This window comes from Denticeps clupeoides, chromosome 20 (assembly GCF_900700375.1).
Source record: "Denticeps clupeoides chromosome 20, fDenClu1.1, whole genome shotgun sequence".
Taxonomy (NCBI): domain Eukaryota; kingdom Metazoa; phylum Chordata; class Actinopteri; order Clupeiformes; family Denticipitidae; genus Denticeps; species Denticeps clupeoides.
This window is the reverse complement of record NC_041726.1, coordinates 9556028-9700206: the sequence shown is the minus strand read 5'-3', so window position 1 is coordinate 9700206 and position 144179 is coordinate 9556028. Positions and strand designations below refer to the sequence as shown.

The 144179-nt window shown below is 47.4% G+C and overlaps 5 protein-coding genes across 8 annotated transcripts; 1 reads left to right on the top strand and 4 right to left on the bottom strand.

The window, feature by feature from the left end:
* Nucleotides 1–5864: 5864 nt before the first annotated feature.
* On the bottom strand, nucleotides 5865–15586 carry oprd1a (opioid receptor, delta 1a). The gene is made up of 3 exons (XM_028964839.1): nucleotides 15006–15586; nucleotides 8761–9116; nucleotides 5865–8266 (listed from the first exon to the last, which is right to left on the bottom strand). The coding sequence occupies exons 1-3, from the start codon at nucleotides 15245–15247 to the stop codon at nucleotides 7737–7739; spliced, it is 1128 nt and encodes a 375-aa protein (XP_028820672.1). The 5' UTR covers nucleotides 15248–15586; the 3' UTR covers nucleotides 5865–7736.
* A 52294-nt stretch (nucleotides 15587–67880) lies between these two features.
* On the bottom strand, nucleotides 67881–73272 carry tent5bb (terminal nucleotidyltransferase 5Bb). Its single transcript, XM_028963898.1, has 3 exons — nucleotides 73039–73272; nucleotides 72285–72601; nucleotides 67881–69393 (listed from the first exon to the last, which is right to left on the bottom strand). Exons 2-3 carry the CDS (start codon nucleotides 72441–72443, stop codon nucleotides 68365–68367), a joined length of 1188 nt encoding a protein of 395 aa, XP_028819731.1. The 5' UTR covers nucleotides 72444–72601; nucleotides 73039–73272; the 3' UTR covers nucleotides 67881–68364.
* A 7813-nt stretch (nucleotides 73273–81085) lies between these two features.
* zdhhc18b (zDHHC palmitoyltransferase 18b) lies at nucleotides 81086–93108 on the bottom strand. Of its 3 annotated transcripts, XM_028963623.1 has the most exons (10): nucleotides 92142–93108; nucleotides 91429–91589; nucleotides 90962–91120; nucleotides 90433–90570; nucleotides 90116–90167; nucleotides 89886–89988; nucleotides 89687–89799; nucleotides 89216–89315; nucleotides 88295–88351; nucleotides 87672–87806 (listed from the first exon to the last, which is right to left on the bottom strand). In XM_028963623.1, the coding sequence occupies exons 1-9, from the start codon at nucleotides 92378–92380 to the stop codon at nucleotides 88310–88312; spliced, it is 1107 nt and encodes a 368-aa protein (XP_028819456.1). In that variant the 5' UTR covers nucleotides 92381–93108; the 3' UTR covers nucleotides 87672–87806; nucleotides 88295–88309. The 3 variants fall into 3 exon arrangements, with proteins under 3 accessions (XP_028819455.1, XP_028819454.1, XP_028819456.1); XM_028963622.1 differs by lacking the exons at nucleotides 87672–87806; nucleotides 88295–88351 and adding an exon at nucleotides 81086–81304; XM_028963621.1 differs by lacking the exon at nucleotides 88295–88351 and having other exon boundaries at nucleotides 86575–87806.
* Nucleotides 93109–96172: 3064 nt separating this feature from the next.
* arid1ab (AT-rich interactive domain 1Ab) lies at nucleotides 96173–119328 on the bottom strand. 2 transcript variants are annotated; one of them, XM_028964288.1, is made up of 20 exons: nucleotides 118263–119328; nucleotides 112333–112543; nucleotides 111699–112255; nucleotides 111480–111596; nucleotides 106514–106754; nucleotides 105670–105759; nucleotides 105413–105580; nucleotides 104070–104370; nucleotides 103842–103981; nucleotides 103639–103739; nucleotides 103119–103328; nucleotides 102809–103013; nucleotides 100768–100900; nucleotides 100348–100514; nucleotides 100119–100260; nucleotides 99906–100025; nucleotides 99623–99719; nucleotides 98717–99536; nucleotides 98506–98636; nucleotides 96173–98424 (listed from the first exon to the last, which is right to left on the bottom strand). In XM_028964288.1, exons 1-20 carry the CDS (start codon nucleotides 119145–119147, stop codon nucleotides 96649–96651), a joined length of 6612 nt encoding a protein of 2203 aa, XP_028820121.1. In that variant the 5' UTR covers nucleotides 119148–119328; the 3' UTR covers nucleotides 96173–96648. The 2 variants fall into 2 exon arrangements, with proteins under 2 accessions (XP_028820121.1, XP_028820122.1); XM_028964289.1 differs by having other exon boundaries at nucleotides 96649–98424; nucleotides 111699–112223; nucleotides 112304–112543; nucleotides 118263–119147.
* Nucleotides 119329–141293: 21965 nt separating this feature from the next.
* On the top strand, nucleotides 141294–143560 carry tbxta (T-box transcription factor Ta). Its single transcript, XM_028964503.1, has 8 exons — nucleotides 141294–141493; nucleotides 141690–141954; nucleotides 142052–142186; nucleotides 142277–142338; nucleotides 142430–142491; nucleotides 142593–142769; nucleotides 142869–142992; nucleotides 143071–143560. Exons 1-8 carry the CDS (start codon nucleotides 141309–141311, stop codon nucleotides 143333–143335), a joined length of 1275 nt encoding a protein of 424 aa, XP_028820336.1. The 5' UTR covers nucleotides 141294–141308; the 3' UTR covers nucleotides 143336–143560.
* Nucleotides 143561–144179: the final 619 nt, after the last annotated feature.

Sequence of the window (144179 nt, the reverse complement as noted above, 5' to 3'; positions counted from 1 at the left end):
TGTAACTTTCCCACTTGTGGGATCTTATCTTATCTATATTATAGTTCTTGACAAATCTATACAAAACGCCTCTGTGTATGGACCTGCCTGTCCATATTTTATATTACTTATAAAAATAAAGTATAGTGTAGGTATAAAAAAAATACCTATATGCAGATCATTTTTGGACCATAAAATGATGCAAATTTTTCAAAAAACGCTTCTCTATCAATTTATTCGCCACTTGGTCATCAACACATGTCTGACATTTGAAAGGAACCAAGACAATAAAAATCGCTTTTCAAACTTGCTGGTTTATGGTGCTTTAACTGTATGCCACCTTCATTCATTTAAAATGAGCGCTACCTCGTCCCAAGATGCCTTGTTCAACACAGATTGGTGTCTATATCTATGGTGCATATATCTATTACAGCCTCCTACTTTGTACTAAGATGCCGGCCACGATTTATACCCAAATTAGCGATTACCATTGAACTTATTTTAGATATTTTAGATAAAAAGAAATAGAATGCATGAGATCCAGTTTATGACTTCTTCTATGCGATTGTGGACCATGCAGACTCTCATCATATTTAATGCATTGTGTAGTTTAACACATCCCTTTCAAAAGCTATTATTTAAGGATGAAATATGAGCGGTACATATGTCTATATGTCAGAGTGAGGAGATGTAGAGGATTTTTGTGGTTGGTGTACGAGTGCTGAATCTGAATAAGTGGGGGGGGGGGGATCCTGCAGCTTTCTTCCAATTAAAACAGACATTATCATCAGAGTGTGTACTTAATTCTGCACAGCCAGCATTACAGGCTTCTTAATAGACCCTGCACTGCATAAAATCTACATTCTCATCGCTTAGTGGCTCTTTTAAAAGCCCATTTCAAGCCAATGGGAAAGGGAAAATGTCACCGAGGGTTGGGAACTAATGACTGTGCGACAGTCCAGGCAGTCCGAGTGTTGACTCTTCAGCCCAGAACCATAAAGCGAAACCGAGCGATGGGGATTTCAGCAGGCGACGTTTAATTTGGTCACGAAGATCATTTCAAATCAGGTTGTTAATTGTCCTTGGGGGATGCCACCACATCAGCTGAGATGGTTCAAGTAAAAACACTACAGTTGCTGTTCCACTGATAATTAGAACACGAGGTAGGTAGATATTAATCACTTGAGAAGGTTCCACACGGAAATTCAGTTTCTAGCAGCAGCTTCTACACCAGCAAAAATTTGTAAGAATTTATAAAGAACTATAATAAAGATGATTACAAAATATAAAGTATAAAAATAGCAGCAATCACATAGAGACACTGAGTAATAATAAATAGTGGTGGGATAAAGTAATAATTAAATCTTTCATGTCATATGTCCTATTGCACAATCAGTTATGTTTAATTGTCATGTTTAATTTGTGTTGTTAGATTAATTGTTCCTGCTCCTCCCCGTCCTCCTGTCCCCCTCCTGCCCCCCAGGTTCTGGGCTCGAGGACAAGCGTCCTGTCACTGATCAGGCTCCTCTGGTTGCAGTGTACAGCGGACGCCTGATGTTGTCCATAGTGGCCAGCAGTTTGTTCAGGGTCCTCTTCTCTGTCCACCTTATAATCAGTTTTTCCAGCCTACTCGCGTCGTGTGCAATTTTCCTGTTGCATCATCAAAACGATGTACGAGATTCGTATAACTCACAGTTCCTGCCGCAGCATGTGGTGAGGAGCTCCGGAAATGATTCTCTGACTCGTCTGATGAGGCTGTGATGGCAGTGGAATGAAGTGAAGGAGTGAGGGAACATCTTCTACATCTTATCCTGAACTAAAGGGCCTGGTTGCGGTTTAGGGAACTGAAAAATGTATTTTTTTTTTTAATGTTCCATTTGCCGCTGTAGCAATTTTCTGCCCTTTTTTAAAATCATGAATCCTGTCGCCTGCAGGAGTTGGAATCAAACCTCCAGATGCAATCTGCCCCCTAAAGCCCCTCAAATCGGTCCAGAAATCAGACCGATCCTCACCAGAGGTGGACACCGTGCCTCCATATTTTCCCTGGGGGAGGGGGGGTCACATGCCCTAACCACAACCCGGCCGTGCCCAAGCCCACCATCCATCACCTAGCGATCCATCCCGGCCCTGCGGCAGCTACCTGCCGCGTAAACCTGCCGCTGGGCTTCATTACGGTGACCCTTGTGGAAGCAGAGGTCCTGATTACTGTTCAGGAACACTCTGTTACTGCTACCGTGGTAACCGGCCTGTTTTTCTCTCTCATTCTCCGCCGCACCGAGAACTTGACCTACTCAACGTCACTCATGGAAACACGCTGGATCCAGCTTGACTGGAGTTAAGGTAGATCTCCAGGACCTGCTTCCATGGCACAGAGCAGATCATAATGATCTCTTGAAGGACCTTGAAGGACGTGTCGTAATCCGGGAGACGCCCATTCGGTTTGGCCGCTTGTTTTTTCTTGCAATGCATGTTGCTTCAGATGGATGTCTGTAATAACGGTGGGCTTCTACAGAACATCTCATCAGACATCACAATTTACTCGAGTTAATGTAAGAGCGCAGAGTCATTTGCCGTGTGTTCTCCTAGGAGAGACTTGATCACTTGACACAGTTTGCTTTTGCTCGGTTGTCCTGTACCACACTTCTTCTTATCCACCAAGGTCCCTCAGATGTTTCAGGTGATCACTGCACACACTTCCCTTCACACGTATCCTGTAATTCTGGCTTTTCTCCCATCAATGGGTTTAGCAAACCTGGAGTTTAATGCAATTATTTAACAATTATCCGATAAAGACACTGCTGTTTTCATGGTCGTTTGATAAAGGAGAAGTTGAAAAGCAATTAAATAATAGCTGCATCATTATGGGATGCAAAAAAAAATATATATGACCTAAATCAATCATCAGTCAAGGCCCAATAACCTGGTGATGCTCTTCTTTTTCATTCTGAATGTTAAATTAGTTCTTATATAATGTGTAAAATGTGTTTAAAATTCAGAAGTGCAGTTTAATTTTAATGCAAGGAGAAGTTCAAATGTATGATGAATCAATAGTGTGGCGTTGAAACGTTCCTTCTTCCAGAATCCAGAATGAAGAGCATGTCCCTGAGGAGGTTCTCTGGTGAAGCCAATGCTTCCTGCTTATTGTACTGAGCCCTTTTAAACCTTCTTCTTCTTCTTCCTCAGTGTTTTGATGCATCTGCTGGGCTCACTAATTGCTCTCAAGAAGTCTCAGTAAGTGGTGAAGGACCTCTGCTGGCTATTGATCATGAATTATGTTTGAATTGTGGTCAGTCCCCTGCTAGGTCTCCAACCATGGACCATGCACCTCTGTTTGCAAAAATGCTCCACCTTCTTCCTACAGAAAATGGCCCCATCATTCTAATCTCCACCGCTTTCATTCAGGATGATGTTCTCCTTCTCCATCCTTCTGAACAAGTCTGTGGAGGCATTGCTAAGATCTGGAGTTGCTTCATTTACCACAATGGTTCTCAATCAGTTCTTGGCAGAGCAGGCAGGACTGGTCCTCGTCCAGTGGTCGATCCAAACCTGGCCTGATGTCCTTGGCTGTTAGACCATCAGGCAGATGTTGCATTATCGGCCATTGGTGCTAAGTGCCTATTATGCGCCGCTCGGCACCGGGGAAGTCGCTGACCTTGGGAAGACGTGCTGCAGACGACTAATGGAGCGTGGGAGCGCCGCTGATGGGAACATTGGGAGGCGAGGGCCCCGCCCGCGACTCAGAAGCCAGCTTTAGATCAGAGTTGGTGCAGGAGCAGCGATAACCAATCTTCAGCCCATGAGGAGGTGAGAACATGAAGACCCACGATCCTGACAGCATGTGAATATGGGGGTGGTGAGAAAGTGCTGGAGTGCTGCCTGGGTCTGAACAAAACGTTCCTGCACAAAAAGTAGAAACTCTGAGACACACGGATTGCATGAGAGAGTCCTGGCAGGGTGGAGGTCCTGAAGCTGCATCTCATTCCTCATTTTCACTTGAATGAAAACTTCAGAGGAAAAAAAAAGAACTGAGATTTATTTCAGTTTCTACTCTGCTCACTACAAAAAAAAAACCTCCCCGGTTATTACTTATTTTATGTCTTGATATTAATATGCTGTCATTGGGACTGAAGGGACACATCCTTAATTAAAAAGAAACACTCCAGCTACTCTCCTCGCCTCGTACCCCTCGTTACCATGGAAACACCCGCATCTCTGGGTCTCCGGGAATCACAGTCTGCGTTTCCGTTCCCTCCCATCACCCCTTAGCCCTCGACCATGGAAAAAAACAAGCCTCAAAGCTGCATGTTCCTGACCAGGGCCTGCAGGTGGCGGGATCAAATCTTTCTGATGCCGACCTGCCCATCACTCTGGCTCTCTGGAGTTCACCATTTTCTCAGGAAATGGCCTTTTTCAGCAGTGAATGGACTGATATCTTATTGTACCTGTGCTCCGTGTGGCCTTTGTGAAGGTAAATAGCGTGTGGGAATTCCACACTTAATGGCTCTCCACATCCTTGTGGATAAAAAAGGTCATTTTGTCACCGTTTCGAACCACGTACAAAAGAATGTGGCAACACAGATAAAAAAAATGCCAGTCTTCGGCTTTAAATGCAACTTTTATTCTTCTGCAAGTCTATAAATCTGTAAACAGAAAACAAGACAAATGTGAGTCGCGCGAATCGTGGCAAAGCAGGGGCGTCACATGACCCAAACCGCAGCGGACACAGCACACGTAGCGCCGAGCGCTAACTACTCACCACGTAGCTAAAACAAGACTGCGGTAGAGAAGTGTCTGTTCTCGAAGCCCATAGAGATCATGTAGACCAGAGCAATTCACGTTCAGAGCGCAGGACCACCAGCTTTTGGGAGGGGAAACGATCATTGGATTGGATTGGAATGGAATGGAATGGCTGACTGGTGCTGGGCGAGGAGACTGGTACAAGAAGGGTTCAGATCTTGAGGTGCAGAGATTTTGATGTGGGGAGGCAGGAAACGGTTAGATTGTGTGGACTAGTTTAGCTAGTCATCTTCCAGACTGATTGGTGGCAGTTTGTCACCCACAACTGGTTCGATTGTGTCTCCAAATGCAGATCAAAAAACTGATCACCTGGCGACTCAACCAGATATTGAGCACTCTGGATGTCTGATAGCAGTTGGCTATTTTCATGTAAAGGAGTGCGACAGGTCTAGATCCAAGAGATCAAATTGAAGAACTTGGTGAGAGAACTTCCTCAGCATCCTTTTGGCTGAACATCACTGTCCCCACAAATGTCCCCAGTCATATCCTGATATTTCCCACCACCATATTAATTCTCCAGGTAAAGCCAGTATCGGTCATCAGTCTGTCATGGTCTCTTAAATGAACCATATACTGTGCAGAATTGTGTGTGTGTGTGTGTGTACAGTACAGGCCAAAAGTTTGGACACACCTTCTCATTCAATGTGTTTTCTTTATTTTCATGACCATTTACGTTGGTAGATTCTCACTGAAGGCATCAAAACTATGAATGAACACATGTGGAGTTATGTACTTAACAAAAAGTGGAGACCTGACCTCCACAGTCACCGGACCTGAACCCAATCCAGATGGTTTGGGTTGAGCTGGACCGCAGAGTGAAGGCAAAGGGGCCAACAAGTGCTAAACACCTCTGGGAACTCCTTCAAGACTGTTGGAAAACCATTTCAGGTGACGACCTCTTGAAGCTCATCGAGAGAATGCCAAGAGTGTGCAAAGCAGTAATCAGAGCAAAGAAACTAGAATATAAAACATGTTGTTAAGTACATAACTCCACGTGTTCATTCATAGTTTTGATGCCTTCAGTGAGAATCTACCAACGTAAAAGGTCATGAAAATAAAGAAAACACATTGAATGAGAAGGTGTGTCCAAACTTTTGGCCTGTACTGTATGTTTTACTATTGAATGTACAGACCACAGCACAACCTCTTGCTCTTTGATTTCTTTTTCTTTTGCCACCAGTCAATTTGTTTCCTCCCTCCAAAAAGGGCAATTTCCACCGAAATGTTGCTCTGGTCTGAAAGAATAAGGCAACATCACACAATACACGCAGAAAATAAAGCAAAATTGTACAGCTTCCTTTTGTGTTTGAGAATAAGAGCACATTTCTGGAGTTTAAAATAGCCATTTGCCTTTGATCTGTTTTCTTTTTTTTTCCAGCAAGAGCTCCACATGTCACCAAAAATGCCTACGGTCTGGCATACAGTGTGTTTTATGGAAATGATCTGGAGTCACTGAACGCTGGCAGCCAAGCAGAATATGGAAGGTCTGTCCAGCTCTGGAGCTGTCAACACTTTTCTTCAGAAGAAGCGAGACAATAAACATCAATACAGAGTCCAAAAAAGACGTGATCCCATCGCGCTACATCTTACTAAAATATGGAAACAATGTGTAAAGTACATTCATTCACTTTTTCTTTTTTCTTCATAATCTATTCAACATTTTATGCTAAACGCAGAACATGTTTAGTCCATTCATTTCAAAAAGGATGCAATCTTCTCCTCAAAATCTCTTGAAGCTAAAAAAAAAAACTCTCCTGCCTACATATGGATAATTTCTGATGTCTTTACAGGAACATTTCCAACTCTCTAACTTTCTCAGCTTCCAAATTATGATTTTTTTTTTTTATGATATAGTGGCACTTACTGCCACAGATCCAATCTTAGGCCTCTTTGCTCAAATCCGGTGAGCTTCCTTCAAGAATTCTCCGTACGTAGTCTATGTTCCATGGTGGAATTCAAATAACCCTTGGATCCTTTGGTGGAACTCACTGATGTGTAATTCCGGCGAGGATCCTTCCTTGAGCGTAATAAATTCTTCCGGGGAAACTGAGTGCAGTGGCGGGGATAATAGAGCACCAATCTGGTTAATGAGTTCAGCGTGAGGACCTTTCCTGTGTGAAAATCTATTTACATTTGAATGTACTTCATATCAGAATGAGGAACGTGCCATACCGGGGCATGCCGAACACACCTGAAGTATATACATCTGCGAACTGCTGCGATAATCCCCCCAGCATGCTCGGAAATTATCGCTATTAACGCTGTTGGATGATGGTGCCGTAATCAGTGTTCTTCGGAAGTTCATCTTGAAGCTGCCGTTGACCATGACGGACTGCGATTGGTCTGTGTCGCGTCCCTGTCGCGTGATTGGCTTGGAGGGAACAAGGCTGTTTATTCTGCTGACACCACAATGGCCGCTCTGTGTATTGTCCGAGCTTTGATCTCTGGGGACGAGTTAATGAATACAAATGACATGTAGCACAGAAGTCCAAGCATCTGATCCATACCAGTGTGACTTTTTTTCCGAGGAAGGTCCCTCCCTCAGACTCCCTCTGTAAATGCCACAGCCCCCCCCCCCAAAAAAATGTCCCGATCCCGAGGCGCAGGTGATCAGGCTTGTATGGGGACTGTGAGGTGACGAACGCATTTGTTCCAACCTGGAGACGAGTAAACACTGCCTTGGGTAACGGTGGAGGGAGCTTCTGCTCTGAGTCACTCATCTACCAGAAAAAAACGACTCCCCTCTCCGACTCCGCCTACTTAACACTAGTGTGTGAGGCTTGTTCAGGACAGAATTGAACGCCTCAGAATTAGAAAGGTTGTGCCAGAGACCTCCCGCTACAGACCTGGCTCAGCAGGTGCTGCTAAAACTCGGTGGTGGAGATCTGGGTGACCTCAGACTGCAGGTCTTGCTGGACCCTGCGAGAGCGCGACCCCCGCGGGATCCGGTCCATGCCTAGTCATACCGGCTTCTTCCCTGCCTCCGACGGGGCGCAGACGGACACGGGCTCCCGGGCGGCGTTCTGTGCCCGGGAGAGGTGGTTGCGTTCCGCGCGAGGGCGGAACGGGGGGCAGAAATCCCTGAAGCACCTCTTGAAGTTCTCGTCCAGGAAGGCGTAGAGGACGGGGTTCAGGCTGCTGTTGGTGTAGCCCAGGGCGATGCAAAGGTGCCAGCTGGCGATCACGAAGGGGTTCCTCTGGTCGATGTCCACCAGGGTTTTGATGATGATGAAGATGTGAATGGGTGTCCAGCAGATGATGAAGGCCGCCACCACCACCAGCACCATCCTAGTGATGCGCCGCATGTTCCTGTCCTTCTCCTTGGAGCCGGAGAGCAGCCGGACGCTCCTCAGCCGCAGGATCATCAGGCCGTAGCAGATGGTGATCACCAGCACTGGCACCACGAAGGCGAAGATGAAAACGCAAATCTTGGTCACGGTGTCCCAGTACCAGTCCGGATCAGGGAACTTCAGCGTGCAGATGGTTTTACCTGAGGAGAAACGTCTCGAGATTTACTGACGGGACGTGAAAAACTGAGACTAAAGCCTGTCTTAAAGGGCCGGCATGGCGAGAAATATCCACCAGACTGACCCCTTTTCTATCCGCATTAGTTCCACACCCCAAAAAAAAAACGAGCCGCAGAAGAGTGACAAAATAGGAAAAATTCATGAACCGCTGACAAACAGCGCGGCTTACATCTTACAAAAGACGACTGGCAAGGAGAAAAGTAAATAATGCACCACAAACATCATAAATATGAAATGCATTTCCCTGTTTCACTGTCTGAAGTTCCCACTTCAAAGCGGGGCACGTCCGAATTGCCCCTGCTTAATTTCAGCCGGCAGCTCCTGTTCGGCAAAGTTTATGGTGTTGTGAAGTAAGTGGTTTATAGTATAGTATAGTATTGTTATAGTATTATTCTAAAATGTAAAAAAAATCGTATCGCTTTAGCTCTAGATTCGCCCGAGTGAGCTCCCCACTCACCGCTGTCCGTCATCTTGGTTACGGCCATGATCATGATGGGCACGCCGACGGCCGAGGAGAGCATCCAGATGCACACGTTGATGAGCTTGGCCTTGACGGGCGTGCGGAACTCCAGCGCGCGCACCGGGTGGCAGACGGCCACGTAGCGGTCCACGCTCATCATGGTGAGCGTGAAGATGCTGGTGAACATGTTGTAGTAGTCGATGGCGATCACCAGCTTGCAGAGCACCTCGCCGAATGGCCAGGTGTTCATCAGGTACTTGGCGCTCTGGAAGGGAAGGGTGCTGGTCGCCAGGGCGTCGGCCAGGGCCAGGTTGAAGATGTAGATGTTGGTGGCCGTTTTCATCTTGGTGTATCTGCAAACCAACAAAAAGCCTGGAGCTAATAAATAAAAATATTTAATACCCCACTGTCGTCAGAGCTACTTGATGTGATCCAGGCTCCAGAAACCGACTAGGAGAGGCATGACGTGACACATGGCTTTGTTCTCGCTGCAGATCCAACATTCATTACGATGCAAGACAGGTCCAGACTCTAAAACATCTGGCTGCTGGATGTCTGTCTACACCAATTTTTCATCTGGGTGGAAAAATACAGCCTACGTATTGCTGTAGCTCGTTGTAGACTAAGTGGTGTGTGTGTGTGCGTGTGTGTGTGTGTGTGTGTGTGTGTGTGCGAGCTGCTTGCCTGCTCCGATCTCTGTCTGATGTTTGCTGCCTGGAAAACAGCCACAGTGTTAAGAATCGCAGTCGTGTTGTTTTATGGTAGGACTGTTCACATTGATGTTCTGTGGGCACGAGGGATGTAAGGAGCTATGATGTCGCTTTTTTAGGAGGTTTCCACTCCTGGTTCTCCTCTGTCGGTGCAGAGCCAGGTCGGGTTCTAATTTAAAACGGGTCCAGGTGTGGTGTGCCAGATTCCGTCATGTACTGTACTTTACATTGCTAAAAATAATAATCAATTTATAATTAAAAAGGCACTAGTTACTAGTTACTTTTTACCATTAGTCTTTTTACCCACTTGTGGGACTAATAAAGAATCATCTTATCTTATGAAGAGATTGTCATTAGTATGCACAGCGAGCACAGCACACGGTGACACTACGAATTTTGTCCTCTCATCTACCGCGTTCAAATGAGAGTATATGAATGGATCATTCATCATCCAGTACTGCTCGCCTGGTCCCTCCATCTCTGAAGGTAAAAGGAAAACATTCATCTAGACTCTTCTCCGTCTTGGCCCCTCGGTGGTGGAATGAACTTCCCCTCGAGGTCAGAACAGCTCAGTCACTGAGCACCTTCAAACGACAGCTCAAGACCTTCCTCTTTAAAGAATATTTAGATTAAATTGTAACTTTCTTATTGTCGAACTTGTGTACAGAATCTACAACAGAGTGAATAAAAAGATTATATTTATAGTTGGGGGTCCTAGTGAACCGGAATTGATCACTTCATTGATGGTAACTTGAAAGCACGTTGTAAGTCGCTCTGGATAAGGGCGTCTGCCAAATGCCGTAAATGTAAATGTAAATGTAAATGATCACACCTACAAACAGCTGAATTAAGAACCACCCAATCTGGCAACACGGTCAGAATATCGCGTATGCATGTTGGTCAGAAAAAGGTGCTGTTGACCTTCCCAGCTTTGGAACGGAATAAAGCCAGTTCTGCTGAGATTTTTCCTCAGTTGCACTGTACTTTAATGTCATGTCTTGTTTCAGGATTTTATTGGTCTGTTCTGATCCCTGTATTGGCTCCCAAAATGCCCCTGAAAGGTTTGACGATGAATTAAATTTGTACTCTTAAACAAATTGTGGTTTTAAAAGTAGTGAAGTAGATTACTTACTTGAATTTCTACCAAAGTTCAAGAAAAGTTTCAGACTTTAAATTACATTACATTACAGTAACGCCAGTAGACACACTGAAGACACAATAACCTGAAGTCATTTATGCACTAGTGACATCCTCCACCCTGACACACTGGCAGGAAACCTGCATGGGAACGCATCACATTTTGTCATGATGGGGGCTTATGTTAAGGGACATAATGGGACACTTATTTGTCGTTTTGGGCCCGTTTTGGCACCAACGGCTACAAAAAATGTTTCTTCTTCACCCGACTGTTCATGATGATGTTCATGGACACACAGATAAATACTAAACTCCTGACACAAGGCGCGCCTGTGAGGGGTCGTTAGTAACGTTCTGTTTGTGACTTAGGGTTCTAGTAGATCTAGATTTATGGGTGGTAATAGCCTAGTAGCCTATTAACCAAAAGACCACAAAGTTCCAGGTTCAAACCCCACTTATCAACATTGTGTCCCCGAGCAAGACACTTAACCCGGCAGGAGACAGGAGACAACCAGAAGGTCCCTTCAGCTTTCCTACTTGCACCTGGTCGACGTTTGGCCCTCAAAGGCCACTTCATTCCAGGAGCGGTTCCGTTTAAAAGCGACACTTGTCTCTACTACTGATTTTAAGTCACTCTGGATAGGGGAGTCTGGTGAAGGCCGTAAACGTTCTGCGAGACGCCAAAGAATAGACCGTTGTTGACATCATTCTCCCGCAGAGCGTCTCCATGTGTTCCTCAGTCTTGGCCCTCGCTGCTGAAAACGGAGCCAAACGGAGTGAAACAGAGCAAGCCCTGTCTCTTACCACCAAGGTTTTCCGTTTTGTGCCGTCAGATCGCTACTAATCTTTCGTATCAGTTCCTGGTTTTACGCTTCCTTTCAGATGTGTTTTCCTCTCCGCTGAGCTCCTCTGTCAAAGCGGTTCTGCCTCAACCTTTTACTGCTGAATGAATCAGCTCCTGCGCTACTGTCTGCAGGACATGGCTGGATGAGTCTTCGTCCTCATCGGGTCGCAATTACTGGTGGGACACGTGTCCTGCTGTCCAGCCGCTCCCCGTCTGGTCTGGGATCAGCATCCAGGCCCGCCGTGTCCCCCGTTCTCGCTGGTTTTAAGGTGGGGATCCGCGATGGACGCCGTAGCTGCGGTAGTCACAACTGTCCCCGTGCCGCGGCGGTGGCCAGCCGCCACCCGGACTGCCAGTGGGCTGTTGTTGTTGCGTAACGTGTGATTCGAGACGACTGGTCCCTCGGGACACGCTGCAATGGCCTGCGGGTTCCGAGCTGTGGTGACATCTGCCAGGTCCTGCGCTGTCCTCCCCCCAGACCTGTAACCATCTTCACTGAGAAAAACAGCGACTACGAGCAGCTCATGGGAATTAAAGCGGCAGAAATGAACACTAACACACACACACACACACACACACACATGACCGAGCTGACAGGTCTGATCCTCCCGCTGCTTTCTTACAGCGGCCGTCATTATAGTCCAGAGGCAGGAAAGCTGATAATGAGCAGCGCAGCAGTCACATGTCACAAGACAACAACATTCCGGGTCCCTCTTCAGGTCCAGAATATTAAAATGCTTGACATTAAACAAAGTCTGTGTGTGTGTGTGTGTGTGTGTGTGTCCATGAGTGTCCAAACAAAATGTGACCAAAAGCGTAAAAAGGAACAGGTGCAGTGGCATAAGAAAAAAAAGTCTAAGGTGACATTGTTACACGATTAACTGTTTCTCGTGAATAAATCCAGATAAATCTCCCGTCCTGTGGCTTTAAGGCTTTAAGGCGCCCGTTGTAAGCAGGCTGCTCATCCACAGGATCAATTTGGCACAGAAGTAGCCGAGTCGTGTTGGAAAATTTGACCGCGGCCACCTGTGGCACGCAGAGCTTGCCAGTTTTTTGGGGTTTTTTTGTAAATGAAAAATTGATTCTGCGCTTGTTTCTATACCCGCGGCGTTAGGTTTTCTCCGCTGGGCTGCAGTTGAGCCACCAGTAAGAAACGAGTGAATAAACCATGAAAGGAGAGCAGCAGGCCAACGCTTTCAGATGCTGGGTCTTCTGTTTAATTAAAAAGTCACATTAATTACCCTGCTCTTCATTGAGGGGTCATGCACCTTTAAATTAACAGCATTTACCAGAGCGCCTTACAATCAGTATTTACAGGTACAGTCCCCCCTGGAGACACTCAGGGTGTCTTCTTGTTCAATGGTAGTCTTGGGTTTGAACCTGGGACTTTGTGTTCTTCGGGTTCATAAGCAAGGGTCTTAGCCACTAGGCTACTACCACTCCACCATCACGTAAGAGGTCCCATCATGGTTTCTGGCCACAGCGGTGACCTGGTGTTACTCTCACTCTGACTCTGACTCCAGCTCTCACTCTGACTCTCACTCTGACTCCGACTCTGACTCCAACTCTCACTCTGACTCCAACTCTCACTCTGATTCTAACTCTGACTCACTCTGACTCCGACTCCAACTCTCAATCTGATTCTGACTCTCACTCTGACTCTCACTGTGACTCCGACTCTCAATCTGACTCCGACTCTCACTCTGACTCCGACTCCAACTCTCACTCTGATTCTAACTCCGACTCACTCTGACTTTGAATCCGGTGACTGACCCGTCAGCATCTGTGTTCTGTCCAGTCTATCTGTTATCGTTGTTTGTCCGCCTTGTCTGGGGCCATTCATTTCCAGCTTTTAATAACATTCTATTTTGTAATACATGTCCTCGTTGAGACACCATGACACCAGAAGATGGGAACAAATCTCATTAGTGTTTTTTTCTAGGGCCTCCCTGTAGTTACATTTACAGCATTTATCAGACACCCTTATCCAGAGTGACTTATAATCAGTAGTTACAGGGACAGTCCCCCTGGAGACACTCAGGGTTAAGTGTCTTGCTCAGGGACACAATGGTAGTAAGTGGGATTTGAACCTGGGTCTTCTGGTTAATAGGTGAGTGTGTTACCCACTAGGCTACTACCACCCTACCACCCTATCAGTAGTTAATGACTTTTTTCATTCTAAACTATGCTAATTCCTATGGTGGAATTATTAAAATTTGACAGTCTAACTGCATTCCTTGCTTGCAGCGTATTGCGAAGGACATGATGGTGTTTATTTGTAGAATTGTCTTGTCATTGTTGTCGGTCAGGTTTTATTTCCTGCATTAGTAGTCATTAATGAATTCATTATTAATGCGATGCTGCAGTTTTCTGCTGCAAGACGCTTGTAAACGGAACCGCTCCTGGAATGAAGTGGCCTTTGAGGGCCAAACGTCGGCCAGGTGCCAGTAGGAAACGGGGCGAGAGGAAAGCTGAAGGGACCTTCTGGTCGTCTCCTGTCTCCTGCCGGTGTTCTGGAGCGGCGAGCGGAAGGCGCGGCATGCTGAGTAGGACAGGAGACGGAAGAGTGCGGCGCAGTGAGTCACGAAGAAAAAAAATTCTACATATATATAATTTAATAAAACAACGAAGCCCCGCCCTCCATTTTCCTCACAAACTCCTGATTCCATCAGAATATGCCGTGCATTATTAAAATTCTGTTCACAATTGTGTGTGTGTGGACCGAGGCCAAGGAACAATCGGGGAAGAGTAAGGCGACCCCGTTGAAACAAGTAAAATAGGGCCCTCAACTCTCAAATTACCGCCGACCCCAGATATTATGTTAATGCAATTAGGCAGATTCTTCTACTTCTGCTTCATCATCTGAACTGACGGGGATCTGGACGTTCTGCACGTTCTCTTTTACCTCCAGCTGATGTCCACTTTCTCTTTTTATTCTCATTATGAATATTATGCTGGTTATTATTATTTTTGCCCGGTTAGCATGCAAATTAGTGCAAGGCTTCTGTAGTGCTATAGCTCTTGACAAACAACGGGAATCGCCATGACAACCTTTTAAATTCATACATCTTTTGGAGCGATTCTCCCTGTGTCACATTAGTGACCACGGGGACCCTGATGACCTTCATTCACACGAGGACGACAGCAGAGCGAAACTCGTCACTATGTCCTGCGGCTTGGGGACCTGGAGAGCGTCTCCGAGTTCTGAGGAACAGCTGTAATATTTGGACATTTCCTTAAAAGAAATGATTGGGCAGAACTGCTATAAAATCCTTCGTGTGGCTGCACTGAAAATGTTTGAGTCAAATATAAACACTTGTCACATTCATTTTTATACGTAATTTATTCAGTCATCATTTTTGGATAGGATATATATTCAAATTATTGTTATTAATATTCCCATGTTCGCTCTAAAATCTGATGAAATTTGAGGCTTGATCCCACCGAGCTCTTACGTAAAGGCGTCGTGTATGGTGTCCACGCTTCATTCCCGGGGTCTCGCCACCCCGCATCCACCCTGACCTTTCACCTTTCTCGTTCACGCTGCCTACCTGACCACCCCGTACATGACCAGGATGTTCCCCAGCAGCCCCACCACGCAGATGACGGAGTAGAGCGCGGTGATGGAGATGGCGATGACGATCCCCGCGGGGCCGCGGCTCGGGTTCGGGCTCGGTTCCGTGAAGTTGCCCTCCGGTACGAAGCGCAGCGCGTCGTCGGGGAAGGTGACGTTGAAGGGCGGGACGGGGTAGAGGTCGGAGAGGTCCGCGCCGGGCGCGGTGGACACCTCCATGTCCGCGGTGGCGCGGCGCGTTACGCGCGGGGGGTGGGAACTTTTTCCTCTCCGGAGGCTCGGGAGACGCGACGAGGACAAGTCCCGTCCCGTCCTGTACCGTCCCGTCCCGATGTCGCACTAAACCACCGACTTTCCCGAGCGGAGGACGTCGAGTTCGGTCCGGTGCGCGGCGCGGTGTGAACGGTGCGCCCTCTGCTCTCCAGATTTTTCTGCTCCGCGTCGAGCGGCGACGTTGGACGAGGGACTCACGCGCGCACGCGCGCACGCACGCACGCGCGCGCGCGAGCCAGACGTCAGTCTCTTACTTACCGGCGGATTCGGAGCGGCAACAGCTCCTTTCCTGCATTCTGTCAGGATAGAATAGTGACGCTTTATGAAAATATACTGACCAATCACGGTGGCCTAAAATCAATTCCTGGGGCAATTGTCCCAATAAAGGGCAGGAGGGACGGGGCTTATTAAAAAAAGAGATTACCTGAGGGACACACAGCTTCACTGCATTCATATTTCATATGCATGACTTCAGCCTGGACCTAATAAGAATATTCTGAGGTCAGTAGAAAAGTGATAAATACTGAATGCGTTTTAATGTGCATTGTGCTTCTGCGTGACTGTCTGTCTGTCTGTCTGTCTGTCTGTCTGTAGAGAGCAGCTGGTGGATGTCTGGCTTTAAAGGCTCGTTCTGGAGACTGAGTTTCCCAGGTTACATGTTGCCAGAGTGCATTTTCATTAGAGCCTGTAGACGAGGCCATCGTTCCCAGACGTTTGGAAATGTTCGTTATTTCGTCTTTGCAGCCGGTGAAAAATTACAGACAGTAAATGAAGTTGCACCGGACAATGTCAAGTTTGAGTGTCCTGAACCGCACCGAATTTAAACAGTAATCAGCACATCCGGCCATCGGGCCTGCGGCCAGAAGTGTGTCTCGGGACGGATCTGAAGTGTCCCAAAACCCTGTTAGTAAAATGCTGCCTTTAATTCAGCCCCCCACTCGTTAATAATGATCATTAATTCATCATTTATTCATCTATTGCAAATCGGTCTCTTAAGATCCAATCGTCCTTTGCATTGGTGATTTTTGATATGAAGGGAACATTTATTTTATGAACTCATTTAAAAAACCCAATAAAAACAAAGATCTCAGTTCCATCCCTGAAGCATTTTATCTCCTCTAATGAGCTTCTGATTATCATGTCAGTAGCTTGGAACATTTTCTGTTCATTGCCTTTAATTGGCTTTGTAAATTCATGCTTGCGCCACAAAGGAAACACAGAAATAAAAATATTAAAAAGTCAATAAATAATTGAGAAATTATCTCTGCATTTGTGGAATCTGCACAGGAGAAGATCTTATCCTTCATAGATTTATTTCTATATAATCACAGCGGCGCCTGGATTCATCACCCGCTCCTCTTCATCACCTGCTCTTCATCCTCCTCGCTTCTTTTCATCACATGATCTTCATCCTCCTCGGTCCTCTTCATCACCTGATCCACTTCATCACCCGCTCTTCAGTCGACTGGCTGGAGAGACAGAGAGCGTGAGACAGAGACAGAAAGACGGTCACAGTGAGGATGAGGACGATGAAGAAGCTCTGCTGCAGCAGCTGGTTTGAATGATTTTGGAGAAACACTGGTGCATCGTGGGCTTCATGCATAATTCCAGCTTGGTTTGGGTGAAAACAAATAATTTGATGATGAATTGAATAATAAATTCCATTATCAGCCATTTTTATGTTTTGCTGGGATGGACCCATATGGATCCTGTAAAGGTGCAGATTGTATTTGCACGCAAAAAGAACCAAATGGTTCTCAAGAACTGGTCCCATTTGTTTATTTCTCCTCATGTTCTGTCCTGATGAACCCTTGTGAGAGGAGGGGAGATCCCATCGCAGACATAACCCCAGGTGACGGACGGGGCTATCGGGGGAGATTTTCTGCCTCTGTGAGTGCCGGCTCTCGTCTCGGATTGGGAAAGAGACCAAATTTAGATTGACTTCCACACCATATGGTGACTCCCATTCAGGCGCCTTGTCCAGCTGCTGTTCAACAGATATTTAGAAAAGATCATATTTCAACGAGAAGTTCATAGAAATAATAGGAATTATTATCATCATATAAGGAATTTATTATCATATAAGGATGTGCCACTAGATGGAGCTGTCTGATTCTGAACATGCAATATTTGCATCGAAGACCTACATTTTATATATGTATATATCTTTCTTATTTAAATATTGGCCTCTTTTAATACGTAGCTTGCTGTTTGCTTTGTTGGCCTTATTGAGCTGAGAGAGTCGATTTATTGGTTCCAAGCAGGAACAATAATTCATTCTGCTGAAATGAAATTCAGCCCACAGAACCAATTCATCGAAAAGGCTCGACTGAGTTATTATTAACATCATTATTCTATGCGTCTACTATGGGAAGGTGATTCATCTTTTTCTTTGTTGACCTTATTGCATGTACATTTAATGGCGACACCTTCTAAAAGCAGGAAATTCGTTCGATCATGTAGCTCATGTAGATCATGCCGAGGCTGAAAGCGCAGACATGGCTGCCACGGTTATACTGAAAACTTCAACGATTCCTCCTTTCCCTCATTTCACAGTTGTCCAGATGAATTAAAGTGCAGGGGAGGCTCGCCTGGACGCCACTTCTTTTAGGAAATATGCTGCCTGACACATGAGTAATTAGCAGTAATCGGAATAAATCATTTGCTGTAAACAGGGCCGCGCCGATCGATCCCCAGCCGGCCGCGGCACCGCGTAAAACCTGCTGATTATTCATGAGGGGTCACTTCAGGTCATCAGCAATCATGTTGTCCAAAATCCATATGCCGTCGCAACGCGGCCTTTTTATGCAAAAGCGGTTCCGTGGTCACCGTGGCGACCCCCGCTGCTCACCTTCTCCTGCCAAGTTTGTTGTCCTCAAGTTCTGCGTCTGCAGTGGCCTGCACAGTGATGTCTCATTTTCCAAAATTCACAGTTATGAATATCTGAAATCGCATGAATATTTAACTGCTGATTTGCATGCATAGTGCACACAGGTGGCCCATCTGAATGATCAATATTCAAATATATACTAACTGCTCATAAATAGAAGCGTTTGATTTAAAGAGGACAGGGAACGATCCATCATACTAGTATTCTAACTTCAGCTAATTAAGGGAATGGCTAAATATTGATAAGTACAGCAGCTGGTTTTATTATTGATTAGCCTTGATGCATGGGATCGGAAAAACAGGGCGGCTGGTTTAGAAAGAATCGATTTACTATTTCCATGGGAGAACAATTCATTGTGCTGGAATAAAATTTAGATTTTAAACCGAGGCGTCCGCTTACACCAGCCCATCGACAAGAACTAACTGAATTATTAGTTAGTTGCGGGCCTATCTGCTGCTTCCAAGCGAAATTTCCAGGGTTCCTCATGTCGGACCTACTGGACGACTGTCCAAATCCCCTCCGGAAAGGATTAAGAAGACATCAGAAGATCCATTCGTTCATTCCGTGTGAAATCTGTGAAGAATGCAGCGGAGAGACCCGGTCAGCAGCAAATCCCCCCGAGCCTGAAGATTCGACGCCTCATGACCTCAGTTCTGACTGATATGATGCTGTGTGTTCTGCTCAGAAAATGTGACTCTCTCTGCTAATAAAATATGAAATACGCTTCATTGTTACCTTTTTACACCGAATCTGGCAACCTATGATGCGCTGCAGACCTGGGTGGAGGATGGATGGATGGATGGATGGAGGTGTGGGCGGGCAGAGGGATGTTTGCCACAAGGCAAAGTCCAGGATTGGTGTTATTGGCTTGGCTCGTCCTTGACCTTCACTTGGTCCTTCGGTTTATGAGTAAAAGCTCTGAACAGAATTTCTACATCATTTACTGGCACCTGGCGCCCGTCCCTCCACAACTGCTCGAGAGAGGAAGATCGGATGTGATCCTGCGTTGTGCCATCTGAACACATCGCAATGGTACAGAAAGAGGAACATGCAAGGTTTGAATGACCTCTAACCTCTGTCCGTCACGCCAGGCGCTATACTCTGGAAGCGGTACGATTTTGCCGGGCCATGCACGTCTCGAGGCCAACGCTGATGATGTCACAGTGTCAGGGGTGGTGGTGGCCCAGTTTTAGTCACATCCAGACTCATTTAAGTCTAAGCATTTTAGTCTAAGCTAAAAGTCTGAGCATTTTAGTTTTATTTGAGCCAGAATTATCCATTAATATTTAGCCTAGTTATTTAACCCATTCAACCCAATCACATGACCAGCATTTACATTACGCCTTGTCTCGTCTTCATCATGGCAAAAAAGATCATTGAGGAAGATATTTCGTCATAGATTTCTTTAACAAAAAAAACACTAGTGCCTGTCCTGAGCATGTGTGACCATGTGATGTCACATGATGGGTGGCGGCGGTGGCCCAGTTTCCACTGGCTGACGGGCCTGACCCAGGAACATGTCTGCCTGCTAATTTAAGAAACGCGCAGCGGCCGCGGGATGTTGACTGAGGAGACGAGGACAAGCGAGCTGGAGACTCATTCTTCAGAGATCATGTCGTGTATATTTTATTCACAAGTGAAGTGAAAGTGAAGTGATTGTCATTGTGATACACTGCAACACAGCACACGGTGACACAACGAAATGCGTCCTCTGGTTTTAACCCAATACTAGAGTGACCCAGTGATTAGTAGCATGAAATTATCATTTTACCAGAAGAACCAACACTAGAACACTAGAGTATTCTAATATAAGAATAAATATTTTTTAAAAAGATGTTCTAACATACATGTTATGTGGGTTACAGTGTGATGAGTGTGGGTTACAGAAGATGAGTGACGTGGTGCAAGTAAAGACCATAAAAAGTGCATAAAAGATAAACCATTTATTTAAATTTATTGCTTCTGCAGGAAGGTCTTTTACTGAGTGTAATAACTGCAGTAAATATGTAAAATTGCAGAGTGCATGACTGGGGGACCGAGGATATTTCTTTCTGAGTAATACATTCGTTAAATTATATATTTTCCTTCCTACCAAATCACAACACAAACACTTCAGAGGGCTTTATTTCTTTATTTGGTTACCATGGAGATGGAAATATCCAAAAAGAGCTGTGGTTCATAAAAGTTGCGTTTCGTACCATACGATTGAAGGGATGGTTAATGGAGAGTCATCCTGTCGAATTTCCCCCACGTTCCAAACAAGTTGGCACTCGCTGAGGCTCTGGAGCCCAGGGTGGGGTCAGATGCATGCGGCGCTGATATTTCCTCAAGGTCAAAGTGCAGAGACTCGGAAATGACAAATAAATGTCCTACCCCTCCGTCTCACCTCTCCTCTTTAAAAACCAAACAGGCTCCCTGCAACTTTTACCTACATAAATGCTTGCATAAATGCTACATAATGCTTGCATTAATTACCAACAAACGATGCATTTCTCAGCACCTTTAGTGCATTATTTATTACAAAAAAAGATGCATATGGAAATATAAATCATATTTGTGGTCTTTACTGCAGACGGACACTCATTAGCTGCATAGCTGCTGGCGCTTGATGCTGATTGGCCGGGGTTGCAGGGCGGCTCGCTGGACAGCAGCATCATGAACTCTGCATGATGCTGTTTCATTTATTTCGGTTGGCCGCAGAATTGCTTTTGTTGTCTGCGACCTCAAACAATTTTCCAAACCAATCTGAAATTTCAGATTTTTTTCTATTTAACCTGGAAAGCACAACATGTGACAAAAGCTGAAAAAGCATAAATACATCATTCTCTCACACACACACACACACACACACACACACACACACACACACACACACACACCATCTCCATATACTCATACATTCATACATTAATGCACAGACATCCATGCAAAAATTCTAAAAGGCGTTTAGAGGTTTATAACCGAGCAGAGACATATTCATGTTTACTGTACATGCACGCATACAAAAAACCTGCATATCCACATCTGCTCTACCTACATCTATCTACCTACACACACAAATATGCATCGAGACTAACAACGATTACAGTACTTACAGTCGTGCCACCATGACGACAAAACACGTACATTTACAGTATTTATCAGATGCCCTTATCTGGGAGGACTTACAATCAGTGGTTACAGGGACAGTCCCCCTGGAGACACTCAGGGTTAAGTGTCTTGCTCAGGGACACAATGGTAGTAAGTGGGATTTGAACCTGGGACTTTGTGGTCTTCTGGTTCAGAGGCGAGTGTTTTTACCCACTAGAATACCACAGTGAAATGCATGCACACAAAAATGTATTATTGATTGGCAGTGTATAGAAGGTTTGACCATGGTTTCCTTGGTTTCCCATCTCAGCTCTCTGTGGTCACGTCTGGACTCCATCATGAGCGCAGGTCCCATCTCCCACCCAGGATGGGATTTCACGCCATCAGGCTCTTCTGAAAGGGGCTCATTTGCCAGGAACCCCTGGGGCCAGAGCTGCTGTCACTTAATGAGCAGCCGCGCTCTCATCTCACCTCCGTCAGGGCAATGACCGAATCGGGGCCACAAGCCAACGGGGCCCAGATTCACCTCTAATGAGACATGAGCCGGTCCCCATGTAACCACGGTCCTGATAAACACACACACGCGCACACACACATCCTCTCAGTGCAGGAGCAGGAGATACACATGTGTGAAATGTCACCTTTAAGTGACTCGGGTTAGTGTATAAACTCTATACACCAGGCCAGCGCTCATCAATAATGCAGCACGAAGGAAGCCGTGCATGTGATGAAATATGGATTATATGCCAGTGATGCTGCTGAAAACACACGTTCCCTGGCGACATACCTGGAGGATTTTTTTATTAATCGTTAAATGATTATCTCATTATCATTGTTTGTGCTGGAGAGTTTGAAGGAAATCTTTGCAAGTTAAAAAGGTAACCGTCCAGGAGCTTAATAAGCCAAAAAGTATAAAGCGAATTCTAACAGCCTTCATTGCACATAGTGATCGAGCTACACCATGATGAAAAGTATTAAAAAATGTGAGCATGCAAAAAAACACATGTCTAGCGCCCCTGCTGGCTGCCAGCGGGACAATTTCCTTTTCTGTTCAAACTGGTCACTTTTCCACTTTCAAACTGGTCACTTTCCATGCAGATGTGTTGTCTTCCAATTGATATGTGTTAGGGTTAGAAACCTAGGGTTAGGGTTGATGTTCAGCTGTACTGCACAATAAGGTGAATGTGTCCATTTATTTTGGCACCATCAGCATCAACATGAATATGATTAATTATCACATTTGCATTTGAGCACGCAAAGCCAAAATGTAAAAAAAAAAATTGTGAATTTTTAATTGTAATTTGAGTCACATTCAAAAAATACTGATTAACGCCCTGGCAACTGGCATATCAGCATCAGTGTGAACAGTCTATTAAGAGAACTGTCATACATTGTTAATACATACATTTGCAGTAGATGCATTGTAAAAGTTTTTCCTTATTGTTTTTATTTTTTAAACGAACTACGTTGCGAAGACATCTAAACTGTAACATGAACTCACTGCACTGTGTAAAGAGGTGATGTCGCATTTTTAAAAATCGCTACTACACAGACACGACGCAGCTTTCCAAGGACCTCAAAGCCGTTTTCATTCCACAGGTTAATAAATGCGGCCTGTTAAACCACCACGGAACTGGCCTTCAAACCCCTTCCCCGCTTTACCCAGCATTCCGCGCTGCCTGGACGGCCCTCTAAGGGCTTCTGGCGCGTCGAATAATAAAACATGCCAGGTCGTCCACAGGAACACGGACAGGAATTATTAAGCCCTGCTGTTTCCATCAAAACGTGCGAAAACCAGCGCACCGAAATTGAAATTCCGGCCCATGCCTGCAGCCGTGCATTAATTTTGCAACCCGGACCCCCCAGCAGAACTGCACCGCCTCCGCTGTCTCTTATGGGAAACACCCACCTGCTTCTCCAACCCAGAAATGTCGGAGCAACTGTCCTGATTCAAACACATGCTAGAAATATTGTTTTATGCACACAAAATGCAGCAATGAGGGTGTTGTGCGTTGGGGGAAAGTCTTGATTATTACACATAAATCTAATAATCACAGCGGATCCTTCACCTGAGACCATACTGGGCAAAGGGTCTTACGATTGTAATCGTAAGGATTATTATTTCTGAATTGTTTTTATTTCAAGCCATTAAGCCTGGGAACCAGGTGTGCTGCTGGGGTCACCTAATGCATCACCCTTTATTGCAGGTCCCCACTTATTTCTGTCCCCATAAGTCCCGTCGCTATAATTAAAAAATTAGTTTGTGCAAATCGTGCCACGGCCCTGCTGAGAGGTTTCTGGTCCACAATGAGCGCTGAAGCTTCCTTCTCGCGTTGCACTTTATTGTAGCTCAAGGTTACAGCGTCGATTCCAAACAGTTCTCTCTCTCTCTCTTTTTTTTCTTCTGTTTTTGTATTGTTATTTCCTTTGGGATGGGAATAAAACATCAGGCAAAAACATTTCAATTTAGTTAAACCCCTTCCTCTGTGTTTGCAATCAGTTGTCTGATTTTCCCTGAGGGCATCGATTTAATTCAACGGCGCTATGTGAATAAACGAGATTCTGCTCATAAAGTATTTATACTCTACCCCTCTGTAGGATTATATGAATTGGCCTCATAGAGGCATAGTTCAATACTGGAACTTTGAATCCAGAAATTAACCCGAAATCAGAAATGTAGCGACTTATTTCATTATCAAGATCACCTTGATGACTGAATTTGGCTGAAGGTGATGTGACACATTCTCCTTTTCCACCTGCATGGAGCGAGTCTGACTCCGCCCCCAAAGAGAATGTTCATGTTGCAGGACATCCCTACTAGGGGGCAGTGGTGGCCTAGCGGTTAAGGAAGCGGCCCCGTAATCAGAAGGTTGCTGGTTCGAATCTCGAACCGCCAAGGTTCCACTAAGGTTCCACTGAGCAAAGCACCGTCCCCACACACTGCTCCCTGGGCGCCTGTCATGGCTGCCCACTGCTCACTCAGGGTGATGGGTTAAATGCAGAGGACAAATTTCACTGGGTGCACCGTGTGTTGTGCTGCTGTGTATCACAAGTGACAATCACTTCACACTTTTTTTCACACTTTCACACGGTCATTTCACACACTACGATCTGACTGTTCAACAGCGTCATCCCACAGGCCATCAGACACCTGAACACTCAGGGACTTTCCACTCTAGTCTGACACACACACAATACCTCTGTTATATTGATCAATATTATTATCTATTATTGCACAGCAGTATTTGCACTATTTTACTTTGCACATTTATTTCTCATTTCACTAGTTTAGCGCTGTCTGTCTCATCGTTGTCTACATGTTTTTTTGTTAATTGTTACTCCTGCACTGCCTGTGTCTCCTGTTTGCACTTTATGTAGCCCAGTTTGTCTGTCACACACGTGCACTTTATGTCATTATGTAACTGTTTGTTTAATTGTTCCAATGTTACATGTAGCACCAAGTTGCGGAGAAACGTTGTATGTAGCTGAAATGACAGTAAAGCTCAACTTCAACTCTATGGTGCTGGTGGTGTACCAGTGATTAAAAAAAAAATTGGACATGTTTTAGTCAATAAATCTGTCACTTTTGCGTAAACAAGGACACAACGTCCCATTTCTGCCTCTCCTGCTGCCAGCATTCCGGAAGGAGCCCAGCTGCTTTGATCTCAGTGAAGGCTCCACCTCTTTCCCTCCAAGCCCCTTAACCTCCTCGTCTCCGATCTGTGCTTCCCTGACAAACTGCGCCCATCACGGCCAAATCTGGGGAAGTTTTGAGTGCTGCTGGAAATGAAGCAACAGCAGAAAGTGAAGGACCAAAGTCTGGGCTGGTCCTGACACTAACTGCGATTTTCTGGGATGCTCAAAACTCAAAGCTGAACATCATCATTATATCTTATGTTATCAGTGAGAGTCTTTGCCTTCTTCAGATTGGTCTCTTCTGGTCTTCACCATCACAAAATCCATGTAAAACAAATGCAGGAGTCTCTCAAACCGGATCTAAAGACTTGGCCTGAAGCTCAAAATGTCTTCCACGATGCGTCCAGATGCAACCGGAGGGTCTCCCTATCAGCCCAGGCCTTCTTGGCTGAAACTATGTGGATGTTCAGGTTCGACCAAAGCAGGGAATCTTTTAAAGCCTGTTGAGATGTACTCAACACGGTCGACATTGTAAACACCAGGAAACCCATGAAGACCTTATGTGTGAACCCCCCCCGGCCGGCATCCAGTAGCTTCTCGGTTGTTATAATTAGCTCTCCAAGCCACAGCGCCTTCAATCGATTTCTCGTTTGGGCGCCTGAAGCTGGAAGGATGGCTGCCTGCGACAGTTCACACAAATTTCGCCGCCAAATCTGGACAAAGAGTTTCCCAGTTCTGCGTCTCATATTAAAGATTTTACAGCAGCGATAAGACTGCGGATTTTCATTAAAAGCTCTTTCATCTGCACTCGCGTCTTCGTGCGCAGAAGAGAATTATTCGGCCCTTTTGTTCCGCGCTTCAGTCAAAAGTCACGGAGCAGGAGCCTTGCGGCTTCGCGGCGTCACGTGCTGGCGGATCTGGACCCAGCTGCCTGGCGTTGGGCGCGAACTCCTCCGTCAGGCCGCCTCAGAGAGGCGAGGTGTAAACAGAGGTGAGGCGCAGCTGTCGGTAAAGGTGCGGCGGCGTGGGCGGAGTGGCAGGTCGCCAGCCGTCCACGTCGTTTTCTACAGCAGCTCGTGACCAACGGGCTGCCAGGTGACACGGCCACACTAATATTACCAGATTTCCCAGAGTTCCCCTGGGGGCCAGACACGTCCCCCATGATGCATCTGCACAAGCGTGACCTGTCAACAATTGCAATTAGCAACCATGCAACCATGATGCTGTCGGGATAAATAAGTCTTTTTTATGAATGTTATTGTTATTTCACCAGTTTTTAATCTTTGTTAAGAAGATGTCATGTTGCATCATGCTATCCTCTTTGCAGATTGCAGATTTTTGATCCTCAGCACAAACGACACCCCGAATAAAGAGTGAGAGTGAAGTGGCTGAAGTCTTTATAGCTGTGTCTGTTTTTAAAGTTTCTACTTGCAAGCTGTGGCCAATCAGATCGTTTTCATGCAAATATCTCAATGCAAGCATTAGCCAATCAAATCATGCTCGACATCATCCGGTCATTCCTCTTGTAACTCAGCTATGGTGTATGTCCTGAGAAGGGAACTACATATTTCAATTTAGACAAAAGGAGGGGAGTCAGGGACATCTGATGGACGAGTGTTTCCTTCAACACCAAACGCAGCGCGTTAGCAAGACTGAAATAAATGAAGTGAAAGGCGCCTGAAACGCGCGACACGGCAACATGGCCGCCGCTGCTCTGCAGCAGTAAATAATCGCAGCAGATGTGGCGCTCGAAGGGCCTGCGGGTAAAGCCCAGTCTCTATTCTTGCCGTGTTTAGACCCCCACTACATGTTTATTGGTGACACTAAAGCTTTTTCATTGCCTCTCGTTGGGGTCTTGGACGGTGACAGGTCGTATTTCTTTAAAACAACGTCCTTCAGACTGCGCCAGTGTAAACGACATGGGCCAATCAGGGTTTACAACTGTGGCCGAAGGCTTTTGCCGAGAAAAAGCTCGCCTGCCTTCGTCCTTTTTGTGAGGACACTGAAAAATAACATAATGGGACACGTTTTATTTTTATTTAATCATATTCAGTTACGTTATATATTTGTGTATATTTATGTGCTTTTCAGACTTTGATTGCATGAGCACAACCGGTGTTTCGAGTTGCAAGTGTTCGCTTGAGTTCTCCAGCTTCCCCTCCTCTTGTTTCTCTCCTCCTGGTACCATGGAGACGAACATCTCCGGCGGAGCACCACCCTCACGCCTGTTGATTATCTGTACACAAACACACACACACACACACACACACACTCCCACACTGACTCTCTGTCTCACACGTTTTTCACTCTCTCTCTCTCTCTCTCGCTCTTCTTCTTCCTTCCAACGCCGAGCCGCCCGGCCATTTCTCGCGTCCGCAGCAGAAACAAATCGAAGCAGCACCACAATGACTTTTTAATTATCTGAGGGGGAGTGATCAAGTTAGAAGAGAGTGTGAGCGCCATTGAGCGACGGAGCCCAACGATCCGGACCCCCGTGGCGGGTCCCCGCAGGCACCTGGGAGCCACGTTATGGCCCTCAATTAGAGACGGGTCCTTCAGAGGAAATGGATCTTTCTCTTTCTCCAGGGTAATCCGTCGATGGCAGCGGATAAACAGTGGCTCAAGCACGTCCGTTTCATGTGGAAAAACCTACTGCGACATTCAGACATTTTTATTTTCTTCTAAAAAGTCTCAGGTGGCTCTGCAGTCATTGGCTGTATCAGTTCATATGATGCTCTAAAATGGATGCAACAGAATTTTGATTTTGAAAGTCCCTCACATGTATAATAAAACTCTGGTCCTAGGTGCATTCATATTATGCGATTGGATCCGATAACAAGCCTTAAAACTTCTATATTTATAATTATTATTTGGCACTGTAATACAATTCTGCACTTCAAATGATTTGTTATCATTTTTTTAACTAACAGATTGAACTATATTTAAAAAAAGAACGGTTTCCTTTGCGCTAAATAATTTTCTTTTTACTTTTGCTTCATTAATTCTTCATGCTGACAAGATGATCTGGGCCCAGAAAGATGAACAAAGACCCATAAAACAAGGCTGCAGCAGGGATGAATATGAAAGAAACTGTAAAATGACATTCATTAGGGCCCCATGGAGGACGCTGGCTCGTCGCTCGTGTTTTCGCTTTTAACTGGCGGGCCAGAACACATAATTGCATTGCCTCTTGAGTCAGACATGCAGGAATTAATAACCCTTGTGGGATTATGGTGGGCGAGGAGCGGCATTAGTAAATTGGCAGATGCCTGGAATCGGCCTAATCTCTGCTTGTAAAGGTGTAAATTATAATTGGTGTCCATCGTTGATGGCAAAGGAAAATAAATGGCAATTTCTTACTCGTTTCAATGAATCAAAAGAGGCTTTTAGTGACTTTCTGACACAATGGCAGTTCTTTGCTCTCCTGGTGGTGCCTCACACTGTGAACGAGGCCTTGAGCTGCTCAGATGCTACCAGTGGTGATTCATGTCTGACTCTGGATTGGTGGAGGTCCAAGGTCTTCTTCTCGGGCCCTTTGTCTGTTTCATGATCAGGCTTTGACAGGCCTACCTCCCACCCTATTGACTGTCAAGTCACAGTAATTGCTAATCTCAGATCCACACTATAATGTTTTACATTTTAACATTTTGGTTTTAATCGATTAATGGAGCGCAATCTGGATCATTGTACTGGGTCCGAAAAACATTTATTCCAAAGCGAAGGAGCTATGGCATCAGTATGTATGGGAGTATGGGAGAATGAATGGCGGAACCTTTCTTAGTTTTATTTACTCCTAAACGAGAGGAAAGTCATTATCTGACTAATGGAACGTGGGTCTCTCCCTGCCCGTCTCTCCTGGTTAAGGGAGATGGTGACATCTGCATCGGAGACGTTCATCAGCCGCCTCTCCACAGCAACGGGAGGCGTCCCATGGTGCCGCGCCAAGATCCTTCTCACCAAAGCCGGCCATGTCACAATTTACAGCCAATTGATTATGCTGGGTCAGTCATTTTTCATGGCACCTTCCAGCCCATCTCACTTCCAAAGGGTTTCCAGAAGATGCATAGTTCCACTTGGCTTATTTCGTGGAAACAACAGCGACCGCTTTGATTTGTTGCACGTACTGTCAGGACGTGCAGAGGGGTAATTATGCAAATGGGAATTACCCTTGTCAGCAGCAAATCATGCTTTATTGCCTAAGGAACCGTTTTAACAGGTCCCAGCAGCAGCAGCAGGTTCCAGCAAAAAAGAGTTTACGTCTGAGTGAAATGAAACATTGTCTTCAAAGGGGTGAGAACCGTATGCAGAAGATTCATCTTTTGGTCTCAGCAGCGACATGATAAAAGCCTTTGGACTGTTAGGCCTTCCAAGTATTTAGCTTAGAAGATTTATGAAGTTTCAAGGTTGATTCATAACAAATATACACAGCCATCCGTCCATTAATCCATCACCAATCCCGGTCAGGGTCAAAGGGAACGACGACTAATCCAGGAATCGCCCGCCCAGTTCCAAGTTTTCACCTGAAACAGAACATAAAGGAAAACATATGAAAGTCTGAATTGCACACTGCTAAATAAAAACACCCAATTCCAAAAAATATGGTGTATTTATGGATTTTTGTTGAGACGGGAAGATAATTTATATTTGGAATGAATTGCTCATAGGTGTGACAACTAAATATATTATATATGTTATTGCTTCACATGTCTATTGGTCTGATTTTAGCATACACACTGTACGTATTCCATTCCTTCCTTATAAATACATCTGTAAAATGTTGCTGGAGTGGACTGTTTTAAATGTGATATGCCTGTTGGGATTTAAAGTCTGCTTGTTTGTGGTGTGCTGCCGTTTCTACACACTCGAAGGTGGGCTGTGGCTTCCAGGCAGCTCTAACATCTCTAACCCCACGGACAGGGATCCTGGCAGGGCTGAAGCTTGGCCCTGGGCAATCTAGGAACTTGGGGAAAAGTTGGATTGAGTTTACTTCCAGTCGATCAGAAATGTCTCACGCAAGGTCAAAGACTTCAAATATTCCTCGTTGCCGGGGCATAATTCAAACTGTCTTCCCCCCAATACTCCATAAACGGGTGTTTCATCTGATATTTTGCCCATCTTCATCTGCCATTCCTGAATCTCCCCCTATCTGATTGAAACGGTAAAGTGCTCATTACTGGCCTCCCTTTTGTGTGTGAAAATAAGAAAATACCGACGCGGTCCCCGTCGTTTCAGAGACCGCCGGCCCTCCTCGCTTCGCATCTCCGCTGCAATTAACTGCAGAACGCAGCGGGAGCGCAGAGGAACCTGGGCACCTTTACATGCAAATGAGACGGCGTGCCTCTCCTCTCCACACACTCGCACATTAGATAAGGTCAGAGGCAGGCGGCGAGGGAATCGCGGGATATTCATCTTCTCTCTGAGGCCCAGGGGCAGACGCTTCAGTGCATGAGATTGCACATTACGAGCTGGAGCTGGAATCTTTCCGGGGTCGCGCTTTGCAAAAAAAAAAAAAAAAAAAAAAAACCTCTTTGGAGAAAGAAGGGAGGCAATTACAGGTGCGATGGAGAGGCATTACAATAAACGTGCAGTGCTGGAGTCATTTAGGCAGGACTTCCAGTCATTGAAGAAGCTGTGTGATGGATTTGGCGCTTATTTTCCTCCAGGCAACTAGCTTCAGCTTTATCAGGATCAGGAGAACCGGCTGGAAATAAAGCAAACATGACCGTCTATGGTGTAACCCACCCCTGAGGATCTGAGGATCCCTGGCAGACCAATCATGAATTGACACCATGACCCATGAAGGTCCAACCCCCACAAAACCAATCATCAATCAACATAGCCAACACAGAATGGTCCATGATGCTCTGACACTAACCTCCCAAACCATTCAGCCCATCAAATGATGGCCTGACACCCTGAGCATGACCCATGATGGTCTGACCTCCCCAGATGGATGACCCAGATCTTCTAATCCTTGACCTGACCAATCACAGTCTGATCCTACACTCAACCAATGATGGCCTCACCTTCCATGTGCCTGAACCATAATGGTCCAACAGTGCACATTACCTTTAATATTCTGACTAAGGAGTCAATGCATGACGCCACAACATGGCCAATGATTACGTTTGATTAACAACCCATCAACCATCCCATGAGGCTCTGAAGGTCTCCCTCATGTTGAACCTATAATGGCTGAACCACCTGAACATTTCAGGCCTAATTCTCTAAACCCATAATGCTCTGACCCCTCCCCCAACCTCAACATGATGGTGACACTTCAACCAATCAAGGGTGGTCCAAAATGTCAGACCAAAATGATCCAAACTATGATGGTGTGATGCCATGGCAATAATGGCTCAAAATCACCACAATCACAACTCACAGCATAACATCACCCCTGCCATGATGATCCAATTACTGTCTTTTGTACAGCTTGCAATGATCTAACCTATAATCAGCCTTTCATCCACCTATAAGGCTGACCAATGGTGGCTTGATCCCATGCGTCACCACGGCAGTAACCACTGCAGCAATGCGATAGACCAGAGTCTCCAAATACAACGTAATGGTGAGAAATGGGCCGACATTCGTCAGCCTTTCATCCACTGTCTCTGAATAGAATCCATTGACCAGGGTGCCACTCAGTGGCCCCACATCGAGCAGAAGGAGAGATGAATGGGCCGACTATTTATGCCTGAGAGGACGAACGGCTGTCAAGCCAGGCAGAAAGGAAAAAGACCGGGCACTTCGAGATAAACTGTCCAGCATTCATCTTGGCATGAGTGCGCACAAGCACCTGGAACCTGGCACCTTCCTGCAGTTCTGAGCTTCTTCAACGGTTAGATGGTTCACTCACCACGAGCAGCTTCCCAACAGAGGACAACTCGCTCAGAATCATGGCGCATCGGTGTCCGGAGAGAGCTGAGGCAGCAGAGTGCAAATGTTACACGCACCACAATAAACCTGCCAAGCTGACAATTTAAATCCACCGTCTGATTGAAGGAACACTTTCTGCACGAACTGTAAACCTCCTCCCGAGACAATATGTCACGGCATCCTTCTGCTGAATAAAACATCAGGCAGCCTTGACCGCGCGGGCAACAACTGTCCACGACACTATTTCACCAAAGCAGGCACACAAATTCAAAACAGGGGGGGGAATCCATTTTAAGACCTCATTGTCAGAATGTGTCTCAGTTCCACCCCGCTGGGCGAGGAGACTTGCTCGGTGATAGCATTAGTTTGCCTCATTGGTTTGACATTTAAGTGTTTAAAGATCCACAGCAGTGGCGCCGGGCGGCTGACATGGTGCTTAAGTGCGGGGTGGAATTTTTCTCTTTTTGACGCACCTTCTTGTAGCTGCAGGAGACGTGGGCGTGGGAGTCAGGTTCATTTGTAGATATTAACAATTGACCAACAGAAGCGTGAAGTGACCACCCAGCAAGCTATCTCCGTCTTGGAGGGAATTAGTAAACACTACCACACCACACCACACCACACATCTTTTAGTATCATGAAAACATGGTCCTGAACGTTCTAGATGTTTATATAATTCTTACATAGACTGAAACATGGACTTTTGATTGCTTTGATGAGAAGATGGACGAGTTTCTTAACAATTAAACCGGAATGTGAGTGGGACGTGAGTGGGTTTTTCATTATGGGATGCCACTGAGGCGACCGCCTTTGGGAATATCGATTGGTGCTCATCGACAGTTGAGTTCCAATGATATTAAATTATGCAGCTAGAAACCAAGCGATGGTCAACTTCGCCAACTATTCGGCAAAAAACTCAATGTGTGATTGATGTCTTTATTGATCAAAGTGGATGAATATTGAAAATCCAAAGAGAGAAGAATTCAGGAAGCTTGGAGCAGAACCTGGTCAAGTGAACGGCCAGGGACCAGGTCGGAACAGCAAGAGCCATGCAGAAAAGAGGGGTGACGGAATAATGATGGCGCGAGCGGAAGACGTCTGGGGAGAGAAAGTTCAGCTGACTTCAAAGGCGGCCAGGTCCCAGGTTGGTGGAGATGAGCGTCCTTCAAATGAACTGCGTTCTGATGGAGGACACACAGGAGCAGGGACCTCCTGACATTTTATTGGCAGTAAAGGTCTCCCTGCCCTTCAGTTGAGACGGAGGAACAATGGCCCAGAATCACGGAGTGAGGAAAAGCGGCTGCGTTATCGGGCGGCGCTCCAGCACACTAATGGCATAATAAAGAGAGAGAGAGAGAGACTGGACGAGTGCCGAACGGGGCTGAATTAACGAACACAGGCAAGGCAGCTCATTCCTACGCAAAATACCAATTAATAGGAACCAAAGGGCCAGCCTCAATAAACGAAATGAATGTTGATTTAGCATTCGCCTCTCTTTCTGCTTTTCGCCCTTTTTTCACCCTGATGTGTTTTGCATGAGCGGGGTCCACATCGACCTCCCTGAGGGCCCGTATTGATTTCTGTACTAAATAAGTGGCGAGCAAACTCATTTTCAGCGAACCGGCTTTATGGGGACGATGATTTAGAGACGCTCTCTCGGCGCCACCAGCCGACGCCCTGGATCAGCGGAAAAAACGACAGAACAGCAGGGACGTGCCGGCCTGAACGACGCTAGTTCTGCTGAGCAGGCACCTTTTCACGGCAAAAACCGGACGCGTCGCCGCGGCGACCGCAGCAGGGATGCACCGGAAGCCATTTTGTATTTTAAATCCGCTGTGAAAACGTTGATTTAAGTGTTGAACTTTCAACTTTAACTACATAGCAACCTTTCAGGCAGCCGTGAACAAGTGTGAATTTAAAAAGCATCAAGTTATTGATTCACCGTTTCAATCTAATTTCCAAATCTGGAATACTTACACAAAAAAGCCCAAAAAATTACGCCAAAAAGCCAAAAAAGGCCATTAAACCAATAAAATCACCGTTACACTATAGGTTGCTGCATGCAGGATCATCAGGACCCAGTTTATTTTTTGCTGGGTTTATCTGTAGAGGAGAACCGTGGACTCGGACGCGGTATCGACTCGGTGTGAAGTGTCTTCTAATGAAGTGCTGTTGCTGTCCTCGGCGGCGGAACAGGCCGGCCCGAGCCTCGCTGCATCTGCGGCAAGCAGTAATATCAGCTGCTGCGGGGAGGCATCGCGTGAATGCAACGTTTAAAATGGACTTCATTACGATTGCTTCTGAATGTCAGCCTGAGATCGATGGGGGCCGCGCAGTCGACAGAGAGCCGTGCGGCAACCCGCAGCAAGTCGAGGGCCTTTAGTTAAATGTCAAGGCTGTTTGGATGGAACAGAGGAGCGCTTCATTTTTTACATTTCGGAGAAATGAGGGCACAGAACTCATTGCAGTCAGACAAATAGGGTAAAACCTCTGTGACATGGACCAGTGTTGTGACAGTGGCAGCATATGTGGAGTGGAAGCCATGCCCTGCATGTGAAATCTGGCACTAGGACATAGATCAGGATTAATGCCTGGTCAGCGCTGGTCAGATGGTATGTGGAGGTGGCTCTAGCAGAACATTGTGACACCATCTACAAACGTTCTAAAGCCATCTAAATTGTGCTCTGTGATCCACAACTAGATCCTGAAGCTCATCGCGAACCTGAAAACAAATGGCTGCTTTCTTCTCAGGACGGGAAGACCAACAAATCTTTTATATGTTCAGTTTTACGGGCGCGCCTGTGGGGCACAACGTGGCGGCTGCTTTTTATTTGACTTGTTTTACTGTACAGGGTGCACCAGGATTTCCGGTAACGACCTCCTGCTGCCCACACCACACAGCGTAGAAGAAAACTTCTCACCCTCCAGTGAATGAAAAAGACTTCAATCTGGTAACACATGGCGAAATTCACCAAAAAAAAGATTTCTGGAAGTAATTGATTTTGGAAGGCTTATCGAACCATAAAAGGCATCAGTGGATATACTACTGCCATAATTCAACAAAATTTTGATATGCATTGATCGTAGTTATATTTCTCTCTGCTGGGAAGTTTGATGCCAGGCAGGGAAGGAACCGGCAGTAACAGTACCAACGTAAATGCCCTTTCCTGCTAATAGCGAACTAGGAGGCTCCAGACATCAGGGGTGCTAAATGATCCAGATCCAGCATTGTCACCACACACACACACACACACACACACACACACATAAAAAAAAAAAAACATTTAACATGATAATGAGCGAGGAGGGCAGCGTTTACCGGGCCACCCCTCATTTCCACACGTTTCATTTCCTCCAGAGCTGCACAACCCTGATGTGGTTCAAAATTTATTTGTCTCATTTATTCCCGGCCAATTTAATGGTGACACGGTGTAATGGAAACCAGGCCATTGGACGGCAATGAAATCACACGAGAGCCACATAAATCCTGGCAACGTATTAAATATGTTTCATATTGTGAGGCAATCATGTCAGAGCCAGAGCTCCTAAGATCGTCAGGTAACAGGATTTAAGTGGCTTTCGTTTTCTGGTCCTGGCTGGAGAAACACAACAGGATAGATATTTGGGCCGAACCTCATATTTTAAATGAAATGACGCTGCCCTTTCAAAAATCTGATTACATGAAAACATTGGAAATACTGAGAAGAGAAAAAACCTTCATCCAACCACCTACACAATTTAGGGTCGTCTGAGTTCCTACATGGTAGAAAAGTCCAGCGACTGAACTGCCGTGAAGTAAACGTTCTCTGGAGGATCTGCTCAGCGTATGGTGCTGATTATCTGTCACCTGTTCCACAGGCCACCTTGGTCCAGGCTTCACCGGCGGGGACTTTTGGCCCAGAACCTGTCACAACCAGATGGTCCATAAGGGCATCCAGGGGTCAGGGTGGTGTGCCTGTGTTGTTTTTCGCACTCGTTCCCGTCTACGTGACTCATCTGGACCTGCTGACGAGTCCATTACAGGTTGGGTTGCCACTGGAAACCATAAAGCACCTTCATTATCACAGGCCTCATGTTTCCAGATCGTCCTCGGGAGAGACTCCCTTGCAGCCTAAATCCCCCATTAAAGGGACAGGGTGGCTACAATGAGACTTGAGATCAAAAAGCTGACAGCAAGATTAGCCTGGAAACCACAGAACAAAGGTACATTTCTACCCCAGAACAGCAGCTCCACACAAACTGCTGTCATTTCAGACCGAATTAGAGCCGCCTTTGAAGATGAGGATTTGTGTTGCATCCCATAAAAACAATGAAAACAGTAAAGGAAGCGCTGGAACAGACCCTATTTTCTCCTAGATATACAGAAATAAAAAGATTGAAGCAAGATGCCCTCACTCCTGACACTCCTAACGCACTAACACGGGACCACGCCCACTACAAGTTATCAGTGTTCTGGTTGGTGAATACTCCACACCTAAACTTGACTAGACTAAAATGAGTCTGGACTTGACAGACTAATAAAGACTAAAATGACAGCTAGACGCAAAGACTAGAATAAAACATAATTTATACAGGCCACCAAAAACAACTATACCCAGCACAACCCATGGGTCATATGACACTGGAAACTGGAAAAACCGATAAACAGTCAGACACCATCCGATTACACCCCAGGTGGCGATGCCCCCCCCCCCCCCCCCCCCCCCAAGGAACCGCCCAATTTTCCAAATTGCTCCTGGATGCGAGATTGTTGTGGAATTAAAGCTGCGGAGTGTGTTCCTCATGCTGAACCGCAGATCATCGTTCATTGAAGAGACACACAGCCGATTATTAGCGCTTTTCTTCTGTGATCTGTGGCTTTCATTGTCTGAGAGGTTCTAATGAGCCATAATTGCAGGGCTAAGAGGGACACAGACACACATCATAACACATACTTTTGCAGTGTTGGAGAGACACAGATGTTTGTACTGGACCCCCTTGAGAGGTGATGTGGTGGATTTTCACAGAGAAGTACTTTTACTTTTCACCAGTAGGCAGAAGGACAGTAAAATAAAGTCAAAAATAAAATGATCCTTTAATGGAGCACAATGAGACGCATTTTCAGCTGCAGCGTGACGGCTACACTTTAACATCAAGACTCAAAGGACCGCAGCAAGATTCAAAGAACCAGTTGCTTTGGACCTCAGACATTTACCCGATCTTCAGCATATGACATGAAATCCGTGAGGGTCTTCGAATGACGGCCAAACATCTACATCTGCAACAGCTTTGTAATTTGTTAAAACTATTGTCTGCTTGTGTTCCTTGTGTGCCAACAGAGTTCTGATCTACAGTGATGAACAGAGGGGTCACACGTCAGATAGATGGACAGACGGATATATGAACGGCCCCCACATATATGAACATTAAATTCGTGGGGCTGTAACTGGATCTGTTTGCCCAAACCCTGCCCCGACCCCCTAACCACACCCTACAAAACAGCTTCACCTGCCACTGGAGGCAGCTCGGCACCAGCGATGCCATCGGTCCATGCAGAGGAGAGAACAATAAGAGAAGAACAATATTTTTTATTGCTTTTTATTAAACCTTGAATTCTGCAATGATGCAGTTCTGTGTTGCCATGCAACAGAAAAGGAGAACAATTTACTAGTAACATATTAGTATCATTTTTACTGATATCTTACACAGCTTTTCTGAATCCATGATCAGTGGTTTATGGATCAGTGTTGAGTGTTCTATGAAGCTTTTTGAGGAACATAACTCGTGTTGAATCTGCTCTCTAACCAGCTTCAGAAATTACATGATTTGTCATTGCTGATGCAAAGAAATGTTGTAGGAGAGTAGAAGGTTTTCAGCTCCAGTTAACCTGGTCTAGAAGTCGGCAGTGCTGTTTAATGGGATCCTGGAGAGATGGCTGGGAATTCTGGGCAATTCAACAGAGTCCCATTACCACTTCTCCCAGCTGAAATATGAGCTTTTTACACAAAACTGACATCACGGTGATGTTTGCTGCTTTCGGTAGCACTGGGCTGGTGGTGGTCAATAAAACGGATTTAAACTGGCAGACAAACAGGGCTGGCAAAAGTTCTACTGGATTTAGCTACTGGTGTCTATTCATCATCCAGCCAGCATGGTTTCCACAATTTGAAGCAATGACTGGATCTTCACCATAGCGCACGTCCCTGTTCCTGCTGGTGTTACAGATGAACCAGTGACCATCATAACTGGTGTCCTGCACTAAGAACTGGGAAACATTAAAATGGTCTGATTTCCTCAGAGTTGCGTCCAAAATGACAAATTGTTGCAGCAATTTCCATTTTGGCAACATGCATTTCAATTTTTTTTTAAACGTGGTCAAGATTAATATGATGCAGCGGGTGAAGAAATGAACAGTTTTCTTACAGAACAGTTAAAACCAATTTTTCATTTGACTGTTCGTTCAATTAAGCTTCTTGGGTGAAGGTGACCCCCGTAAGAAAGCATCCGGTCCAACAAGCATCCATTTTACTCATGTGACTGGCAGTCAGTAAACACACACATGTCACCACACTGTATTCCACTGCATTGTTGAGTGATTGTTTTTCCCATCTTCCACCATCACACAAACCTGCTCAGATGATGAGGAGATGTGGGGGGCATCGGCGCATCAAACTGTCTTCAATTTTAGAATCAAATCCCCCGGTTTGATATGCACTCCATCAGGAAAAATCATCCTGAATCTCACTGTTCCCTCTCCACTGCATTATTTACCAGGATTTCCATCCGTTACCGAGCAGGCATCATGACAGCAGGAATTCAAGTGTAATATACAGATTACGTTCAAATCAACAAAACAAAAAAGCGCTACTCTTTAATGCATTGCAATGTATTCTACATTATAGGTACACTGTTTATAACCAATTGTACCGTGTGTGTTTTGTAAAATATGGCCATCAATTGTTCATTACATTAACAGTTACTTACTCATTATATAATTAGATGTAAACGGCAAGACAAAACCCAAAACATTCTACAACATTTGCAAGATTCGGCCTTTTCTCTCGCAACAGGCTACGCAGCTCCTCGTCCAGGCAATGGTCATCTCCAAACTCGACTATTGTAACTCTCTCCTGGCTGGAGCCTCTGCAGTCACCATAAAACCACTCCAGATGATCCAAAATATGGCAGCCCGTCTCATCTTCAATCAGCCAAAATACACCCATGTTACACCTCTTCTTACCTCCCTCCACTGCCTCCCGGTAGCTGCTCGCATTGAGTTCAAATCCTTGATGCTGCCTACAGGGCTGTAAATGGAACTGCGCCCTCCTACATCAACACACTACTACCTAGCTATACTCCTGCACGCTCTCTCAGATCTGCAAACGAAAGGAGACTAAAAATTCCTTCTTCACGGGGTCTCCGATTCCAATCATCTCTGTTCTCCGTTGTTGTCCCTGGCTGGTGGAACAACCTGTCCTCCTCCACACGACTAGCCGAGACTATCACCACTTTTAAGAAGAAGGTGAAAACCCTCTTATTCAAAAAATATTACAGACAAATCTAACACTTACACACGCACATGCGTACACATTGCACAAACAATACAAAAATATATAAATACATTATAATTTTTCTTCGTCTAGCACCTAACAATCTCTGAGCATGCTCTTCACTGACAAGTTTCAGCCTTATCAGGGCTCTTAGTTTGTAAACTCAATATTCTATAGAAATCGAACGAGAATTGCTGGTGTCTTCCTCTTGTAAGTCGCTTTGGATAAAAGCTAAATAAAGTAAAGTAAAGTAAAGTAAAAGGAATTGGCAGGTTACTTTATCATTAATTTAGGGTCAATCTGTGTCTAAGAGCCTTTAAAAACCTTTAGAGGCTCATAAACTTGAACCTGAAATATCCTGAATGCATATCGTCATTTTTATTGTCATCTGTCACAGCCAACGTACCAGCTCCAGCCTCATCGCCTCGCCTCCTTCCCCGCTACTCCCAGTTAACTGCCAGAGCACCCACACACAGACACACATCATCATCACAACAATACACAGTACATGAACAGTGAGACAATCTGTGTGTGTGTGTGGGGGGGGGGGGGGGGGGGGGTAATTTACATTAAACAATATATAATATACATCTAACTACAGTTAAAAATGAACTCTTGGGTGGATACAATATTAAGTACAATTAAACTTATAGTGTACAAGCTATATTGTACACATATACTATACCAATAGCAGCAATAACAGGATAGAACGAATAAATTTAATTTACATTTTTTCCAACGTTTCAGATGCTGAGTTAGTTTCTTATTGAATTTCCTGCATCACGCCTCATAGAATCACAAAAAAGGTGCAGAGAGATCAAAGCCCGGGTTCCTGTTAGTGCCCAACCAGCAGATCAGGTTGCTTTGGGACGTACACAACACCCGGGCCCAGGGAAAGGAGTGCAGGAAAAGAAGATGCAGCACCGACAGCTGCGATCTCCGGATTGTAATATGAATCAGCTGCATCATCTCTGCACCATGCCATGTCCCCCAAAGCAGGAAAAAAACCCCACCGGGAGCCGCGCTTCCTTCGATTCTCTTCCCAAAAACGACCCAAAACCAGGGTCGGATGGTCTCAATTATATTAAACGAGGCTGTGATTAGCCCAAATTAATTACATTTCCCCGAAAAGCACCGTGCGTTGCTGGCAGATGGGCACCGCAGACCTCTTATTAGCGGACGAAGCCTCCAGCCATTAACAGATATCGATTGTAATTAAAACCCATTCAGCAGCCCTGTTCTCCGTAAAAACAGTGCGGAGAAGGGAGAACAAGACGAGGCCTGGTCGGGTTCTGACGACGGGCCCGCAGGCACCGTCGTGTTTCCAGTGGAGATGAGCGGCGTGGAGCCGTGGTGAAGGTGCGAGGGATCAGTCTGAAACAGCTGGACGACGCAGATAAAAGCTGGCCGGAAGGCAAGACGTCCTCCATCGACGGCGGAGGAGCGCGTAAATTCTCATTAACGGCCCCCATTGACGCGGCGCCCGGATCCAATCCGGAGCCGCGGCACGTCCACATCCAACATGTGTTTCTGCATGTCCCAAATCACCTCAACACAACCTCTACATACCCACACACACACAGGCATAATCATCATCATCATCAATAAAAAAAAACCCTACAAAATCACAATTACTCATCAAACTTTTAAACAATTTACATGCTGCAAGACTATCTAATAATTAAATCAACATCCAGATTTATTTTAATGATTTGGATCAAAATGTGTTTTATTACACGGACGCCATCGAACTAAAAACCAATAAAAAACATTCTGCGTACACAAAAAGCAGATTTAAAGGTGACCGTAATGCAGCTGTGTGAATGGTTTGGTACGGCATTATTCTGATTGGATTTCTGGATTTCTGTTGTCGGTCCATTTCCTCGCTAAATTTCACGGAATCGAAATTAAAATGAGACTAAATCGCCTTCAATCATCGGCCCATAATCCATTCCATGTCACACCTACATGCAGCATTTTGTTTCTGCACAAGACTCATCCTCTACACACACACACACACACAAACACACAAACACACACTTGCTCCTCTCCGCCCATCAGCCCCCCCTGCTGGTTGATCATATATGAGGAATGTTCCAGAAGCTCGACACGGGTAACGACAGTTTACATTTACATTTACATTTATGGCTTTTATCAGACGCCCTTATCCAGAGCGACTTACAATCAGTAGTTACAGGGACAGTCCCCCCCTGGAGACACTCAGGGTTAAGTGTCTTGCTCAGGGACACAATGGTAGTAAGTGGGATTTGAACCTGTGTCTTCTGGTTCATAGGCGAGTGTGGTATCCACTAGGCTAGTACCACCTACAGTTGACAATTAGACTCCAGTGCACATTACCACATAACAGCATTACCAATTTAGGCTGGTTAGGGTGGTTAAGCTGGTTGACCAGCTACATTGACCAGTTTAAGGGAGGTTTTCTGTTTGTGGAATTATGGGAGCAGCATTGCCAGATTGGGTGTTTTTGAACACCAACACTGGTCCAAAAAACTATACCGAGTGTAGCTCGATAGCGCCTGTTTGGCTGGATAGCATATTGCTGGTGCATTTTTACATACACGCCGTACATGACGCATTATTTGCCGTACCGCTATACATGCTAATCGCTAACGATGCTCCCTGAGCCAAATAAAGCCCGCAGTGGTCTGAGGGGATGTTCGCTGGAGATCAGGACGGCCTTCTGCTAAGCTGGATCTTGGCTCAGTTCTCCCTTCCAGCCATGATGTCCGCTGAAGCCATCTGGGACAGGTTGTGCGTGATGTGACAGATGTCTGGTGTCCACGAGACTTGAAACTTCTCCGTCCTCCGCCAAGACACAACGTGATGGAAAAATCTCATTACTTCACAGCCCGCTGCATTATTTTTTCACGATCTGACGAGTCAAATCAGGCTAATGGGTCGAGCGAGATGGGTCGGTGTGCCAGTCAAACTAAATTTCATTACTGGGAATCGTTGTTGATGACCCCATATTTCATGGGATTAATGAGGCTGGAGCAGTTAGTGACGCTGTAAGATCGGACAAAAAAATACGAATAATGCGGGAAGAAAACGACAATTACCAGGCAAAATGGACCCAAAAACAATAAAGCCCCAGTAGATGGATGTCCAGAAATCTAGAGAGAAACAAAACATTGTGAGGATAATCTTATTAATATGCGTTTTCTGTCATTTGTTGATGACGTTGAGCTGTCTGTGCTGATGAATTTTTTTTTTTTATGGAAACAGGATTACGTGGAGGAAGCCGATACTCCCACTAGTCCACAGAGTCCCACACAGAACTTTATTATTGGTTCACAGATGAGGAGATTACAAGGTTTCAATAGTTATTAGCAGTAAGATATCAATGTCGCGGTTAAAAGGATGTTGAAGTAAAGTCCCCCCGAGCGCAGCGCCAAGTGACGATGCCAGGCCTTTTAACAAGAGCAGACGCTCAGCAGGACGCGCAGAACCGAGCAGCTTCGCCGGGGGCAGCGAAACCACAGGCTGCTGCATGTGGAGCTCAGGTCCGCAGCTGTTGGTGGAGCAAATTCTGGTCTCTATGATGCACTATATTCTGGGATTTTGGTCTGTGCCCCATATTCTTGTCATTTCGAGGTGCCCTAACTCGAGATCAGTTATGACCTTGAATGAACGAGGGTCAAGATCGGCCATAAATGATTGTAAATGTTAATTTTTTTTATGAGAGTCGCAATATGTGGTACAAATCGTACAGTAAGGGATGAAAAAGATTTCTTGTTGGCGCTGACTTGTGTGGGTTTGTCCAGCAGGGCCGGGCCCAGTGGGAGCAGATTACTAGACTCTGATGGACAGTGTTCCTCCCGTTGAGCCGGAACTGTGTTAGGCTCTGATCTCGCTTCGCCGGGTTTCCACCGCACCCGAGGAAGCTTCGAAGTTTAAAGTTCGGTGTCTCGGGGGAAAAGCGGGTTGGCGAAATTGAAATTCACCCCTCGGGGTGGGGGACGGAGGTTAACGAGAAATCCCTCATTAAAAGCCTGACTTTCTGGCCTCCAGGGCACGCGGGGCACCATTATCGCCGCGCCCATGGGCAGGAGAGCGGGCCGGCCGCAGGGACGCCTTGCATCAAAGGCGGGCCGTAACGGGTCGTGTTATAGACATGAAAGCCGCGTTTACTTATTTCAATTCGTGTCTGTCTCTGAGATGCTGGCGCCCAGCTGGAGGGAAATGGACGGAGAGAAAAAGAAATGTTTTCACTGTAGCGCCGTTCCCATCCACTGAGAAGAATAAGCCAGAACATCTTGAGCTCTGGCTGAGCCGTGAAATGGTGATCGTGGACCAGCTGATGTTGTAGATTATTATTCTCACAATGTGAATTTTTCTTCACATTTCAATGTGAAGACTTTATCTCATTTGAAGATGTCTATCCCACAAGAACTGGCAACGTGCAACACATCGAAACTCTTGCTTTTCATCTTGATCAGTTCCTGGATATCATTCACGCTACTGAAATGTCTCTATAAGTTGAAGAATGTTTCATTTCATGCGTGAAATGAAAATACTTATTTGAAGCTGACCTATTGTCACATGATTCCATCCATGTGACCGGGAGCTACACGGAGACGTGATAACGTGACTCCTATAACGTGGCAAGATGGCCACTGCCAGCCGCTCGGTCATTGATTGGCATCCATCAACTCGACACGGCTCCTTCTTCACCTCAAACCAGTAAGACTTCTCGTGATCATCTAATCCCCTCTCCACTCTTCCCTCTCATACTGCCCCGTCCCCGATTCAACCGAAAACGCGTACAACAACATCTGTGTGGTGTTGCGGCTCACACCGGCACTCGTTCATATATTAAACCGGAAGGTCAATCGGGGGCTCAAACGGGGCTCACGTTCTGGTCCCGCACTGGGACTCTGGGACTGGGACTCTCGCCCAAACTCCACTTTCATCACGAGAGACTCTGAAGAACCAGTGGGTTCAATTTATTTTTTCTGCGCCAAACATTGTGGTTGGTGAATGGTGTTGATGATGTAATTTCCGCTAAATGCCCCCTCACTTCTATAGGCCGCTCTCCTCCTCGTCCCGCCTCTCTCCTCCTCATTAGCATTTAAAGCTACAGACACCGAAACGGTGCGTCCCGGGGATGTCTCATTGTGGGACTGGATCACAGTGGCTGTAATTCTGCAGAAAGAGGCTTCAGATACAGTATTAGGGGACCAACAATACCGATATAAAAGCAAAAGAAAAAAATTCATAATAGGGGACCTTTAACTTTTGCTTTTAAAAGTAAGTATCTGGCCAGAACGTCTTGGTCCCTCTTGCCTGTTAATCTGTTGTATAAAACATCCCCTGTTAATGCACCGTTCCGGCAGCTGCTTCATTTATATTCTCCAAGGAGGCTTTTTCAAATGGAAACAACTGCCGTTCATCAGCTGCTGCTTTGGATTCTTGAGGTTTTCCAAAAAGCCCTGTTTTTTTGGGGGGGGGGTTCGTTTTTCGGCTGCATTCGTTTCCAGTGAGCGACATCAGCGGGTGAGGAAGCACTCAACCTTCCATCAGTGCAAATATCGATTCCACCACCTGAATATGAAGCAGGGAATTTGTCACCTGCAGGATTTACTGTCTTTCACGGGCCCCAGTCAATAAAGCTGATAAGTGGGCGCCACGCAAATGTGCTCCTGATTAACAGTCGGCGCTTTTAAAAGGTCATTTCCACGTATTAAAAAAATGCCCCGACAAATCAAGCACGAAGTAATCTCAGTTTAATCCCAGTAACTGTTGACTTGAAAAGACCCTGGATCCATGCCGCAGAGGCGCAGCTCAGCGCTGCCACCTAGTGTCTGTGAACTTAAATTCATTCATTAAACAGCCAATCAAATGGTGATCACCTCAGCTGCAAATTCACAGGAAGAAAAATACACAAAATAGCATATAGTATGGTGTTATGTATAATGATATTATGCCTATCATTATGACATATATATGGCATGTAATATATAATATATATATTATTTGAACCTTTGGGGGATTTAGGTGGGAATTTACAGTTGTTGCCAAAAGTTTTGAGAATGACACAAATACTGGTTTGCTGTTTCTGTTTTAATTATGGCAATTTGCATATAGACCCGAGTGATCAGATCAATTGCGAAGTTCGTCTTGGCCATGACAATGAACTCAATCCCAAAAAAAAGCATTTCCACTGCATTTCATCCCGGCCACAAAAGGACCTACTGGGATCATTTCAGTGATCCTCTCATTAACACAAGCGAGAGTGTTGAAGAGCACATGGCTGGAGATCATTCTGTCATGCTGATTGAGTTAGAATAGCAGACTGGGCACTTTAAAAGACAGCTGAGAACATCATTGGGATGCCTCTGCCCCCACTACTGGACACATTTCACAAACGCAGCATTCGTAAGGCCTGACGCATCGTGCAGGACCCCTCACACCCCTCACATAGACATTTCACACTCCTGCCCTCCCGAAGACATTACTGCAGCATCAGAGCCAGATCTGCCAGGTTAAGGAACAGTGTTTACCGGAGGCTGTCCGGCTCCTCAATATGTTGCCCCCAGGATCCACATCCACATCACCTCAACCACATCTGAAGCCCTAAACCATCTACAGATGATATTTCTCCCTCTCAAACTGCACATTACAAACTGAACATCAGGTGTGAGCGCTCAGTGAGGAAAAATCAAGGATAGACTGATATTCTGCAAAAAGTACAGGGATTGGACTGGAGTAAAGTCATTTAGTCTGATGAAGGTCCTTTTTGATGGTTTGGGCCTTCTGTAAAAATGATTATCCGTAGAAGAAAAAGTGAAAAGGTCAGTCCTGTCTCATGCAAACAGTAAAGCATCCTGAGACCATTTATGTGTGGGGCTGCTTCTCATCCAAGGTAGTTGGCTCACTAACAATTTTGCCTCAGAACACAGCCATTAATACAGAATGGTACCAAAACATCCTCAAACAGCAACTTCTCCCAACCATCCAAGAACAGTTTGGTGAAGAGCAATGTCTTTTCCAGCATAATGGAGCACCGTCACAAAAGGCCAAAGTGAGCATTAAGTTTCTCAGGGAACAAAACATTGACATTTTGGGTCCATGAGCAGGAAACTCCCCGGAACTTAATCCAATTGAGCACTTGTGGTCAATCCTCAAGAGGCGAGTGGACCCACAAATTCTGACAAACTCCAAGCAATGATTATGAAGGACCAGGTTGCCATCAGTCAGGATTTGGCCCAGAAGTTGATTGACAGCATGTGAGAGGTCTTGAAAAAAAAGGGCCAACACCGAAAATAATGAGTCTTTGAATAAACTTGATGTAATTGTCAATAAAAGCCTCTGCAACTTATAAAAAGCTTGTAATTATACTTCAATTGACAAAAAGATATAAAAAAAACACTAAAGCAGCAAACCCGTATTTGTGTCACTCTCAAACCTTTGGCCACAACTGTAGGTTCATTGGGCGGTCCGGTTGTCATTTAAATGATTTTGGTTAGGCACCAGGCACTGCTGACTGGATTCACATCAAATTAGAAATGAAAACCTTTTTTTTTTAAAACACCCATGATTATACTTCTTTTTTTTTTTGGAACAGAGTTTTTCTGGAAAAAAAAGCTAAACTGCACTGGGACGCAACCACCAGATGGGGGCAGTCACACCATCCTCATCCTCGGCTCCTCTCACCCTGCGCATCTGCTGACCAGCATGTCAGAGGTCAGATCCTTGTCTATCCCAGCAGGTCTCTCCCTTCCCTCGTCTTCCAGCCAGTGACGCACGAGCCTTTCGTCAGAGAGTCCCGCGTGGCGAATCGAAGCCACGGCCACGCGGGGGTGAGATGCCTGCAGGGATGCGTTTGATTTGTTTCTCTCTCCCATCTGCGGCGCTTCCCTCAGTAATGGCGCGGGTACAATGCAAGCGGCGAGGGTCGGCGCCGATAACGTCTGGTCTGCTCGCCGGCAGGTAATGGCAGGTCGCCGGGCCGCCGGTGATTACCAGCAAGGGCCATTCAAGCCGTCAGGCCTGGACAGGGGAATGAATCAGGCCGATCGCGTCCCTCTTTGACTGCACGCAGACACAATGCGGCATTCAGGCCGGCAGGTACATAAGGCCAGCCTTCATCCGAGAGTCCCGCCTTTAATCAGTCCGCCTCCGCTCTGTCCCCCCGCAGAAGGAGCGGGAGATTGTCATTAGAGGACCATTACCCAGGCGGGATGGATTCGGTTTCTGCAGCTTTATCTGCGTCTGCGTGACTCATTCCCATTGTGTCCAGGCCGAAACCACAGAGCCGCAAAGCTAATAAATCTGTTGGAAGACGGTGGAGGAGATAAAGGCGTCCCCAGCACCCCGCTGCTGCCACCACGGCCAGTCACTCACGGCCGGAGGAAGTGGCAAATTACAGGGCATTCTGGGATGACATCAGCCCCGAAAATGAACACCCTCAATCGGTGGTCAGTGATGGTAACCCCTCCCTCTTTCCCAGAATTCATGTCCACATATGCCACATGCCACACACACGTCGCAATGGAGATACGCAAAGAAGATCAGCATAGAAGTAACCAATCCGATTCAAGCTCATTACGAAACAGGACACGGAGTAGCTTGTGTAGAGCACAACCACCGCTGACTGGGTTTACACGTTACTAAATGAACGATATCGAAGTTTCACTGAACATTTGGCCGCTTGATGATTGAGAATTGAGACCTGCTGGACGTGCAGGGACCCCACCGCCTGGTTTTTGTTGGAGGGCCAACTGTGAAAATGCCATCAAGGCTTTAGGGGCTCTGAGCTAAAACAATGTGCAATTATTAATTGCATCTGGCAGTAACTGATGCTAATCTGACACGCCACCAATAGCATGGTACACATTAACATGCGCTTGTGTCAACACTGGTATGAATAAAGGCCCTGTAAGCAGAGGAGCCAATCGGAAGGGCCCGTTTATTTAACTTACGCCAAAATTACACACTTCGGTGCGAAGGGCCACGTTCACGTGCTCCCCGGGTCCCACTGGCATGAACTCTTCACCCCAGTGCCAGAACTCGACCCCAGGGGCCGAGATGGGACTTGCAGTAACCAGTCGCCCCGGCCCCTCCCCCAAAGCCACTGGGTCCCGCTGCCCTGCACTTTTTCCAGAACCGCAGGCCACTTCTGCCCGGAGGAGGAGGGGGGGGAGCAGACAAAGACACATAAACACAAGACTGGTCCCGCGACACAGCCAGCGTCCCTGGAATGACAGAGGAATTCAAGACAGTGGACAACTACTACCTAGCTAACGGAGTTAATTACATACAAAAAAAATGGCGGTTTTTCGCAAGGCGTCCATTTCACCTCCTGGCACATCCGCCAGCCCAGCGGGGAACCGACGGCCAGCGAGAGCCTGAGCGGCACGTTACTGTGCCCCTGTACCCAGGAGTCTCCATTCACTGGAGGACAACCAAATCAGCCAAAGGTTCAGAAGGTTCTGGCTGGTGATCACAAATCACACGGGAATCATGGAACCAAACACATCAAATCCACGCACAACGTAAAATATTTCTCTCCTATTACATGTTATATTTCTTTTAATCTATATGTACTTGAAGCATAGGCTGTAGTGGTGATGGTAGCCTAGTGGGTAACACACTCGCCTATGGACCAGAAGACCCAGGTTCAAATCTCACTTACTACCATCATGTCCCTGAGCAAGACACTTAACCCTGAGTGTCTCCAGGGGGGGACTGTCCCTGTAACTACTGATTGTAAGTCGCTCTGGATAAGGGCGTCTGATAAATGCTGTAAATGTAAATGTAAGCATAGGACTTTGCATTGCATTTAGCTGCATGTGACAAATGTTCTAAAAATTTCATCATTGCATTGCGCTCCAGTTTTGTCCAGTTGTGTTGCATTAGCTCCAGCATTCAGCTGGAATACATTGTACAATACACCGTAGTCCAGAGGGAAAACCAAAACCCTGAGAAAACTTAACTCTGTCACCCCATAGGCGAGAAAAAGACCCTCTGATCTCCTCAAGTCTCAAGCTGGGTTTGTGCTGTGCTGCGGCCGTGACTGATCACCTCGGTTTCACGTGTCGCTGGTCACGGCCAGTTTGGAAAGCCAGCGAATCGAGGAGCGAGGACAACGTGGCACAGACACCAGCGTCCAGAGCACAAGCTGCAGGCATGCGGTCAGAACTCTGACCGCGTGCTGCCCCAGAAGTCTCCCAAATTCTTCTTGTGGTTCAGGTTTATCGATTGCCGATAACCTTTAGATTTATTTTATGTGATGAAATAGTTCATGTAAGCTCCAGCAGCATCGTTCAGCAGCAGCTAGTCACATGACAGTCATGTGGAATCATGATACAACATCAGCCATGTCAGAAGCCCATGCAGGGACCCACTGTGATATAAACGTACGTATTTAAACATAGACTGAAATGTTTGTATTTTAATCTATTTGTGGAGGCACACAAACTTGTATTTGTCTTTCTTACTGAATACAGATCATTTACAAAATATTTGGCCACTAAGTGTGCTTTTCAGAATACCATATTTAGATTTGACTCCACCCCCTAACGAACGTTCCACTCGTAATCCGGCGGTATGCTTCAATCCAACGAAAACACATACACGCTTCCACATGCTACCGATCCCCCTGCACCGTTTTAATTTTCCACAGTAGCGTGCAGAACACCCGCAATATTTCATCCTCAAAAGGCCCCTGACATTTAATACGCCAGGGTTGCATATTTTTTTTCGCCCCAATCGGTTTCTCCACGCTCCTGCATGTAAACGGTGAAATTGAGACCGACACTTTCCTACTGGGTTTATGTGAGCTCAGGAAACCCGGGGCAGGAATTTTCTCCCCCTTTAATATCTCTGGGGCTGTAAATTTCGGACCGGATCAGTGCCCGGTAGCTGCTGTAACGGTGGAACGGCCATCTTATATTACCGGCTGCGTGCCAAAAGTGCAGAGTTTTCTCTTCCGCCAAGAGCCTCTTTACTTACACGTGGCGAGCCAACACACGGGTCCCTGAGATCTCCTGTGTCAACAGACCCCGGTCACATGAATGCCCCCCACCGCCCACTGTAACCATGGCTAATATTCTCAAGGTGGGCCCAACTTCGCAGGGCAATTACTGTAAATGGCAGAAAATAACACCAAGCTTCTTCCTGGAGAAAGTCCACCACGTGAAGCAACTGAACCTACTGGGGTTACGAGGATTAAAAACAGAGAGCCGTCTAATCTACTGCCTGTTTACCAAGGGCACAGACAAAGGGCAACGTCCTATCAAATACACGTTCAGAACCCATCAGACCAGGTACTGAACTTGAGGGCCTGGCAATATTGTCAACCTTACAGTTACTAGGATTTTGGTTCTAAAGTCTGATTTGGCTGAGCAGTAGAGATGAGTAAATAGCAGTAATCCCCAATCGTGTAGCACTTTCCTCAATTGTACAAAATCAACTTTTTTTTCATTGAAACCCAGGAGGGTGGGTGGAGCTAAAGTAGTATTGCAGCCAGCCATCAGGGGAGCTAGACTCCAGGAGGTTTCATCACCACAGGCTTTGTCTTCATATCTTATTTTTTTATATAAATTTGTTCTGATATTGCATGTTACTGGTTTTATCTGCTCTGCAACTCTGATGGTTCTCAGCTGGAGAGAAGATAAAAAGGTTGTCCTCAGGTGTTAATAAATCCTGAAAGTGACACTTTAGCCCTAAAGATCAGCATGCAAAAGTTCTCATAGAGCCATATACAGAAGATTTTCTCAGCACGCCTTGTGATTGAACACTCAACAGGATGGACCACCTGCCTCATCACGACTGTTCAGAAACAGAGCAGGATCTCACCAACAGCTCAAAGAAAAAAAAACCCAGGAATGGTGGTGAAGATGGTTTACAACGGTAAAGCTACTTTCCTACAGAGCTCAGTGTCAGGGTTAGTGTCAGTTCGCTGGTTGAACTTTGACCTGCTTGTGGCTTACCTTTCAGCATAATCTATAGTTCTACAGTAGGATGTGGAGCTATCACCCGGTGTCATCTGATAAGGGCTGCAATGCTCAGCGCAGCTCTAATCACCTGTAAATTCTTCAACGTGAGGAACATCAGCAGCATATGTTTGCCTTTCACACCATCTGAAGAATTTGGCATGAGACTCCCTCACGTGACCTTTTAAAAGCAAACACACACACACACACACACACACACATTTGTACATAAAGAGAAAAGATTCTTTGAAAACCAGAAGGATCTCAGGGCAAGTCCCATCAGGTCCTGGATCTCCAAAAGGCATTCCTGTTTGGAGCAGAAGGAGGAGGAGGAGGAGTTTCCTGACCATCATGCCATGAAACTGGATCTGCACTTCCCTACATAAAGGAAGTTATCTAACAGGGCATCTTCATGCTGCATTCTGGAGTCCCTCTCTGAGTACCTGCTTCTGCACGTGCTGCTGGTCCGTGTGTTATTTGCAGGACAGTAGAAGACGTCCACTAGCGTCAGCATTTGCTGCCCTGGCCACCAGGTTGCTGCGGCACCTGGGAACCGGCCCTGACACATAATCCCAGAAGACTCCAGTGAGTGAATGAGGCGTATGAGCGCATGAACCCTGTAATTCAACTCCAGCTCACACGGTGACCCCGTTCCCAGACCGGACGTGTCCGGCCTTTTTTTCCCATCGCTCCGTCCCCGAGCTGTCAGGCAAACCCGTGATTCCCGGAGGGTTCCTCACTTCTAGTTGTCCAGCTCGTGTTTATGAGCAAGGAAAGTTTCTGTCTAATTATGGGTGTCACTGAGGGGGGAACTCAACCACAAATGCAGTCAGAAAAAGGACCAGACATTTTCCTACAGGCTGGCGATCCGTGTCTGGCCTGTATAAACTCTCTGCTTCTTTATATGGGTCCCCTTTCGGCGCCTTTGTCCCGAAGCGTGGTTTGGACACAGTTCCCCCTCAAGGAAACTCTGCAGTGACCTCAGAGGGACGCGAAAGGGCCAAGTTCCGGCCGTAGAAGTCAAACAGAATGATTTCTTGGCCAGACCAGCCGAACTTGGGATTCTGTCGTAAGCGTTTGCACTGCAAGGCTGATCTGGTGACAGGACGTCGCGCTGCCTTGACTGGACCGCTGGGTCTCCAAAATAAAGTTCTTTTGTTCTTCAGTTGCTGTAATTCTTTGGCTTGACTAGACAGTTGGCATTGTCGACATCGGCGCCCAGTTGTTGATGAAATGGTGCCAAATGGCGACTGGCAATCGGCAACTCTGCCAATATTTAAACGTGCAAATCTGGAGATCAGCTCTTGTCTCCAGTGCCCTGGCCTCAGGCGTGTCCACCTTCATTACCCCCACACTTCCTGGATACAGACGAGATTGTCTGGACGCGGACAGAAGCACGGAGGCGGGAGAGAGGCTGTTGCCGGGCAACCGGAAATAGGGGTCGTGGTCGGAGCGAGGACCCTGCGCATCAGTGCTGTTGCTGAAACGTGAGTCGCGCCGTCACCTGCGGGACACTCTGGCCTTCGTCTTCCTCCCCTGAGGCTGAGAGGCCGTTCGCCGGGGCTTTTGCCACGTCCTCGTAAGCCCCGTGATTTATTGCGACAGAAGGCAAACAGAGCGTTGAGGCTGGGAGAGGGGGACGTTTTCAGGCCAAAGTGTTCAGTTCTCCCTGTTCTTTACAAACCCCGCAAACACGGCCATTGTTTTTCCACCACAGATGCTTTAGTGGCGTATTATGTGTCACCAGCCACTTCTCCTGATGAATCAGAAGAAGACATCAGACATTTGTTTGGTTATACCTGGAACACAGAATACTGCGTTACTTAACTTGCGTCACTGTTTCTACAAAAATTTGTCAATCATAAGATTCATAATTTGCAACAAAAGTCGAAATCTGACATTTGATTTATGGCCTGTTTACATGAGAACATTTCTAGCCGATCTGGCCTTGCGTCCACACAGAAAGGCCATTTCAGGGGACCCCGAATGGTTACTTTCTACAACGGGCTCCGGAGTGACTTTCTCTTCGCCTCAGCAGGACATCCTCTGTACGCTGCACGTTTCTAACGAAACGACGAAGCTGGAGAACAACGACGCGTTAAACTGGCGTCTAGAGGAGAACCAGATGCCAAACCAGGAGAGCGGGGAGTTGCAGCGCCACTTACAGACTACAGTTCAGAAAACGCTCCTGTTTTTTAATAAAACCGGAAACCCGTTTTAGGGACAAGCCTTCTCAAGTGGACGGGTCTTTAGTGGGGACTCACCCGGCACTTCTGCAAGGAGAGCCGTTTGCCGATTCCAGGTGCAGTCCGTATAAAATGGGCCAGATTTGATGATGTGTGAACCTACAGGATCCATGCGTCTGCTTCCTCTGTCGCCTTTCACTGGCTGTAATTGGGCGCCGCCTGTGGGCCCTCGGCCGATTTTACAGGAGCCGAGAAACACATCTTTAAATTGGAAACAGCGGCCCCCAGAGCGGAGTAAAACACGCCGGGCGAGGGGGAAATAAAGCGCTAAAGCTCGCCCGGAATTCGGCAGTCCTGGGGACGGGAGGGCGGCGTCCGGCCTCATTCCCGCCTCGTTCCCACCGCTCGCTGAGGAAGCCGCAGAGCAAACACCTCGACACCCAACACACCGGTGCTGCCAAGGACCCGGCCGAGGACGAAACCCATCCACCAACCGGGCACAGCGTCCTGCCGCAGCCCCGCCCTGTCTGTCCACACAAGAGGATGTTAACCAGCACAGCCAGCAGAACGATTCCGTCAGGTTCCACTTCCTCCAGTTTAGAATGGGACCAGTGGAATGGTTCTTCAGCCACTGGGGATGGAATTGGAAAGGAACGTTTTGAGATCCAGAGCAGACAGGGTGGCCTGGCCTGAGAAACCTTGAGCCCATCTGGGTCTGGAAAAATCCTTTAGCCGCCAAGGACACTTTCCCCAAAAGACAATTCCAATCAAAAAGCCCAAAGTAAACACACAAAGCGAACATCAATGTGGAAACATGATTTATCTAATAATTTCCACATTTTCATGCATATCCTTGCACATATGAATACATTCGGTTATGCATGTTTTCATGAAACCGCGTCCACAGTAGCCGGATAAATCACCAAGACGATGGAAGGGGACGCTGAAGTCCACAAAGAACCTCCCAGCATCGTCACCCAAGTATCTAACTAACACCTCTGGACACCACACACTCACTGCAAAGCAAACATGCTGCCAGTGAATCTGGTGTATGTCCCACAACGAGACATGAGTGAGACGTCGACTCATCTCATAAGAGTCTGATATGTCATTGTCTGATAAAGCCATTGTAGGAGAATCTCCTTGGCCGTAAATACAATTGCAATTGTAAAATAAATGGTTCAGTTGAGGGTAAAGCCTGGTCCATATTGAGAAGTCGACTCTGAGGACGCATAGATGCTTGGAGCTGGTTTGAAAGGAATTGCAACCCCGCGGGCAGCGACGTTCCTCTCCATCATGCTCCTGTAGCGGCTGCCGAACGCCACCTCATTAAGGGACTCCCCGCACTTGCTGAAGATGAAAGCTGGCATTTCGCAGCGTGCTGTCTGCTGAGGGCTCAGCTTTAATGGGGAGGCCCTGCGCCATAAATCCCACAGCAAACTGCGCAATGAAAGACAGATTAAGGATGTAATTAGGCATTATCATGTCTGCACGATGGAGAAAACGAGACGAGGAGCTGCTGAAGAGTCTGTAAAAAAAAAAAAACTGGAGGACACGGGACCATAATGGAGGTTTTTAGAGGATCTGCTGGCCCTTGGCTCTGATGCACATAGGAGCTCTCATACATCTGCGTCCACGTCCTCCTCCTCCTAATTTTCCAGCCCTTTCTACCCGGCTCCCCCAAAAGCCCGAAGCTCCTGACCTCAGCAGGAAGTTGGGGCTCGGTGGTGGGGGGGGTCTGCTTTAACGAGGAACGACCCAGAGGGCACGGAGGTGTTTCATATGAAGGGGTCCCAAGCAGGCAGCTGTAATTCCTGCCCCTTGGTGGGTTCCCATCCCTCCAGAGCCCCGCCCCTCCTCCGAATGGGTTTAAAAATGTGAACGTTTTGCTGCCGGAAAATTTCAGGAATCCAGTTCTGAATATTAAACATTTGGATTATAGCCATCAAAAATATGATTAATAATCACAGATTATTCAGAATGCAACAATGGAAGAATGCAGTTTGTAAAAGGTGGATATTGGTAATAGACATAAAAAAGCAAGGTGCCAGATGAGAGTTTTTGGTAGAACAGATTTTGGCAACGTGGGGTTGTAGTAGCCTAGTGGTAGTAGCCTAGTAGGTAACACACTCGCCTATGAACCAGAAGACCCGGGTTCAAACCCCACTTACTACCATTGTGTCCCTGAGCAAGACACTTAACACTAAGTTGCTCCAGGGGGGACTGTCCCTGTAACTACTGATTGTAAGTCGCTCTGGATAAAGGCGTCTGATAAATGCCGTAAATGTAAAATGTAAATGTTAACCCCCCCAACAGGAACAATTCAATAACTATACAATAAAGTTTTTTGATATCCAATTTCTAAACCAACATCGTCTGCCTTTATAATTGTGTTTCTGCTCATTGCTCAGGACGTGGAGATGAACGGAGTTTATGGTCGCCCCCCCATCCCATTTCCCTTTTTCCGTCAGCATCAGGGACGTAGTGGAAGGAATCCACGTCCCAGTGGGCCGGATCACCCCGGGGTTCGCATGTGTAAAGGCTTAACCCCGCAACATACGAGGGTCCAGCGCCAGAGCCCAGACCTCCACGGCATCAGAGTTTCCACACGCCCCCCTGTCCGTCAGCGGCATGGCCAGCTCGTCAATTTTGGGTTATAGTATCCTGTCATTTTTTTGATCGTCAGGGTCTCCAGAAGTGGGCTCAAGTCTCTGCTCTGTCTTGGAAAGAATGTTCTAGGAAAATACAGATGCGTAATTAAAGGACACTTAAGGAAAGTCCTTAACGTGGAACATTCCTTGCTGTTCCTCAGATCTTGGCAGATTCCGTTTTGAAGGGACATTTCGATGAATAAACTGGGTGACAGAACACAGATTCGCTAATGAGATTTACTATAATAATGTTCATAACGGGTTGGTGAGGTTTTCTGTGTTTGACCTCCTGGCTGAACAGTGGAACTTTAAAGAAACACATCATGACCTCTTCTTTCTAAACCTGGGGTTCAATTAGAAAATTAATAAGCAGAGTAGATGAAGAACATTTGATGTATTATACAATTATACAAAGAAAGCAACTTTGGAATGAGGAGTTGCATAATTAAAAAAAGCTCAACAGCCTTCATTCATGTTCTCATTTACTGATCCCAGGAAGCAAGAAGACACGTGTCGTCCCCAAACCCTCCACATGTGACTCATCCCGTCCCCCACGTCGGAGCGGAATGTTATTTCACGTGGGTCTGCGGCCTTAAACGCGGGGAAACGTTTCAAAAAGAGAGAAATAACATAACGCAGAACCACAAAGGGCTCTTTGTTGGGTCGGCTTAATCACCCATCATGCTCAGCGACGGCGCGCACCCTGCAGAGGGCCGGCTGCTATTCTCATCATGCCTGCCGTGCTCTGATTGGCCCCTCAGCACGTCACGCCTGGCCCGGCCGCACAAATTAATTGTGTTTTTTTGGAAAGCGCGGGAGGGGAATTATCCAGCCCCCACGAGCTTCTGCAAGGTCGGCGACTGAAGAACCCGACTGAACCAAACTGCTCAGACTGGGAGCCAAGCCGGAGCAGTAAAAGGGGAATATGGCTGCTGAATATGGAACCAAAAGCAATGGAACCAACCAGCATTTCGGGACGAAGCCCAGATTTATTTTGCTATTAAAAACAAATATTATTATTACTAATTATATAATTAAAAATATGGATATATTTTTTTTACGTCTTTTACATGTTAGGATCAATTATTGGGAATTGATCATTGTACGATATACAGCACATCAATGGCATTCAGTTTACCGTCAGTTTACAAGAAGATCTTTCTGACATTGATAACCTAAGATTCAAACTGTCAGAATTAGAATTTTCAGAACTTCAGAACTGCTCAAAAGCTTCCTTTTATTCTATGTGAATGAATTACATTTACATTTACATTTACATTTACATTTACATTTACATTTACATTTACATTTACATTTATGGCATTTGGCAGACGCCCTTATCCAGAGCGACTTACAACGTGCTTTCAAGTTACCATCGATGAAGAGATCAATTCCGGTTCACTAGGACCTCAACTATGAATACATCTATTTAATTCAGTCTGTTGTAGATTCTGTACACAAAGTTCGACAACAAGAAAATTACAATTTAATCTAAATATTCTTTAAAGAGGAAGGTCTTGAGCTGTCGTATGAAGGTGCTCAGTGACTGAGCTGTTCTGACCTCGAGAGGAAGTTCATTCCAGCACCGAGGGGCCAAAACAGAGAAGAGTCTAGATGAATGTTTTCCTTTTACCTTCAGAGATGGAGGGACCAGGCGAGCAGTACTGGAGGCTCGGAGTATACGAGGTGCAGTGCGAGGTGTAATAAGGGCTGTGAGGTAGGATGGTGCTACTCCATGTTTGGCTTTGTAGGCCAGCATCAGTATTTTGAACCTGATGCGTGCAGCTACTGGGAGCCAGTGGAGGGAACGTAGCAGAGGGGCGGTGTGGGAGAATTTGGGAAGGTTGAAGATTAGTCGTGCTGCTGCATTTTGTATGAGTTGTAGAGGTCGGATGGTATATAGTGGTAAACCAGCTAGAAGGGAGTTGCAGTAGTCCAGTCGTGAGATTACTAAGGACTGAACCAGTAGTTGGGTGGCCTGGGTTGACAGATAAGGGCGGATTCTACAGAAGGAAGGAATCTACATGAGCGGGAAAGATTGCTGATGTGAGTTGAGAAAGAGAGTTGGTTGTCTATTGTTACCCCAAGGTTGCGGGCTGTTGCAGAAGGAGAGAGCTGCGAGTTGTCTAGGTAAATAGCAAGATCCTGATGTGGTGAAGAATCTGATGGAATGAATATTAGTTCAGTTTTGGTGGGATTGAGTTGGAGGTGATGGGCTGCCATCCAAGACGAGATGTCTGTTAGACATGCAGAGATTTTGGAAGCAGCATGAAGATCAGAGGGAGGAAAGGAGAAGAGGAGTTGTGTGTCGTCAGCATAGCAGTGGTAGGATAATCCATGTGAGGAAATGACCTCACCAAGTGATCTCGTGTAGAGGGAGAAAAGGAGAGGACCTAGCACCAAGCCTTGAGGGACACCAGTGGAGAGTCTACGTGAGGTAAAGGTGGATCCTTTCCAAGTCACTTGGTAAGATCGCTCATCAAGGTAGGGAGCAAACCACTGCCATGCTGAGCCCCGAATTCCAAGCCTCTTGAATTAGTTCTGTCATCTTACTTTGATGGGTCAGACTGACAGAATTCATAATGCGCTCCATGACCCCAAATTTAATAAATTGTGAATTATTTCAATGCATGTCATATTGTTTAATTCACATATTTTATTATTTAAATTTTTATGTTTTTTTTATTTATATAAATTTTTTTGCCCCCTTTGATTGTACAAGAAAGGTCCATCAGCTGGACGTCTGGAATAATTATATAATAAGCACAGTTACAATGCTGAAGTATTTAATCCAAAATGTTTTTGTTGTGATCTGTATTGTTCTCCCATGAATGAAACCGCAGACGTTGCCGGGCTGTGATCTGCATCGGCCTGCACACCCATCACACCGCTTCTATTCATCCATCCTCCCTTTTCAGAGGTGAACTTGCACGACCGCAACCCGAGCACATGGTTCTAAAAAGTTGCTTTATATATCTGGAACTGTTCAACATTGATTTTATCTTGCCTGCAAGAGCCGTAATGAGATCTTGCTCCACGTCACACCTGTCCAGAAGGAACTCATAAAGCCTTCTTCTTCTCCTCCTCCTCTGGTTTTATCTGCTGTTGTTGTTCGGCCGTAATACGACCGGGACGCAGGGACAAGTGCCAGTGTCAACAGTGTCCACACACACTCATTCCACACAGACACCCCTGAACATCTGGATCCTCACGCTACAGGCCACCTTGTTGTGTAACGGGACCTCAGGACGGCTGTTATTGTGTTCAGGAACAGCCACAAAAGAGGCCGGGACAATGGAGAAGCCTGGGAAACGAGACACGGAGGCGGGTGGCGCTGGGCACTCCCAGACCCGGACTTTTGTTTTTGTCATCATCATCCTTACCGAAAATGCCACAAGGCCTTGCACCCACAAGAGGGGGCGAGGAATCTCGAAAGTGGCCGGGAGGTCAAGGGACCAGCCAGTCACCCGTCTGCGGTTCACACGCGCTTCGCTAGAACTCCATAGTCTAATTTCACAAAACGTGCAGCATGACAACACGATAATAAACAACGTTCCAGCTGATAAAAACGCAGAACGTCAGTGGGTCAAGTGTTCTGTTTAACCACGACAGCTAATTAAAAAAGATCAAACCCGCATTGCTCCTTCTCGACGGTCCAAAATCAGCCGCTGCCTTTTGGCTTTCCCAGGAACAAGGGCTCTTATCTGTCTGGTGTTCCCAGCATGCACTGCATCCGGCATGGGTGAGGTCACGGCTGTCCAGTCCGGGTGACAAGGCACCCGCTGACCTCCAACGGCTTTTTCTGACCATGGTCTGGGTGTCTGGTCTCAATGTCATTCCTGACCATGGGTGGTCTCTTTCTCTCTCTCTCTCTCTCACACACACACACACACAGGACAGTGGTGGCCTAGCTGGTAAGGAAGCAAACCCGTAATCAGAAGGTTGTGGGTTCAAATCCTGATCCTCCATGGTGCCACTGAGGTCCCCTCGATCAAAGTACCGTCCCCACACACTGCTCCCCGGGCGCCTGTCATGGTGGTTAAAAGCAGAGGACACATTTCACCGTGTCACCGTGTGCTGTGCTGCGGTGTTTCACCATGACAATCACTTCACTTTCACACACACAGAGGGAGAGAAAAGAAAAAACCTACTGAGTGAGACTGGAAGCTTTTTACGTCATTGGAGCCTCTCAGGCCTTCCTGTCTGTCCGTGTTGGACTGGACAGCAGCCACTCTCCCAGTCTGTCCGCCACATGGACCCTGTGACCCCGCCCGACCGCTGTCCTATAAAAAGAAACATTTTCTTTCTTCCCCTCTGCCAGAGGCATGAGAAGCAGGCACAGACTCCACCACCAAAGGTTAACCCTCTCTGAGCTCCTTCAGACCAGAAACGTTTTTAGTCCTTCACTCTAGATCAGTTGTTCCCCACCTTTTTTCTCTGAAGCCCCCCTGCCTGTGTCCAAGACCAGCCAGGACCCCCCCAACCCCAATTCCTTCCCATTAAAAGAATAAAGTGCGTGTTTATTCTTATTCTCCTTGTATTAAACTGCAGATTATATAGAGTTAAAACGTGAGGCCCAAACTTCCCAAACAGAATTCAGCCTGACCCGACTGTTATGATGTGTGGTGCATTTAAATAAGTGACCATCTCACAGCACAGTCAGTGTTTTTACTGCACCCTTTCTGTACAGCCATGATCTTGTGAGCTCTTGCAATGTTCATGCTTTTTGAAAAAATTGCCAGCTGCTTACCTCCTTTTCACCTCCTCAGCATCCATTAATTAAATTAAATGCATCATCTGACCGCTGTCACGTCTCGGGACTCTGGTGGGGAAGGAGGCGCAGAATTCGGCCATGGTGGAACTCAAAAGGATTTATTTGAATAAAAGTGAACAAACATGGCACGAGGGCCAAAATGGACAAAAATGGCAGCTGAGATCAAAGGTAAGTACATAACAGTACATAATTCTGCTGCCAGCTCGTGCTTTTTAGTCAGTGTCAGCTGCCCGTGACCAGAGCCTGCTGTTGTCACACTGCTGTCACCCAGCCATGACAATGATAGGGGCAGAGAATTGCAAATCAAATTTAATAAAACAAATTTACAACACTTTTACCAATCACCAAAAGAAATTTACAAGCAGCAAATCATGTGGAAAGGATAGGTACCATAGACCGACTAAAATGACTAAAATTGAGTGCAAACACGACCCGACACGGGCCAAGATTTACAGCTCCAGTCCATATAGCATACAGGATTATACAGGATTACCCCCCCAGCAGTTAATATTGCAACATTTCACCTTCTCCATCCATTCTTTGGTTCATTTGCCACAGTTGTGTTTTACAGACATCCAATTTATATACAAAGCCTGGGGGGGAGAATCGGTTGTCCTCATCAAAAGTTCATTCTGACAGGACACAGCAAACAAGCCCAGAAAGCTCCCACAATGCACTGGGGCTAAGTGGGGCTCAGAGTGACTCATCCGCTGGGCAGGAGTTAAACAAAATAAAAACATGTGAAATGTAGGCAGCAGGACAATAAAAATGAAGAATCGACTTTGGTTTCCACGGAGATGGCGTCGGTAATCGGGCTGCTGATCTGGCAAACTTCCACTCCGTTCCTGTCTATTTCCTCTTTATTTTCCATCGCGGCACGCAGAGGTTTCATCCAGGCGACTTAAATGTTGGCTTTGATTGCGTGATACCGCTGTAATTGGAGCCACAAGGAGCCAAAAAGAGAACTTTGGTTTAAATGTGGATGATGGAAAGCCTGAGTCATTTCTGATAGAACCGGCCTGGTGCCTGAATTTTGGTGTGAATTGGGCTGCATGTTGGGAGCTCGGCAGGCCGTGGTGCGTGTGAAGTGGGGAACTCGCTCTCGCCTGATGTGAGCGCTCTGATCGTTCTTTTTCGCTTCTTTTTCCTGGGACATTCAGCTGCGCTTCTTGGCACAGTCACGGCCTACAGTGGGAGAGGAGAAGATAACCAACACACGGGGGGTTTCTCCAGCCTCAACGACAAACTGCACTAGAACATCATCTTTGCTCAAACGCGGAGAATAATAATAACTCTAGTCTATCGGCAAAGGCTAGAGCATTTTTTTATCTTTACATCAAAAACCCTCCATTTCAGATCTAATCTAATCTTCATTTTTTGTCAGTAAATGAAATACAATATTACCAGTTTTATGAATATAAAATGATTCCTTGTTTACAGGGGGCTGAACATTTTGTTTAATGATATTGGATATGCAGACCTGTCGGAAAAGCAGCAATTAGAGAAGAGTTTTCTTCACATCGTGATGAGATTAAATCTCTTTTGCGTTTGGCTGAGTTTTGGACCTCCTTGGACCATGGATATGGAAATTCTGCCCCGTCTTTAACCTCTAAAACCTTGACCTCTGCTTCTCATCTCAGCCCTGTTTCTTTGAGAAGCAGCAGTATTGGAAAAAGAAATCATAACACCAGTGAGTGGAGCAGCCTGTTTTCCGTGAATGAGACACTTTTTAAGTGTCGTGACTCCACATATCTGCCTGAACCACAAGGACTGGGCCAGGAAATGCCAATGTGGGCCAAACCCAGCCTGAGTTGGGAGCCCCTCAAGCTAGATGAGCCTCATCAGATCAGGGGATAGTGAAGAACCATCAGGACCAAAACGGTCTAGTTGCACCAGTTCACCAACGTCACATTAAATTATGAGCGTAGAGAACACAGGAGGAGGAGGAGAGGAAGGGAGGAGATGGATGCTGCACTACACCTGGGAGTGTCACGTATTGTCCAGAATGTGTCAGAGCTGTCAATCATGCCAACTAGCTCCTCCCCTTTTTACAATTTGTTTATTAAAACCTCATTAAAATTCATCTTGTGGGCAAGATGAAATAATTCAAAGGGCTGGGTGGGACACTGGTGAACATCACCCCCTGTATTGGTCAGTTGATCGATGGTCCAAGTTCTGAAGACCTCCATTCCAGCCCTGAGAAGAAGAGAAGTACAAAGGAATAAGGTGAGAAGAGAAAAAAAATGCAGGGATGGATGGAAACAGATTTTTTCCCAGCATTCCTGGCACCGGCGCTCTGTGGCGGACAATCCTGACTCTATCCCGCACGGGGAGGCTGAATGGACACTCTGTCTGGGACGCCCAGAGCCCCAGTTTACCCAGGGAGGGAGCGAAGCCGGCGGGTCGTCTCACCCAGGGCTGGGCCCGGCTCTGCTGCTAAATCAAACAGCGGCTCTGTTGAGTGTCCACGTGGGGTGGCCACCGCCAAAAACAGAGCCGGGAGGGAAAAAGAAAAGGCAAATATTTGATCGCCCTGAGAAAAAGAAGACGGAGGGAGGAACGCGAGACGGAGTCCAGAAAAGTCGTCTGGCTGCTTTCACCGCTGTCGCCTGATTGATGCCCTAATCGTCTCCGAATCCCCGTCCAGAGCGTTACTTATGAAGCCCACTAGCAAACATCGGTGAGGAAATGTCACACAAATAAACCCGGGCAGATGAACGGGGATGAATGAGGAGGGCGGGGACGAGACCAAAATAGGCCTGTGCAGGCAGAACCCTGTGAAAATAACCAGCATGCAACAGTAACCCTTCCTTATGGCAGTAGGTAGATTATTTACATATTAAGTATATTTATTCCTCGGCTGTATGAACTGTTGGTGCTTGAAAGATGATTTTCTTTCATCTCATACATACACATATTATTGCAAAAATATGCGGAATATGCTTTGCACAGTGAGGGAGTATTCTGCACATTTATTGTAATGTAGTTTGTTGGCTGGATATTTGAATATTCTGGTACAAATTACAATAATATTACAGACCACTGGTGTGTGCAACTGCCAATTTTTGGATCTACTGAAAAAATAAATAATTATTTTTAAAAACTTTTTAAACTGCACTAATAAATACTACATGCTTATAGAACCGGTTCGAGTTCTATTAAGTAATATTTGATTGTTTCAAACATAAATGTACATTTTTGTCCTGCGAGACTCAAAGATCATAACTCATTTGTCACCCCCGTCAGCTGAGAGATAATTAGGGGTTGATTCTGGGGTTGATCGCTTGGTTCCTGAATGGCCCGACCCCGCAGCAGGCCAAACTCGACCTACCCTCCATGTGGCCATCCAGACCCTGACCGTATTTCAAGGGGAAATCGTAACGCGGTTGGAGGAGATGCAATTTACCCGTGTTCCTCCCGTCACCGTCCTGAAACAAGGTCCTGCTGTTCCCTGGAATACACACGGATAAATATTAACACAAGTATATATCATGAAGGAGCCACAGGGACCAGGCCTGTTTTTTTTTCTGTGACGGTCTTGTTATTCCAAAAGAGATAACCTACAGTCCACTGTTCTGTAATGAAATGCTCTTTTTAATTACACAGATCATCATAATCAACTGAAATTATGCGTCTCCATTGCCATGGAGTTCAGGTCAGGGGGGCGGAGCAACATCGTTCAGTCGCCTTTCACTTCCAGATGCATGTGGTTGGAGGGTTAAACACTTGATTCAATGGGGAAGCAGGTCACTATTGCATAACGAGTGGTGCCTGTTTTGGGTTCTCCGCCCGAGCTGGTCCGTGGAGAACCGTGCAGCGGGACCCTCATTAATCCACAAATTCACACGCAGTCAAAATGCCACTCTGTAGAAGTCCAGGCCCGTAATAGGAACCACACTGGGTGAAACGGGACCATATGTGGGCACCAGAAATACGGGATAAATGCGTTCTCCATTTTTGATGGGACGGAACGGAGCCCACATGCTAATATTAATCTTTTGAAAAAGTCTGTGTGGCAACACAACAATTCCAGGGTGGCTTTTTTACGGGCTAAAACCACGTCTTCACCACAGTCCTGAAGACGTCCTGTAAGATGAATAATTCCAGCTGACATAGAAGGCATCGTAGTGCTGGGAGAACATGTCGGTCTGAAGCTCTGTGTAAGGACCAGGCTGGAGGACTCGAGTGTGAGGTAGTCTGGAGATTGGAGGTCTCTCTTTACGGATGATGTTGACTGGGCAGGAAAATCAGGAAGTTGGGGATGGTGAAGGAGGCAATGCCGATGGCAAAATCATTGAAAAGTCAAGTTTTGAATAGTCTTAGATATCTGATGCTGTGCCTTCACTTTGACTTTTAAACTGGGCCTTCTGCTTGAATGAGCAGATGGCCCAGTTTAAAAGTGAAAGTGAAATTTTTAGTTGTTGTAAACAGTGGGCAGCCATGAAAGGGGGGGGGGGGGGGGGGGGGGTGCCGCCTCAGTGAAACTTTGGCGGTCCGTGATTCAAACGCACAACCTCCCGTTTATGAGTCCGCTTCCTTACTCACTAGGCCACTACTACCCATGTAGACATCTGTCAGATGTCAGGTATTGTGCTTTCTGCAACGACTACTGGGCCATTTGATATGTGGGTCCGGTTATGTCCTCTCCCAGGAACCTACATTTAAGAAAGTAGCGGAACCAGTAGCAGAACATTGGAAAAGTCTGGGAAAAAAAACACAATTCCATAACCATAAGTTACGCTACATTATGTAATGGGAAATTTCAGAGTCTTTGGAGCTGATTGACTGGAGGAGGTTTGGGGTCAGGAAGGGGGGCCAGACTCGCCTGGTGCGAGTTCTCAATGGCAGGAACTCCCGTCCCATATCTCCCCCCTTCAGCCGCAAATGAGAGCAAGATGATGTTTCTTCTCCAGCAGATGTTCGTGGACGAGAGTCGTGAGACAAGAGGAACGCCACTGAAAGTGAAGAATCAAGAACCGAGCACCCGGACCCAAGCAAACTTCTCATTTCTCTGGCATTTCCAAAATAACCAGACATCCTTCCACTTCCTCCTTCCCCAAGTGCTGACAAGGCAAGAACAAGAGCAATTTCATTACGCCTGCCTCTGATTGGCTCTCGGGGGCATCTGGTTGGTGTGCAACTTGCTGGCTCTTCAGGAACACAGCGGTCAGCTCGGTGCCAATAAAAGACAGTAAAAAACAAACAAGCATAGGCCCTGGACCACATGGCACTGCAAATAGTTGGCGTGGCGAGTTCCACGATGGGAAGAACCAGAGCCACATGGGGCCATAAAAGGCGCCACATCCTCGGTTCTGAAGCCTGGCATGCTGGAACCGGGGGTGATCTAATTTTGCATGTCGGTTCCTGTATGAATGCATTTATTGGGTCTTATCGTTCCGCGCTGTGACTAAGCGCTCTTCATCTGTCGATTTTACGGTTCTGTTTGTAACCATCTTTAAAAGATTACAGCTGTGGGGTGCTTCAGTTCTGATATTCAAATCCTTTCCTTCCCATACACGGAACGTCTTTGGCACAACTGCTCGCAATAGCTATACATCCATCCCAGGTTCCACTGATTGGTGGACGTCATGCGATGTCCTGCGTTCACAGGTTCACAGTCACATCGTGTCCCTGAGCAAGACACTTAACCCCGAGTGTCTCCAGGGGGACTGTCCCTGTAACTACTGATGGTAAATCGCTCTGGATAAGGGCGTCTGGTAAACCCCGGAAATGGAAATCAGTGGGTTTTGTCGAGGTGAGGGATGCTGGCAGTTCCAGTGATGCCACAGAGGTCACATGGTCAACGATGCTGGGACCCCTGGGGAACTATGTTTAAACTATCGTGAAATCACTTCTCAATCAGTTCTCCAAAGCTTGCCGTTTCCCCACAATATGACTACAAGAACAGATTTGCATTATTAACATGTTGTTTTCGGGTGAAGGTATTTATGGCTTAGAACAAACTGAAAAACCTTTACAGATGTCTTCGTTCAGAATGTTGTTTTCATGCGCATTGAACAATTGTTTTTTATCGTGTTTTCTGTGTCTGATGTACAAAGTAAATTGTTCTTTGTATAGAAACTGGTTGTTTATTTAGGGGTGTGTTTCCCTGGTGACGGTCCCCTGGTTTTTGGACTTGATGCTGTTGAAACGGTTGCCATGGAGACAGCACCTTCATCACACACCTGGGGCTTCCTGTCACCCGTCTGTCTCAGGTCGAATCCCTGACCGGAATCCGAAGGAAGCGCAGACCCGACTCGCATGTCTTCAGAGCGTCTGGAGTGAGAGGCTCTAGACAGAATGAATGTTCTCATGGAATCAGGAAGTGTGGAACTTGCTCATCGTTTACCTGCATTCATTAGCCACCCATTCTGGTAGGGTGGTAGTAGCCTAGTGGGTACACACTCGCCTTGAACCATGTAAAATGTAAAATTCTGGAATGACATTGGTCCTATTTCTAACAGTGTCGGATCTGAGATTTTGTAATTGATGCCTGTACGCATATTTATAGACTACAACAATTCTTGGTGGGGTCTGACCCATGAACAATTTCTTACTTGCGTCAGCATCTGATGAAGATGTCTTACTGCATACCAGTATAGACTTAACTGTGGCTATGGTGTTTAATATTGTATTAAATGTATTGTATGAGTGGCGGGCGCATGTTTTGCCGGATGAGCTGAAATGAAATTTTTTTTTTTTGTCACTGCAGAGTGACTCATGGGGTCTGAGGCCATCACCGCCCAGAAATCACTGGTTTGTTCGAGAAATAAGACATCCCGAGTCTCGGCACTCGGGGTGTTTCTTCCACAGGAAGGGTCTGTGGGTGTTCGTCGTTCCCTGAGCTCCTGCACTGTACAACCCAAGACAATAAAAATAACTTCACAGATGAGACATTATATTCGTATGCAACTTTAGTGATAGTGTATATTTAAGCAAACTAAGTAAACAGCACACACAAAATGACACTTTGAAGAGCGGGAAAACCTCTTTTATCTGGAATCATTTTAATGATTTTTGACCCTGAAAATAAAAATATACTATAAAGTAGCCCAGAGGGTGAAAATGAACTGTATTTATGCAAATTGAACACACACACGATGGCATCATTCAGGCACTTGGAGTAAACACATTTTTATATTTATATTCCACTTAACCACTAAGAAGGTCTTTGGTCTTCAGGAAAAAAAAAAAAAGAATTCAAACGTAACCACAGTCGGAACAGAACGCAGAGGAGGTTTTCTTTAGAACGTATATACAATTCCTGTCACAACCATATACTTTACATTACAGATGAGAGGCGCTCACCACATCACCGCAGTTCATCCCACCGCTCGCACACACCAGCAGAGCCCTAAACGCACGTCTGAGGAGGTGGCGAAGTCAGAGTTCTGCTCCGGAACCTAGTGGGACGGTGTACGGTCATTTTGGCAAAAGCTGACTGGAGTGTCTTTGGTCCTCTCCGCGCTCAGCTGCAGGGCAGCCACGTCTGGTAGCTGCTGCTGCTGCGGTGCATGGGCGAATGCACTCGCGCGACGTAGTAGTTGCTGAAGTTGACGTCGCGGACGTACGGCGCCGGCTGGTAGTAGCAGGTGACGTTGGAGGAGACGGCGGGGATGGCGTTCTGCTCGGCCAGGACGCGGAGCGCCAGGGCCGAGATGAGCGCCAGCGTCTGCCGGCGCTCGTGGCCCATGAGGCAGACGGTGCTCTCGTCCACCACGCGCCACAGCATCATCAGGCACTCGTAGCGCTTGTGCTCCATGCCGACGAAGTGGTTCTGCAGGTAGGCCTCCAGCTTGCGCTGCTGCTCGCCGATGTCGGGGAAGTCGATGAAGAAGCGCGAGCACATGTAGCGCTGCAGCGTCTTCATCTGCGTCTCGGAGGCGGGACAGAATCCCCGCACCAGCAGGTGGCAGTACTTCAGCAGGCCGCCGCCGCGGATCTCCTCGGGGCTGCGCGTGGCGATGGTCCTGCCGCGGAGGTGTCCGAGCGCCTCGGCGAAGTCGCCGTACATGCTCTCCCCCAGCACGGTGGGGTGGAAGCTCTCCGACATGGCCGTCTCGGAGCAGCGGTCGAACAGCAGCAGCGAGTCCAGGCCGATCTGGAAGGAGTCCACGCTGAACTCGAACTGCCGCCGCAGCGAGTCCACGAACTTCAGCTCCACGTTCTTGCCCGTGTTGTTGGAGAGCGAGATCAGGCTCCAGCGGTCCGTGTCGTTGCACACCTTCACCAGCTTCTGCACGTAGGCCTCCTTCAACGTCAGCGCCGTGATGCGCTCCCGGCTCACGCCCGGCGGCAGGAACTCCAGCAGGCTGTCCAGCACCACGTCCTTCACCAGCCGGAAGGCCCGGTCGTCTGTCAGGCTCAGGCCGAAGATCAGGTCCAGGTCCTTGTAGCCCAGGCCCGTGTCCTGGTGGAGCACGTGACTTGCCGCAGAGCCGTTGAGCTTCACATCGCGCACGACTACACCCCGCTCCTCCAGTCGAGCCCGGACCACCTGGGGAGAAACATAAACGAATATCTACTTCTCAATTTCCACAAGGTTACCATTCGTAAAGAAAGCAGAAAGAAAGCACATAATGGGGGACTGAGATCTTCCAACAATCAGTCACAAAGGAAACTCTGGTGTTCAGGATCTCGAACAAACGTATCAGGAAACACAAGTGAATGAATACTGAGCGTGCCGGTGTCCCAGATTCTCAAAGGGCCGGAGGGATATTTTTTTCTGGCCATTTCTGCTTCTGAAACAAGTCATCCTCTCACTTGTTCGGTTTCAGTTCCCTCAAAGCATCCATAGAAAATGCAGAACCTCTGCTGGTTCTTTTTGAAAGCCCCGTATTCATGGACGACTAACCGGCCATGCGATTTGCCTCTAAGCCATTTCTGTTCTAGCTGAACTGATACATGTAGGAGTCGCTTGACACGCATTATCCGGGTGTGTCAGTCAGAAAGTACGGTTGCAGTCGGGCTGGAGCAACAACGTACCGGATTGTCTTCGTTGGCTGCAGGGGACTGCAGTAGAAGAAGAGACCACGTTATGATATTTACATTTACATTTACGGCACTTATCAGACGCCCTTTTCCTGAGCGACTTACAATCAGTAGTTACAGGGACAGTCCCCCCCTGGAGACACTCAGGGTTAAGTGTCTTGCTCAGAGACATAATGGTAGTAAGCAGGATTTGAACCTGTGTCTTCTGGTTCATAGGCGAGTCAGTTACCCACTAGGCTACTACCATCCTACTACCAGACTCTGACATCATACTACCATCAAATCCCATGAAATTCCCCAAGAACGAGCAACATCTCCTCTCCAGCATCACCTTGAACTCCCATAGAAATTAAATATATAGAATTATTTAAAATATGCATCACACAACTTTTAAAAGGCCAGCACCTTCACGTCACATGCCCTTTCCGAAATGATCGGAGCGCAGTTTAATGACAAAGCTAACAATACGGTGTGGAAAGCGATACAGCGGTCCACTGTCTTTACCAGGTCTTTAGCAACAAGGAACAATAGGATGAGTGGTTCCCAGAAGGTACAGTTTGGATTTGTTCCCTTTAATCTGAGTCAGTGATTCATCGCTTTTCCTCCCCCTTGTCCCTGAGGTGGCTTCAGTCTCTAGGAGTCTGGACGCACCACAGCCTGGTGCTGCCAGATTCTGGAGTCATGAATGTCCTCTGTGGCCTCTCCAGCTCTCTTCTCCTGGTTTTATCTGCTCTCTGCCACATTCTGGGACTCCCCACCCACTGCTGGGCTCAAATACAGAGAAGCTAAACATATTCTAATTTGGCTTTTTTTGTGACCAAGCAGTAAAAAAATAACCATGATGGACAAATATAACCTTTAACGAGGATGCAGAAGCAGGCAGAAAACAGTCTTTTCATCGGTTGTCAAAAAAGATAATCTTGCCACCAAAGAATTAGTGAGAGCAAAAAAATCTGAAACGTGGATTAAATGATGGGACCAAGAGAATGAGTACACCGGAGTCATGGCAGAGTAAAGGGTGACACAATCGTGAGGGTGGCAATGACTTAAATAAAGGAACACACCATGTGAACTGAATTTGGTGCCACCTGGTGGGCCGGAGGCACCTGAACGTTTTTATTGCGGCCCCTCAGCCTGGGAGGGCATTTTTGAGAAACTCAATTTCACAGAAGGAAGACTTCACCTTGCCAATGTGCACGGTCACCCATTTGTTGTCTGACTCCACTTTGGGATTCTCGTGTTCTTTTATTGCCGTGCGACTGCTTGACTGCTCTTTACCGAAACATTTTACGGTTTCTGCTGGGGAGCCTGCCAGTCACTGGGCAGATGGTCAGGGGCAGCCCTGCCAGCAATGGTGGAAGAGCGAAGGGAGATTTACAAGTTCCCAGACTGGCGTCCAATTTGAACGAGTCGCAGTGAGGGACAACAACGGAACTCGCGTCATGCTGGCATAACCAGTGCCCAAAAACTCACATTTCAGCAAATGTCCCCATCAAGCCAAAGGTCTCCATATGGCCAGTGTTTCATGACAATTAACACCCAGCCTGACCCCGGTGGGCACCTAATCCAGGTTCCACCTTCTGCCTCAGAAACATGGCACCACAGCCTGAGGACCAACCAGGTCCCTGAGTGTAATGGAATTTCTCTCTCGCCGACATGGCGAGGACACCAGGGCCTGAGCCCCAGTATATTGAAAAAAGTGTCTCGAGCAGAGCTTGGTGCACAAGGGTTTACGGTGACGTCTTCTCCCCTCCCACGAGTCATAAATCAAGTCTCTTGATTTAAGAATTATTTAAGTACCGGAAGGCTACCTTAGAAAAAAAGTGACAATGATCATGATGACGATGGCTTTTATCTGTCCTGCACAGGACACCATTTCCAGCGGCAGCAGATGTTATTTAAATGATCGCCGTCAACAAAGGGCCCATCCAGCTTCTCCCACCCACTGACGACCCCCAGATCCAGGGCAGGATCTCTGTTTACTACGGACCTCGGAGAGGAAGGAAGGGAAACGCGCTGATGGATAACGCAGATGTTGCCCTGGTCTATGCTCGTGGTGTGTCCCGGTCTGGGAGAAAGTTTTTCCACTCCTTTTGACATAGTAAAGTTTACTTCCCACAAGTCTCTGCGGGATAAACATAAATCCATAAAACTACAGAACAGGGGGGGGGGAGAAAAAAACATTCCCCATAATATAATAAGTGTTGGCGGAACCTCAAATGTTTTTTTCTACTGCATAACCGAGTTATATCATAATCCTGAGTTTTTTTTTACACTAACAACAGCCAGAATAAGAAAGACACAGGAATGTAGATATAAATTATACAAATGTCGATTAATTAGAATGTTGGAATGTAGATATATTTGGGATGAATGTTATGTGAATAATCCTCCTACCTGCACGATCTGCCGGGGCTGCACGGACAGCGTGGGGAAGTTTCCGCGCCCGTGGACGGGGACACTTTCCCCGAGGATGGAGTCCAGGCGCCGCACCTGCTCCCAGGACAGCACGCAGAAGCGTCGGCCCTGCTCCGGCCCCGCGTCCCCGGAGGACATGGTCACCGCCGACCGACTCGCTGGCTTCTTCTGCGGGCTTGGCGGCGGGGCCGAGCAGCGCAGCGCAGCGCAGCTCCGGAGGTTGGAAGCGGCGAAAAGTCCGGACTGGAGCGGATTTCGGCTTTTACTCCGAGAGACGCGCGTCTCAGAAACTCCGTCTGCGGCCGCAGAAAAGACGCTTTAAGAAGCGCTGCGATTTGCATACGCGCTCTGATTGGTTGGGCCGTATGAATATTAAAACGTACATATGCATTCGCGTGTAAGTTGCGTCACAACTGGTCACTGCTGATTGGATGGAATTAATAAAATAATCCAGTTTGCATTGTAATATTTTTTTGCAGTTTGGTCCCTTTTTTGTAATATTTTAACAGTATTCTGGAAATATATTCTAAGATGTCTTTACTTGGTGACCATTGCTCTGAGGTGCTTTATTTCTGATAAATATTTTTTTAGGCTTTTCTTCCGATTCAAGGCCCATCTCTCGACTAGCTGTGCTTGTATAACTGTGTGTGTGATAAACAAAGATTCTTGAATCCGTGGGAGGAGGAGGGAGTTCAGCTACAGGAGATGCATCTCCATACACATGAGAAATTACCGGCCAATCAGCAGCTAATCAGTAGCTCTTGGAACGCCGCACGCTGCATCACGCCGCAGAGTGGAAGTCGTGACGCAGATCCACGGTGGATCTGAAGATCAGAGCTCACCTCCCACCATAAGAACCGCAGAAGAACATGGACGAGAGGCACAATCACTACAACGCACCATCTACAATACCTTCCTGTCTCAAATACATGAATATTGAATATAAAATACATGAATATAAAACGTGTTCATTCGTTCCATGTAAATACAAACACTCATTAACAGGACAGGGTTGCCTGGTAACAAGATGAGCAAAACCTCCTCTGTAACACGTGAGTAGTAAAGGGTTAATTGGTGGCAGCATCTTTGAACTGAAGCGTCCTTGTATGCCCAACTTTCTGTTGGAGGAAGTGGTCACGGTTCAAAGCACCAGGACCAGGAAGGGGAGTCAAAGGTCACATTCTTCCTTCACCTGGTCAGTTGGCCAACTTCTCTTTGTGGTGGGTTAAGCTACGAGCAGAGAGAAGAACAGCAGGGCACATTCACACACACACACACACACACACACACACACCAGCAGAAGTAGAAGAGAAAGCCATTGGTTTAGGGATGGCTGGGCTAAAGACATACAATACATTCTGGAGGTGTGTGTGTATGTGCGTGTGTATAATAACAGCGTTGTTAGTGTAAAATATAGCATATTTTACACTAAAAACGCTGTTATTGTTTTTATTTCTTTTTTTTTTACATGGAAATGTGCAACTTGACGGAAAGTTTTTGAATAAAGTTTTGAAGCCAGACCAACGGTGACTTTTTCACACAAGGTCTTTAAACCGCCCGGGCGATAAGGCGTCTCTCTGTGCACGTTCTGGAACGTTCCAGCAGTAGCCAGAGGTTTCAGATGACATTCAGCACGCTGGGAAAGCCTGCAGGGATGAAATATGGCTTCATTCTCCAAAAAATTTTGGCCTGGAACAGACCCAGCGTGAGGGAGGGAAGGAAAACACACCGAGGGAGGACAGTAAAAGAGAGTTTTTCATTTTACTGCTACATAAACGTCCAGATATCAAAACAAACGTATCGCCAAGGAGCCCAGACATCACCAACAGATCCATAACAGAAGATATATATAACCAGGAAAACCAGGAATGTATCATCAGCAGCTGAACTCGTGAAAAAAAATGAAATCTCAGGTGGCGGAGCTTCTCCTACAGGGTGGAGGAGATGATTCCACCAGATTATCTGGATCCCGTTAGAACGTTGGCAGCTATGAAGGCAGCGGTGAAAATAAATGGTGGCCATCATTTATCAGAGAAGCATGCTGAATGTTTTCATTAAGTAATAAAAGGTAAATCCATGTCTCCACCCAACGGCCGCTGTATTATTCAGGTGCATCCTCCACCCCCGTGCGAATGTAACTCCATACGCCGGAGATGAGGGGGATTCTGGGTCAGCAGGTGGTGTGATGGCGGTTCTGCTTGGATGAGGCATTTATCTCTGCCAGTGAAGAAAAGGTCAGAATCTCCATGCTAATGTTCACACAAACCCCACGAGCCGCGTTCCCATGAAACAGCCGAAATACAAGAGCGAGCAGGAACTGTACCGACCATCCAGCCTGACCTTTTCACTGCAGAAGGATATGATCTATTTTCTGGTTCCAGCTCATGGTCAACCAGTACAAATTCTCAAAGTACCAAAATGAGCTTTTGTCAAGAGAGCTGGACATGGCGAGGAAGGAGGACACACACGCACAACGTCACAGGACCGGAACATCACCCAACAATGACCTGACGGCGAACAGACACGATCAGGATTGTTTTATACAGTGATACACAGGTGATAACGATCAGGGAACATTACACAGGACCAACATGAAACTCCGGTCCGAATTCCGGACCCGGAGTAACCCCTGCCGGACCGGATCATGACAGCTTTGTATAGGAAAACGAGGCTGATTCAATGTCACTAGAAAAGATCCAGGAACCTTCTGTGATATCTTCATTTTGTTTAATGCATTCTAGATGTTCCAGAAGATAAACGTATGACGCACCGTAAGATATCTATCCCCTGAAGCAGAGATTAAAGCCTTCTTCACGCGACTTCCCAGACAGCCAGATTTTATCAAGGGCCCTGAAGACCAGACATGTTCTCCTGGGACGTGCTTTGTACAGGTTTGGCCGTTTTAGCCTGTCTGTTTTTTTTGTGCATCATCTCTGTGTATCTCCTCCTCTCTCACCCAAACGACTACCTCACACTTCCTGTGATGCAGACCATGCCTGGGTGAAAGGTGTTGCTTCCCACAGAACCTCAGAACCTTCATCCGAAAGCTGGAGTCCAGTAGAGTGGTGTCTACTTAAAAGTGAAAGTGATTAGCTGTCACATGTGATACACCACATCACAGCACCCAGTGCACACAGTAAAATGTGTCCTCTGCATTTTACCCATCACCTTGGTGAGCAGTAGGCAGTCATGAAGGGCGCCTGGGGAGCAGTGTGTGGGGAGCAGTTGGCGGTCCAGTATTTGAACCTTATGATTACGAGTCCGCTTCCTTATCCGCTAGACCACCTTTGCCACTTCTGCACATGTCTTTCTGAACTCCATAATAAAGGCTTCTATTCCGTCCAGAAGGCCAGAAGATCGCCTGCCCACAGAAGAGGCTCTCATTCATGGTTCACAGAAGATGGAAGGAGCTTTCAACCACCTCTTCACCTTCCAGGAACGTCTGAAGACTCATCTATTGCACTTCATGCCACTCAGACTTTTCTTTTGCACTTCACATCTTCAAAATTGAGCAGCATTTAGTAACTGAGGAGCAGAAAGAATCTCCATTCTCCACATGGCACATGGCAGTGTTTTCCTTAGGGAGCTGATGGAAATAACGCTTGTAGAGAAGTGGCGCCCAAGTTGGAATGAATTCCATCCCACATCTACACCCGTTCTTTATAAGATGGTAGCTCTAGGTTGGCGCATGCTTTTCTCTTCTTATATAACAGTAAGATGTGAGATACATTTTCATTCCCACACAGTCTTCCATCCCCATGGATTCCCATCTGATGGAATGCTTCACGTTGCAAAAGCCGATTTCTTGGATTGGGATCACTTATGTCACCAGCAGCAGGGTCACTGGTAAAAAGCCACTAATCCAACGTGCTCAGTTCCCTCTGGGGACGTCTCTGAACATTACTGGGTCACCAGGGGATTCATGAACTGGTCAACTGGTTTGATTTGATCCCATACAAGACAGTAATGGTAAAACAGCAGCTTTCAGTGAGTGTGTGAGAGAGAGAGAGAGAGAGAGAGAGAGAGAACAGAGCCATTGGTCACTCAGTGCTTTGAAGTTTCCTCCAACAGACTGACAGAAAGAAAAGGGAAAAGCATAAATATCAATCTGCCTGAAGGCATGACGGAAAGTCCAGTTCAACCAATTTCTGGAGAAACGAGCACCTGTCCATTTCATCCCCCTCCTCTCAGGGGACATGAATTAGACCCTCGTCCTCTCTGATGAGGAAAGCAGCGTCTGCCCGTCCTAAGCAGGTCACGCAACGCAGTGAAATATCATTTCTGCAGAACACATGCCAGAGGCGTCGGGGAGGAGAACCGCTTCACATCTTCTGGCTGAGCCTTCACGCCCGGAGACAGTAAATGGCCGAGAAGCATGGTGTGGATCTCATCCCGGAGTTTGATTTCCACCGGAAAAAAAAACAAATGGCGGTGCCACGTGGTTCAGTAACTGTTCGCGGTGCCGACCCAACAGGCCGGCAAATTTCAAGCCTTCTCTAGGTGAGCCAAGCATCTAGAGAATTAATAAAGGCACTTTTCAGCAGTTGTACATATATAACAAATATAACATATATGAAGGTTTACCTTTTTTAATTCAATTCTAATTTATTTATTCAATTTTTTTGAAAATGCAGTAGTATATATACATGTGTGTGTATGTGTGTGTTGAAGTTGAAGTGAGCTTTATTGTACATGTTTCTCTGGAACCTGGTTCTTAAAAAAACATAAATGCTCACAGCTTATTGGGGCAGAATCTAAATAATAAGCAAAAGTTTCCGCATGGGTAATGCTAAAATACAGCATTACCCAGCCTTATTTTAGCTATTTTTTAATTCTGTTGCAGTGCATGATGGGTCTTACATAGAAGAATGCTTAGCACCGGCCACGGTCAGACGAAAGAACCCATCAAGCTGCAGCTATTGTGCCAGTAGGACTGGAGGATATAATAAGAACCTCCCCATCCTGCGGCGTCTTGTGACATTTATCCTGTGCGGCCGACGTGACGTGGCCTGCATTCTGAAAGGTCACCCGCTGCGTTGCCGTTAGCATCCATATCAGGCGCCGTGTGGATCTATAGACACACGGCCGCGGGGGTAGCAATGCGCTTACAGGCGGATTGATTTCACAGTTTGCCTAAATATGCAGCAGGTTATCGGCAGCATGGCCTGATCGGCCCGTGGGAGGGGTCAGTTTGAAACTCGACCTGCAGATACGACGAGCACAGTCCACCCATCAGCTGATAAAAATGAATAGAACACTCTACAAAAAAACCTCACCATGTTAGTGACAACAAGCCACCTGTTAGGAAGATCCAGTTGGCAGCAGCAAGTCTGAGGACGGCCAGGAACGCCGAGGGCTCATCTGCTCATGAATGAACAGAGATGGAGGTTAAACTCAGCAGCTGTGAAGGTGCGGCGAAGGTGATCCAGAGGTCTTGTTGCCAAAGACATCAAGGCAGTTCTAAGGCGTCCACATGCAATGGACTGTTCTTGGAAGTCTTTAGCCTTTACATCATATATCATTGTCTGGCCACACCCATGACTGGTAGAGATAAAGTCTTCTCCGTTTGCCTTACCCCCAGGCCAAGGCTGAACCGCACTTTGTCAACCATTTTGCCGAGGTGAACTATAGACAAAGCAAACAGTGGCCAACATGACACATGAAACCTCGTCAAGGCCGTTGACATTCACAACCAGTAGTGAGAGGGACAGTCCCCCTGGAGACACTCAGGGTTAAGTGTCAGAGGCACAGTGGTAGTACAGAGCATCCGGAAAGTATTCACACGGCATCACTTTTTACACAATATGTTAGGTTACAGCATTATTCCACAATGGTTCAAATCATTTTTTTTTCCTCCAAACGTGGCACCTGGCGTTCATACCAAAGACCAGAGAATTTTGTTTCTCGTGGTCTGAGAGTCCTGAGAGAATTTTGTTTCTCATGGTCTGAAACTCCAGGCGGGAGTTTTACTACTACTTCCTTCTGGCCAATCTACCGTACTGACCTGATTGGTGGACGGATGCAGAGGTGGTAAAAGGTTCTACTCTGTCCACTGAGGACCTCTGGAGCTCTAAATGGGTGACCATTGGGTTCTTGGTCACCTCCCTGACTAAGGCCCTTCTCCCCTGATAGCTCAGTTTCGTTGGCAGGTCAGCTCTAAGAAGAGTCCTGGTGGTTTTGAACTGTGCTCATTTTCTGTAACCCTTCTGTCCTGTCTCGGAGGTCTACAGACAATTCCTTTGACTTCATGCTTGGTTTGTGACGTGAACTGTCAACCGACCTTATATAGACAAAGTGTGCCTTTCCAAATCATGTCCAATCAACTGTTTTTCCACAAGGACTGTGCAGAAGCTGCCGAAACATCTCAAGGATAATCAGGGGAAACAGGAGGCACCTTTGAGCTTCAGTGCAAAGACTGAATACTTATGTACATGTGATGTTTTTTTATTTAAATTCTAAATTTGCTGTTCTGCTGAGATCGCCACCACGAGGGCACAACGGTCTGAGACAGCAACTTTCCTCTTCTAAAGGTGAACAGGTTCAGCACACGAAGGCAACTTCACCGCACCACGGAACCTTTGGTTCCTATATGCTCACTCTCCTCCACCCCACCATCGCGCTGCACGCTGTGGTTGAGATTGAGCCCAGATGTCAGTTTTGCTCGCAAGCCCCAAATTTTCTTTTACAGCCGTGTTAATGCATCACGCCTCGCAGTTGCAGCCGGCCGGAGATGTGCTGACATACAAGCGGCCCTCGGACCGGAGCCGCCAGGAGCCCTGGAGAGGTCGCTGAAAGCCGCCGCTGCGGACATGTACACATCATGCAGAAGAGCAGTAGTGCTGAACTGTAGCAGGTTCATTATGTCAATTCAAGAAAGTAACCAGAAATACACCATTTCATAATGCAAGATACTGTATTGAAGCGGCAAACACATCCACTGAGACGGTGTGAAGGCAACCGTGTCAACCGTGTAATACCAGTACACTAAAAAATGTCATTTAAACAGCCAGACAGGGCCATCATGAATCTCATTCTGCATTGATGCAGTGCAGAACAGAATCAATTATATCATAATGTCGTTGCTTGGTGATTTTCTGGCGGTGGTATAGAAACACATGACAACATGTGTCAGGATTTTTGTAGAAATTGACGCGGTAGAAATCGTTGCAATGCAGCGTTCATTTGACAGCATCGAACACAGTCGACCAAACACTGGTGCTGAACGCCCATGTGGTCGGTGTTCAGTCTGCGATCACATGATGCCACCAACGGCAGAAAAATGCCTAGTTCAGACGTCCATGTGAACAAGGCCTTAACTCTCATCTCACTGACATATTTAAAGACATCATGAGACCAGTGACCACACCAACACTTCTTCCACACCTACTTAGTCCGCTACGGTTCAAAAGCGGCCCAGACCAAAGCCTGCTCAGCTTCAGTGGGCTACTTCCACAAAAAAAAAAACTCACGTGATAGCAACGATGGCCAGCACGTGGCAGTGTGAGTCGAATGATGGAACAATGCACAATTACACAACATACGTTGTACATGGAGAGTCCGTGGTCTGGAGAACAATCGGCTCCTTTCATTTCTCAAAAGACACACCTCGACCTCCCGCGATCGCAGCTGTAGTTCGCGTTAATGTGTTGGGATTAAAATGGAAAATGTGGTGGAGGTGGAGGGTGGTCTGTCCCCTGCAGAGCAACGCGCCCCCATTAAAGGAGCTGTAATCTTCCCCCAGAACGCTCCACATGGCTATTCATCATTTTCCTCCCACCACACAAACACACTGACACACACACACACACAAGGGAAACATAAAGATTTAGAAGCCAACAAAATCAACAGAACTGTTACTTATTAAAAATGTCATTTCTAATATTTAAATGTAATAAGTCATTTGCATGTAGAGGCTATGAATATGAATCAGCCAGGACATTAATGTTGAGTATGCAGCAAAAACAGTGAGGTGTGGACCTAACCAGACCTAACCAGAGGTACCTACTGTTGCATCTGCTACCAAGCTTTCGAAAGTGGGTCTCAGGAGCTGTTGCCTCTGTTTTTTTCAGCATATACCACAGATCTGGACATTTTTGAGGCCAAGTCAAGACCTCGAAACCTCCTTTAACCATTTTTGCAGGTTGGCCACGTCATTCTGCTGAAATATGGCAGGGCCACCAGGGAACACCGTTTCCACGAAGGGGTGGAGGTCGGTGGTACAACCACATGAATGCAGAAGATTTCCCAGAAGAATATTGTGTAATACCTCTTTCACCGGCTTGCCCATAGTGCTTCCTGGTGCCATGTCTTCCTCAGGTAAAAGACTCATTAGACGAGGATACTTTTTTCGATTGCCCTGCATTACAGTTATTTTGCTCACGTGCCCATTCTAGGCCTTTTTGAAGTTCATAATGTAATGGTTATTGGGAGTATTTAATAAAGAACATCTATCTCCAAGCGTTGTACTCCCAGAAGCAAAAACGAGCACTTCTATACATCGTTTATCTCCATGCATATTAAGCAGCATGTGACATCCTTATAAAAAAAATCTCTACTGCTGCCTGCCCACATTTCAGCCTCAGAAAACTGAAGCCGATTGTTCCTCGAACTTAAGCTGGGGAACAAAGAGGAGGTTTTTTTTTGCTGGAAAGCACCACATCGGCTCGCCCCAACACTCCAAGCCGGAAAGTGACTCCGGGGATCAAATGCAGGCCTTTCCCAGAAGTGGCCGTCAGGAAGCAGGGAGCTGGTGGGCCGCAGGTAGGTGGGGTCCCCTGGTGTGAGAGTCACTGAACTCACCCCGAAAGGAATGGCCAGCTGGCTCGTCCAGCGCACCCTTGGCCGCTTGATGAAGGCTCGGGTGGCACCTGTCGTCGGTTAGCCACGTCCACCCTGGCGCGAGGAAGGCGTGGGCGCTGAATAAACCGCAGAAGAACTTTTTCCTCTTGGTTGAAACGGACCCGTGAGAATTGATGAAAGCCATGACGGCCTGTGGTGACCTTCAAACAGAACACAAGATCAACTTCAAACAACAATATTCAGCACATCCCACCATGCACTGAGAAGAAATCATACCGGTTCAAAGACAATTTAATGGTGGTAGGAGCCTAGTGGTAACACACTCGCCTATGAACCAGAAGACCCAGGTTCAAATCCCACTTACTACCATTGTGTCCCTGAGCAAGACACTTAACCCTAAGTTGCTCCAGGGGGGGACTGTCCCTGTAACTACTGATTGTAAGTCGCTCTGGATAAGGGCGTCTGGTAAATGCTGTAAATGTAAATGTAATCACCGCTGCTCAAAAAGGAGGACATTACGTCCAAAAAAAAAATGAGAACCTCTTTGCTTTTCACAACTGTGCAAATGTTCTACTGCATCTATTGGCTTACGTGTTCTAAAACCGAAAAGTTGTTAGACAGGATGCTGTAGAGGCCTACAGCCCATAGCCCCTGACGGGGGAAGCACGGAGGCCTAAGAGCTAAGCTAAAGCTAACACCACACCTCCAGCCTGGTCAAGAAGGCTCACCAGCGCCTCTTATTGTTGAGAACATTAAAGAAGAACCAGCTATCCACTACCATCCTGGTGAACTTCTACCGCTCTACAATAGAGAGCATCCTAACCAGCTGTCTCACAGTGTGGTATGGGAGCTTCACTGTTGCTGAGCGTAAGGCGATGCAGCAGGTGGTGAAAACTGCCCAGCGCATCACAGGGATCCATTAAGGACATCCAGATGAAGCACTGTCTGCGTTGAGCATGCAGTATTCTTAAGGACTCCTCCAACCCGGCCCACAGTCTGTTTTCTCTCCTGCCTTCGGGCAGAAGCTTTAGGCTACCATGGACAAGAACCAGCAGACTTAGGAACAGCTTTTATCCCAGACTTGTCTCCTTGCTGAACTGCTCTGCCCCCTCATACACTATGGATAACCACCGTACTATTTAATCTTGCACATTTTTGCACATAATCATTGCACTACATTATAGAATTCTGATTATACACTTTTTTATACATATGTTCATAGTAATAGTTAATACTAACTGTATGTTATTACATATTACTGTACATCCATCTGTAAATATTATCCAGTCTCTTCACCTTATGTATACCCATAACCTATTTTACCTTTATCCTGCACTTGCTGCTTATTGGACTTCTGGTTAGACCTAAACTGCATTTTGTTGCCCTGTACTTGTACATGTGTAATGACAATAAAGTTGAATCTAATCTAATGTACATTACGTGAACAAGATTATGTTGCGAGAGTACAATCACACAGCACCATCTAGGGGCTCTTCATTATATGACACTGAATACAGATAATATTTTAAAGCATTTATCAGACACCCTTATCCAGAGCGACTTAAAATCAGTAGTTACAGGGACAGTCCCCCCCAGGAGACACTCAGGGTTAAGGGTCTTGCTCAGGGACACGATGGTCGTAAGCAGGGTTTGAAACTGGGTCTTCTGGCTCATAGGCGAGTGTGTTACCCACTAGGCTACTACCACCCACTTTCCAAGGCTGCTCCCATTTTCAAAATCAGAATGAGAAATTTTTTATCAAAACTTAAATCTAAATAAAATCTGTAAATCTGCACATTGAAGGCTGTTGCACATCATAGAAAAGAATGTCTTTCACACAATGACAGTGTTAACCTGTAATAAATAAATATACAGTAAAAGCAGCAGGTTACTGTGCAGATTATTGTGTGGAACTGAGTAAGGAGTTTGAGTCTAATGGTGGGAAACAGGAAGGATCTTCCCTGACAGTCATTGGAGCACTTTAAACTGGTCAGTCTATGGCTAAAAGGGCTTTTCAGATGCTGATCTGCATTGTTCAAGATGGACTGAAGTCTGGACAGCATTCTCCATATTGTCCAATTCCTCACCCACCACAGAACCACTTGTATGCAAAATGCCTAACGCCATTATAATGTGTTCATAAATTAATAAATATATGTATTAATTTAGGTCAGTGTGACATCATGCTTGTAAGTTTTTACTGTGACAACTCCCCCTGTATCCATCACCAACTCTGAGTCTTCAGAACTGAGAGTTAGGATTCATCTGATGCTTACATACAGTACAGGCCAAAAGTTTGGACACACTAATTCTCATTCTTTGTTTTCATGACCATTTACATTGGTAGATTCTCACTGAAGGCATCAAAACTATGAATGAACACAAGCCGAACACACACATGAGCTCACCCCAAACCATCTGGATTGGGTTCAGGTCCGGTGACTGTGGAGGCCAGATCTCCACTTTTTGTTAAGTACATAACTTCACATGTGTTCATTCATAGTTTTGATGCCTTCAGTGAGAATCTACCAACGTAAATGGTCATGAAAATAAAGAAAACACATTGAATGAGAAGCTGTGTCCAAACTTTTGGCCTGTACTGTATTTCCATCTAAGATTCTGAAATACATATTCATTTATTGTTAGATGTTTAAAGTTCGTTCTAAATATAGAACGTTACATCTCTTTATTTGTTTTTGTTTTTTTGCAAGTTTTATCATTCATTTCAATCATACAGGATGTTCAGAACAGGACACAATATGAATTTTTGGCCCTACCACCCAGCACTAAAAGAGCCAATAAATGCCGAAGGCGGCAAGAATAATTCATGATTATTCAACAGGAGCCATGAACCAGCAGGACCCCACACAGATCCAGCAGCATGAATGGAGCAGCTGAGCGAGACGCCGACGCCAAACAAGGGCCCTGAGCACGGAGTAGAGCAGCAGCCTGGTGGTTTTTAGTGTTACGGTAATGAGACCACAGGGGCCTGATGCAGCCGCTCCGTCTGACGCTCATTTATATCCAGTTCCCAAAATCCACTCTCCTACTCGTCTCACATTTCCAGTCTCTCTCGCTGAGGTCGATTCCTTCTCTACAGCATTAGAAGGATTCGTCCATTTTCGTCGACACGGGCTCTTGGCTGGTCTTCCTCTTAGCTCTACTCAACCTCTCCGGACTGCTGCAACATGACTTTTAGGTTTTCAACCTTCCCAAATTCACCCACACCAGTCCACGGGGTTCCTGTAGGTGTCTACCCCTACATCAGATTCAAAATACTGATGCTGGCCTGCAAAGCCAAGGAAGTGTCACACCCTCCTACCTCAGATCCCTCATCTCTCCCTGATCCTCCAGCACTGCTCCACTGGTACCATCGCCTCTCAAGGTATCCAGAAAGCATTCATCTAGACTCTTCTCTGTCTTGGAGACCAGGTGGTGGAATGAACTTCCACTAGATGTACTCACAGCTGAGTCACTAGAGACCTTCAAACCCAAAATAAAAACCTTCATTTCTAGGAAATACTAGTTGGGTTTTGAGTTATTAAATAATGGTATTTACAGATCAAATGATGAATTTCTATGATGGACATTTTAAACATCTTACGTAAGCTGCTCTGGATAAGAGTGTCTGCCAAACACTGTAAAATGTCAAATTTAAAAAACAAACAATCCAAATCCCACCATTCGAAATGTCCATAGATGAGCACGATATTCAATATGTCCACTGCGGCATGTCTGTTTCGCATTTTACTGTGTTATATACGCTTGTCTTATTTTTACTTACATACACATTTTTACATATTTATACATATTTTATGCATGAAGCACCAGCCAACCAAGCCCACTGTGCAATGTCATAAAATAGAATCTCTGTAATAAAATATGTTTAACGCATGTTTCAGTCCTGCGTCATAATTATGTGATGTTATTAATACTGCGGTTTTGTGTGCATATGAAAGCGATTTTAGGGGCCATATGGTCCCCGGCCTGCCTGCCACGGGACGTTTACAAGTGCAGCGGGGGGGCGGCGGTGGAAAAGCCGCCAATTATCTCTTTTTAATGCCATGAGAAGGTGGGCGGGTTAATTAGCCACTGTCCCCGGGGGACACGTGTTTAGATTTTGGCCTTGGGGTGTCGTGTTCTCCAGTTAACAGGTTCCCCTGGTGCTCCTGTCGCTCAGCTGCTCTGGTTCCCCTCGCAGCCACGGTTGGTAAAGCTCGTTTTAACCGTAATTATACCCTATATAAAGCCACCATCGCCATCATCAGAATACTCCTCGATGAGAAACGTCCCTTCCTGGGTGACGATGGAGGCAGCACATGAAAAGACAGTGACTTATATTCTGCTAAGGAAAATGGATCATCAGATGCCAGCGTCCTCGGGGCCTTCAGGAGGGGCGTTCCGGGGAACTAAAGATGACAGGAACTGTGATGGGGCGTGACATTCATTAAAAAAAATATTTAAATCAGCGGCCACTCGAAAAAGTTCCATCTTTTGAGCACGATGGTGAGATGTCGCAGCTGTTGAAAAACAGCTACCGGCTGGTGACAGAGGGTGACAGGGACGAAAGGCAAAGCCTGCGTCCCTCCCTAAAGGTCAACTTCTCCAGTAGAGGAGAGGGCCAGATTCACTTTTCACACTTTAGCAAACTGTTCAACCAATGGACTTCCTAGAAATGTAGCACCGGGATTGGTGCTCTGATTGGCTGAGGGAACCATTCCTGATCGGTTAAATAGAAAAGTTCTCTGAGACACTGACTGATGACGTTCTAAACGTGCCGTTGTTCCAGAGGGTCAAGGCTGGCCCGGCGTGTGAAGGAGTGATGGGGCGGGGAAGTAAAACCCCGACTGCGGCCGTCTGCCGCCGTAATTACGGTTACTGAACCTCAACCTGGGCAATAAAAGATAATCTACCTGCAACCACAAACGCGCCTCCGCACCGGCCACATGCGTTATTTACACACATTCCGCACGCGTCAGCTGGCGGCGTCCAATCAGAGCGGCCGCAGGGCGAGCCAGGGCCCATCCGTACCCAGGGGCCCAGAGCGGGTGGCTCCACGTCTGGATCTGAGCTCGGTTTTCCCCAGAAGAAAAATACGATTCAGATAAATTAAACTGCATTTACAGTAATGAAAAAAACATAAACTGAAGTAGAAACTAGGTGTATCAATATATTGATCATTGATCATGGTGTTGTTTTAGGTTTTGGAGGCCCTTGGGTGTTAAAATTGGCACACATTAATATAAATGTTAATATTAATTTGCAAAGCTTAGAACACCTGCATGAGAACATGGAATGCTTCAGAAAACTGGGGTGTTATATTTCTTTCTTTCTTTCTTCTGGTGCGTGTCGCCCTCTGGTGGTGGAGAGACCGTGACAGTGCGTTAAAAATGGACAGAGCCACATCACACACACCAGTGCATAGAGCAAGATTTTACATATCAGCGACATAATACGACACACAGGGAAGTACATTTTCCTTCCATGATTTATTTCAATGACATTGTGCAACAAAATTGGCTTGACGAGCCCTTAAAATACCCGTGAATTAACTGGGGAGGTTTCACGAACGCATTCCTTAAGATCATAGTTAAGGGATGACTACACAGGGACGTACTTTCTTCATTTTGATGAAAATATACACATACACTACAGGCCAGGTGTTTGGGTCACCCCTTATATGCTGCTCTTTCAAAAACTCTCACAACCACCAATATGTGTTACTAATACACCGTGTCAATACAGACTAGCAAACACTGAAGTTTTTCCTGTAGAAAACGAAGGTCGGCCCAAACTACTGGCAAGCAGTTTATGTACATGTACGTACACACACACACGCGCACACACACACACACACACACACAAACGTCAAGTCAGCCAGTTACATCATTAGATTTCCTGTGCAAATTACTGCAGATATGATGAGGGTCACAGAATTAACACGTTTTGCATACTGAGTGTCTCTGGTGAACGAGTCAGGATTATTGGTCTCTGAACTCGGCATGATGGGATTTCTATCAGTGCTGTGCAGGATTAGAAATGTACTGCTAATCTGTGAGTGAAGGAGTCTGGAACATCAGGTCAAGGTGGTCCTGTGGCTTTAGAACGAGAACGGAAGCAGCTACAGACGCACTGAGGACCACTGGCCTCAGGTGGAAAGTTCAGTGGAAGGTTCCGCCTTTTTTTATAGGAGTTTATCGAGTTGAAGAACATGCAACAGCAGGCGGGTGGCTGCAGCTCGGGCCCCTGGGCGCAGGAGGGACACTTTTTTTATTGCTGATTAAAACACTGCGCCCCCTGATGGCTGAAAAGAAGACTTGTTCTGCATATCGATCCAGGAACCTTCTGGAACGTGGTCCTGAGGTCACATGATCACTGAAGCGAGGTGAAGCTGCTCCGCCGCGGCTCCTTGCGGCTGCTGCGCCTGGAGGACGTGGCCTGTGTGGGCAGAGGTGGCGGGAGACCGGAGCCCGGGGCAATGTAGGCCGGGTTGTGGGAGGCGGAGCGTTTGCGGCTACGCCGAGGACGCCGCTTGTCGGGGGGACTAGACCGGTGACCCCGGCCGCCCTGAGAGGAGGTGGCAGCTGGGACAGAGTCGGGCGGAGCGGATGAAACCATCTGGGGCTTCGCCTGGGGACAGGAGGCAGAGAGGATGGGGGACACGGACGGCGACTCCAGAAGATCCTTAGTGCCCTGAGTACACTGAGACAGGGCGGGGCAGAGACAGACAGCCAGCCATATACATATACAGAAACAGACAGACAGACAGATAAATATTTAATCAGACAGACACATAAAGACACAGAGAGATGGAGACAGAGAGGCAAGGAAGTTGGGGAAAAAAAAAAAAAGACAATCAGAAATTAGATTCAAAATACAAGACACAACAAAGAGAGACAGACAGGCAGACAGACAGCTGTAGCAGATGCAGCTCAACATGCAGCTCAGAACAGCCGCCAGAAATACCAAACCAGTACCACGTCTGAGAAAAGATCGACTGTGGAGCGGGACGTCGTAAACCAAAACACAGAGCCACCAAATAAAAGAAATGAGTGATAATGAGGTTCACACTAAAACACAAGAGAAGACAGAGCAGCCCGTTTCCTCGCTGGGCGAGGCGAGGCGAGGCGGGAGCGATAGCGCTGCCGAGGCTGATCGGATACGGCCTGGCATGGCGGCACTGTACCAACCTCCGTCACGAAATATCAGCTGGTGCAGGACTGAGCAAAGTCCAGACAACGTTCCTCCTACACACACACACACACACACACACACACAGTTAACATGGACAGCCACTCATCACGTTCTAGATCCTGAAGGGAAAGCTACTCTCTGAAGTCAAGATGCATGCAACGTCTGGGGGGAAAAAAAAGACGTATGTTTATTCAGATAAAAAAAATATAATTTAAAAACAAAAACATAAGACAAACATAATAACACACAAATACAGTATGAGGACACACTTTCACAAAACACGAGAATCACAAGACCCCACCCAGGTCCTGTAGAGTTCTTTCTGTTTGTAATGTTTTATATTAGTACTGTATTCAGCGTGAAAGTGCAGAGTGAATCAGAATATTAAGGCATTTATTGTTATTAATACTGCAGTTCATTGAACTCAGTACACAAAACGAAAACAACACACACACCATAAATATCAGCATTTACTGGTAAGCGTGTAGAACAGATGCTTTCAGTTCCCCAGTCAGGTTGCACAGAACTCCAGCATGAAAAACATTTTCACAAGGTCAGCAGAACAGGGTCGAATTTAAACCAAATCATAAACCAGAACACAGGAAGTGAAGGCGAAAAAAAAAATACAACATTTTCATCAACGTCCTCAGACATTCTGCCAGGAATTCTGGGAAGTTGATGCAACAAGGACACAACATACAGTAAAATAAATAAACGCAAAAAAAAAAATCAATCCAAACAAATGCAGACTGCAGCCACATTCAGGTTCTAAAGCCCCAGGCCTACAGAACCAACCCCCATCTAAACCCGAGTCGGGGCAGGGCAGGCGATATCTGACAGGGGACCAGAGGTTGGTGTGCAGGGTGGTGAGACTTGGGGAGGGGTCAGGGGTCACGCTACGTGAATGCTCCTCCTACCATGTTGACGTCGTTTTTAGAAGCAGGCATCTCCACTATCTCCACTGCGGTGCTAAGAGGGGCATCTTCGGTGGGCAGGAAGCCTCGTCTGTCAATCAAACTGAGGTGGGAGGGGATAATGAGTTTTCGGAATCTTTAATCATTTTATTAAAACCAATTTCTGAATCTGAAAATCAACTTAATACTAAATCCCTTGTTTATGTTATTATGAATAATGTCACGGTGCAAAGAAAGCAAGGTGGCACCGGATGGTCAACTGTTGCCATACAGTGGACCATACAGAAGCCAGTTCATCTTTTATTCACCGGAATATTTTCACCAGTTATTCACCAGGCTCTTTAAAAATGGTTTTATTCTCAGATTAGAACTCAACTGGGTTCTAGAAAACAGTCTCCTAAGAATTTTATTTAAAATACAAACAATGAAAACACCATCTTCATATTTTGTTGTGCTAATATTGTACAATCCCACCTGGGAGGCATGGGCCCACACAGCACGGCGCAGCAGTTCTTGAAGACGTTGTTGTAGCTGTACGGGTTCCCAGTCTCCTCCGCTCCGCTCTTCCCCGACCACGAGCCTTTAATCTGGGCCAAACACACACCAACAGTTCAGACAATCAGACTCGGACCTGACTGCAAAATGACCTGTAATAATAATAATAAACACTCACATCTTCATTAGTGGTCCGGTTGGAGGCCACAAGGTACGTGTGGAAGCCCGACAGGCCCAGAATGGACCAGACTGAGAAGAAGCAGATGACCAGCTCCACAGCAGTGCAGCTCAGAGTCAAGGACAACAAAAGACCATGTCGACAACAAGTCATCGAGGGGCACCAGGAAGGACGAGGACCAACATGAAGTTCCTCTAGAGAATGCAGTTATGACGACGGTTCAAGGATATCTGGCTGGACTCTCCTGGACGGCGAAGATCAAACCTTTCCCATCTTTAGACCCTAAAGAGGAGAATGAAACCAGTAAGGTGCGCTGCAAGGGGGTGGTAGTAGCCTAGTGGGTTAGACACTCGCCTGTGAACCAGAAGACCCGGGTTCAAATCCCACTTACTACCATTGTGTCCCTGAGCAAGACACTCCAGGGGGACTGTCCCTGTAACTACTGGTTGTAAGTCGCTCTGGATAAGGGCGTCTGATAAATGCTGTAAATGTAAATGTAATGTAAGGTGAGATGTTAAAAGTGGGGCGCGGCCAGGCGAGCACGTACTGAGGGCCAGGTGAGCAGACACACAGCCGAAGATGAAGGCCGTGAGGAAGGACAGGGAGACGATGAAGCAGTAGAAGAATCTGTAGTTCCGCTTCCCCACGCAGTTCCCCACCCAGGGGCAGTGATGGTCAAAGCGCTCTGAAATACACACACACACACACCGTAAAATTCCCAGTGACTGATGCAGCTGGTTTCTCTGAAAAACAAAGAAAGAAAAGTAACAGACGTGTTTGAAGTACGCAGCTAAATTCTAAATACTGCAGCACCCCGGAATGCTTCTGAGTGTTTTTTTTTTTTTTTTATTAATTAATTAATTAATTAATTAGTCAGTTAATTAACTAACTAAATGTATTTATCCATATTTACAGGATGAGAACATTTTTCTTTTTTTGTTAAATAAAGCCGTTTTAGCTTGAACCTCGCAAATAGATTTATAAAAAAACCCACAGAAAGAAGAGAGAAGCACATGAAAGATTAAAGGGCCGTGAAGGGGCGTCTCCCTGGTAACGACCCCGCCAGAGTCACGCACCCACGCAGTTGTCGCACAGGCTGCAGTGGGAGGTGCGCGGTGGCCGGAAGATCTTGCAGGTGAAGCAGTACTTCAGCTTCACCACCTGCTGGTTGATCACCACCTCCTTGGTGCGGGGAGGAGGTCTGTAGGAGGATGAGGAGGAGGAGCCAGGGTTATCTGTGGCAAGAGTGAAGCAAATTCATTAATGCTCATACAAGTCCAACAAAAAACACAATCAATACCAATAATTATAAAATATATAACGTGAATATCTGTGCTTTTCATTCATTTTAATTTCATTTTCATTTGAAAGTGGTCATTTATTATTAGGCTACTTTGTAGCCTTTTTCAAGCAAAGTTTCGTGTTCACACACGTCTGCACCTGAAATTCATCATTATCCACCTAATTAAACCAGCAGCATGACCTCAGAATGCCCCGCCCACCGCGAGCTTCAGGTGGAAGCGAGTAGATTAACTTCTCGTACCGATCTGCTTCTCGATGTCAGCCGCCTCCTCCGGCGTGGCGCGAGGCAGGATGCCCGGGTCGGTGAAGCTGGTCCGCAGCAGGGAGGCGAGAACGAAGGCGAACAGCACGCCACCGATCACCGGGATGCAGCCGGTCAGGTGCTGCACCAGGAAGGGGCAGCTAGAGCCACGGAGAAAGAAATTACAATAAGATTGTAGAAATAGACTAATTTTTTTTTATATTTCTTAAAGTACGTGAAAAATGAGGAAACAAAAAATGGAACTGAAAGTGAAGTGATTGTCATTGTGAAACACTGCAGCACAGCACACGGTGACAATGAAACGTGTCCTCTGACTTTAACAATCACCCTTGGTGAGTATTGGGCAGCCATGACCGGTGCCTGGGGAGCAGTGTGTGGGGACGGTGCTTTGTTCGGTGGCACCTTGGCGGTTCGGGATTCCCGCAACCTTCCGATTAAGGAGCCACTTCCTTACCCGCTAGGCCACCACTGAACCCAATTTTGGTTGCGACTGCAGATTATTCAAAAGTAACTTTCACTTAGTCAGCTGGATGACTACATGACTGGCCAGATTCGTACTGTGTAGTGATGGATTTGGTTATAACGCAGGACAGGGTTAAATATATTGTAAGAATATATTTGTTTCAATATGACTTGTCTTGGACTTGGTCTGAGGTCGCAGTGTGAAGTGCAGTAAAAGTTCGGCTCCTTACTCGAATATGAAGAAGCAGCCGCTGGTGACCAGGACGAGTCCCAGGGTGACGGGCAGCGCGCCGGTCTCGCGGGCCACCATCACGCGCCCGTCGCAGTAGAAGCGGTTGTTTCCGGGGAAAACCTCCCACTTCCTCCGCGCCCGGCCGCCTTGCGCCTGCTCCTTCCCCGCCGCCGGAGCAGGGGGTGCCGAGGCCGGCAGCGCCCGGGGCTCGATCTGCTTGTACTCGCGGCTCTTCATAGCGGAGGTCGCGCCATTTCCGCCTTCCCGTCAGATCAGCCTACCTGCGCCGCGGCGCATGCGCGCAAGCCCACGCAGGCTGTCGGCGCATCTCGGCGTTGCTGCGAAGCACGACGTTACCATCCACGATACCGACGAGCGGACGCCTACTTGCTCTGTACGGCTAGACCCGCGGGTAGGAAAATACGACGGGGCAACACAGATCGTCACAGCACCCAAACCCGTGCGCGCTTCTGCCCGGCGTCATTTCTGCTTTACTCGCCTTCGTGACACTTCATAGCCATTTAAAAAAAGCAGAGAAACACGCCTGACTACACAGAAGCGTGCGGTAAAAACTGAACCAACGTACGCAGGTCCGCGACCATCATGGACCCCGCGGCTCAGGTTTGTTTACATCCAGGCGGCCCACGTTGTTTTGTTTTGTTTTTTTAACGTAAAACCGACGACACGCTGTGAATATTGTCGCCTGTGAATATTTGTCGCCCTCGTCACCGTCATATAAGCGCGTATACCGATGCAGCTGCGGGAGGTGGGCGCACCATTTCCCGATTTTTGTTCACGTCGTCCTTCAGTGTCGTGGCTCCGGAAACAAATACGAGAAACATATCCGATAAAAGGGCGTGAAAGCGGCCGCGCAGTTGCCTTCGGCGCCTCGGCGGAGCGCTGGCTGTAAATCCGCACACGGAGCCATTGTGTGAAAATCGCTTCCTTTCCTGCTTCTTCCTTTTTTTTTTACACGTCTGGTAATTGGGGGGACAGGGCGCCGCGGCGACACCTGTCTGCCTGGAGGAAAAAACGACAAAAAAAACAAATCACGATCGAGTTTATTACTCAAAAAAATTCGTTGTGGCCGTTGGGGCGACTCGAATCAATACAATATAGACGCGAGAGCAACATAAACAATATACATACATCTTATTTACAGACGTGGGCAAAATACAGATTATAAAGAGGAAAATCAGTTCCAGTAGTACAGATTCACAGCTCTGCTCCAGCTCCACATCAGGAGTCTGGGACCATCTTCATATAAAAAGAAAATAAAGATTTATATTTATTTTCAGGGGTGGTAGTAGCCTAGTGAGCAAAACACTCGCCTATAAACCAGAAGTCCCAGTTTAAAACCCTGCTTACTTCCATTGTGTCCCTAAGCAAGACATTTATCCCTGAAGGTTTCCAGGGGGGGACTGTCTCTGTAACTATTGATTGTAAGTCGCTCAGGATAAGGGCGTCTGATATATATATATATATATATATATATGGTGCTGTGTATCATATGTGACAATCACTACACTGTGTGTATGTGTGTGTGTGTGTGTGTATATATATATATATATATATATATATATATATATATACATACACACACACACACACACATACATACATACATACATACATACATACATACACACACACATACAGTAGAGGCCATACGTTTGGACACAGCTTCTCATTCAACGTGTTTTCTTTATTTTCATGACCATTTACGTTGGTAGATTCTCACTGAAGGCATCAAAACTATGAATGAACACATGTGGTGAAAACACGTTGAATGTCAAAACTTTTGGCCTGTACCATGTATATATATACACACACACACACACACACACACACACACATAATTATATACATAATTCGGGCCTTGCCGTGTAGGACGCTCTTATTGCGCAGGAACAAAGCAGGTCGGCGAGGGACCCACTGTCACCGCCAATCCAACGCACCACATGGCTGCAGAGTTCGTGGAAGAAAGGTGGATGTTTGCTCAGACCGCGCATGTCGACACGATTCAAGAAACGTCGTAAATGTCGTTTATTCCTTAAAAGGTTGTAGTTTATTTTCCAGGAGCGCGTACACAGAATTGATCTATTTCAGGCACTTTACACCTTAAAATGCTAGGGTACACCCTATAATTAAACGTGCCCGTTATATAAATGGACGTGGCAGTGAGGTAATATTCACCAAGCGGGTCGGAGGGAAAGTTCGGGCCACGGGGTATTCCGGTGTTACGCCATATTCTGGGACCGTCGTGTTTTGGGACCCCAGGGCCGCTGACGGATTTGCCGCATTTTAGATTGGTAAAAACGATTCAAGTATAAATATTTTGTCACAAAGTAACGCAAACATGGAAAAAACGGAGACCACAAATGTTATATATATATATATCTCTATATATCTCTCTCTCTATATGAGAAACGCAAAGGCCGACGCTTAGGACAAATAATAGAGTGCTTTACGTAAAAAGTGTGCGGTGATCAAATCAGCAAAACAGCGCCCCTAGGGTCACAAAATACGACGGTCACAGAATATGGTGCGACACCGGTGATGTCGCCTTCCCGGCAAAACGTGCTACCTGCGCATGCGCACACGCACGTTATCGCTGTGGCGCGATTAAACGCGGTGTCCAGAGGCAAACATTTCTGGGTCCAGATCCGCCGGTAGGACAATTTAACAGCACAGGTCATCCCGGCAGCCAAAACACAAGGGGACATTTCATCTCTCGCTGCCATGTTTGTGAGTTCAAGGCTCATCCTGCCTCTGGGGTGACTGCTGGTGACGAACACCAGAAATTGTTCGCGTGGCAGGGCCACCCCACTCAGCCGGGGCTGCAGCCTTCTGATCACATGGCTCGGACAGCATGTTGACAGCATCAGAAGAATCCAGGAAATGGACAAACGTAGGGCCCAGATTGCAACTGAATCTCCTAAAACACAAGGTGCCGACCTCGGAACACTTCACCACTTCTCTAATGCATCCCGTCTCAGAACTAGAAGAATTGGTACATTTCTCCAAATTCCTGTCTCCACCATAAAAAACATATTTCCAGGTTCCACGATCCAGTGCTATGCATGTACATTTTGAAAAAAAAAACTAAAAAAACTAATGGAAGTTGCGGTGGCAGAAAAATTAATAAATTGATCACAAACATCTTACGAAGATTTAATGTACATTTATTCTTAACACATGGAACATATAGTATAAAGATTTCATACTGAATAAATGATATTCATTAAGCCCCAAAAAAAGAAATAGAGGAATTTACATCAAGTTCTTAGCTACATCGTCTGAAATACAAATAGCAATTAGGCAGAATGCGTTATCACTGACGGGAGGGCGGGGACAGAAAAAAAAAAAAAAAAAAAAAGTAAAAATATTTCATACTGTTCTCTTCTGGTTTTCTGCAGCCACGCTCATGTCCACATGTCTCTCGGCGCCGCGAAGGACAGCAGCTGTGCGGCCCGTGGCGTGTCAAACGCAGGGTTAAAAAGGTCACACGATGGGGAAAGGTGTCAGTCCAAAAAAAGGGGGCTTAAAAACAGGGGGCGCCAGAGAGCTGAAGAGAGCGAAGAATGTAAAATGTACATCATCATCAGTATATACACTAGAGCCGAAGAACGGTCCTAAGAGGTGATTTCTTTAAGGGTCAAGTCATACAATCGAGGGACAGAGAGAAGAGGTCGGGGTGTTGTAGGTTCACGATACTTTGGGGTGAAAGCCTGTTTGTTTTTCTCTCTCTCGCGATGGGATCTAAAATCGTTTTTATTTAAAAACTACCGTTCTTATTGTGTATTTTTTTGTCCTTTTTTCGCTTGCTGCCAAGCCAGCGGAATCTCAGTGTGAAACAGTATCGTTACAGTATGTTTACAGTCGTCGCTTTTAAGGTGTACAGTACAGAAAAAAAAAAAAAAAAAAAACAGTCCTACAATCTACTGCACAAGCCTCAAAAATATACAAGTCTGTTCACAGCCGATGACCCGGTTCCTGTGGGCCTGAGCGTCGGAACCCCCCGAGAATGATGGCCACGCCCCCAACCTCCCCTGCCTCCAAGCACCCCCGGCACGTCTAGTTCCCCCAAACTCACTGTAAACAAGACAGCAACTTTGGTTAGATTTTTTTGTCCATTTCGGGTTTTTTTGTATAATTTTTTTTTTAATCTAGTTGTCATTTCATAAAAAAAAAAAAAAAAAAGAAGGGCAGCACACTCTCCAAATCCTGGGCCACGTTCCACTCAGATTCCTCCTTAAATCCAGATCTACTTCATAAAATCCTTCCTTTGGAACGAAGCAAAGGAAGGCGGGAAAAGGTTGCGGAACCGTAGGCGATTCTACATAAATAAAAAAAAAAATAGACGGGAAGTAGACAGCCTGCATGTCGTCAGTTAAAAGGTTCTCTCCATTCACACACCGCACTCATGCCAAAAAAAAAAACCCAAAGTGCGCAGGGGGGGGAGGTTGGATGGACCGGACCGAAGAAAGAACGCCCCACGCCTGTCACGACTGGCCAATCAGGAACAGTATGTCACAGATCACATGGGACACCGTGGAGTTCATTAGGGGCGACACGGAGATGTCCAGCAGCCGCGACTCGTACAGCGTGAACTCCGAGTGGTTCTCCTCCACCCTGGCCATGGCGTGCAGGGCCCGGGCCGCCCGCCGCATCATGTCCACGCTGGTGGACTCGAACGGCGCCCCCTGCACATGCAGCAGCGAGCCGCCGCTCTGCTGGTACTGCGCGGCGGCCAGGCTGTCCTCCAGGAAGCCCAAGAGGTTCCCCACGCTGCCCTTCTGCACTGCAATGGCGCGAGCCGCCATGCTGTCTCCCTGGGCAAGGTTGGCCAGCAGCACCACGGCCATTTCCCGGCAGACGAGCACCTTCCGCTCGCCGACCAACCGCACCAGCGAGCCGAAGAGCTTTTCCAGGCGGCTGAAGGGGGCCGTGGCCAGAATGAGGTCGACGTTGTTGTCCTGGATGCTGAGCTTGCTGAGGGTCTCGAGGACCAGTCTCTGAGGGGACAGCACCCCGCTGACCCCTATTGAGGGGAAGGGGTCCAGCGCCTCCGCTGAGGGACACACGGCCCAGTGAAGGAGGCCATCCAGCAGGGGCAGGCAGATGCTCTCAGAGTAGATGGACAGGTCCAGCTGGCCCGAGATGTTGGCCAGGGTGACCAGGCAGTTCTCCCGCAGGACCTCCAGACAGTCCCACCACCACTCGTCCCGCTCGCAGCTGACCCCCTCGTCCTCGTCATCCTCCTTCTCGTAGGTGACCGGCGCCTGCTTGCGCTCGGGGTGCCGGTGGTGGAGCAGCACTAGGCGTCCCAGGACGAGCAGCAGGCCCGGGTGCTTGGACATCTCAAAGTCGTTGCCGGGGATGAAGGAGAGGCTCCGCACAATGTTGGAGACGCAGGTGCATCGGCGGGACAGCGAGTCCTGCCAGTCCGACAGCGTGCACAGCGGCGTCTCGTCCTTGCTGTGCGGCTCGTCTTCCAGTATGGTGACGTTCTGGCGACTCAGCAGGAACTCGCTCTCTTTGTTGCACTCCGCTGCCGCGGAGTCCGGCCGGGATAAAAGGACATCGTCGATGGTGGCCGTTACACTCGAGCCATTGCTCGGTGCGGGACTCTTGTCCTCTGATGCCGAGAGCTGCTGGTTCGCTTTCTCCTCGGTTGGTTCTTCACAAAGTGGTACTACCTTTTTCCGGCTTTCCACGCGAACGGGCAGCCGCTCCCTCGGTTTCAGCAATTCCGTCTTGCTGTCGAAGTGAGTCTGGATGTGTTCTGTGGTGTCGCCACCGCCGACACTCCAGTGGACCAGGCCGCTGTCGAATGCCTGCCTTCGACCCAACTTGGAGGCACGGCTGCCAGCAAATGGGTCTTTTGTCCGCATCACCTTGATCGGAAGTTTGTCAAATTTGCTAGCCTGTCTGCACTTCTCAGAGAGCAAAGTGGTGCCGCCATCCGTTGAGGACGGACTCTCTTCCCTCCTGTCGTTTTCTGTCTCAGGGTTCTTGCCCTGCAAGCACTCATCTTTCTCCAGTTTGATCTTGCCCAGCGGCACACTGTCTGTAGACTTCAGCTCCTCGTCCTCTTCGCCCTCATCCATGTTCTCCACCTCTGGGATTTCATCATCGGAGGAGTCCGGGTCCACTGCATCGGGGTCGATCAGGGTACGCTGGCCCGGGTCACCCACTTCATACTCCTTCAGGATGCCAAAAATTTCAATGAGGCACCGTCTGAAGTATTCCACCACGAGCTCCAGGAAGCCTGGGAGCTGCAAGACAAGAAAAGCAGAGTCACGACGCTGAACCCCTACAAACAGTTCAGCCCAAATTGCACCATTGCAGGAACTTACCTGACAGAGATTGAAGGTAGAGATGCTGTTGTCGTCGTACAGTAGAATATTAATGGTGTCCAAAGCCCAGGTGCTCTCAGCCAACAAGCCTGACTTTAAGGACATCATGACCCTCCAGGCTTCTGGAGTCCCTGGAATTAAGAGCAGCCTTTATTAAAACTTGGTCAAACGGTCACGAGCCAATGACAGAACCGCGAGACCGGTTGCTTACCAATGTCTTTCATGGTAAGCCGTCGCCGTGGTTTCAGCATGGGTTGAGTGCACTCCACAGAGCCCACAGGGAAGGCTACATCCCTCCGAATCAGAGGCGGCTGACCTGGGCCCTGTGTGATGTGAGAGGCCGGTACAGGGGGTCCTGCCTTCTGGATCTTCATGCCAGCAGGGCCTGAGTGCATATAGGGGGACTTGCTAGGGGACGTCCTGCTCTCCATGGCTCTGGGCATTGGAGAGGGACTGGGCACCTGGGGAATGTGGTTTTGTGAAGACTGATAGTTGGACTGAAGGGGGCGTGACATGGGCGGGCCAGAGGCACCAGGCCCATAGGGAGGCTGCCGCTGGTTAACATGCCCAGGCCACTGGCCTTCGCTGTTCATCCGCTGCTCTGATGGCATCATATCATCTGCTCGGTTCATGCCAGGGTACCCAGGACCCTGGCCAGGCACTCCTGGTGGTCCCTGTCGGTTTGGGTAGTTGGGATAGCTCATATCATTGCGACCTGGCCACATGGGACCCTGGGGTCCATCTGATACAGATGGCATCATCTGAGGTGGCATGGAAGCCTGGGCATTGGGGACACCACTGCTTGGGCCCCGATCCCGACTGAAGGAGAAAGGAAACTGGTTCTGTGGACCCGGTGGGCGCCGATCTGAGCCAGGATACTGGTTGTACTGGTTGTACATCTCCTGCTGAGACTGAGGAGCCGCTGATGGGGGTCCTTGCTGCTGCTGACCACCAAAGGGCATGTTGTACATCTCACCCTCATGCCGCTTAGGTGGGGGTCCATAACCTCCATCCACCGACCTTTTGTAGTTCTACAGAAGCAAAAAAGTATTAGTATAAACAATTATAATAATATACTGCTCTACATCATCTGCTTCTTTACAAAAGCAGTACTGACCGCTTGCTGCTGTGGATACATTCCTGGCTGCTGATTGGGATATGGTCCACCAGGGGGCGCTCCTTGGCCAGGGTACTGATTACCATAGGAATCATGCCTGAATAGGAGAGCAGGAAATACAACCAGTTACTGTATGCAGAGCGTGAAGAAAACCTCCCAGCAATGGGAGCTTGGGGTAAAAGAAAACACTTGACCCTGACAAGACTGGTCTACACACCAAGGCACCCGTAAATGAACAGAACTGAACATTATTCAGAAGTGAACTCCGCAGCTGTGAACGAACCTCTGTTGCTGTGGCGGCCGGTTTGGTGAATACATCCCCGGATCGGTGCTAGAAGGCATCATATTGGGAGGCGGAGCCCCAGGACCCAAACCACCATCTGGGCCGATCCCAGGTTCTGGTCTGAGAAGGTAAAGCATGAAAACATTTTTGAGTCCACTATCCTGGAAATCAATCAATCAGAGAATAAAATATCAGGTTGTCCTGAAATTCTACCTTCGCTCATATCCAGGTCCATAAGGGTACTGCTGCCTCTGGCCCATGGGCATATTACCCATAGGCCCTGGGGGTGCTCGATTATATTGCTCTGCCATTCCGCTGTTAGGAGCTTGTCCTGGAGACATGAACTGTTCTCCAGCTGCCCAAAAACATACATTGCGTTGTTAACAAAACTTATTCTAAATCATAGAAACACGATTCAATTTTTGAAAATCAATCAATTCACCTTTTCTCATCCCTCCAAATGGGTCCTTATTAGGTTCATAAGGGCCGACACCCATGCCTGGTCCTACCATTCCCGGCTGATATTGGGAGTTGGGAGTCATGGAATTCCTCCGGGCAAAAGCAGGGTCACCACCGTCAGCAAATGGGTCCTGGAGATTCACGCTATTCCTGACAAGAAGTAATAATCATTTTTATAGCCATATGACTATGTTATGAACAATGTGCACAAGTCGCCACGCATGGCAAAACTGTGACGTTTGGGGTCAGGTGGAAAAGCCATTTGCAGTATTTTGTTTCAATCACATGGTTCTGCAAATTCTCACAACCGCTCAGCCATGAAGCCAAATCTAATGAGTGCAATCAGGCAGCACAGCGCATGACTGCAACGCAAAACACCCAGAACGGGGGGAGCCGAACATACCTGGGTCCAGGCATTGGGGGCATCTGGCTGTGTGGCGTGGAGGCAGGCGTTGGGGGTTTCAGGTCACCGCCCTCGGCCATGGAGCTGCTAGTCGATTGTGGTGTCTGTGGACCCTGCAGCGACCCGGATCCGGCTGCAAAAGGGTGCACGCAAATGAAAGCAGGTGATTGGACCAAAAGAAAAAATAAATAAACTACCACAACACAAACAATCAATCCAACAGACCAAGTGACATTTACATTATTATTCAGTGTAAAAGAGAAAATGCACTCATCTCTAAAGCGTGTTAACTATACTGGATTACATTTGTGTTAGAGTAGTAATACCCCAGGTCAGAACAGCACAGTCACTGAGTATTTTCAAACGGCAGCTTAAGACCTTCCTCTTTAGAGAAAGACAGGGTGGTAGTAGCCTAGTGGGTAACCAGAAGACCCGGGACTTCCCACTTACTACCATTGTGTCCCTGACCAAGACACTTAACCCCAATTTGCTGCAGGGGGGACTGTCCCTGTAACTACTGACTGTAAGTCGCTCTGGATAAGGGCATCTGATAAATGCTGTAAATGTAAATGTAGAATACTTAGACTAACTTGTAACTTTCTTACAGTCTGACTTATGCAAGAATGCATAACAGAGTGAATAAAATTATCATGTTCATAGTTGGGGTCCCAGTGAACCTGAAATGATTACTGATGGTAACATGAAAGCATGTTTTAAGTTGCTCTGGATAAGGGCGTCTGCCAAATACCTCAATTGTAAATGACCAATATATATATAAAAGATAACAGACCAATGCAGGCTAATGATACTCCCATCATTCTGCAGTATTGCTAATTATTACCAACTAGTCAATAGCCACATTAGTGGTCCATTACATTGCCCTTATGGTAGAGGCAGGCAGCTACGTCTAACAATAAATCAATCCTGTTAACATCGGGGGGATAGGCAGCAAACTATCCAACCTGCCCCTCTGGTCCCTGAACAGCATAATAGTAGATGGTCTGTAAAAAGTGTGTTTTTTTTTTTTGTTTTTTTTATTATTGTTGGTATTTTTCTAATTGTTAATAAATACATATGTATTAAACAACAGTATTTTCCTGGGTAAAGTAGTCTGAAATTCTACAGAAGTCAACAGCCTGAGACAGATCACCTCAAGTCCACCCACCAGTCTCAGTCCCATCTCGGTCTGCTAGAGCATATAAACGGCACAAACAAAACAACTGCACCCCAAACGTGCATAATCATGCATAAATCATGTTGTTTGTGCGTAGTGCATTAAATCTAAACACACACGCACACACACACACACACGCTCCACCAGCAGCCTGCCCAAAGCAGACAAAGAGCCGACAGATGATGACGTGTAACCCCCGAGGGAGGGGGGCGTGTTCCAGACGCCCTCAGCCACGCCAGGCACTTCTCACTATTCGCATGGCTGTTTGATGACTCACGTCCCTCCATTCATTAAAACACACACACACAGAGACAGGGTGACCGAGAGGTCACACACACCCCCCCACCACCCTTCTATTTTTAATCAACTCCACACCTCCCCTTCTTTTTACTCCTTCCTGTCTCAGTCACACACACACACACACACACACACAGCACGGTGCCAGCCGACGTCACTGGGGATGCCCCTTCGGGACCAGCAACGCATCCACAACTCCACAAGCACGAATGAATTGTTCCATTGGTTGATCTTTAATTGATACCCACTGCCAGTGTAATGCAGGTAAGGAAGTGGACTCGTAACCCAAAGGTGTTACAATGACAAACCACTGCGTAACTCCCAGCCGACATTAGGAATTTAGATTCTCTTCCTTTATTTAAGTCACGGCTCAAAATCTGTTTCAACAGACTTATTTACTTCAACACAGATCTTTTTTTCATGCTTACTGTTCTGCTCCTTAAATTGTAATTTGTTGTTACTCTGTAAGGTGACCTTTGGTTTTAAAAAAGCGCCCTGAAATAAAATGTATTATTATTATTAAGATAAATCAGCAGTGACCTGAAGCTCCAAAAGACCAAAGTAGCGTACCTGGAGAAGGAGGCTGGATCTTGGGCTGGTTCTTCTTGTTGTCGTTGGAGAAGATGTCAGGAGGTGGGTCCTCTCCACGCTCAATCTTGCACTCAAAGGCGTACAGACACTGGATGTACTGTTTCTTCAGGGAGCTGGCAGCGCTGCTGGACGTGCCCACGTTGAGGCTGGTGGCCAGTTCACGCCACTTCTTATTCTTATTGACCTGGGGACACAGATTGACAATGAATAAATGATCACTGTTACATTAATATAGAATAATGCTATAACAAAAGGCTCAACCCACCAAGGAAGCCCAAGCCACACCCACCTGTGTGAGACCACCAATCTCCTTGACTGAAATATAGAGGCGGAAAAGGTCGAGCGGCTTGCGCCCGACGGCGGGCAGGTTGTTCATGCCCAAAGCTTTCTCCTCGGCAAAGGCCAGATATCGGTCCACCCACATCTTCCGCTCCGGCTCCGGCCCCAGTTCGTACAGCCGGGTGATCTTCTCATTGGTGGTGGTGGAAGAACTGGACTTCTGTAGATGGGCAGAAAACAGACAACCATTTTAGTGATAGGCTGGCAGCCACATAAAAACATTTTACCGACTTACATTTACAGCCTTTACCAGACGCCCTTATCCAGAGCGACTTACAATCAGTAGTTACAGGGACAGTCCCCCCTGGAGACACTCAGGGTTAAGTGTCTTGCTCAGGGACACAATGGTAGTAAGTGGGATTTGAACCCGGGTCTTCTGGTTCATAGGTGAGTGTGGTACCCACTAGGCTACTAGATTGTTTTTGCAATACAGATTTAAAACATGAAAAGCCGTGATAACCCCTTCTCACCTTTTTTGACTCTGTTTTGGGGGTCCCGTCAACCTTATTGTTCATCTTCTGTGCAGGGGTCATCTTCCCATCCATGCCGAATTCTGGACTGGGGGCCATGCCTACCGGAAAGAGCGAGGCTATGGTCACAAAGTTTAACCCACCTCTCGCAACAGTTTTACATATTTCATGCAGCAGAAATGAGTTCTGGAACATTTTTTTACCCGGCGTGTTGTTGGGCATGTTGCCACCCATCGGGTACGGCCCGCTCTGGTTCAGCATCCCCTGCATGCTGTTCATCGGAGGAGGGTATGGGGAGCCCCCTCCCATCATGCCCGGAGACATGTTAGGATAACCTGGTGGTCTGGAATAAGAAACATTTCATTAACGTGAATTAAAGAGACCCAATTGATTAACTTTATTAAAAAGTCATTTAAAAAAAAATCTCTCACCTGTGTATGGAGTTGGTCGGGCCGTGGTGCATAGGACCTGCTCCGTCCGGCGGCTTTCGGTTCATGCCAGGCGGCGGACACATTCCCGACCCCACCTGAGGGGGCATGGCACCCATGTTGGGTACCATGCCAGGGCCATAAGGGCGGGCGCCCATCTGCCCTGGGGCAATCCTCCCTGGGGGCATCCCTCCATACGGCCCGCCTCCTCCCTGCGCTGCCATGGGGTTCATGGAACCACTCATGCCTGGGCCTGGGTAGTTGGCATTGGGCATGGCGCTATAGCCTGGCTGCCTGGGGTAACCTGGACCAAAATCATTTCAAAATGTCACTTCAATTTGAATTCCATTCAACACAAACACATAACACTTCAGTGGAATATTTCCACATGGCTACAACCTACACCAGGATGAATAAACCCCGCAATGTGAAATGTATCATCGCGTCAGAAAGTCCCAGGTTCAATCCCCACTTTGAGTCCCTGAGCAAGACACTTAAAAGGTCCCCTATTATAAGCAATTATTTTTGCTTTTATATCGGTGTTAGTGGTCCCCTAATGCTGGATCTGAAGTGTCTTTCTGAAATTCAGCCTTGGTGCAGAATTACAGCCACTTTGAGCCAGTGCCACAATGAGATTTCCCTCGTTACGGAGTGTGTAGCTTTAAATGATAATGAGGAGTAGAGAGGTGGGACGAGGAGGAGAGCGGCCTATAGAAGAGAGTGGAAATGTCGTAATCAACACCATTCACCAAGCACAATGATCGGTGCTGTAACCCTAACCCTAGTGTCGGCGTTTATCCAGAAAAAAATTAATTAACCCACTGGTCTCGCGTGACTAAACTATAAATAAATAAATAAATAAATAAATAAATAGTGCTCATTTTTACATCCAATCAATCATCGAGAAACTGCAATGCTTTGCATATTCTGAAGCCATGACGGTCGGAGGAGTTCCTTCTTTAGGTGAGGGGTGGGAAATTCTCTGGGCGAGGTAACTTTTCCCCTTATGACGACATAAGGGGACAAATTCCAGATCTGACCGCTTGAGCTGCTGCTCTCTGAACGGCGAAGCAGAATGGCTCTTTACACCTCTTATCGCCATTTCTAGCCACTGCAGGACCACAGACAGGCCAGGGGAACTCGTATTAATGTTAAATAATCACAAAGTGACATTTTCATGATGGGGGACCTTTAACCCTGAGCTGCTAGACGGGGACTGCCCACGTAACTACTGATTATATGTCGCTCTGGATAAGGGTGTCTGGTAAATGTCATCAATATAAATGTAACCATCATATCATGTGTAGGGTTTCACAAATCCCTCAAGTACACATGCACATACACACCTTGAGGCCCATACTGGCTGCCCTGCGGTCCGTAGTTCCCCATGGAGGTGTTCTGCGAGTAGGGGCCCATCCCAGCATGCATCTGACCTCCTGATGACTGGCGGGGGGATAAGGCTGAGCCGGGCTGTGGCGAACCGTACTGTGGCATCTGCGGATTTCGCATGTACACTGTAGAGAGCGAGAGAGAGAACATGGATCATGTCATGTATTCCAGTACGATTGAGGAAGAAAGAAAAGGGAAAAAGAGAATCACGTACCTCTGTCTTGACCCATGGGGGTCTGGTTCATGGAGGAGTGCAGGATGCCATCCGACTGTACGCTGGGGGGCCGCGGGGGCATCTGGCTGCCTGAGGGACAATAAACACAGTCCAGGGTTCTTACAAAAATTTTTTTATGACACCTCAATTTTCATGACCATGCGATTTCAAAGTCAAAGTCAGCTTAATTGTCGATTCTTCTACATGTACAGGACATACAGAGAATTGAAATTGTGTTACTCTCAGACCCATGGTGCTTACAAGTAACATTAAATACAAACATGAGAGATTTGCATTCCTGTGGGGGGGGGAAGCGACGCTGGATCACTACTTAAAGCCATCAAAGATACAACGGACCTGCGTTAAATTTAAATGAAGAAAACCGGGAACTATGTACAGTTATTTATATGTTAATTTCGTATTCCAAATATTTTCAAGGCCTAGACAATTCAAATTCCATGACTTTTGCAGGTTTTTAATGACCATAAGAACCCTGATAGAAAACTAGCGCCTAGTGCTAGTGTGACTGGTGAAGAAAGTCTAGCGTCCAAAAAATTAATTTTTGCAATATATTTTTTCCATATGAAACAATTCCATTTTTCGATCCAATTTGCTGACCAAACCCAAAGATTAAACAATTTTATTAACATTTAAAAACCACGACAACCGCGGCCTCCTCGGCTCCATTTTACACAGTGAACCACGTTACATGGTTCCTCATTCCAGCACCTCAGCAGCCAAGTGACTCCATTTAAAACCATGTAGATACATACAAAAAGACGATAATTTCTGCCATTTTTATCACGACGTGTATAGTGCCGAGTGCGTGTGTTTTGAAGCTCACCCGGCACCGCTACAGGCGACAGCGGTCCCGACCGCGACGGCGTCTGACTGGCTGGGGAGCCCACCGGGGAGGGGGAGGGGCCTCGGATGCCCGAAATGTGTGGGGGGGTGTGAGGGGAGAAGGGCGACTGCGCTGGGTTGCTCTGCTCGCCCTGGCTGCTGGACACGCCCGAGGTGCTGACACCCGGACTCAGGGCGCCCTCCGTACCCGTGGGCAGGTCATCGATGGAACCAGACAAGTCCTGAGAAATGGAGAGAGGAGAAAAAAAATTATAATTATTCCAACAAAGTTTGTGTAAAAAAGGTCTACTATTTAAAGAAGAAGAAGGAAAAAAAAAATAGCTTCTGGAACCTTCTGCGGCGCCATAAAAACTCAGAAAACCCGGCAGGACGGAACAACGGGCAGGTCACACAACCAGCATTCATAAGCACGGCACTGAGTGTGTGTGAGAGAGGGAGAGAGTAATTACACACCACAGCCGCCGTGAAGAAACACAAAAGTATTTGGCCTTGAGAGCAAGAGTTCATTAGGTAATAATGCGAGTGAAATAAGAGCAGCGGCACGGCTGCGTGTGTGTGTGTGTGTGTGTTTACACACAGACAGTCCCCCACGTGGACTCCATGTGTTCGACAGAACTGCAAGCTCATCTGCCAGTCAGATCAGAAGGGGGAGGGAAAAAAATAAGAGGAGGAGGAAACGAGGGAGGAGGGCGAGTGCGAGGGAGGGGGACTGACCCACAGAAAACCACACACACACACACACACACACACACACACACACACGGCTGGCGGAGACCCGAATCCGTCGCTTCTGCACTTGAAACGGCGCCCGCTGCTATTTCTGGAACGTGACCTGACTGAGGAAGCCCAGCGGGAGCGACAGGAGGAGGACGCTGACACACACACACACACAGCACCCTGTCTGCAGTCCAGCCAATGTGTGTGCACGTACGCCTCTGTAATATACACATTTTTAATAGACAGAGGTATTTATTTGGCACTCAAGTGAGAAATAATTATCAAAATGTGTCTGTGTGTGTGATTAGTCATTAACCAGTGCCAAAACAGGACGTGTCAACGCAATATTACAAACGTATTTTTATTAAGCCAACAACGTTACAGATTCCTTATTAAGCACCATCACTGTCACTTACTAAAAAGAATCTTGTATCCTCAAAACATCAAATAATCTAAATGAAGACGGGTGCAGATGACCTGACTAGACTGTCTTATAATTCCTATACGCTATGGTGAGTGAGGGACACACACACACACACACACACACACACACACACGAGAAACCTTGAGGTGGGCGGGGGTTAACACTGATGACCTCACCGAGGACCAACCCCAGAACATCAGAGGATCAGAGACAACACACACGCTGGCTGACAAGGACCAAGATAGTGAGGACCAGGCGCACAAAGTGTGTAACGTGACATGACTTCATCCTACCCCTCATGATAAGAGTACACACACACACACACACACATACACACACTTACACCAGATCAGCAGGTTGCTAACAGCAGCACGGCAGCCATTTTGTGCTCAGTTGTGCTAACATGCTAACGGAGAAGCCAGCGGATCTGCAACATTCTGCACTTTTAGTTAACTCCGTAATCACTGTAATCAGCACACAAAAGGTCCTTCACAACAGGACACACTGGTTTGGCACCGGTGTGTGTGGGTCAAAACATGGTTGTGTGTCACAAAGGGAGTCCTGGACACACACAGCTACAAATGAAAAACGTCCGTTTCCTGTTCTCTCTCTCTCACACACACACACACACACACACACACACACACACACACACACAAACGTTTTCAGAAAACTAACAAGTTGTGTGGGGGTGTGGTGGCGTCTAGGAAGTTGCCATGGTAGAGGTCTAAGGTCCATGTGCATGGACGCAACGGAGCAGACGCCACCAGGACCTCACACACACACACACACACACACACACACAGATCCCCAACCAGTCTTGCGGGGTCACAGAGTAGACACACCCAGAACAGAAACAAAAATACACACGCAAGCGCGGAGAAACGACTCTAGACAGAAGGTACAAGTATCGGACGCTGATCGCGGGTTTTAGCCTCTGAATTGAGTGACTCCACCCACTGCAGTGGCGGGTGGGTGTGGCCGTGTGGAGCATATTTCACTCTGCTGTTCGCTGAAACGTATTAATCTGGACTGTGGTGGCTGGAGACGGTTCGGACGTGGACAACCTGTCCCCTCAGAGACGCCCTGCGGGGCAGAGCTCCACCATAAGGGGGCGCTGCCTCCCCGCGGAGGGCAGAGAGAAGCGGGCAATAAAAAGGAAAATGGGCGGAGGCGGGAGCGATGTCGGCTCCCCATCGCAGAGTAGCGACAGAACCACCGTCACGCCAACCGGGTCACTTCTGCAGCGATAAACAAGCAGGACACACCCAACACCGGCGGAGACACACACAGCCCATCCTCCACCGTCTCTCTCCTCTGACACTGACGTTGGGCGTGTTCCGCCGCCACGGCGGCGGCAGGGGGTCCCTGAACCCCGAAGGCGAGGAAGAGGAGGCCCGGCTCTTCACCGCCAGCAAGCAGCAGAACAAACAGCAGCAGCAGACGGGGAGGGGGAGAACGGAGGAGGCGTCACTGCAGTAAGGCTGGGCCTTTGTGCTGCACTAGGAGGGGAGGGGCCAGAGAGAGAGAGAGAGAGAGAGAGGGAGAGGTAGAGATATATAGAGGCGAACAGAACAGCTCCATCCGCGAAAATGACGAAGGCAACTAAATAAAAGCAGGTGAGCGAGCAGCCGCCCGGTTCGGTGATGGAACAGGGGGAGAGAGGCGGCGCAGTGCCGACTCGCATGCGCGCACAGGAAGCACAAACCCAGATATAGCAACAGGAAGCTCCGCCCCAGAATCTGCATACGGCCGTAGCAGAGCTGCGCCGAGATAAAATAACAGGCGGAGAGAAAAAAAAAAAATCGCCCGGATGAAGGGATTTACAAAAATAAAATAAAATAAACCAGACCACAGAGATGGGGGGTACGGGGCGGAGCTTAAAAAAAAAAAAAAAAAAAAAAAATTCACCATCATCTTCAGTGTACTGCAGGAGAATCTAGGGACGGAAGGAAGGGCTCCGTATGAACGCGCTACACTGCGGAGGATCACAGAAGGGACGTGTCACATACACACCAGGGTCCCCGTGTGACATGCAACGTCACCCTAAAAAGTGCGTGTGTGTGTGTGTGTGTGTGTGTGACCAACATGTGACCTTCCACTGAGAGCTACAACAAAGAAGAGAAAGGGGAGAGAGTGTGTGTGTGTGTGTGTGTTTGTGTGTGGATTAGCTGCTGATTTAGGTGGGGGTACAAAGGCACCTCTCAGCGAGACACGGGAGATTAGAGCGGCAGACATATTCACATTCCCACGCCCCGATAGATGGAGGAAGTGTCACTTCCAGGGAAAAGAGGACACACACAGACCCGCTCGCTCTATAAAAACTGGCCAAGTGTGTCGTTATTCCCTTAGAATTTTCTGTTGCTCTCAAATGTGAACCTGGAATCTAGTTCCAGGTCGTGTTGTTCTTTGCTGACAAGTTTCAGCCTTATCAGGGCTCTTAGTTTTTGTAAACTCAAAATCTATAGAAATCGAACGAGAATTGCTGGTGTCTTCCTCCTGTAAGTCGCTTTGGATAAAAGCGTCTGCAAAATAAAGTGAAGTAAAGACAAGGAACCGCCAGAGAACCGGGACCTCGAGGGGCAGGAAGACACTCGCAGATGAAAAAAGGCAGGGACAAAATGGTCAGACCGAAAAGTTGAACGCTGAAGAAGAAACACGCATTTTCAGCAAATAAGCAATTTTCTAAAACGACGGTTCAGAAAGGTCGTCGAGTTCGTTCCAAATCTAATTATAAGAACACATCATATGCCGGGAGTCAAAACAAAAAAAAAATGGCGATTTACATCTGGGGGTTCAGATACAAGCGACAAAAAAAAAAAGTAACACACACACAGGGGGAGAGAGAGAGAGAGAGAGAGAGAGAGAGAGAGAGAGAGAGAGAGAGAGAGAGAGAGAGAGAGACACAGTGCAGAAGCCGCCGGACGGGTCGGGCAGGTTCCCATTCAACTCCCCCGAGCAAGAGCTTTCACTTCACCAGAAGCTTCCCTCGCGGCACGCCAGCCGCGCCATTGTCCCAGGACGAACCGACCGGGTCACACAAACACCCACTTTCAAGAGGAATCAGGGAGAAAAATCAGTCTTTCTACAGAAATATTGTATATATACAGGGGTGGTAGTAGCCTAGTGGGTGACACACTCACACAACCAGAAGACCCAGGTTCAAACCCCACTTTCTACCACTGAGTCCCTGAGCAAGACACTTAACACCGAGTGTCTCCGGGGGAGGGGGACTGTCCCTGAACTGGATAAGGGCGCCTGGTAAATGCTGTAAATGTAAATACATGGCTATAAGCTATAACTCATGCTGGTCCCAGTCTAACAGGATATGAGGGTCGTACTCTGGTGCCCATTAAACGAACCTAGAGACACTTCAGTAGCGTAGATTTCACTCGTTTCTCTACATGTAATAATGTCGACATATATATCACACACACACACACACACACACACACACACCTTTTGAATGAACGAACATCTGATACGATCGGCCAGCAGCAGTCATTTGTGAAAATCGGGAATTTGGACCGACACACGGACACCCGCTCCTGGGATTTCCCGGAGTACTGATATAAATAAACGGCGTGTGCCCGGCTCTGGCCAATGGAGAAAGACAGAAATATATAAACAGACATGGCAGGAAAGGCATCCTGAGGGCATCCCGGACTGGCACAGACCTCCCTCGTCACTTCCAGTCTGCCCGTTTTATTATTTTATTCTGTTCAATTTCCACTGTGCTTAAAAACACACACACACACACACACACACACAACAAAAAGCATCAGACCCCTACACCCTCACTCACCGGCAGGCTGGAGGGGCGGCCCTGCATGCTGTCGTCCGGACCGCCCTTACTGGACACCAGCGGCTGGTTGGAGGACGGAGCGCTGGACTGCGAGCTGAACGAGTCCTGGGAGAGCTCCTGACCGGGACGGCAAAACCACCACACTTCGCGTCAATTCTCTAGTTTTCCTTTAATACTTATCATCATTATTAGTTTGCGTGGTTGGGTGGGGGCTGTCACCTGAGGGGGCGGGGGGAACCGCTGGTACGGAGACGCCTGCTGCTGCAAGGGCGGGGTGTGCGAGTACGGAGAATGTTGGCCCTGGCTGTGCCCCGGGGGGTGCTGGGATTGCTGCGGTGGGGCCGACGTAGTCGACTGCTGCTGCGACGGTTGTTGAGGGCCCGTCTGCTGCTGCTGCTGCGACGGAGGAGCCTGACCTGGCCCCGCCGGCTGCTGCTGCTGGGAGTACGGCGGCTGAGACTGTGGCCCCTGGGGCCCCGGCTGTCCGGATTGGGCCTGCCCATAGGGAGGCTGGCCCGGCTGGGACTGCGTGGGCTGCGAGTACGACGGCTGACCCTGCTGGGGACCTTGCCCCGGCCCCTGGGTCTGAGGGTAGGGGCCCGAAGGCGGCTGGCCGTACGGCGGCTGACCCCCAGGCCCCGCCTGACCCGGGTAGGGTGACTGCTGCTGTCCCTGCTGGCTGTAGTATCCCGCCTGGCCCGGCTGACCGTAGGCCCCCGGAACGTGCTGCCCGTAGCCCCCCATCTGTACCGGAACAGGAGAGTCCGTCACCTCCCCTACAGCGGACAAACGCACACAGCCAATCACAACCGAGACCATCTTACCTGCTGACCGTACTGCACGCCACCCATACCCGCTGGGGCGCGGCCCTGCATGCCCATGGGGTACCGCTGGGGTCCCGGGGACCCGTAACCCTGACCCGGGTACGAGGTGCCCTGCTGCGGGCCCGGGGCGGCGCCCTGCTGCTGCGGCTGCTGCGGCTGCGGCGGCTGCTGAGAGTAGGGGCTGGCCGAGCCGTAGTGCTGCCCCCGTACCTTTCCAGCGGGGTCCATCGGTCCAGGAGGCTGCAGAGAGAAGGAGAAGGTGAAAGAGATGTCAACAAAAAGTCGTTTTAAAATTCATTTAGACGCCCGGTGACGCTGGACTGTGACCGTCGACACCGGACCGCTCGTTTAAAGGATTATGATTGGCCGCGCGCACACACACACACACACACACACACACACACACACAGCCTAGTTAAGAAATACGAGCGAGACCGCTCACTCTGCCAGGAGGGGAAAGTTGGCTGCCGCTGAATGAAGGCCGAGCTCCACCCACCTCCCCGGTGCCTCGTGCCAATGGGTAGACACGGGATCCGCCGGGACTGTGCGTACGCTCCCATTCCAAGCACGGTAGCAGGAAGCGGCGCGTTTGAAGCCCGTTTCAGGTAAGTATTCGGGGGCCGCTTTGGTAAAAACGCAGGATGACAGTCCGGTTCCAAACGTTACCGGAAACGATCAGATATGATTTACGCTCCCTCTTGATACGGACCGTCAGACTCCACCCGCTCAGCACAGTTGCCCCTCCCACTCAGCAGTCCGCCTCCGGTCAGGACGCCGTTCTCAGGCTGTAACAGGACCCCCAAATATGGGGAGGAACGTGACTTGAGCATGGAGGCTCTTTATGGACATAAAGAGAAAATAAACACACACACACGTGTGTAATCCGTCCCAGCTGTGCGACGGCTGAACCCCGGCCAGCGCCGAATCTCCTTGGCAACGATAAAGCAGCCTTGGCTCCGGACGAACGATGACAAAGGTGTAGCGAGGGACGCTGTGTGCTTGTAACGCATTTTAGCTTTTAGGGAGTCCCGTACACACAGTCAAGACGGGTCGACCCACGTCGCGAGACGAGCATCTGGACCAATCGGAACGCTCCGCCACACTCCTGACCGCATACCTGCAACCCTGAGAGAACCGCCGACAGAGACGGGGGGCCGTTTCCCACTAGCCAGGGCTCCTACAAGACGAGGCACCGAGAGGACGCACGGCGTACAGGCGGAGCGCAACGCAGCAAACCGGGATCGAAATAAAGCGAATCAGCGGCCATTGTTACGAATCCGCCGGTGGCCACATTAACTGGCACGGGGAGATGGGATTTCGGAAATCAGAACAGCGCTAAGAAGTGACGTTTCACAAATCATCCAAATATTCTCACACTGTAACACAAGGACAATTAAAGCCATATATTTTTGTTCATTCGAACGGGTTTTGTAAAAACGTACATCATCCCATCAATATATATACCGTACATCATCCCATCAACCACTGGAGGAAGTTCCTCCCAAAGTGAGGTAGGCAAATGAGCAATTAGCACATGGCTAATCTGCATAAAGCCACGCCAGGCAGGCTTGGCAGCGGCTGCGCAGCCGGGCCGGGCGTCTAGGGGAGTGGCTGCGGGAGGGCTGGAGCGGCGCCTGATGGTGGAGACGGAGCAGACGGAGAGCGGGAACAGACGATAAACAAACGCTGCTAATTTAATCCCTGCACACGAGCGTGGCGTTCCAGACAGAACGTCCGCGCGCGCGCACGCAACACGGGCCCCGCCCACTCCCGACGGGGTGCCGGCGCACCTTGCGCGTTATATCCCGTAACACGACCACAAGTAAACAAAACCAGCAGAGGGATGAGGGCGTCGTGCGCCGTTCCCTATGGAGCTGGGGTGGGCGGAGCTTACGCTCCTTCTGTCTTAAATAGCCGTCCTTAAATTAAACTGTTCAAAAGATGAGCAACTCTTCAGCAGATCAGTACACACTGTTATTAGTAAAAAAAATATATATATAAGGATAATCAACCGCCTGGACTTAAGATACAGACAAGGCCGAACATCACGAACAACCTTTTTTTTTTTTTTTTTTAACCCCATCCAAGACAATCCTGCCTATCAGCAACGCAAGAGGATTCCTAAAATCTAAAAAAAAAAAAAAACACACACACAGAGAGAGAAAGGAAAAAGGGAACATCATGGATTCCTTATTATTTAAGCTTCACAGCATTATCAATCTCTATTATTTCTGGTCCAAAAAGAAAAGAAAAATGAACGCAAATAAGCAATTCTACACAGGCGTCGAGCAAAAATAAAACGTGATCCTGATTGATCCGGAAGCTTCCTGATTTGAGCGTGAAAGAGTCTGACAGGGTTCGAGAGCTCAGCAAGCAGGGAGACCAAAGCACGAGAGCGGCGTGACGTCGGCGTGACAATTTGCACATGAGCACAGAGACGGTTAGACAACCGGCATGCAAATGGTGAGGCGTGGAGGGACACGGGAGCTCCTGGCGCTCTGGAGGGCGTCACAGGATGGTGTAGCGGTTCAAAACACCCTCCCTTTCAGCGGCTGGCGAATGAGAGACAAGGAACAGAACAGGAATACTACAAAAAAAAAAAAATAACAATAATAATAATAATAACAATAACAATAATAATCTCCACATTCCTCCATATGTCTTTTTGCAAAAAGCAGTTCCAATGTTAGGACAGTTAAGCAGTGGTGCATTTTCAACTAGTCGTATAAAAGAATCCCCAAATCATGGAAAATACAGAAGGACTGACCAGTGGAGAACGTGTGTGTGTGTCTGTGTGTATATATATAATATTGGTGGAGAAATGTGCACATTTTTTTTTTTTTTTTTTAAAGCCAACAAAGCCGCCGGTAAACAAATGCAAGCGAGGCGACGTGCGTCAACAGCATCGCAGCATGCGAATTACAAGTGATTACATCACAATCGAGTGAAATATCTGTTCAGAAAACAACAAACAAATAAATAAATAAATAAAATGTTTTTGGAAAAACGCAAACGCAGCTGCGCCGCCGCCGCCGCCAGGCTCACTAATCAAACTCGCAAAACGACACACCGGAGCCACACCCACTGTCCACGTCCTTATAAACAAGACCGGAATCTCCCAAAACTAACGGAATTGCTACATTCAGACGGCATTTCAAATTCTTGTAAATCATGTGCAAGTCGACGACTTTTATTGCATTGTGCAGCTCTCCACATGATAAAAATAGCAATAAAAATTAATTTCACGACCTCCTGCGCCAAAAATCACTCGAGAACAGAGACCAGAAACTGAACGAAACATTTCGGAACTTCTTAAAGAACCGTACTAGATCAGAACCGCTTTTAACATGCTGCCGTATAATCGTTGTTTGACGTGAGGGCGGCGACTCCTGTGGGTGAATTTCACCCTCGAACAACGTGGGGGGAAAAACAGCGGCCTCGTCTGGCTTCCATCGCTGGTATTATAGCGGTAATATTTCCTCATTAGGCCTGTTCGGCTGTTCAAACATGCGCACGGAACGAAAAACCAACAGAGAATGTGAACGGGAGAGCAGGATGAAGTCGAGGGGTGCTGCGAAGTTTGGGGCAGGAACCGCTCGGGTTCTCCTGCTGAAAGAGCCGCCCACCTTCCCGGCGTTCCTGAAAAGCCAAGCAGCTGACGGCACGTGGAGCGTGAGCAGGTCAGAGCAACTCCTGAGGCATATGCGCGCACACACACACACACACACACACACACACACACACAGCTGTCATAAGCGGATGAGGACCATTCATAAAAAAAAAAGGCTTCCAGAGTATCAAACACACCACAAACCCCAACTAGTCTGCTCATAGTTCAGAATATCGAGTTGAGGACCTGGTCCCCGTAGAGCAAAAACGTTACACCAAACCCTGGATTCAGAGATCTTTTATATTCGTCAAGTTGTGAGGACGGTCCTCACATGTCAAACCTGCAAAGAGAGTTGTCCCCACCGGGTGCCGAGTACTGAATGGAATTTCACCTCTAACGAAGATGAAGAAAACGCTACTTTGTAAAGCGTAATTTGTAAACGCGGGTCAGTGTTACTCGGGCCTATTAAAAGAGGTAAAACGAAACGGACTAAACGGCAGAATCTGATCTCATTACTCTCCGCCTCCACGCTTGGCAGGCAGCATCTCGCTCTGGCACCAACTGACCACATCCACGGCCCGCTTCCCCGCGGTCCAGGACTTCGCGCGCTTCAGCTGACTGACGAATCAGAGCCAAGTGTGTCAAGCGTCCCCACAGCGCTCCAACCACACAGAATGAGCTGGACATATTGGGACATTGCCACTGCTTTCCCACCGTCGGAATGTGTGCAATCACTAGAAGTGAAGATATGGACGACTTTCAACCCCCAATTCGGCCTTTTCCACTGATCGGCCTATCGACCAATCAGAAACAAACCAGTCCCTCTAGCCTCTACACTTGCAAAAATTAAATTCTATTTTTAATCTAAATAATCATAATATCTTAGTAATTAGTACATAGTACTTTTACTCTCATTAAATATTACCCATAATCTAATGCAAATTCTGACCAATGAAGAGCCTCCGTTTACAAATTACAATGGTTCTACTGAATTGAACCCCTCAGCAGAGGGCTACAATGGAAACAAAAAGGCAGTGCAATAAAACCAAGCAATACAAATAAAGTTATTCATGACGTTATCAGATATATAACCAAGTTTACCAAAAATAATTATAATTACATTTCCAATGCTTTTGAACTGTGATTGAAGCAGCTGTATAGAACACTTTTGGATGATCAGCACTCAGACAGCTCCGGCCTGTAGCGACAAAAGGCCCCCCAAATCAAGTTCGCATGACTGCCGTGTGACCCGTCCCCAGCGCTCCCGGTCACTGTGGCGCTGTCCCAACGTGGACATCGTTTTTCAGCACAGCGGCGGATATTAGTTGCTCGGAGAGTCCAGAGATCCAACGTCATCTGGTCCACATGGGTCAGAACCAGGAACAGAACACGCCACTGTGAATAATCATCAAATTAAATCCTAAAAACACGCATAATGCAAATGCAAACACTAAAAGCCATAATCGTAGGTCACCAGGAAATTAATATCAATGTTAATTCATAGACATTTAATTAATGTCAATCATTTAAAAAAATAATAAAATAAAATAAACGGGAAAAGTCCACGTGACACTTGTGCAAGAAACTTACATTTCACACAAGAATTCAAATTCGTACTATGCGAACTGAGGAATTATTAACGAGTCAACAATACTAACAAAAAACAAACAAAAAAAAAGTTGGCGTTTGTTTTGTTTTGGAAAACATGGCGCTGCGTTAGAAGTCAATTAGAAATGGCCGAGAGGAGGGGACGGCCGGCCAATCAGATCGCAGCTCGCCTGTCAACCCAGGACCAACTGTCCCGTGGCTCTGACAGGGTTTTACCTCCATAATTCAAACCCCGGAGCGGCGCGGCGCGGCGCGGCGCCGACACGCACGCCGACCGGCCTCCAGAACCGGAACCGGGCCGCCGCGCACAGCCCGAGCGTCGGCGCGGGGCCGGGTCGCCCTCGACACCCCGCCTGTCTCTCTGTGCAGGGAAAACGCGAATAAAACGAGACGTTTAAAATAACGCGAATAACGTGGCGCGCGCGGTTATAGCCGCTCGCAGCGGGCAGGAGGAGGAAATAAAAACGGAAGAAAAATAAAATAAAAGTCCCCCCTCCCCCCCTGGTTCCCGAACCCCCCCCGTCGCCGCCGAGCGGAGCGCCGGTTCGGGCCCGCGAGGTTCGTAGCCGGTCCGGTGCGTTCCGGACCGGTTTAAAGAGAAAGCAGGGGGGGAAAAGCCCCGAAACGAGCCGGTGTTCGGGGGGGGAAGGTACCGAGGCAGCCATTTTAGAGACACGCAGACAATGGCAGCGCCGCGGAGGCCGGGAGGCGAGCGGGCGGGAAGTGGGGGAAAAGTTTCACCTGGTTCCGGCTCAGCGGCTGCCCGGAGCTCCCCGGGCTCATGGGCGGCGGGTGGTGGCTCCTCTGCGTCCAGGCCGGGTGGCCCGCGCCGTACTGGCCGCCGCCGCCGCCGCTGCCCAGCTCCACGGCTCCCTTGCTCGTCCCGTCCGGGCCGCTGTAGTCGCTCGGCGTGTAGTTGTGGTAGGGCCGCCCGGAGCTGGGGGAGGTGAGCAGCTGGTTGAGGGTCGGGGTGGAGGTGGGCTGCGGGTTCCCCATGTTGTACCGCTGGGTGTTGTAGTTCGCCCCGGCGGGCTGCTTGCCTGGCGGAGCCCCGGCCGCGGGAGGCGGCCCGCCGCGCGGGGAGTTGACGCCGTAGCCCTGGGCCTGGTACGGGCTCCGGTTCGGGAAGGGGCTGTAGCTGTTGAAGTGGTTGGGGAAGCCGTGGTCGTGCGAGTTGGGCGGGTAAGGGTCCATCACGCCGCCCGCCGCAGCTGCCATGCCAGGGCTTTGTTGTCCGCCATGTTGATGAAAAGGGGGCCGGTTGTAGGGCTGGCTGTAGCCGTACGGAGGTGGAGGGAAGGGGCCCGGGTGGTGGTGCGCCATGCCGGGGTGGTTATTCCCCTCAGGCCCCCCGGAATCGTTCACCCGGGCCGGGTTGCCGTTCTTCATGTCCGCGTCTCCGCCTCCTCCTCCGCCTCCTCCTCCTCCGCCCGCGCTCCCAGCGTCGGCCCCGTCCTGCAGCTCCTTCTGCGCCGGGGAGCCGCCGTCCGCGCCCGCCTCCTTCTTCTCCGGCTTATCGCCCGCCGCCGCCATCGCCATCTCGTCCTGCGGCTCCCGCTCCGGCTTCTTGAGTTCGGATGGCGGGCTGGTGCCGAGAGCCGCGACGCTGGCGACCTGCGCGGCCATGATATTCCCTGTGCTTCGGCGCGCGCGGCTCGGGCTCCGAATATAAACACAATTCCTCTTCAGAACAAAGTCCCCGTGTCCCGGACCATTCCCCCGCCTCCGGACCGAATCCGGACTCGGCTCCCGGTTCCGCCTGCGGTCCTCACAATTAAAAACGCGCCGGGCAGCAGCGGCGGGAGAGGACGGGGGGGGCGGTTTAAAAAAAAAAAAAAAAAGTTTCCTGGAAGAAGGAGAAATAAATACGGATCCGCGGGAATTAAATTAACCGACGGCGGGCGGGCGGGCGCGCGCAGCGCGGGGGGGAGGGGGCGCGCGCAGCGCGCGCGACAGAGAGAGAGAGAGAGAGAGGGAGAGAGAGAAACCGACCAAACCAGCACGAGGCTCCGCGAGACGCGGCCATCTTACCGAGGCGCGCGCAAGACGCGGAGCGGACGCGGACGCGGATCCTCCCGCGTTACTACCTGCTAGTAACCTGCGGCCGCCGGTTTAATATACACGTTTACACCGTTACAAATGCACTTCCGGAAGTTCCGCCGGTGTAACTTGGTGAAAGACGCTCATCGCTCCCGTCTGTTAATTATTTAATGAGTCCAAATTGCCAGTCTGTGTCCAGGTGTAAAACGGGCGACGCCTTTTCGTGCTTTTTCTTTTTTTTTTTGGTACAAACATGTGATACGTTGGCAGCATTTGGACGGTTTTGTCCTGTTACTGGATAACATCTACTGTAAGGCCGAGCAGTATTGCTGAGTCTGGGTGTTGGTGGTGAAAACTCCTTCTTTTGCATGTGTCGAGAGCAAATGAGTAACCACGGCATGGTCTGTGAAGAAAGCATGAAATTACAGCCTCTCTCTCTCCTTCTGCGTGACTGTGTGTGTGTGTGTGTGTGTGTGTGTGTGTTGGAGGAGAAGGGAGACGGATGGGGGATGGACCGAGAGCAGGAAGTACAGATGAAAAAGTGAAACACGCAGACACGCGGTGGAGGAAGGGAGGGAGAAATCCGCTCGAGGATGCTGCATCCACAAAGGCCAACAAATATCCCGGCAAATGCGCCAGTGTCTGTTTTGGCGGGCGCACTGGGAGGACTGGGAGCCGGTGCGAAGTAAATAAACGCGACGAGAGCAGCCCCGGCACGCTGCTGGTTCTCCCTGTCGCCCTCCCCACCCCCTCTCCCGTTCTCCCTGCCTGCCTGCCTGCCTGCCTGTCTCGTGCTCTTGCAGCGCCAGCCTCGCCGCTTGCAGAAGCAGCAGAACTTTGCTATGTGAACGTGGGGGATGGGCGGCGCGGCACACAAGCCAGCCAGGCCGCTCGGCGCGGCTCCTTCTGCGCGCCGCGCGCGGTGGCCAACAGACACGGTGACCTTGGGCATCACCCGGGCCGAAACACCCATTTCCTTACTTTACTCTTTAACCCGAGTGGTGAGAATGGCCTATGAATATTTAAAAAGGCTGTGTGTGTGTGTGTGTGTGTGTGTGTGTGTGTGTGTGTGTGTGTGTGTGGGGAGAGAGAGAGAGAGAGAGCGAGAGGAGGGGGGGGTCAACTGCTGACTATATCAGCCCGAGTATGAGCCTGGTGCTGGTGAATACAGACAGACGCGGAGGGGGCTGGGAGCATGAACTTTAATACAGGATGCCGGCGTGTACTTACTCTTTACTCCTCCGTTACCCACAATGCATCTGCGGCAGCACCGCCAAAGCTGCTTTTAGAAATAGAAACGAAAACTGCGAGGCACCTCGTTTCGATTTAACTTCTTTTTCACGCTTATCCCTCTGTTGCTGCAGGGGATCGGGGCCTAAAATTCCAAATCTGTGAGTTAAAAAAAAAAAAAAAGACTGAGGATTCCACCCTACAAAAGTCCCGGCAAAAGTCAAAGATTTGAGGCGGAGTAACCAGACCGCCGACCAGTTAGGTGACTGTAAGCGCTAGAAAAAAAGTGAATGGGGCGCCATGACACGCCCCAACTGTCGTCAGATGATTAAAGATTGTTTACCTAAAGCCTCGTATGTGGCTCCCCCATGATGCATCATTCTATTTCGGGCGTTCACCAAATGGCAGCAACGGAAAAAGGCCAAAGAAGTCGGACCCCATTTTTTACCTGAAGGCCTCCAGCCTGAGGAGGGTACCTACAGAGTCCAAAATCTGCATCATGGGTATAATTTCAGTGTCACGGTGTCTCTGAACCCCATCAGTGCATTGAAATGTCAGAACAATAAACAAATTGACGGCTGTAAGGTGACAAGGGCGTTTTCAGCACCGCTTAAATGACCGTTTTAATGCAAAATGTGATAAGAACAGCAACTCGGCCGGCACACGGCAGCGCTGAGTTTTTTTTTGGCGAAGTCATCCGGCGGCAGCACGCGAGCTAATTACAGGCCTGGCGCAGCGCTGAACCAGGCCGGCACCCTCCACTCCGACCACAGGGTTCAATCTGATTCTGCTCACTCAGAGAAGTGACGAAAGGCGCATTCCCCCGTCGCTGGCACGGCCTGGAAACCACGGCGCGCGAACCTCGAGTAAGGAGGCGAAACGACCGCACGGAACATGTGTAGCTTCCTCCAAAGTTCACCGCCGGGGCTCCTTTAACCGCAAGCACTTTTTTTCCCCCCTCGGTCAGTGTCAGAAACCATAACTGTATAAACACAATTCTGGATCGTGTATAAACAACTTGTAATTTGTGACCCGGCCGAGGCATGGCAGAAGTGTAAGGTCTGAGGGAAGCTAATTGATGACAGATCATTCAGAATTTTTTTTTTCCCTTCCTTAATCTCCTGGGATCCAGTCTGGGAATTGAGCCATTTGATCGCCAAGACAACCCAGTAATGTGGAGTGGAATTTCCTAACAAGACTGGAGTCAGGTTGGGTTCAAAAGGAACACACACACACACACACACACACACACATTCAAGTGTTGCTCCCAGAAAAAAAGACCCACCCCTCCCACTGACCGTCCTCCGCCACACACATTTCATTCATGCTTATTCACACGTTGCCGTGGATACGCATGCACGCTGGAACAGACGGACACTCCCACATGGACTCGCACAAAAACACGTGCACAAGCGGTTATAGTAACGCACACACACTCATAACCCAGCACGCCTGGGCCGCGTCCAGCCAGTTGCCGGGCAGCTGGGGAACACAGGAAGTGGCACTTTGAGCGAAGCAGCGGGCCACCCGCCCCCCACCCCCAGGTAAGCGCCCTGGGCCGAGGTTCTGAACGCTCCGCAGGAAAATTCCGGACTATTTAAACTACATCAACGCCATTATAGGCCGCTAACAAATAAACATACCGATGGAATGTCAGTTCTTGACCTCATACTCGGGCCACGAGGGACACTCCAGTCCGATCCCTTGGAGCAGCAGCATTAGGTGTGCTTGAGAGACCCCACAGGGCATATGGTGCCCACAAGGCTGCCTGGCGCCATCGGTGTGCCGCCGACGGGCCTTTCCCATCGCTCGTTCAGGATTGTGTCAAAATTGAACAGACACAAAGAGCCGGAGACCGATTTCCCCGAGCCCTCAATTTCTCCCAGCGTGAGTCGGCGCAAGAGAGTGTCGCAGGGCCCTGCAAAGCGTGGCGGGGTTAAACAGCGCACTGCCAGGAAAAGTGGGGCTCCTCCGGAACCTTCCCCCCCCTTTCGCTCTCCGCGCACACAAAGCGGCTCCCTCCGGAGAGGATAAAAGGCCACGCGGCGAGACTTGTCTCCGTGCGTTTTCCACTGTTTACCTGCCGAGAACCTGCGAAGCCGGAGCGGACGAGTGTTCAGCGAGGACGGAACGAGACGCCTTCTGATCATATCAGCGGGGCGAACAGAACCGCCGTGAGAGCGGGAACGGAATCTGCCTTTTCCACTTAAAGGATCTGGCTTTCGGTTAAGCTCTTGCTGCGTGCGGATTGCTCGGATTTCCGACGCCCTTCATGTTTCGTGCAAGCAATTTGAACTGGAAACTGTGGGACCTTCACTCCAGGAAGCCAACCAGTCAAAGCACAAGAAGAGCTTTAGATGAACGCACGGCAAAACTGGATCTGCTCCAATCTGGTCTCCAACGTCCAGAGATTGCAGTTATGGATTCGGTCAGCGACAATATTTTCCTGCAGTTCTATAAAATGTAATGAAGTTCCTCATTACTTCCTCATTCTGGACGATTACAGTCAATACATCACATGGCAGGCTTCATGAGCTGCATCAGTGGATCTCTGCGGATCTCTTCATGAAAAGAACGTTGTTCCGGAGACCCGGTACTGTAGTCTCCGTCCTGTGCTGAGCCAGTCGAACTGTGCGGCGTAGTAGTGGCAGTGAGAGGGAGGAAGCTCCCTGACAAGGCCGGCGTGTTTAATTGCATTTGGAACAGGGATGACTGAAGGACGACCGTTGACTCGATGGTGACACTGAATGGAGACGCTCTGGGGCCTTGCTCTGTCCGAATCACTCTGTGGAGATGAATGGTTTTTCCAGCCGATGGGGGATGAATGAGTGGCTCTTTAAACATATATATAATAAGGAGCACACTCATTACTCATAATGATGTGAGTAAATGGACTGTTGTTGCTGTTTTAACCTCTAGGGTTAGGCTGTCTCATTTCTGCCGAGCTGATAAGAGTTACCGCAGCTTATCAGCTTATCGTGGTGATAAAGGATATTCATCACACCATTAAGTCACGAAAGACAGGCGTAGCATCAGTGGCTGTGTCTCGCGCCCAAAAATAAAAAGATAATTTTAGTACAACAGATGGGAAATATGAGCGAAGGAACTCCCCAAGTTAAGGGTTTCCAGACCCATGGGAGTCTGGATGGGAGAAGGATGGAAAAAAAATGAAGTCACCTGACCCGGCTGAGAATGAGACTCACATGACGTCCCACCAATCACACACCCCCTCCGCAGGGCTCCATCGGAGAAGGGCCAGCTGTGTGAGACGCCGCACCGTTTTGGGGACGACCTCTCACCCCCGCGCTGGCCAGTCGCGTGAGACAACGCGGCTCTGAGCTGCCCTTTGTGGTGGCACCTCAGGCTGGCCCAAGGCTCTCTGGGCAGGGCGGGGCGGGGTCCCGTGGCCTGGGGGCAGAAGCCCTGAAGCCCTGGTAGAAACAACCAACCTCCGCGGAGTTCCTGCTTCCTTTGCCGCCTACAAAGTCTCAAATCAGCCCGAGACACTGAAGAAAGGGCTCATTTGCCTGGAACAGAAGTGAGGGAACGTTGACCACACCTGAACCGCACGCCGGTAACAGGAGCCCGGCGGGAGGCTCTGGACCGGGCCCAGTGTAATCGTGCAGCAACGACAAGCTGGCACCCGGGCGCAGAACCACGAGGCGCTGAGGTGCCAACGTGGAGCCGCTTGGCAGGAGGAGGCGCGATTGAAGAACGCCGGCCGCTCTACTTGTTGCCCTGACACACAGAGACGAGTAATAACAGGCAAAAAAAAAAAATAAGAAGGAGAAAAGAAATGACTCTCGATTTATGTTTGTGTTCCATTTTTGTTGGTTAATTATTCAGCCCATAAACTCGCTTCTCTACAGAGGGAGCTTGTTGCGGAGTTGATATCGAAAAAGCTGGAGAAGAAAATAGTTTTTTTTTTTTTTTACATGTGTGTGTGTGATATGTTCATCCTTTGAGAGATAAAGCGTGCTTTCATTGCACTGCCCAGAATGACGGCGTGCTTAGGAAACGTTGTTCCACTGAGCGCGCTCAGTAGACGGCCAGGCGGCGAAGGAGGGATTCCTCCACGGCCTCTTTCAGGGGAAACGAACGCGGCTTCAAACACGACTGTCTGCTTCGTAGCACTGAACCTCCCATAACTTATAAAAGCCGCGTTTTTTCTGAACCTGCTGTTATTCGGAGGCCGAGATCTGCCTGTAAACGTCTTGTACACCACAAGAAAAGAAGAGGAAGGGAGGCTAGAAAAAACACTGGAGGTGGCATGTGCAGAAACACAGATTTAATGTTAGGCTCGGCTCCCCTTTATGGCCTGGAGTGGGAGGAAAAACCTGGGCCGGATCCGAGGGAACAGAGTGTGTGTGTGTCTGTGTGCAGGCAAACGCTCCCTGAGTGTTCAGTAACATTCCTTACACATTCTCGATTTCTTAGCAGATCATATTCTGGGTCAAAAATTACACTATTACAGGTCACTAGAACGCCAACATGGGAAGTCATTTGTTCTGCATACACACTTTTTCCCCAGTTTTGATAAATAGATTTTTTGTTTTTTTTTGGGAAGTGTCGGAACTTAGCTGTTTTGCCTGACGGTGGCTCTGCCACATGGACAGACAATGCCATGATGCGCTAAATTAACAGTCCACGCCCTGGGGAAATCAAGCCGTCATGCTATAAATTGACAGCAGGCCTCCCTCCTCGCCGCCCGCCACACGTGCGAGACTTTTTTTATTTTTTTAGTATACATACGTCTCCATACGTATATTTATCCACCTCGGAAATCCCACTGGAACATGTTGGCCTAACTTGATAAGCAATGGGATGTGGGAAAACATCAAAATTGTAGAATTCATTGGCTATATATACCACATATAGAGGAAATAGGTAAAAAGACACATTTATATGCTGAAATGATGTAACAGATTTTCATTGATGTTCATCATACTCATCCCATGCCAAAATGTCTTTGGATTTTCTTAATTTATTTCTCTGAATGGACTGACTAAAAAGGGATTTTTAGGGTAAAAGTAGAAATCTGGGAAGCGCCACCATCTCCAGACCTGTGGCTCTGCAGTTTGTTTTTCGCCGCCGGGGATCAGGTAGGAAGCCCCTCGCCCGCCACCTAATCTCGCCCGCAATCACACGCCGTGGCAGCCGCACAAAGCCATCCACCAAACCCGGAGAGGGCCCGCTATTATGTAACCGCCGACAGCTGGGTTTTCGTGGGAGGGGTAACCCCGTCACCGCGGCAACACTTTGTGCCAGCCAGACGTGACGATCTGGAAGGGGCCAAGACGTCGAGGGGTGGGGAGGAGGACGGGCTGCTGTTATGGATGAAGGGCGGCTCTCCGAATCAAAGCAGCAGCGTAGGTGGGTGCAGAAGCGTGCCGGAGGGCACCCTGTTTCGGGGGGAAGGGGGGACTTTTTAATCCAGAAAAAGAGATTTTACACATCCACTGTGTTAAACAGGATATGTGTTTTCCATAAACATTCATTTTAAAATCCTATTGTTGCTCTATTTTACAACCATAGGTGCTCTTTTTAGGCCACATTAGGTCACAAATGTTCATAAGGAGCCAACAAACAGCCTGCGTGATAATCGTAATGGGTTTAACTGCTTAAGACTGTTTTACAGGGTTTTAATCCATTCTAGCTTTTTCTTATCTGTGCATTTTTCAGATGGCAATGTTGCATGGCCAACGGCCAGGGCCTGAGTGCAGACACCACAGGCGTAGGCCCAAATTCTCCAAAGGACGGGTGTTGTCTAATACACCTCCCCGCTGGTCGTCCCTTTCAGAAATCGGGACTGAGCGTGTGCACTTGTTTAGTCCCACGGCACCCCGAGGCGGGGCGGGTTCTCCTCATCGCTCTGCCCTTGATTGCCTAATGTGTCACGCCTTTCAAAGGGTGGCGCATTGACGCTGATCACTGAGGCACCCTAATGTTTGATTAACTTTGACTCGGGTGCCTTTCAGCCCTCTTTTCTGAAGTCCCTGTCTCTGCTGGAGATCTGATGGCGGCAGCGGCAGAGATCAGGCTGGAGCTGCAGGGGACCTTGGGATAACCTTGTCGGGCAAAATATTTGGTAATTGTCACACAGGAACTGCAAAAGCAAGAATTTAGTAGTCTATTTAACAGCTTTATGCTATGTGTTAACACTGGTGCCAGGTTATTATCATGTTAAAGCATAATTTAAATAACGGCAACAATTATTTTATCGCGCATTAACAGAGTTTTTAAACTGCTGTTTTAATATTTTTATTTTTAAGGTCTGGCTCAGAACACACACACATATACATACAACTTTTTTTTCTACATCTTGTTGAGCTGACATCAGCATCTACAAAACACAGTATGACGTATTCATGAGTGGAAAAACATGGTCATGCTTATTTGATTCCATTTTTATTTCAGTTTTAACTTGAGTAATTGTGTTTTGTTTTGATTTTATCTGTGTTAAGGTTCGTGTGTTGCATGTGTTGTCCTTTCATAGGTCAATTTAGGCAAGGGATTGTTCAAGCTCAACTGACTGTGCAAAATGGAATAATGCTTTCAATATAAATAATATGTCAATAATATGGACTAATTCTGGCACTAATCTTGTTTTACAAAGGCTGGTGACATCATCCGCAAGGGGTCTGCAAAAATTAGATTTTTCATCTTGAAATGCCACATTTGAGTAAAGATAAGAGTAACCTGGCATGTCATATTTCATGTGAAATATGAAAGCAGATCCAGCTTTGAATTCTTGACAGGCCCTGGTGTTGCATGAGTGTGATATGCAGTGTTGCCAGATCCTACCAGCAGCTTAAAGTTATAGTTTTTAAGAAAAATGATCGTACACATTCTGACTTTGCTCAGAAAATCTGCTTCAATAACACATATTATGATAGACAGTGCATATTATAGAGTATAACGTAGCTTGTACCTACAGGACGGATGGCATGCAACAAGGCAACTGAAGCACTGCATTATGGGATCTGTAGTTTGTCTGTTATCGGTACTTCATATCGCTGATCGCGACATTCATAGGCAAATATCTGGACGCTGTCGTGCTAATGAAATAACTTATAATGTAAAATGAAGCGGTAAAATTATCGTACGTTATGGCATTTCCCCCATTTTTTCGATCGTACGTCGTACCGAGGGTAAATTATGGAACAAATACGATAATTGTCGCACGTCTGGCAACACTGTCGATATGTGAGATGTGGAGAGCTCGTTTTCCGTGTCTGGAGGTCAGAGTCCATCAGCTCCCACTCCCCGGAGACGCCAGTCAATAGTTCACCCTGAGCTCCGCAAGACGGCCACCCGCGCCACGTTTTGTGCCTTTCTCCCGGGACGCGGCGCTGGCGATCCAGTCCTGGTTTTCCGGCGCGCTCCGCGCTTCAATTTACTGTGTGCGCTTTCAGGGCCGCAGCGCGCCGCGGCAACCTCGGCGATGCCTCCGCGGCGCACTTGTGTGGATGTGTGACTGTGTCTGTAGCCACGAAAGCGCACGACGCGCGGCGCTTACGCGGCACAAAACCGCCGGGCAAAATTAAAGGCCGCCTATTATTCCACCCTCTACACCGTACCAAACGGCTACACGCGCCGGCCGCGGTTTCGGCGAACTTGAGCACTATTTCGCCCGTTTGTCCTGTCTGTCCAACGCATACAATACATTCCTGTGTCCCTCCGCGTGTGCTGCGGCCTGCTGTCTCCCTGCCTCCCTGCCTGCCTGCCTGCCTGCTGCCGGCCTGCTGTTCCTGTAAACTCCCGCCTTCGGTCCAGGCAGAGAGGAGCTTTTAAAGTTCAGGGCCTCCGTCACAGGAGTCCGACACACCAGCGTTCTAAAACAAAACCGCCGAAAACATGCTTCAAAAAAAGTAAAGGTCCACATGCGCACAACCAACCCCCCACTACCCACACACACACACACACACACACACACACACACACACACACACACACACCATGCTGCTGTGTAGGGAATATAATCTGAATTCAGGCTCCCTCTCCGCATTAAAATCTGCATCTTTCTTAAGAGCGCACTTCTTGCAACAAACTGTTGGGGAGGGGAAGGGAGCTTTATTGTCTTTACACTTTACACGGGGCAGTGGTGGCCTAGCGGTTAAGGAAGCGGCCCTGTAATCAGAAGGTTGCCGGTTCGAATCCCGACCCGCCACTGAGGTGCCACTGAGCAAAGCACCGTCCCCACACACTGCTCCCCGGGCGCCTGTCATGGCTGCCCACTGCTCACTCAGGGTGATGGGTTGAATGCAGAGGACAAATATCACTGTGTGCTGCTGTGTATCATTTACATTTACAGCATTTATCAGACGTCCCCCTGGAGCAACTTAAGGTTAAGTGTCGTGCTCAGGGACACAATGGTAGTAAGTGGGATTTGAACCTGGTTCTTCTGGTTCATAGGTGAGTGTGTTACCCACTAGGCTACTAACACCCCGACTATCACATGTGACAATCACTTCACTTTATTATTATTATTTGCACAGTCATACTTAGTACAACGTGTCCCGTTGCATAAATGAATGGCTTTTTTGGTGGGAAAAAAATGGCAGTATTGTGTTAAATATGTAACGCCCACTGGCAGAGAAGCTGTCTGGGTTTCATGCGTGGCAAAATGAACCTTTTCTGGAAACACAGTGCGTCTATGCACCCCGGATAGACAATCGCTTTCCCTTAATGTGGCCCAATATGGATAAAATTCCATCTTTACTCGGATGACCGCAGGGCGTGAACCCCAACGCGTCTTATTATTGGTGGCACCCTGGCCCCCAGTTTGAAAACTGTACCATTTCTGTTGCAGATTTTAGGAATAGTAGTAGTCTGTGTATTTTTTTCTTTAGCATTGGAGGTGGTCGGGGTGACGGGACCAGGTTTTTTTTTTTTTTTTTTTGTCTTGGCGGTGGAGTTTGCACAGAAAACGAGATTCCGCTGCCCCTAAGTGACAGTTTATGGTCCCTGATTTGGTTTGGGGAGAGATTGCCAGGCAACAAAACTACCCTGAGTCCTGAATGAAATAGCCATCTGTTCCATGGCCTGGTAAAACTGAATTAATTTTACATAATCCTGGAATTCAGCGCAAAAATAAAAACTCAAGATTTTTTTTGTCACCCTGCACTTCCTTTTTTCTTTCTTGCCATTTATTATAAATAAAAATAATGAAAGATGTGAGCCGTGAAGTAAAATAAAGGGGCTTTGTTGACGTCCGGCGTAATTCAGGTCACGGCGCGCTAATCCTGTGGGTCTGTATGGATTCTAGATTTGCATCTTTAAGAGAAACAGAAGGCCACCGTTATCGGGCGTGGTAACGTGACCCGCGACAGCAATCATCTACGAATATGGACGGTTGATATATTTCTACCATTCCCGGACCCCCGCCGCCTCCGAGCGCTTTGACCCCTGTGGTCAGACTGGAAAAGGCTGGTGGCCCAGCAGGTCGCGGCGTTTCCTGCTTTACGCAGAGCCCCCAGACGCCCTGTCACCTTGTCACTGGGTTTATTGACACAACGGCCATTGAGCGGGAGACGCTGCCCAGGACTGGCCCATTGTGAGGGGCCGGCTCCGGGGTCCTCATACCAAAAGACAGATGAAACACCGACAAGCACAAGGGCCAAAAGGGTTTCGGATTAAGTCGATTTTTATTCATCGGACAGACCTACTTTATCAAACGGGACTCGATAATGGAATTATATGCGTTGGCTTCATTCGACACGCAGGAAGTGAACAGGAAGTGAGCGATCGGCCCCGGCGACTCCTTCATGTAATTAAAAACCAGCCTCTTCTGCACAAAACGAGTTACGGCTCACGGCCGCAGCTTTGTTCATAACGGCATTATCTGTTTGACAGAAATGAATTAGTGTGTGTTGGGGTGGGGAGTTGCGCCGCAGGAAGGAGACGGTGCTGCTATTCTGAGTGTTGCTTTATTACGGGCACTTTTTGAATTAATTAACGCGCCTGTTTAATTTTAAAAAACGCTCCGACGGCGAACGGGGGTGTTGTTATCTGGAGCAGTGTGGCTCCGAGGGGTATAAAGGAGGCAGGAAGAGAGCATTTCGCCCATCTGGAGAGGCGAGGAGGGGCCCGGCCGCAAGGCCCAGTCTGACCTCTGGTGACCTCTACTGACCAAACAGCAGAAACGCACCCGCCCTGGTCCGAGAGAAATATATATTTTTTTTGCTTAATTATGTGTATGCATGTGGGTCTGCATGTGTGTAGGTGTGCGTTTGTGTGAGTGCGTGCACAATAATATATGCAATTGACGTTTGCATAAAAAAAAAAATTACTACAAATACGCTGTTTTTATTCCATTTTTATTAACCCTGTTTGTGATTTTGTGCGTTTATCAGAACAAATTTGGACATTCTTTATTGTCGTAAATTTCTACACAACAAGACAGGTCAAACTGTAATTAAAAATGTCAATAATCTTTCTGCATTTATCTGCATTTATTCACACTGACAATGAGCTTCTCGCCCAAATGTATTGCTTTAACTGAGTCTGACTGACAGGAGCCGTTGGTGCGATGCCATTGGTGGAGACTTGCTGCGATCACCAGCGGGCCTGTTAAGAATGGCCTGCAATTATCTGGCTAATTCATGTGGGTTCTTCATAATTCACCGCTAGAGAATTTTCATGGTCTTCAGCGCATCTCTGGGAGGAGAACTGGGTTCTACCTTCCTTTTTAGCTTTTGAAGATGACCTGCAGGTTAAAATGGTCCACTGTTCATATTTCTTGTTGTCAGAGATTCTGCAGAGTGTGAGGAGTGTGCTGACAGCGAGGGGTTTAAATCTTCCAGATTTAGGAAGTAGGGCGAGTGGGAGCTGTCAATCATGCCTACAGGCTCCACCCCTTTATAAAAAACATCATTACAGTTCATCTTCTGATGTCCCAGAAATAATGATATAATAATAATATAATAATAATAACTAGGTTACTTCCTCCTGCAGGTGACTAGCAACTAGCAGCCACTTCCTGTTTCTGTAAAGTAGCTGACCCTCCCCATGCAGACAGACAGAAAGCTACGGCCCTTGGTTCTCCTCATTCTCAAATTCTGTTTTCATTTCGATTTTTGAGAGAAGGCAGCAGCAGCTCACGGGATGAGGCTGAGATCGTGAGATCGTCGGGGTGAGGGCGGGAAACAAACCTTTTGAACTGGACGATGTTACCAGTCCGATTTTTATTCCTCAAACGGGCGAAACCGAATTGGCTTCAATTTCCGTAAAAGATAAAAAGAAAAAAAAAGGATGGTGCTTTCATTAAATGGAAGGAGGTGCGGCGCGGCGCTCTCAGCAATTAGGCCGCTAATGTGTCGGCTCGTCACGGTTTGCGCTGTTAGACGGGCTGGAATCAAAGGGCAGCAGTCAGAGGCAGGAGAAGAAAAGAAGGAAGAAAGGAGAGGAGCAGGGAAGAATGGCAGCAATTTGATTTTCATCAATTCTCTCTTTAAAAGTCTTTTTTTTTTCTACAGCGATTCTCAGCTGAGGCTCATTACATTAACATGTGCATATATGACATTTATAATCAGCAGTTACAGGGACAGTCCCCCTGGAGACACTCAGGGCTAAGTGTCTTGCTCAGGTTTAAACCTGGCTGACACGCCCACCCTCAGTCAGGTACGTGTGAGTTTACCGTCAGCGGAAATAGGGAAATATTTTACTTTTATTTTAATTTGTTAAATATTTAAAATTGAGCGCCGTGATTAAGGAACAAACTTTTTGACAGCCTGAATACAATGTGATATAAAATGTATAAAATAGAATAAAACAAGATTGAATATATATGAAATTAACAGGCAGCATTAAAATAATACGTTCCGTACACGACGTGAAAGGCCATGGTTTCAGACTGTCACCTGGGAAGAGGTGCAGGGTCTTATCAGGAGGATGAAACCTTCTACCTGTTCTCTGCACCCATCATCCCCTCAGTTACAAACTACTCTCTTCAAACTGGTCATGTCCCCTCTGCTGTAAAAAAGGCCCAAATCAGACCCAAAATGTCCCATCTCCAATCTCCCCTTTTTTAACAAAAAAATGTAGAAAATAGCTGCTGCTCATCTTCAAACTAATCAATCTAGATGAAAAATTAAGTGAAAGTGAAGCGATTGTCATTGTGAAATACTGCAACACAGCACACGGTGACACAGTGAAATGTGTCCTCTGCATTTAACCCTTCGCCATGACAGGCGCCCGGGGAGCAGTGTCAAGGGCACCTCAGTGGCACCTTGACGGTTCTGGATTCGAACCCATAACCTTCAGATTTCAGGACAATGTGAAGTGCAATAGAAAATGTATTATTATTATTATTATTATTATTACAATTGTTGAATACTTGCATAACCTCAGAGATGTAAAATATCTAGGGTCAGTATTTCATTTATTGTTTCTTCTTTGTTTTTATCTCTGATCCAGCTGTTCCTAAGCAACATCAGTCAGCCGCTGCTGATCAGTTTTGAACCGGCCTGAAAAGACTGAGGAGGTTCCTGATTTCCAGTCAAGAGAACAAAGACGCTGCTTCTTTCCACCCTCGTACCTGAACCACAGCCCAAGGTTTATAAAAGCCACACACGGCGCATGCAGCAGGAAATGCATCATTCAGCGGCGCTTATCGGAACCTGGATTACGCGCCTCTGCGCTGCTTTTCTCAACCCGTCTTGCTGATTGAATTATGCATACATGTATGCAAAGCTTTTCCAATTGACTACTGTACGTCCAGATGCGATGCTCATGAATAAAATATCCACAGGCGGTTCATCAGCGGCGGCCCTTCGTTCGACGTGGACGGCCTGCAGAGCAGGAGGCCAGAAACGTTGGATCCCGTCCTCCGCCGCCTGAGCAGTGTAATCTACACAATACAGCGTCTTGTCATCCGGCTTTCTCTGTCGTGATTAGGTTCGGGAGAATTGCATTCCAATATTACAATTACAACCTGCCAACACAAACAGGTGGAGGGCTTCATTTATTTTGGAAATGAATGAATGAAATGAAGTTTTATGAAGAATTTGGTTTTCTCACCAGCCAATGTCACCTAAGTTCAGATTGATAATATAAAAATGACACAAAAGAAAATGAAATCAAATGCTGTGCAAACATTAAATAAATACACACATACATACAGTACAGGCCAAAAGTTTGGATGCACCTTCTCATTCAATATGTTTTCTTTATTTTCATGACCAATTACGTTGGTAGATTCTCATTGAAGGCATCAAAACTATGAATGAACACATGTGGAGTTATTTACTTAACAAAAATTGGATGCCAAGAGTGTGCAAAGCAGTAATCAGAATATAAAACATGTTTTCAGTTATTTCACCTTTTTTTGTTAAGTAACAAATTGTTACTTAACAAAAATTGTTGTGAACAAAATGTGTTCATTCATAGTTTTGATGCCTTCAGTGAGAATCTACCAACGTAAATGGTCATGAAAATATAGAAAACACATTGAATGAGAAGATGTGTCCAATCTTTTGGAATGTACTGTATATGTGTGTGTATATTATTCTTCTTTTTCTTTTAATTTTTGGTGGTGTGACACCCTCTCGTCTCCAGCAGGGGGCGCAAATCATCTCCTCTCCTCTCACCCTGGACCAGAGGGTCCTCACGTATGGAACTTTGACAGTACTTCTGTATTTTACACGTAATTACAGTTGCATGAAGAACTTTATCCTGCTGAAATTCAAAGTTCCTTTATTATCATTATATGACAATCTCCACAATGCTTAGTGTTAAGTGCATACACTGTAAAAAGTGAACACGGTCACAACTATTATATCAGAATTGATGTCATGTAAATAAATGTAAATAAAGCAGGCTTTAAAACAGGTTTAATTGGTTTATTTATATTACGTAAATGCTAAAATATTAAGCAGAATACTTACATTTTTACAGTGTACTTGTATAGTGTTTTCCATTGTGGTTTTCACAATAAGGAAGAACAACGGGCTGCTCATGTTATAAAATGTTTCTGCCGTGGGCTAACATACAAAAAAGTGGTTCTGACTTCTTACAATCACGAATGCGATAGATGTCAGGCTATGCCGTAAAAAGGAGTATAAAATTTGAGTATATTCCATATGCGTAACGGAACTGAAACATTGTGTCCTGTAAGATTTAATAGTTTACTTTACTTTACTTTACCGCTGACCTGAAACCTATGGAACCTTCTACAGCTGGATGTCAGGAGAACATGCAGTTATGTGTCATTCTATATTCAGAATCAGTTCAGCAATTTTCCATGCGTTTCACATCAAACTAACAAGAAATTCAGACGGCAGCTTTTTCGCTTTTGACTTGTTGACTAGAGAAAGTGCATGCTTCATATCCTATAAATTCAATTTTGAACTTCTGCTGACAAACCAAAATGGGATATATTTGTAGTGATCCCACAGAAGATGTTCCTGGATCAGTGGCGTCCCGGCAGGAGACGCTTCATCTGCTGCTGATCTCCCTCCCTCCCATCGGCTATGCAGGGATCAAGGGAGATGTCGCCAAACGTAGAAAAGGAATAAACCCTGAGCAGCCTGCAGGGAGAACACACAAGATTAAAATAAAAAGGAAGCCTGACCTGCTGCCACTTGGAAAATATATCATGACACCAAATTGCAAATAATGCAATTTATTTACTTATTAATTCGTGATCAAAGAACCTCTCTATCTGAGCTCTGAAATTCTTGATTTGAATGTGATTTTCTTTTTTCAAATTCCCAAATCACAATTTCTCACTCTGTCCGACAGATTTTTTCTCACAATTAAAATGATGATTTATCATCCCTCAAGGCATCAGACGCTTCCTAAGTATTCCCCTGCGGAGAAGAACCGGCTTCGGAAACGACGCCGTCTGCAGAACGCCTAAAGAAATAAGTAAATAAAGGTGACGGGAGGAGACGTGGGTGGCAGCGGGGGTCCCTGGTTTCAGCAGCTGCATGGGGTCAGAGGTGAAAGGTGAACGGGAGACTGAATGATACTCGGCAGCCGAGTCCAGTGGCCACGGGCCAAGTGGGGTGCACTTTGAATCATGGGAAAGGCCTGGAAGATGAACTCAGCAGACCAGATGAATGCAGATCTCTGTCCGCTCAGCTGTTAATAAAAGACCCCACCGGTTGGTCACGTGATCAGGGATGCTGGGGCTTGTTTGGTCACCCGGCAGGACTGTGGCGGCCTTCTGGTTTGCATGTGTTGGGATGAAGGTGGCGGTGGGTCGTTCTGCTGAATGGAAGTGTCATGGGGGAGATGGCTCCTCGTTCTGTCACCTTCATCCCTTCATGGGATCCTGCTCTCCGCCCAGATCTATTTTTTGTTGCTAACATTGCTGATTGTTTAAACCAGATTTCTGCAGGATCCCAGAAACCAGTAAACCAGTGTCACTGATCATCGGACATTACCTACGGTAAATTAAAAAAGGACGTGTCCAAAGCTGGAGGGCTGGAATCCTAATTTTTGGAGAAATCCAGTGTCACAAAAGATCAGAACTTGACCTACAATCACATCAAAGAGGAATTTACAACACAGAAATGTCCAAATTCGGAAAAGCATCTTCACTTATGCACCCGAGCTGGAGTCAATTTGAAAATCTCCCCTTTCCCTGTTACCCCTCCACTCACATGCAATGGACAAGAACGTGTCCACGGATTCCCTGCGTCCCTTCCTGCGTTTCTGACACCAACACACAGGGCAGGAGAGCGAGGTGGAAAATGTAGGGGAGGGGGGAGAGAAAAGGAAAGGAAAATAGAAGAAGCAGCAACCGAAAGATGAAGGGTCGGCAGAAGAAAAGGGGCAATTACTTCTCCTTTCTTATGGAAATGGTAATGAAGTGGGACAGGGGACGGCAGACAATAGGGGCCACAGGCAGGTTGAGCGTCACCATGTAAACTGCTTCCTGTTAGGGAGCCATTTATCCCTCACTTTTACTGACTAACAGGCCATCTCCACGCCGACTACAAAGAGCGAGCCTCCATCAAAGCCCTGGGCTGCTGGTGTCTGTTCAGTCTAGACAGACATCCTTTCCCAGGACCCCCAAAAACGCGCTGGTTCTGATAACTGATATCAGATATCAGATATCTGATATCAGATATCGGATTAAAATGCAGCTGTGCACAGTGAAGGTCGGATCTGGATATATGTATATATTTGTGCGTGTGTGTGTGTGTGTGTATATACTCACACACACAAACTTTAGCATCCGGTTTTCTTTTACACGTGAACACACATGAAAAATGATTTTTGAAATGCAATTTATAAAAAGAATTCTTATTAAACTTATTTAACAATCCCGACAGGCATGACTGGGGGACAGAGGAAAAAGGAGAGAAAAAGAGAGAAGTTCAGGAGAAGGTCAACATAGAGAGGAGAGAGAAAAAGAAGGGGAGAGGGGAAAAATGAAAGAAAAAATTTGGAGAAGGTTGAGGATAGAGAACGAAGACCAACAATTGTAGATCATGAATTTTAAATATAATTTAACAGCACACAGTACTAATAATACAAAACATCCCTGTGGAAGTTGATAATGTGACCTCAGCATGTCCACCGGGGGCAGTGTTCTTACACAGGTAAGTAATGGCCATTGTCCCTTTAAATAAACCAATGAATACTGATGGTCAATAAAATCCAGTCAATGCCGGACCTGCAGGGGGCGCTCTGGTGGCGTCCCGTAAAGAGGCGGAGAGAAGGGGCGGCCCAGTGCCGCGGTAAAAGCCGGGATTAGGGGGGCTGTATTCCTTGTCCTTTAATGAGATGTCCTTTGATGTGGGGCCTTGCGCCGGCTGTTTGTTCACCTGGGCGGATTGGCCGAGACCCGTGTCCCCGCTGTCCAGGTAACGCGTCCCGGAGAGCCGCGGCTGCCGTGAGAAGGCAGTAAAAGGCAGGCCTTCTCCTGGTTCAGCGTGGTGATGCTGCCTTCGTACTGCCACCTTGCAGCCACCAACCCATTTTTATACTTTCCAACATTTTATCCTGCGCCTGTATTCAGGGCCCACTTCTTCATCTCATACCTGTAGGACACAAATAAAGCTTCAGAAATATCTCATTGTGCTGTCACAACGTCTAGTTCTGGATGAAATCCATCCTGGAAATGACTTCTGGGCTGATTACAGTCCCCCCTGCTTGTTGTGTGTGTGTGTGTGTGTGTGTGTGTGTGTGTGTGTGTGTGTGTGTGTGTGTGTGTGTGTGTGATGGTACAGCTGGAAGTCTGAAGTGTAGGGATTTAATCGTGTTTTCTCACACTGTGGTGTCTGCTGAGCTCAGCTGCACATATTTACAGCCAGCAACATGAAACACACACACACACACGCACAAACTTCCATCCTCAAATGTAGAAATAGACGTGTACCAACAAACAAAACAGGAGTAAAACAAGTGAAATGTTCTAGAACTCGAACAGAACCGTGGTTCCGGGCGAATACGATCACATATCGTCCCGCCGACTTCATTGCCAGGCAACCCAAACATCAAACAGCAGTAAATCATGGCGGATTCGCTTCTCCACCCGGCCCCGGCGCTGGTGTGACAAAGATGTGTATTTCATTTCAGGATCGCCCTGAAAATTTGGCATCATTAGCTTTTTTAATTGTGTAAAATATCCACTGCCGTTTGACAGTTGAGGCTCGTTTCGAAGTGTCCGCATATTTTAATTTTTTTTGGGACGGGAAACAACTCCAGTCCAGAAGCTGGAGTTCTGATGGAAGGATGTTCGTTACCCAAGCCCCGTTACTTTTAAAGCTTCATTCATTATTAAAAAAGCAATGAAACTGCCTTCATTCACACCAATACAGTATGTGGCACACCAGCAGATGTGGGCTCCACTAAATCATTATTTCAAACTTTGTAATTGACTATTTATTATTCTTCTTGTAATTGTTTTCTATCAATTTCAATTTCATGTTTTTTTTTTGTGTGGTCATTTGCATAGCTAACATGAGCTCATGACAAGATGAAATGATTATTAGATGATTTTCTTACTCGTATTTGCATATATTTGACTTTTTACGTAATACTTCAGATTTCGGGGATGCATTTCCGTGACAAGTAAATCTCAGATCCCAGCCTGCGCTCCGCCAGCCCCTCCGCACCGCAGCCCGATCTGCCATTAGCATCCCAAAGGTCCCCTGCTCAATTGTGGCCACTTGAAGCAGGAGGGGGGCGGGGCGGGGGGTGTAAATGACCGCAGCCGCTAATTCTTTTTATCGGTTTCAAAGGGCCGGGTGATTAGGAGAGGAAAGTTTGGATTTCCTGAACTTGAAGTGGAAACGTGGCAGTGACAGACGTATTCTGGGGGCCGAATCCGCATCAGGCGGGTGCTGGTGGGGGACAGGGGCCTTCAGGTGACGTTAGAGGAATCGGTCCTCCCCTGCTTATACGGCGTTTTCCGGGCCTTTCCTGTTTCACACCGACTGTTCCTCAGCTGCAGCGTCGCTCATAAAAAAACATTAAAATACAGTCAGCAATAGAAACCAGAAACACGCAGAGACACAAAGTCCCATGACAACAACCAGACTTATGGTTCCACATTCAAATTACAAATCTGTCTGTTGCTCTTCTTATAATATTCAACAATACTCTTATACTTTTTAAGTGATATTCATTCATATTTAAAATACACATTTTTAACAGCAACAAAAAAAAAAACTGAGACATAAACACATATGACTACAATATTTCATGTGAGAATAATTAGAATGTGGTGAAAACTATCAAATCTTTTAGAGATTTCATTTAAAAGACAAACCTTCAGCCCTTCACCCCAGTTTTGTATTATCGTAATCATTTCAGAGATTGGATTCATGATTTTCATAATAATCAGCATAAATAAAATCACTATACTTGAATAATGAATACAACTTAGTTGAATTAAATGGGCAGCGGGTGGACGACTGTGTGTAGTTCGTGGCGTAAGACTCTACTATAATAAAAGGAACAAACAGACACTTGGTTTTAATGTGTGTGTGTTCTCTCATTTTTCCCAGCTCTGCATGTTCCACCTCACCTGTTTACTTATTTTGGGCCGGAGGAGTCCTCTGGAAAATATGCATAGTCTTATAACTGCTCCTTTGTGAAGCACCAGGCCTCTGTAATATTTCTCACCCGGGTGCGACAGTGCTGAGTCCAGATCGGGGCGGCTTCGCTTAACCCCCACGCCACCACTGGCTGGCGCAGGATCACTGGACGTCAATATCTCAACCCTCATCTACTGAGAGCTGGACTGGCCGTGTCAAGCGTTACATGACTGCATGGTGGAAACGGTGGGAATTGGTCGGCGGGGCCTGCATGAAGAGGAAGAATGTGAAGGTGTGAGAGCTGCGCATTTACGGCCTCTGGGGAGCTGCAGAATAGGAAGTGGCGCAGTAAACGGGAGTCGTGCTTCACGGCCCGCTTTCAATCCCAACTCCCGGGTACATCAGGAGAACGTCAGACACCACCCGGGGCTATTTCAGCGGATTTCCTCCTGTCTGAAATACAGTGGATGCATGGATTCATAAAGCCATTAAATCTGATCTCTGATGGAATGATGCAGAATCTGTAAATTTTTCACTTCTCACCCACCTCAGGTGTCACCTCAGGCCCATCCACATCTAATGGCACATCTGCAGTACACACACACACACACACACACACACACACACAGACAGCACTTCCCTCGTGTGTATTTCGGACAACAAAAGATTTGCATTATTCTCAAATATACGGCAGAGTTCAAAGACTCTTACAGGTTCGGCAGAACCAAAAAAGCAGCCACGCTAACAGTTGACGTTGAAATATGACAACAAGTACAACAACAACAAAAAATTATTGCCAAAGCAACTTTAAAAAAAAGTTCACCCTCTGTTTGAAAAAAAAAACTTTTTTCACTATTATAATAATAAAAAAAAAACTGTGTTAATTTTATCAATGTACAACATAACCTAGTCTTTTTGTAGAAACAAATTCTTCAATGATTTTTTTTGGTTTAAAAAATTAGGCTGTTTTTGCCATTATTTTAGATCATGAATGGAGATAAGATAAGATGATCCTTTATTAGTCCCACAAGTGGGAAATTTACTTTGCCATGCCAGAAAGTTTCACAGTACAAGATAAGAGTGGCAGAAAAAGAAATAGTTTAATATAATAAAAAATATATAGCGAAAAAAACGTGGATTATCAAACGTGGAGTATCAAATATATATGTTAAAAATATGTATGCGTACATATGGACAGAGTGGATTAATGTACATATATTGCACATAAGAAAACATTACTGTGTAATGAACATGTGTTTGTTTGAAAATGTAATAAAATTATAAACTAATGTGCATTGTGTCCAGCCAACTGTAATAGTTAAAAGTACATTATCTCCAGTTTTTTGTTTGTTTGTTTGTTTGTTGTTGTTAGTAGATGAATACAAAGTATCAAGAGTTCCGCGGGGCGTGGCTTCGCGCCGGCCACGCCCATTGTCAACATGCCGCCTTTGGTTGGCCTTTTAAAATCCAGGCCGCGGTCCGGGAGCGGTCAGAAGTCCAGCGGGTCCACCTCGAAGGAACTATGAGCTCCTCCAGCCCCGACCAGCGCCTGGAGCAGCTGCTCAGCGCCGTGGAGAGCGAGATGCACCGGGGCAGCGAGAAGGGCGACGCCTCGGAGCGGGACATTAAACTGGCGCTGGAGGACGCCGAGCTGTGGAGCAAGTTTAAGGAGCTGACCAACGAGATGATCGTCACCAAGACTGGAAGGTACGGAGACGTTTCTGCCCTAATTGCCCATAAACTTCTCTCCAGGAGCTCCTCCAGATAGCGGGGGTGTGTGACCAGGGTCTTGGGTTTGAAAGCAGGTGTTGGCACGCTGCGATGGAGCCGGCCGGTTCCCGCAGGCCCGACGCCCGGAGGAAGTGGCGGGAATAACCGGCGTCTTTTTTTGTTTTTAAACCAGGCGGATGTTCCCGGTGCTCCGCGCCAGCGTCACCGGCCTGGACCCGAACGCCATGTACTCGGTGCTGCTGGACTTCGTGGCGGCCGACAGCAACCGCTGGAAGTACGTGAACGGGGAGTGGGTCCCGGGCGGCAAGCCGGAGCCGCAGAGCCCGAGCTGCGTCTACATCCACCCGGACTCGCCCAACTTCGGCGCGCACTGGATGAAGGCGCCGGTGTCCTTCAGCAAAGTCAAGCTGTCCAACAAGCTCAACGGGGGAGGACAGGTAGAATAAACACACACACAAAAAAAGGAATATTTCCTTCATTCTAAGGCCTTTGTGGATAATTAAATGAAATGCTGGTGTCATTCTCCCCCTCCAGATCATGTTGAACTCCTTGCACAAGTATGAGCCCAGGATTCACATCGTGAAGGTCGGTGGGATCCAGAAGATGATCAGCAGCCAGTCGTTCCCCGAGACCCAGTTCATCGCGGTCACGGCCTATCAGAACGAGGAGGTGCGTTGCAGAGCGCGGATCTCCTCAGAACTTTGTAGAACTCGGCAAGAGGCGGCGGTTTCACTTCTCCCGTTCTGTCTCCTGTTGTAGATCACAGCGCTGAAGATCAAGCACAACCCCTTCGCCAAAGCCTTCCTGGACGCCAAAGAAAGGTAAAGTACATCCATACCTTTTCACCAGAAAGTTGTAATTCTGTGTGTGCGTGTGTGTATAATCTGCTGCTCTCCTTATCGGGGATATCAGGAGTGACCACAAGGAAGTCCAGGACCACAGTGGAGACGGTCAGCAGTCCGGATACTCGCAATGTAAGGCCTGCACAGCAACACACACCCGGTGTGAAACGTGGGAGATACAGCTGGGGTCCTCAATAACTCTCTCTCTTCATCTCGTCCTCCCCCCTCCACAGTGGGCGGCTGGTTTCTGCCCAGTAACGGCCCCATCTGCCCCAGCAGCAGCCCGCCGCAGTTCACCGGGGGTCCCGGACACTCGTCGGGCTCTTACTGCGAGCGCTACTCCAGCCTGAGGGGCCACAGGGCAGCACCGTACCCCGGCCATTACCCCCACAGGACCAGCACCACCAGCAGTAAGGGCTTCAGCTCCCCTACGTCTTGATCTAATGATTTAATAATAATAATATAATAATAATAATAATGATTACGTTCACTGTTGTGTGTTTCTGCAGACAACTACATGGAGAACACATCAGGGACCCTGCCCACCCATGACAGCTGGTCTTCTCTGCAGATCCCCAACTCCGGCTCCATGGGCACCCTGGTCCACACCACCAACACCACCTCCAACAGCAGGTGAGGCCCGGAGCCAGGCGGCTCTGATCCGGGATTTGCAGAATTGACCCGCTAACCACCTCTCTCCCGTCTCCACAGCCAATACCCCAGTCTGTGGGCTGTTGCCGGGACGACCATTAGCCCCTCGGGCTCGGCGTCGGGGTCCATCCCTGGCAGCCTGACGTCACAATTCCTGCGCGGCTCGTCCGTGTCCTACTCCGGCCTGTCCTCCTCTCTGCCCGTCTCCTCCCCCACCTCCATGTACGACCCCGGCCTGGCCGAGGTGGGTGTGGGCGACGCCCAGTTCGAGAGCTCCATCGCCAGGCTGACGGCGTCCTGGGCGCCGGTGGCCCAGAGCTACTGAGAGACGTCCAAAGAGCCGGGGACATTCTGCCCTCACAGACTCTGTCCAGAATGGCACCAAAGCCCAAATCGACCTCCGCCAGCCAATCACCCGCTAGAACGCGAGTCAAAGGCGTTTCAAGGAACACGAGCGTTTACTGTTACATTAATTTTAATGAAATTATTATTATTTTAGAATATTTAGATTGATATGCTTTGTTTGTACATGTGTGTAAATAAGTAATTAACCCGCATCTTCATCACAACAACAATTGTGCTTCATTCTTGCTGCTGTTTTTTTTTTTTTTTTTTGTTGTTGCTCCGGCCCTGAACAATCACATGTACATATCTATCTATTTGTATTTGTTGGACTCTGTTTGAGTTTTATTTATGTCACTTTAATAATAAATTAATTTTTTTCCCCTCAACTTCATTTGTCTGGTTATAAATATTTTTGTCATCAATATGATGAGCATGTGGGGTTTTGTTTACTTGCATAAAGAACAGTCTTGATGTAATTTTTTAATATGAAAATTAAATCCAGACATGAGTTGGGGCAGAACTGATAATTTTGTGGTTGTCATAACACAGGTGATATTTCAATGCTTATTACAATTTGAAAATAATGTTCTAGGTGTTCAGTGTCATGAAAATCATTCTAAACAGTCATATCAAAGAGCCTTTAAACTAATAATTTATTATTTTTGAATTATTATTTAATAGAAATCTAATTGTATTCTATGCCTTTACAATTGCTTGGTATTATTAACAGACTAAACATTTTAATAATTACACTTTAAGCATCAAAAAAAATATCGAAGAATTAGAAGATTTATAATCTTGTTAATTGAACAAACAATGAACGT

Bases quoted from the DNA above. Each gene is read 5' to 3' on its own strand.
- oprd1a (XM_028964839.1), bottom strand. From the start codon at position 15,247: ATGGAGGTGTCCACCGCGCCCGGCGCGGACCTCTCCGACCTCTACCCC. The intron at 9,117-15,005 runs GTAGGCAGCGTG...GTTGGTTTGCAG, and splicing joins GTCATGTACGGGGTGGTCAG to ATACACCAAGATGAAAACGG. The intron at 8,267-8,760 runs GTGAGTGGGGAG...GTTTCTCCTCAG, and splicing joins AACCAAGATGACGGACAGCG to GTAAAACCATCTGCACGCTG.
- tent5bb (XM_028963898.1), bottom strand. From the start codon at position 72,443: ATGTCCTCCGGGGACGCGGGGCCGGAGCAGGGCCGACGCTTCTGCGTG. The intron at 69,394-72,284 runs GTAGGAGGATTA...GTTTCTCCCCAG, and splicing joins AGCCCCGGCAGATCGTGCAG to GTGGTCCGGGCTCGACTGGA.
- zdhhc18b (XM_028963621.1), bottom strand. From the start codon at position 92,380: ATGAAGAGCCGCGAGTACAAGCAGATCGAGCCCCGGGCGCTGCCGGCC. The intron at 91,590-92,141 runs GTAAGGAGCCGA...CCGTGGCTCTAG, and splicing joins GGCTGCTTCTTCATATTCGA to CTGCCCCTTCCTGGTGCAGC. The intron at 90,168-90,432 runs GTACGTGCTCGC...TCTCCTCTTTAG, and splicing joins GTCTGCTCACCTGGCCCTCA to GGTCTAAAGATGGGAAAGGT.
- arid1ab (XM_028964288.1), bottom strand. From the start codon at position 119,147: ATGGCCGCGCAGGTCGCCAGCGTCGCGGCTCTCGGCACCAGCCCGCCA. The intron at 103,982-104,069 runs GTGAGAGATTTT...TTCTTATTCCAG, and splicing joins CCGACCAACTCCATACACAG to ACCACCAGGTTATCCTAACA. The intron at 98,425-98,505 runs GTAAGTTCCTGC...CTTGTCTTGCAG, and splicing joins CTACCTTCAATCTCTGTCAG to CTCCCAGGCTTCCTGGAGCT.
- tbxta (XM_028964503.1), top strand. From the start codon at position 141,309: ATGAGCTCCTCCAGCCCCGACCAGCGCCTGGAGCAGCTGCTCAGCGCC. The intron at 142,339-142,429 runs GTAAAGTACATC...CGGGGATATCAG, and splicing joins TTCCTGGACGCCAAAGAAAG to GAGTGACCACAAGGAAGTCC. The intron at 142,492-142,592 runs GTAAGGCCTGCA...CCCCCTCCACAG, and splicing joins GCAGTCCGGATACTCGCAAT to TGGGCGGCTGGTTTCTGCCC.